Raw genomic sequence first — 144179 nt, 5'->3', positions numbered from 1 at the left:
CTTGCACTTTGTGGATGCTCAATAAAAATTCATTGCTTTTCTCAAAAGAGATAAAATATAGAACTTTTCACAATATTCTATTGTTTGGATGAACAAATTTTGATTGGCCCATAGTCTCCCAAGAGAAGAGTATATATGTTTCGGAAAGAAATGTTCCATAGATAACCTAATAGAGCAATGTGTGGTGTTTTAATATTGAGTTATGAGGAACAGTGGGTGTAGAAAAAAAGGCAGAGCTTTTGTAAGATTGGGTCTTTACTATGTACTCAGAAAAAAAAAAAAGTGAACTTAGAGAACAAGATTTCAATTCAAATTAATTTAACTTTATATTGTGTTCTGTATTTTATAGATATTTTTCTATTTATTTTCATTTTCTACTTATTTTGAAAGATGAAGATCCCACACAGAGTTTTATATGTCCAAAACACACAATCAGTGTGACTAATTCAGACGCTGCTCCTATTAGAAAATGTGATGAGTTGCAGAATTCTGTACTGAATTGCATCTACCAGTGCCTGAAAATCAGCACTACATGCAGAGGAGCCCATTACAATGTTAAATTGGTCTCATACATACCTAGATGAGCAATTATTTGCATATTTTCACAATAACGTATCTGCTGCATTCGCTTCTTTGTTAATACAAGTGCAACACATGTGTTGAATGCCTGAAAATGAATAAATGAATGAGTGAATAAAATTCTCTCATTTCTCATACAAAAGGCTAGAAATAAAAGCCAAAAGGAAACCATCTAAAAGACCTATGAAAGCCAAGGATAAACCATCACTGAATCCTGTAATAAAACCTGTACTAATTGAGGCAATGGTTCATTCCTTCAAGAAACGTTTACTAAGCACCTATATGCCAGATGGTATAGGCTCCAGGAATAAGGCAGATAATTTTGCTGATTATTTCTGTTTTCATGAAGCTTTAATAGTTTTAGGGAAATTGGAGAGTTGGCAAGGTACGCTTGAGACAGGAAAATAAGCAAAGAAGAAAATTTCAAATATAGCAAGTACTTTAAAGGTAATTAAAGAAAATTAAAATTGTACGCATTTCTGCATGACATTTGAGTAGAGGTTCTCACTGTCTTTGTTTTAGACCACCTTTTCATGAATATGTGTGTGGAAAACAGCATTAGAAGATAGAGATAATGTCTTCCTCCAGTGCAAAGGTAGCTTTGCTTACAAATTCTGATGGTAAGAATAATGTCTCTCTCCAGAGCAAGGGGAAGATTGTTCCCCCCACCCCATTTGGCATAATGTAGATAATGTCATCTCTGGGGCAAAGATCAGGAAGGTTCACTATCTGTTACAAAGATTTGGCTTCCAGAAGCTTGAGGTTACCCTCCTGGAATGCAAACAACTGCATGTGCAGAGTTCTTTTCAATAAGCCCTGGGTGTCCTGACTCAGAGACTCAGCATAAATGCTGACACTCTGGTTACTGTTTTAAGTAAGTAATAAGGTCCTTTAAGGCTGATTCAGAAATCTCTTTTCTTTCGCCAACATCTATGAAACTTTTGCAGACTAACCTTCTGCAATTGCAATTAAGGTAAAATATCAGAACCTTCATAGTTCTTGACAAGACCCTGAGAAGTAGTAGGTGAGTCATGTCTGTTCAAGAAACAGGAATAAAAGGCAAAATTTGAAAAATGGTGAGAGAAGGGAAGTACAGACTAGAATTCAATCAGGAAGGCAGGATTTAGATCTTACAGAACCTAGCAAGCCGTAACGTGATTTTATGTGTGCAATGAGAATCAAAATGAGGGTTTAAATGGGAAAGTGACGTAATCATAATATGCTTATTAACCACATAGATGAAAAGTACTAGACTGAGTCAGATTTGGATTCATATCTCAACTCTGTCATGTAACAGTTACATAATCTTGAATAAATTGCAATTTTCTGACCTCCCATTTTCTGCAATATAACAGGAAATCAGCAAATCAAAACAACAGTGGAATACCACCTTACATAATCAGGATGACCATGATATTTTAAAAGAACAGAAAATACAAATATTGCTGATATGGAGAAATTTGAACCCTTGGGCGTTCTTGCTGGGGATGTAAAATGATGTATCTACTGAAGAATATAAATGGTGTTTTTTAAAAAAATAAACATAGAACTACCATATAATCCAGTCATGCCATCCCGGGATATATACACAAAAGAATTGAAAGCAGAGTCTTGAAGAAATATTTGTACGTCTATGTCCATAGAGGCATCATTTCTAGTAGCCAAAGACAGAAGCAGCCCAGTGTCCATCAGTGGATGAATGGATACACAAAATGCAGTATGTATAAACAGTGGAATATTAGTCAGCCTTAAAAGGGAAGAAAATTTGACACATGCTACAACATAGGTGAACCTTGATGACATTAGGCTATGTGATGTACCTAGAGTATTCAAATAAATAGAGACAGAAAATAGAACGGTGGTTGCTAGGGGCTCAGGGGAAAAGAATGTGGAGTGAATATACAGTTTCAGTTTTGCGAGATGAAAGTTAGGGAGACTGTCTACACAACAATGTGAATGCATTTACTACTAAATTTATACTTCAAAATGGTTAAGATAATACATTTTAAATTATGCGTATTTTGCCACAATTAAAAATAACAGTTAAGAAGTCAAAAGTATCTACTACAGTTGTTTTATTTAGCAATCAAGAAAAGTTTTCCTACCTTGGTTCGGGAACAATATTAATCTCTATGGATAGCAACATAGAGGAAAGAATCTCTCTTCTCAAACAACCAAGAGAATAGCAGATGATATTCCCAAGTTAGGAAAAAAAATTAAAACCTACATAAAACCTAAAATTATCTGCAAATGTAAGATGAAATAATGTTGGTTTCAAAATAGATTTCAGAACTTTCAGTTTTAGGGGTGCTTGCATTACCTTTTAGGGTGGCTTGATCAGTGCTTGTTGTATACCCATTAGTGTATATCCTGTAAGGAGTAAGGATGCTGTTCTGAAGGTCTAAAAAGTGAGACTGAGCAATAAGGAGATGTCATGAAGGTGTGACTTAATGTATGAGTTAAATTACTAACAATGGCCTGAAGATAAATTTTGATATATATTACATGTGAATGAAGAATTTTGCCCTTGCTATCTTCAAAGGGTACTTTGCTTAAATTCATTTTTGAGCTGGTGTTAATCAGCCATTCTGGATGAGAACATTTGAAAATGCTCAAGCCTTCTTTGGCACTATACGTTAAGCTATGTAAGAGAAAAAATGTATTATAATACCAGGAGAGAAATTAGAGATCATTGTTCTGATTAAAGAAGTGGTTGATTTGATATATTATAAAAACTGATTTATTGAGATATAATTGAAATGCAATAAACTTCACATTTAAACTGTACACCTTGATAAGTTTGACATATGCATACAAGTGAAAAAAAGACCTCCATAAGCGAAATAGTAAAAATAACCATTACTTCCCAAAGTTTCCTCACTTGCAATTCATCTCTCCCATTCCACTAATCCCTATACTAGTAATCATTGAAACAACTAGCCTATTTATTCAACCAACAGCATTAGCTGCTTGTCTCCACCTATACAGGCAACAATTGATCTGCTTTCTGTCATTATAAATTAATTTATACTTTCTAGAATTTAATATAAATGAATCATACAACATCTATTATTTACATATAAAGTATATCTGGATACTTTAAGCATAATTATTTTGAAACTGATACTTGTATTTATCAAAAGTTTGTTCTTTTCATTTCTGAGTAGTATTTTATTGTGTGGATATACCACAATTTGTTCATTCCTTCACCTTTTGTTTGTTTTTAGTGTTTGGCTACTACACAAAAAGCTACTATGACAATTCACATCATTCCTGTGTATGCACTCATATTTCATTTCTCTCAAATAAGCATAGAGGAGGGGAATGACTGAGTTGTAAAGTAGAGTACGTATCATTTGTTTAAGAAAATTACAAACTAGCTGGGCGCTGTGACTCACGCCTCTAATCCCAGCACTTTGGGAGGCCAAAGTGGGTGGATCATCTGAGGTCAGGAGTTCAAGACCAGCCTGGCCGACCTGGTGAAACCCTGTCTCTACTAAAAATATGAAAATTAGCCAGGCATGGTGGCTCACACCTGTAATCCCAGCTACTCAGAGTCTGAGGCAGGAAAATTGCTTGAGCCTAGGAGGCAGAGGTTGCAGTGAGCCAAGACTGTGCCATTCCACTCCAGCCTGGCCGACAGAGCAAGGCTGTGTCTCAAAAAAAAAAAGAAAAAAAAAAAAAGAAAAAGAAAATAAGAAAAAAAAAGAAAGAAAATAGCAAACTAATTTCCAAAGTGGTTGTATCATCATATATTCCCACCAGCAGTGTATGAGAATGCCACTTGCTCCATTTTCTCACAAATACCTGACATGGCCACTCTTATTTTTCCCCATTTCAGTAGGCATGTAGTTGTATTTCATTACAGTTTTAATTTACATTCCTGTAAAAATAAGTTGAACATTTTTTAATGTACTTATTTGCAATGGTATATCTTCTTTGGTATAGTGTGTGTTCAAATATTTTGTTCCTTTTTAGGTTTATGTTATTGCTATTAAGTTTTGAGTGTTGTGTTTGTTTTGTCATCACCTAGAGAGGCAGGATTTACAGTGACAAAAATTAACTCCAAGTTAGTTACTACACCTGTGATATCTTGATAGCTGACTTCGGAGAGGAAGGCACAAAGGAGAAGTTAATGACTACAGTCACCCTGTGTAGCTGATGCATCCAACTAAAATTCAGAACTTTGCAAAGTTTGTGAAGTTCTAGAGGATTGCATGAGCTCTTAAACTTAGAATCATTCCTTAAACTGTGAGAAACAAGCTACTATTTCTCACGGACCAAGTCACTATTAGGAAACTCAGAGACGGCTAAGAATTTGGGGTTTTGGTGAAATTATATTTCTCATTCAGGAATCTTGTTGGTCCAATTAACAAAATCAGCAGAAACAAATCTGAATTTAGATGGGAGGATGGCCATCAGAGAAATGCAAATCAAAACCACAATGAGATACCATCTCACACCAGTTAGAATGGCGATCATTAAAAAGTCAGGAAACAACAGGTGCTGGAGAGGATGTGGAGAAATAGGACCACTTTTACACTGTTGGTGGGATTGTAAACTAGTTCAACCATTATGGAAAACAGTATGGCGATTCCTCAAGGATCTAGAACTAGATGTACCGTATGACCCAGCCATCCCATTACTGGGTATATACCCAAAGGATTATAAATCATGCTGCTATAAAGACACATGCACACGTATGTTTATTGTGGCACTATTCACAATAGCAAAGACTGGGAATCAACCCAAATGTCCATCAGTGACAGACTGGATTAAGAAAATGTGGCACATACACACCATGGAATACTATGCAGCCATAAAAAAGGATGAGTTTGTGTCCTTTGTAGGGACATGGATGCAGCTGGAAACCATCATTCTTAGCAAACTATCATAAGAACAGAAAACCAAACACCGCCATGTTCTCACTCATAGGTGGGAACTGAACAATGAGATCACTTGGACTCGGGAAGGGGAACATCACACACCGGGGCCTATCATGGGGAGGGGAGAGGGGGGAGGGGTTGCATTGGGAGTTATACCTGATGTAAATGACGAGTTGATGGGTGCTGACGAGTTGATGGGTGCAGCACAGCAACATGGCACAAGTATACATATGTAACAAACCTGCACGTTATGCACATGTACCCTAGAACTTAAAGTATAATAAAAAAAGAAAATATGCCTTACTATATTCCTAAGGATCATAGCACAGGCAATCCAATCTGGCCCTTATTAGTGTACTTGATTGCTCAGATGATGCTAGACATGTTAGGAAGTAAAATACACCCAGACTCGAGTTTTGGACAGAAACCGAAGAAAGCTAGTCTGCAGAAACTACTAATAAAATATACCCAGACTGGAGTTTTTGGCAGAAACTCTACAAAAGGCTACTCTCAGGTGTTGATATACAAATGTCCCTAATACAAATACTCATTATAACTCATTTAAAGGAAATTACTAGCTTGTTATGGGGCACTGATCAAAACTACCCCTACCATGGAAGAGCACCATGATTCTTAGGTCAGAAGTATCAATCACACTAAAAAGAAAGATGTCAGAATAAAAGAGAGAAGAAAAGGCCAGGAACAATTGTTAATAAAAAAGTGGCATATTCAAAATTATGATTGAGTGTAGTATTTTTCAGCCTTCAGAGGGAAGACAGCATATACGTGGGCAGGTTGCCTCACTGACTGTAGGGCCCATCACAGGGCCCACCAGTGCTATCCATCTCTAGTAGCATGTGCTTTGAAGCTTATGATTTTCTTCGTGTCGAAGCAAAGAAGTTTGCCTGGCTTGCCAACACAAAGAACAGCAATAATAAGAAAAGATGCTTAAATATTAGTAATCAGTAAAATGTTAATTTGTCCCAAAGAAATTTAATGTGGAAGTACCAAGCACAAGCAATGATTTGTAGAAATTGACCCCTACACATTCCTTGTGGCAGTGGATTTTTAAAATCACTTTGGAAGAGTATCTTACATTATCTACATATAATAATTGCATACTTTAAAATCCAGAATACTCTTGTACATGTTCATCAGGAAACATGGACAAGAACACTCATTTGGAAATGAAAACTATGGAAGAATTTATTTCAAACAGCATATTTAAAATACTAGTTATCTCTGTAAAAAGAGAGTGGAGCATGGGATTGTGTAGCACACACACTGGATTTCAAGGCTACTGGTAATTTTGTTTTTCTTGAGTGGTGAGGTGAGTACATAGGAGAATGTTTTATTTTCCTTAGAAAACTACACAATACACATATACATTATGTGTGTGTATATGTTGAATACATATACAAAAAAGGTAATTCAAAAGTTCTACAAATGGAATGATATATGACTATGGTACAGGCTGAATGCTTATTTCAGACAACTCTCATCTGTTATGAAATCATAAATAGTCTTTATCCACAGCACTCGCTTAGGTAAATGCTTCTGAATGTTGATATAAATCATTTGATGAGACATTTATCTCACTTCAAGAGACTAAATTGAATACCTGGCCTAGTTATTGACAGGCAGACATAGACTATAAAAAGAGATAACCGGTCTACCCCAAATTAGATCCAGTTCTGCCTTTCCCTCCAAGGGCTCTAGCCACTAGTGGTTTGTGTGAGTAATTATATTTCATGTCAGTAACTACTTATCAACTGAGAATTTGAATTTTTATTTAAATGCAGTAAAATGGAATTCTCAACAATGGAAGGTGAAGTGAAAAATTACACAATTGCTAGCTGCCTATAATAAGAGTAAAAGGTAAAAGAACTGTGTCAAATAAGAGTTGGACTCTGCCTCCACATTTTAGGAACCTATGCTATCAAAAATAATGGCTCTACTTTTTCTCAAATAAACTAAACAAGAAAACAAAATGAGTGGGAAAAATCTAAATTATATGTTCATACAGCTAAGCAACACCAAACAGAGCAAAACCAAAACTGAGACAAGCAGGAAAAAAGAGAAGAGAAGTGATAGACTGGCAGTGGTGGACCCAGAAGAGGAAGCTCCACATGGAATGGGAAATGCTGTGAGCAGGAGTAAGAGTGAAGTGGAAGGATCACTAAGGAGATGAAGAAAAGGAAGCAAGAAAACTCCCTAAAAGTTGTCCAGATTTAGAACATATCAAGAAATATCACCTTCTGATAAATGCTAAGAAGATAGCAGAAGCATATCTGTGGAGCTTTGCTAAAATCTCCACAAATCCTCCAAAAAAATGGATGGAGCAACCAGGATAGCAGAATAAAACGATGGAAATAATGTGCTGAATAAGACCTGATGAATATGCATCAAGGAGACTGGGACAAATCACCAGGTCAGCAGCGGTGTGAGAACAAAGGGAAGAAAGAGAAGATGGCTCTGAGCGATCCTAAGTCCTCACCACTCCAAAGTCTCCCCACTGCGAGTAAAGAAGTTGACTAGTGGATCTGAGAATAGCGATCCAAACTGGTAGAAGAGTACATGATTCTCTGGGAAGGACTCATCATGAGGGGTGACTTGGGACTTCACAGCTACTGAAATACTCAACAAAAGGACAGAGACTTGACAACAGAGACAGACGACTTGAAGTAAAATACAAATTGCTTAAAGAATACAACAGATTTGGGGTAAAAGGAAGGCAAGCTTTCAATAACATTTGAGGAAAGCATGAGAGAAAGTAGGTGCCAGAAATTCTGATAAAGTGATGGAGAGACTATTTTCTCAATATTAGTTGTCATAGCTCAGGTTGGGTCCTAGAAGCAAGCTCTGAGATGAGATTTAGCACACTGGATGCTTATGAAGGGGGAGCCTTCGGGATCAATACTTGTGCAAGGGAGGGAAGGAAGTGGGGCTGGATACAGGGAGCTATCAAGCTGCAATGTCAGCACAATAACCTCAACTGCCCGCACTGGGAGCTCTGCAGCAAGAAAAGCCCTTCAGGAACTGCTGCGAGTTGGGTTTTAATTCCCACCCTCATCCTAATTGGTTGTAGATCACTCCAGGAAGGGGAGTGAATGTGAGCAAAGTGGTTTACTGTAGCTGAGCTAATCCCTGAAGAGGCTAATAGCTCAGAGCTTCCTCAGGACAGCACCCCCAGCAGTCATAGCAATAATATTTTCATCGCATCCCCAAAGAAGCAGCCCTGGAGCCATAAAATGAGAGATGCTTTTCTGGCTTAAACTTCTAAAATTATAACAAAATTCACCTGACTTAGACATAAAGAATAAAAACGGATGACATTCAAAACCATCATAAGATATTAGAGAAATAAAAGAGGATCATGAGAACCAAACACCTACAGGAAATGGAGAGACACCAGAAAAATGTGTTATAATGCAGGGAAAACCTACAAACTAGTATTTCTATAGGAGCAAACATGGATTATGAAAGAAAAATAAGCTATCTAGTAGAAAGATTGGAAAAAATGGGAAATAAGAACATGAAATAGAGTTGAAAGAACTTGGGAAATAATTACAAATAAAGTTTAATAATCAGGAAAAAGATTAGAATTAACACAAGAGTAAATGGATATGGCAGAAAATATATTGTTTTGAATAGATGATAAATAAAAAAAATCAGATATTAAAAGAGAATACAAAGGAGGTAATACTTCAAAACTGAGGTAATGGTAAAATTAGAAAATTACTATTTTGTGGTATCTAATGAAATAATGGAACTAGACCAGGCATTCTTAAAATATGATCTGACATCTTCTGGTGATCCGACTTACTCTATTTTCCAACTGGCTAAGTAGATGAGACCAAATTGTCTTCAGGGACTTAAACCAAAATAACATATTGCAACAGGTTGAATGCAGAAACAGATATAAGAATTTAGCTATATTCAAACAGTCAAAATTAGAGTTTTTTTTTTTTTTTTTTTTTTTTTTTTGAGACGGAGTCTCACTGTGTCTCCCAGGCTGGAGTGCAGTGGCGCGATCTCGGCTCACTGCAAGCTCCGCCCCCCGGGTTCACGCCATTCTCCCGCCTCAGCCTCCCAAGTAGCTGGGACTACAGGCGCCCGCTACTGCGCCCGGCTAGTTTTTTGTATTTTTAGTAGAGACGGGGTTTCACCATGTTAGCCAGGATAGTCTCGATCTCCTGACCTTGTGATCCACCCGCCTCGGCCTCCCAAAGTGCTGGGATTACAGGCTTGAGCCACCGCGCCCGGCCCAAAATTAGAGTTTTACAAAAATATAAAAGAATGTTATATTTTGAAAATACTACTTTTTGTAAATGTTTACGTTAACAAAATAATTAAGATTGAACAAATAAATTTACAAGGGAATATAATATACAACAATCTTAAGACCCACAGTCTTTTCAAGCAAAAAAGGAATACTCACAAAATTGACTCTATTTTCATCCCTAAAGAAAATTTCTACAATTTCCAAAGGATTGATCAAATATAGAATATGATTTCTCACCACAATGAAATTTAACTAGGCAACTACCACAAACAGCCTCTAGAAAAACTCTATTTGCTAAAGAAGAAATGAAAGTTATTTAAACTTTAAATAAAAAGAAATAACAACAGATATTATAAACTGTTTTAAACTGAATGATAATAAAAGTACATTACATAAAAACCTGGGACACATTTAGAATAGTAATGGAGAAAAATTTTTAGCCTTAAAGTAATACACTAGGAAATAAGGACGGCTCGAAGTGTAAGGAGCTAAGAGTCCATCTAAAGATGTTAGACATAAAACAACAAAGTAAAGTTTAATAAGAAAAGGAAAGATAATGTAAATGAAAGCTGAATAATAAACTGAAAAAATATAAGAGAGATGATTAATACATTCAAGTGTTAATTCTTTGAAAAGACTGAAAACAAATATCTGGCAAAATGATTTTAAAAAGAGAGGAAAGGGGTTAGAAGGCATAAATAACTCCTAACAAATAAAAAAGTAAAAGTGTACTTTGTCTGTGAAAGCTATCAGGCATAAAAAGATAATAGATTATTATGAAAAATTATGTCTAGAAATTTAGATTAAATAGACAACATTTTAGGAAAACATAATATTAAAAGATAAACACAAGAAATAACTAGTAACAGTGACATCAGCAAGATGGCTGACTAGAATCTCCTTGTGGTCTTCATTCCCGTAAAAAGGAACTCCAAACTAAAAAAAAAAAAAAAAAAAAAAAAAAAAAAAAAAAAAAACCACTTTATCCAAAATAACTAAAGGAGTACTGGAGAATAGTGAAGAAGCTGCAGAAATCTTATAGAGCACAGAAACTCAGGATGGCCACATACGGAAGGGAAGGAGACACTTTGCCTCAGCCACTTCATTCCCCTAAGTCAGAATCTGCTTGGAACCAGAAGGGACTTCACTTTGCAAGGAAAAGGTAAACAAGAGGACCTCAAAGCCCCCATTATCATCACAGGCACCTGCATCTTCACTACTGGAGACTTCTGTAGTCCTCATAGGCTCTGAGCCCAGCTGGGGAAACTTCGGAAGTAAATGTGCTGAGCTACCCCTAGAGAAGGAACTGACACTGTGCCCCACCCTCACCCCGTGGCCTGTGTGGCTACTTCTCTGCACCATCTTGGAACCAGAGCCACTCCTAGAGTGCATCCTGCCGCAAAGATGAGTAGCCAATGCATCCCTCCAACTCAAGGCTAAGCTGCCACTGCACCATGCCCACTGAGTAGTGTTCCATCTCCAAGAAAAGGTAATGCTTTCTCTTTGCCCCTTAGAGCCAAGTTACCGTAGATCACCTACATTTCCCTCAGCCCAGTTGCTGTCGCACCCTCCTTTTAGAGCTGAGCTGAAAGTGCTATTCAACCTTGGGGAACTAGAGCCTCAAATTACCAGACCAATCATGCCCCCAGTACCACAGCTGAGTCAGCACCTTGCCCCTGTGGCCCTCAGGTCTCTAGCACACCAGGGCAATCATGGCCACTAGTGCCACAGCAGAGGCAGCACCTTGCCCTCAGGCCTTTGGCATACTGAAATAATCGCCTTCCTCCCTCATGCCACAGGTATCCAGAGTATTTGCTGATCCCTGTAGCTGTGCTTTCTGGGGCTAAGCAGATGCAGTGCCTTGCATCCCAAGAAGCCAGAATGTTAACTGAGCGATGCCAACTCCACCCTCCAGGCCAAATAGCCACTGTGACCCACCAACCTGGAACTGGAAAAACTACAGTCTGAACTGATGAGGCACTCTGCCTCTTTGGGTGATGTCATTTCTGCACTGCTTCCCCCACCATCCTGAGGCCCAAGTCAGTGGCATCTTGCCATTTCTGATTATTTACTGCTTCTGAACCTGGCCCCATAGTGCCTGGGCTAATGCTCTGTCTTTCCATGCTGTAGTCCAGAGTCACCACAATGTGATTCCCTGGAGCCTGAGCTGCCACTGTACCCTGTTAGTTCTGAGTTATTAATTAAAGTTGTGCCCTGCTCCCTGGGGCCCAACACTCCAGAGCACCCCTTCTTCCTTAGGGTCATGCCAGTGCTGTTCCCTGACCCTCAGGGTCAGAATCACAGCTACTTCTCAGCCCCCTGGGTCCAGGCTTCTGTGTGTACCTCAGGGAAATAGACTAGCTTAGCAGAAGAACTGCATCCACTCAGGCCTTCAAAGTGAATGTCTGCTTGAAGTCCGAGGTGCTTTAGTAGCTTGACAAGTCCTTGAGGCCAGGAATATGGTTCCATAGATACTTTTTGAGCACTGTGGCTGCCTGTAAATGGTGTCATACTAAACACTAAGAAAGATCCCTACAACTAATAGCCCCAATGTGAGGACAAGAACAGGAGACTATCTAAAGCTTTTGCCCTAATAACCTATAGAGCCACTGCCACTGCCATAAACTCCCATAGACTAAAACACCGAGGCACTTACACTCATTACTAACATTGACAACAATTGAAGAAGCTGCATTGAGACTATACCACTGCACTCACAGAGTCAGAGCCACCATACTCTTCCCAAACAGCACCATCAGTCATATCTGCAGGCAAAAGTCTTTATCTTGGAAGGTGACTCTAATGTTTGAAAGAGGTGACTGCACCATCAGACCCACACACGTTAACACAGGGACACAGGAAATATAAAAACATAGAAAGAAGACACCACCAAATAAACAAGATAATTCTTCAGTAACTACCTCCAAGCAACACAAAATTTATGGGTTGTCTGAAAGTAAATTCAAAATAATGATCTTAAGGAAACTTAGTGAGATGCAAGAGAATAACAATAAACAATTGGGTAAAATTAGAAAACGTTTCATGATTTGAATGAGAAACTCAACAATGACCTAGATATCATAAAAAAAAAAAATTGGAGCTAAATAATTCAGTCAGTGAAATAAAAAAATATATTTATATATACGTTTTATATATATTATATATATTTGTATATAATGGTGAGATGAGTAGCCAATGCATCCCTCCATCTCAGAGGCTAAGCTGCCACTGTACCATGCCCACTGAGTAGTGTTCCATCTCCAAGCCAAGGTAATCCTTCATCTTTACCCCTTAGAGCCAAGCTACTGCAGATTCCCTACATTCCCCTCAGTCCAGTTGCTGTTGCACCCTCTATGTAATATTTATATATATTTACATTATACTTATATATAAAAATATATATTTATATATAATTAATATATGTATATAATATGTTATGTATATAATATATATGTTATATATAAATTTGTATGTTTATATATATATATATATAATTGGGAGCCTCAACAGCAGACTAGGTACAACATAAGAGAGAATCTGTGAACCTGAAGATAGGTCTTTTGAATTGATTCATTCAGAAGAAAAGAAAAAAGAAATTATAAAAAAAAGAATAAAAAATAATGAAGATAGCCTACAGGATTTATGAGACACCATTATGCAAACAAAGTTTCACATTGTGAGAGTTTAAAAGAAGGAAAAGAGATAGAGAAAGAAACAGAAAGCTTATTTAATGAAATACTTTCTGAAAACTTCTCAAATCTTGGGAAAGACATGGACATCTCTGAAGCTCAAAGTCCCCAAATAAATTCAATGCAAAAAAGTTTTCTCCAACACATATTAAAATAAAAACATCAAAAGTCAAGGACAAAGAAAGAAATTGAAAAGCAGCAAGAGAAAAGCATCAACTCTCATATAAGGAAATCCTCATTAAATCATAAGCAGATTTCTCAGCAGAAATCTTGCAGGTCAGAAGAGAATCAGATTATATATTCAAAGTGCTAGGGAAAAAAAAATGCCAATCAGGAATACTGTTCCCATCAAAGCTGTGCTTCAGAAGTGAAAAAAAAAGTAAACTTTCACAGAGAAGCAAAAGCTCAGGTTATTTGTTACCACTAGATCAGCCTTATAAGAAATGCTTAAGAGTTCTTAAAGCAGAAATGTAAGGACAAGAATTGTTATCATGTATATATATAAAAGCACAAAACTCACTGTTAGAATTAAATATGTAGTCAAATCCAAAATACTCCATTACTATAATGATGCTGTGTAAATCATATATATGTCTAGTATGAAGTCTAAAGGTCAAAAGAGTAAAAAATAAAGCTACAGAAAGTTATTAAGAAACACACACCATAAAAAGTTATAAATTATAATATAAAAACATAAATTGTGAGGGGAAGGGTAAAAGTCTGGAATTTTTGTATGTTACAGAATTTAAGTTGTTATCACCTTAAAATAGTAGATTACAACTATAAGATATTTTATGCAGACTTCATTGTAACAAAACAAAAAATTATAGCAGATATGCAAACGATAAAGAGAAAGGAATTTAAGCTTAGGACTACAAAATATTATAAAATTATAAAGGTAGACAACAAGAGGGGAAAAAAGGGAAAACAGGAGATACAAATCAACCAGGAAAAATTAACAAAATGGCAGTAGTAAGTGCTAACCTATCAATAACCTTGAATGTAAATGGATTAAATTATCCAATCAAAGGACATATAGTGGCTGAATGCATAGGAAAACAAGAACTAACTGTATGCTGCATACAAGAGACTCATGTAAGCTTTAAGAACACACATAGGCTAAAAGTGAGAGGATGAAAGAAGATATTCCATGTAAATGGAAACCACAAGAGAGAAGAAGTGGCTATACTTATATCTGATTAAATAGGTTTCAAGTCAAAATCTATCACAACAGACAAAGAAGGTCTCTAATAATAAAAAAGGTAAATTCATTACAAGGACATAACCACTGTAAATATACATGAACCCAACATTGGAGCACCTAGATACATAAAGCAAATATTAACAAACATGAAGGAAAAGAGAGATAACAATACAATAAAGTAGGGGACTTCAATAAGCCTCCTTGAACAATGAATAGATCAACCAGTTAGAAAATAAATAAGAAAATTAATAAAATTAATAACTGAATTGAATTGTATTTTTGAACAAATGAACCTAAAACACACTTACAAAACTTTACATCCAACAACAGCAGAACACACATTTTTCTCCAGAGCACATGAAACACTCTCCAGTATAGAACACATGTTAGACCACAAAATGAGTCTTAACAAATTTTAAAAGTGTGAAATTATATCTAGTATCATTTCATATCACAAAGATATTAAACTAAACATAAATTGTGGAAAATTCACAAATATGTGGAAATTAAACAACACACTTCTTTTTTTTTAATTATTATTCTTTATATTCTAGGGTACAAGTGCACAATGTGCAGGTTTGTTATATATGTATAAATGTGCCACGTTGGTGTGCTGTACCCATTAAGTTGTCATTTGCATTAGGTATATCTCCTAATGCTATCCCTCCCCACTCCCCAGACCCCACAACAGGCCGCAATGTGTGATGTTCCCCTTCTTATGTCCAAGTGATCTCATTGTTCAATTTCTACCTATGAGTGAGAACATGTGGTGTTTGGTTTTCTGTTCTTCCAATAGTTTGCTTAGAATGATGGTTTCCAGCTTCATCCATGACCTTACAAAGGACATGAACTCATCCTTTTTTATGGCTGCATAGTATTCCATGGTGTATATATGCCACATTTTCTTAATCCAGTCTGTCACTGATGCACATTTTGTTTGGTTCCAAGTCTTTGCTATTGTGAATACTTCTTCAAAAAATATATGTGCGCATGTGTCTTTATAGCAGCATGATTTATAAACCTTTGGGTATATCCCTAGTAATGGGATGGCTGGGTCAAATGGTATTTCTAGTTCTAGATCCTTGAGGAATCGCCACACTGTCTTCCACAATGGTTGAACTAGTTTACAGTCCCACCAACATTGTAAAAGTGTTCCTATTTTTCCACATCCTCTCCAGCACCTGTTGTTTCCTGACTTTTTAATGATCGCCATTGTAACTGGTGTGAGATGGTATCTCATTGTGGTTTTGATTTGCACTTCTCTGATGACCAGTGATGATGAGCATTTTTTCATGTGTCTGTTGGATACATAAATGTCTTCTTTTGATAAGTTTCTGTTCATATCCTTCACCCACTTTTTGATGGGGTTGTTTGGTTTTTTCCTGTAAATTTGTTTGAGTTCTTTGTAGGTTCTGGACATTAGCCCTTTGTCAGATAAGTAGATTGCAAAAATTTTCTCCCATTCTGTAGGTTGCCTGTTCACTCTGATGGTAGTTTCTTTTGCTATGCAGAAGCTCTTCAGTTTAATTAGATCCCATTTGTCAATTTTGGCTTTTGTTGTTGGACATGGGCATGGGCAAGGACTTCGTGTCTAAAACACCAAAAACAACACAATTCTGAACAACCAATGAGTAAAGAAAGAAATCAAGAGAAATATTTAAAAATATATGGAGTCAAACAACGATGGAAACACCACATAGCAAAACCCACGAAATGTAGCCAAAGCAATTCTAAGAGTGATGTTTATATTAATCAATGCCTACATTAAAAAAGAAGAAACATTCTATATAAATAGCCTAACATTATGCCTGTAGAATCAAAAGAACAAACTACTCCCAAAATTATCAGAAAAAATCAAACAGAGAGCAGAAAAAATACAGAGAGAATCAATAAAAACAGGACTTAAAAAAAAATAAAATAAACAAAATTGACAACCCTCTAGTTAGACTAAGAAAATAATAGAGAAGAGTCAAATACAAAATTGAAAATGAAAGCATAAATTTCATAATACATATCTCAGAAATAATAAAAGAATCATAAGGGACTATTAGGAACAATTATATGCTAGTAAATTGGATAATCTAGGGAATGAATAAATTAATAGAAAAATACAATCTACCAAGATTAAACCAGAAAGAAATAAAAAGCCTGAAGATATAAAAACAAATAGGAGATAAAGAAGTTGTAAAAATCTTTCCAACAAAGAGAAGCCTAAGACCAGACCATTTTGCAGCAGAATTCCACCAAACATTCAAGGAATAATTTAATAATTTCCAATAATTCTAAAAACTTCTGAAAAATAGAGCTAGAGGGTATGCTTTCAAACTCGTTTTATGAATCCAGCATCACCTTGATTCCTAAGTTTAAAAAAAGGTGTCACAAGGAAAGGAAACTACAGGTAAATTTATCTGATGTACGTTGATGCAAAAATTCTCTATAAAATATAAGCAAATGAAATTCAACAATATATTTAAAATACTATATATTATGACAAAATAATATTTATCTCTGGCATGCAATGCTGGTTGAACATAAGCAAATTAATCAATGTGATATATCACATTAACATAATGAAAACTCCCTAACTCATTTTACGAGGCCAGCATCATCCTGATACCAAAGCCTGACAGAGATACAACAAAAAAAGAGAATTTTAGACCAATATCCCTGATGAACATTGATGCAAAAATCCTCAATAAATACTGACAAACCAAATCCAGCAGCACAACAAAAAGCTTACCCACCATGATCAAGTGGGCTTCATTCCTGGGATGCAAGGCTGGCTCAACATACACAAATCAATAAATGTAATCCAGCATATAAACAGAACCAAAGACAAAAAACACATGATTATCTCAATAGATGCAGAAAAGGCCTTCAACAAAATTCAACAGCCCTTCATGCTAAAAACTCTCAATAAATTCGGTATGGATGGAATGTATCTCAAAATAATAAGAGCTATTTATGACAAACCCACAGCCAATATCATACTGAATGGGCAAAAACTGGAAGCATTCCCTTTGAAAACTGGCAAAAGACAGGGATGCCCTCTCTCACCACCCCTATTCAACATAGTGTTGGAAGTTCTGGCTAGGGCAATCAGGCAAGAGAAAGAAATCAAGGGTATTCAGTTAGGAAAAGAAGAAGTCAAATTGTCCCTGTTTGCAGATGACATGATTGTATATTTAGAAAACCCCATTGTCTCAGCCCAAAATCTCCTTAAGCTGATAGGCAACTTCAGGAAAGTCTCAGGATACAGTATCAATGTGCAAAAATCACAAGCATTCTTAAACACCAGTAACAGACAAACAGAGAGCCAAATCATGAATGAACTTCCATTCACAATAGCTTCAAAGAGAATAAAATGCCTAGGAATCCAACTTACAAAGGATGTAAAGGACCTCTTCAAGGAGAACTACAAACCACTGCTCAGTGAAATAAAAGAGGACACAAACAAATGGAATAACATACCATGTTCATGGATAGGGAGAATCAATATTGTGAAAATGGCCATACTGCCCAAGGTAATTTATAGATTCAATGCCATCCCCATTAAGCTACCAATGACTTTCTTCACAGAATTGGAAAAAAACTGCTTTAAAGTTCATATGGAACCAAAAAAGACCCCACATTGCCAAGACAATCCTAAGCCAAAAGAATAAAGCTGGAGGGATCACACTACCTTACTTCAAACTATACTACAAGGCTACAGTAACCAAAGCAGCATGGTACTGATACCAAAACAGAGATATAGACCAATGTAACAGAACAGAGCCCTCAGAAATAATACCACACATCTACAGCCATCTGATCTTTGACAAACCTGAGAGAAACAAGAAATGGGGAAAGGATTCCCTATTTAATAAGTGGTGCTGGGAAAATTGGCTAGCCATAAGTAGAAAGCTGAAACTGGACCCTTTCCTTACTCCTTATATGAAAATTAATTCAATATGGATTAGAGACTTAAATGTTAGACCTTAAACCATAAAAATCCTAGAAGAAAACCTAGGTAATACCATTCAGGACATAGGCATGGGCAAGGGCTTCATGTCTGAAACACCAAAAGCAATGGCAACAAAAGCCAAAATTGACAAATGGGATCTCATTAAACTAAAGAGCTTCTGCACAGCAAAAGAAACTACCATCCGAGTGAATAAGCAACCTATAGAATGGGAGAAAATTTTTGCAATCTACTCATCTGACACAGGGCTAATATCCAGAACCTACAAAGAACTCAAACAAATTTACAAGAAGAAAAACAATCAATCCCATCAAAAAGTGGGCAAAGGATATGAACAGACATTTCTCAAAAGAAGACATTCATACAGCCAACAAACACATGAAAAAATGCTCATCATCACTGGCCATCAGAGAAATGCAAATCAAAACCACAATGAGATGCCATCTCACACCAGTTAGAATGGCAATCATTAAAAAGTCAGGAAACAACAGGTGCTGGAGAAGATGTGGAGAAATAAGAACACTTTTACAGTGTTGGTGGGACTGTAAACTAGTTTGACCACTATGGAAAACAGTATGGCGATTCCTCAAGGATCTAGAACTAGAAATACCATATGACTCAGCCATCCCATTACTGGGTATATACCCAAAGGATTATAAGTCATGCTGCTATAAAGACACATGCACACGAGGCCTAGGAGGGAATAATGCTTTCATGGGCCAGGCCCAGGGCCCTGTCTTCCTGTGCATCCTGGAGACACTGCTCCCTGCATCCCAGCTGCTTCAGCTCCAGCCTTGGCTCAAAGAGGCCTAAGTAAAGCTCAGGATACTGCTTTAGAGGGTTCAGACTGTAAGCCTCTGTGGCTTCCATGTGGTGTTAAACCTATGGGTAAGCAGAGAGCAAGAGTTGAAGATTGGAGTCTCTCTCTAGATTTCAGAGAATGTATGAAAAACCTGAATATCCAAGCAGAAGCTTGCTGCAGAAATGGAGCCCTCATGGAAAGCTCAGCTAGGGCAGTGTGATGGGGAAATGTGAGTTGGAGACCCTACACAATGTCCCCAGTGGGGCACTGCCTAGTGGAGCTATAAGAAGAGGGCCACCATCTTCCAGACCCCAGAATGGTAGAATCACTGGCAGCTTGCATCTTGCACCTGGAAATGCCACAGGCATTCTATGCTAGCCCATGAGAGCAGATAGGGGCAGGGGATGAACACTGCAAAGCCACAGGGCCAGAGCTACCCAAGGTCCTAAGACTTTGGGAGCCCACACCTTGTACCAGTGTGGCCTTGAAGTGAGACATGAAGTCAAAGGAAATTATTTTGGAACTTTAATATTTAATGACTGTGCTACTGGGTTTTGAACTTGCCTGGGGACTGTAGCCCTTTTGTCTTGGCCAATTCTCTCTTTTGGAATCGGAATATTTATCCAATCTCTATATCCTCATTTTATCTTGGAAGTAGCTACCTTGTTTTGTTATTTTATTTATTTTACAGGCTCATAGGTAGAAGGGACAAGACTTTTCTCAGATAAGACTTTGGACTATAGACTTTTGAGTTAATGCTGGAATGAGTTAAGACTTTGGAGACTTTGAGAAGACACTATTGTATTTTGAATTGTACGAAGGACATGATATTTGAGAGGGTTCAGGAGTGGAATTATACTGTTTGAATCTGTGTCCTCACCCAAATCTCAAGTTGAAATGTTCCAGTGCTGGAGGTGGGACCTGGTGGGTGATTAGATATGGGAGTGAAATTCTATGAACAGTTTATTACCGTTCTCCCTTATTACTGTATAGCAATAGCATTCTCATGAGATCTGGTTGTTCAAAAGTGTGTAGCTTCTCCCTCTTCTCTCTTTTGCTCCTCCTCTGGCCATGTAAGATGCACCTACTTTCCCTTTGCCTTCTGCTATGATTGTAAGTTTTCTGAGGCCTCTCCAGAAGCAGAAGCCACTACACTTCATGTACAGCCTGCAAAACCATGAATCAATTAAATCTCTCTTTTTAATAAATTACCCAGTCTCAGGTATTTCTGGATAGCAGTGCAAGAATGGGCTAATATAACCATAGTAACATTTTACTCAATGTGGAAAAATTGAAAGCTTTCCTACTAAGATCTAGTAAGAGGCAAGGAGATCCAATATCATGACTTCTATTCAATAGTGTACTGGAAATACTAGCAAGACTAATCAAGGGAGAAAAAATTGTAATTTGTCGCACGATTTTTTTTGGTTTCCCAGAGCATATAGTATTTATGCTTATACAGTAGTCAATTAAGTGTGCAATAGTGTTATGGCTGAAAAAATGTACATACCTTACTTAAAAATACTTCATTATTTTAAAATGCTGAAAGTTATCTAAACCTTCAGCCAATTGTAATATTTTTGCTGATGGAGGGTCTTGCCTCAATGTTGGTATCTGCTGACTGATCAGGGTGATCGTTCATGAAGGTTGGTTGGGGCAGCTATGAAAATTTCTTAAAATAAGACTAGAATGAAATTTGAGATATATATTAGCTTTTTCTTTCATGAAAAATTTTTCTGTAACTAGTGATGCTGTTTCACAGCATTTTATCTACAGTACTTTTGTCAAAATTGGGGTTAATCCTCTCAAACCATGCTGCTATTTTATCAACTAAGTTTATGTAATATACTACATTTTTTGTTGTCATTTCAACAACATTCACATCATCTTCAACAAAAGTAGATTTTACCTCAATAAACCAGTTTCTTTTCTTATTCATAAAAAGCAACTTCTCATTTGTTCGATTTTGAACATTAAATTATAGCAATTCAGTCCCATCTTCAGGCTCCACTTCTAATTTATCTTGCTATTTCCACCACATCTGTAACTTCTTCCTCCATGGATGTCTTGAATCCCTCAAAATCATCCATGAGGGTTGGAATCAACTTTTTCCAAACTCCTGTTAATTTTGATATTTTTATCTCCTTCCATGAATCACAAATATTCTTTTTTTTTTTTTTTTTTTTTTGACAGAGTCTGACTCCGTCACCCAGGCTGGAGTGCAGTGGCACAATCTCAGCTCACTGCAACCTCTGCCTCCCGAGGTCAAGCAATTCTCCTGCCTCAGCCTCCTGAGTAGCTGAGATTGCAAGTGCGCACCACCACACCCAGCTAATTTTTGTATTTTTAGTAGAGACTGGGTTTCACCACATTTGTCAGGCTAGTCCTGAACTCCTGACCTTGTGATTCACCTGCCTCAGCCTCCCAAAGTGCTGGGATTACAGGCATGAGTCACCGTGCCCAGCTCTCAAATATTCCTTTTTTTTTTTTTTTTTAGGCAGAGTCTTGCTCTGTTACCCAGGCTGGAGTGCAGTGGTGCAATCTCCACTCACTGCAAGTTCTACCTCCCGGGTTCATGCCATTCTCCTGCCTCAGCCTCCCAAGTAGCTGGGACTATGGGCACCTGCCACCACGACTGGCTAATTTTTTGTATTTTTAGTAGAGATGGGGTTTCACCGTGTTAGCCAGGATGGTCTCGAGCTCCTGACCCCGTGATCCACCTGCCTTGGCCTCCCAAACTGCTGGGATTACAGACGTGAGTCACTGCACCCAACCCTACCCAGCCCTCAAATATTCTTAATGCATTCAGAATGGTGAATCTTTCCAAGAACGTTTTCAATTGACTTTTCTCAGATCTATCAGAGAAATAGCTACTCATGGCAGCTATAACCTTATCAGTAATAAAGCCTTAAATAATAAGACTCAAGTGTCCAAATTACCCCTTGTTTAATAAGCTACAGAATGGCTGTTGTGGTAGCAGGCATAAAAGCAACATGAATCTCTGTGTAAATTACTATCAGAGCTGTTGGTTGACAAGGTACATTGTCAGTGACCAGCAATATTTTGAAAGGAACGCTTTTCTTCTTGAATAGTAGGTCTCAATAGTAAGTCTCAAATATTCAATAAGCCATGCTGTAGACAGTTGTGCTGTCATCCAGGCTTTGTTGTTCCATTCATAGATCACAGACAGAGCAGACTTGGCATAATACTTAAAGGCCATAAGATTTTCAGAACAGTAAATGAGCATTGGCTTCCACTTATGATCACTGGCTACATTAGCTCATAACAGAAGAGTCAGCATTTTGAAACTTAGACATCAGACATTTAGTACTCATCTCTAGTTATGAAAGTCCTAGATGGCATCTTCTATCAATAGAAGTCTGTTATACCTACACGAAAAATCTGTTATATAGTGTAGCCACCTTCTTTGATTATCTTATCTAGATCTTCTGGTTAACTTGATGCAGGTTCTACATTAGCACTTGCTGCTTTGTCTTGCAGTGTTACGTTATGAAGATGCCTTCTTTCCTTAAACCACATGAATCTCTGCTAGATTCAGCATTTTCTTCTCCAGTTTCCTCACCTCTCTTAACTTGCATAGAATTGACAAGACTTAGGACCTTATTCTGGATTAGGCTTTGACTTAAAGGAATGGAGTGACTGGTTTGATCTTAAATCCAGACCAATAACTTTCTCTAGATCAGGAAAAAGGCTGTTGTTTCTTCTTAGCATGTGTTCACTGGCATAGCACTTTCAATTTCCTTCATTAACCTTTTTTTTTTTTTTTTTTTTTTTGCATTCACAGCTTGGCTAATGATTTGGCATAAGAAGCCTAGCGTTCAGCCTATCTCAACTTTTGGCATGCCTTCCTCACTAAGCGCAATCATTTCTAGCATTTGATTTAAAGTGAGAATGTACAACCCTTCCTTTCTCTTGACCACTTAGAGACCACTGTGTGGTTATTCATTAGGCTTAATTTCAATATTGCTATGTTTCAGGGAATAAAGAGGCCTGAGGAACAGAGACAGAAGAGGAAAAAACTGATCAGTAGAGCCATCAGAACACATGCAGAACACATGTAACATTTATCAAAGATGTTTCCTGTCTTATATTGACACAGTTTGTGATCCCCCCATCAATTCCAATGGAAACATCAAATATCAGTGATCATACATCACCATAACAAATATAAGAAAGAAAAATTGTGAAATATTGCAAGAATTATCAAAACATGACCCAACAACATGAAGTGAGCACATGCAGTAGAAAAAGAATCATGCCAATGGATTTGCTTAATGAAGTGTTGTTACAACCTTCAATTTGTAAGGATTTTGTCAAAATACTCTCTGTGAAGCACAATAAAAAGAAGTTCATTAATACGAGATATGACTATATCTGATAAAAGGATTAGTGTCCAAAATTTATAAGGAATTCATACAACTCAATAGTGTAAAAACAATTCAATATAAAATGATCAAAATACCTGAAAAATATAAGAAGACATAAAAATGACCAATAGGTATATGAGATGGTACCCAATCAAAAAAATGCAAATAGATGACTATTATTAATGCCCCAAAGTCAATAAGATAACAAATGTTGGTGAGATTATGGAGAAAGGGAATTCTTGTACACTGTTGGTGAGAATGTAGATTGGTATAACCATTCTGGAAAACAGTATCAAGATTTCTAAAGAAATTAAAAGTAGAACTACTATATGATCCAACAACACTTTTTCTGGACATATAATGAATAAAATTGAAGTCACCACCTTGTAAATGTATCTATCTTCCCATGTTTATTGCAGTATTATTCACAATAGCCAAGATATAAAAGTAATATAAGTATGCATAGATACACAAATTTTCATGAAAATTTGTTTTTATATCTTGGTAAAAAGCAATCTAAGTGTTCATAGATAGACAAATGGCAAAAGAGATTTTGGTACATATATACAATGGAATATTATTCAGCCTTATAAAAGAGTGAGATCTTGCCATTTGCTGCAACATGGACGAGCCTAGAAGATATTATGCTAATGAAATAATACAGACATAGAAAGAAAAATACTGCTTCATTTCACTTATATGTGGAATATTTTAAAAATAATTAAAATCTACAGAGAAGAAGAATAAAACAGTGGTTACCAAGGGTGGAAGGTGGGTGGAGGATATAAGAGATGTAGGTCACAAAATACAAAGCAGCATATTTGTAGGATAAGCAAGTTCAAAGACCTAATGTACAACCTAAGGTTTATAGGTAATAACATTGTACTGTATATTGAATTCATGCTACATAAGTAAATTTTAACTATTCTTGCCACAGAAACCAAAAAAAAAAAAATGGGTAACCACGTGAGATAATGGATATGTTAATTGGCTTCACCAGAGTAACCTTTTCACTATCTATATGTATTCCATAACATCATGTTGTATAACATAAATATACACAATAAAGGTTATTTTAAATAAATAAAGAACTGGTAAAACTGCATATTCTATTGACTATTAAAGAAATTAAACTTATAATTTAAAAACTTTGGATATAAAAAAAAACTCTAGGTCCATATGGTGAACTTTACCAAAGAATTAGAAGTATAATACCAGCCTTATATAAACTTTCTGTAGAAAGTAATAGTTTATTTCTAAGCTCCATGTGGCTAATACCACTTTGATACCACAATTTGACAAGGACAATACAAGAAAGAAAACCTATAAGCTAGTCTCATTAATTAGAGTACATGTAAAGATCCTAAACAAAGTAATAGAAACAAAATCCAGCCTAGCAAAACAAATTTAGTATCTCAGACTAAGATGAATTTATTCCATGAAAGAATAGGGTAAAATTAGAATATCAATTCTGTTAGTTTGCTACATTATTAGAACAAAGAAGACAAATCATATTATCAACATGCTGATGAGAAATAGAGTTTGATATTAGCAATCTATGAAAATATAAAAACTGTATTGCAAATATACCTAATGGTAAAACATTGGAACTCTTCTCTTTGAGACTGGGCACAAGACAATGGTAATTTTTGCTTCCACTTCTATTTAACAATGTATTGATTTTCTAGTCAGTACACTAAATGGAGAGAAAAATAATATAGTTGAGGACTGAAAAAAAGACACAAAACTTTCTATAGATTATATGTAGGGCAAAAATGCAAATAAATCTACCCATAAAAGTTAGAGTGAATGAGTTAGCAAGTTTGCATGGTATAATGATAATATATATTAATATTATCAATTGTTTCACTGTATAGTAGCAATCAAAAGAAAATTCATTTTAAATAAAACCATCTATAATAGTGTAAGACATTAAATATCCTGGAATGAATCCTACCAAAGGTACACATAGCTTCTCGACAGAAAATCAGAAACTTCTATGAAGAGAAAATAAGGAATACCATGTTTATGATTTAGAAGAAACAACATTGTAAGGATATCAATATTTTCTAAATTGATTTAAAGAATGTGTGCATTCTCAATTTTAAAATCCTAGGAGTCTGTATAACTGTGGGTGTGTGCAAGTATATATGGCTTATCAAACTTAGTCTGATATTACTATGGCTATGCACATGACCAAGAATAAATGAGACACCCTGAAAAAAGAACAAAATTGGACTATATGTTCTACCAAATATCAAGATCACATTAAAGCTACAGTATTTAACATTGTAACATATTGGTGCAAAACATAGAAATATTTCAACCAAAGTTCTCAGGAATTGACTCATGGATAGTTGAATCATGATAGAGATCTTTACAGAGTTGTGCTCTCTCAAGCAATAATGTAATAATATTATTAATAATAAAAGTTTTAAGTAATACTAGTAACATACATGCATTATCTACTTCAATTTACTATTAAAATTGTCCTCATTTTATACTGGGGAAACTCAATAGGTTAATCAATTTGCTCACAGTCAAGCAGAATGGAACAGTGGAGCCAAAATGTACACTGAGCTATTCAGAGTCTAAAACATGTGTATATTTTGTGCTTCCTAAGCCAGACACTGTACTAGAAAATTTTGTGTATATTATGGCACTACTAATAAAGAATTATACATAGAAGTGTTTCACATATGAAACATCTGGCTTATTGTGATGAAGCAGAAGTTTTTCTTGTCTATGTTTATGAATTTTACAAAATGACAATTATAATATTGATGACTTTTTATTGAGAAACCATTTTCCAGAGCAAACTGTTGCAGGAAGTCAGGGACACCGAATGGAGGGACCTGCTGAAGCCATGGCAGAAGAACATAAATTGTGAAGATTTCATGAACATTTATTAGTTCCCTAAATTAATACTTTTATAATTTCTTACACCCATCTTTACTGCAACCTCTAAACATAAATTATGAAGATTTCATGGACATGTATCATTTCCACAGTCAATACTCTTATAATTTCCTATGCCTATCTTTACTTTAATCTCTTAATCCCATCATCTTTGTAAGCTGAGGATGTATGTTGCCTCAGGACCCCGTGAAGATTGCGTTAACTACACAAATTGTTTGTAGAGCATGTGTGTTTGAACAATATGAAATCTGGGCACCTAGAAAAGGAACAGGATAACAGCAATTTTCCGGAAACAAGGGAGATAACCATTAGGTCTGACTGCCTGGAGCCAGGCAGGACAGAGTCATATTTCTCTTAATGCTGAAAACGGGTAAGAGAAATATTGCTGAATTCTTACCCCAGTAAGGAATATTAATAATTAACAGCCCTGGGAAAAGAATGCATTCCCAGAGGGAGGCCTCTGAAATGGCCGCTCTGGGAGTGTCTGCCTTATGCCATTGTAGATAGGGATGAAACATGCCCTGGTCTCCTACAGTGCCCCTAGACTTGCTAGGATTAGGAAATTCCAGCCTGGTGAATTCTAGTCAGACCGGTTCTCTGCTCTTGAACTGTGTTTCCTGTTAAAATGTTTATCAATGGCAATGGGTGCACAGTGGGACATGAAACTTCATCAGCAATTCTAGTCATTCTAGTTTCATCCTAGCCTTGTGACCTTGCCCTGCCCATTTGCCTTGTGATATTTTATTGCCTTTGAAGCATGTGATCTCTGTGACCTACACCCTATTCGTACACTCCCTCCCCTTTGAAAATCTCTAATAAAAACTTGCTGGTTTTGTGGCTCAGGGGGCATCATGGAACCTGTGGACATGTGATGTCTCCCCTGGACACCCAACTTAAAAATTTTTCAATTTTGTACTCTTTCTTTATTTCTCAGACCAGCCGACACTTAGGGAAAACAGAAAAGAACTATGTTGAAATATTGGGGGCTGTTTCCCCTGATATCTGGCACCCAACATGGGTCACTTCTATGCCAACTCCATCTCAGATACCTACTCTTGAAACTTCAATGCAACACTTATTATGCCAAAACAAAGAAACAAGTAGATTAGACATGTGGGCTTATCCAGACACGCTAGAATCTCCTAATTTCCAACAGGTACAAATGCACCGTTATGTACCTCTCAATGTTACCTTTTTAAAAGAATTTAAGGATGCTTGTACTCAGTATGGCCCTACTTCTCCTTATGTTAAAATGGTATTACAAACTTTTTGTACTGAGGCCACTTTGCTTCCTTTAGAATGGGACCTTTTGGCAAAAGCTCTTCTAACCCCATCTCAGCATTTAAAATTTTGTTCCTGGTGGTCAGAGGAGGCCCATTTGCAGGCTCAGCTAAATCAGACTAATGGCATTCTAGTTACTCAGGCCCAACTCACAGTCTCCGATAGTTTCTCCGATACTTGTGCCTAATTAAACTTTGATGCTCTTACCATGGGACAAGTATCAAAGGTGTGTATGAGAGCTTGGGATAAATTATGCACCCCAGGCCAAGCTCCTGTTTCTTTTACTATGGTTAAACAAGGTCAGGCTGAATTATACCCTGATTTTTTAGCTACATTAGAAGATGCTATTGAAAAATCTGTCTCTGATGAGTGCACTCAAGGTATTCTTCTTCATATGTTAGCTTTTGAAAATGTGAACCATGAGTGTAAAATGTTCATGTGTTCCATCCAACAACAAAATTTACCTGATCATGAGGTATTGCCTGCATATATCAAAGCTTGTGAGGCATTGGATCAGACACCCACAAAGCTATTCTGTGGGCAAGGGCCATGAAGGACACCAATCAAACTGGCCCCAGCCCCACTAATTCTTTTCTTGGAGCCTGCTACAATTGCAGCCAACTTGGTCATACTCGGAAAAATTGCACTGTTAAAAACTTAAAAGCAGCCAAGCCAGTTCAACAAATATGGCCAAATGCTGCTGCTACTGTTTGTCTATGTTGTCACAAAGTTAAACATTGGGAAAGTGCTTGCTGCTCTACTATGATATAGATGGGAACCCCCTGCCACAAAACCAGGCAAACAGGGAGCAGGGCCAGTCTCAGACCCCAATATCAAATGGGACGCTTCAGATTCCTACCAATGTTGCATTTCTGCTTCAGGTGGTCCCAGTGCAGTCCCCAGCACAAACAAATTTACCTACAACCAAGCCAGATGGGTCCCAGCCTCTCCTTCTGTCTCAGTACAATGCTTGTCCACTTCCACAGAAGGGGGTGGGGCGGTTGATCTCTGTAGTACTATTCCTCTAAATTTACTACCTAACTCTTTGCCTTTAATTGTCCCCACAGGGGTCACTGGCCTTTTACCTCAAGGTTCGGTAGGCCTGGTGCTAGGTAGGGCATCCACCTATGCTAAAGGAATCACCATTCACACTGGTCTCACTAATTCTGATTCCATTGAAGAGATTAAACTAATTGTGTCTGCCAAGGTTCCTGTTTCCATTCCAGCCGGAGATCATCAATCCCCTGTCTGGATACCTACTAGGAGACTCAAGCTTTGTGTGGATGCTGATGACAAAAACCGCAGGGAAAAGATGTCCATGTCAGAGACTGCCCTCAGATGTGGTGAGATCTGTGCCAACTCCTCAGAAGTTGGCACAACAAATCAAAATGGGTCTAGTTCACTCCTTTCTGATGGCAATGGAGACCCATCTAACTAATCCCACCTCTCCTAATTACCTTTCTTTTTCTTCTTACAAATCTAAAAATCTCAACATTTCTATTAGCCTGAAAATAACATCCCTCTGTTCTCTTCCTACTTCAGCACTGAATCTCGCTTACAATAGGTTTTATTTAATGATTCTCCTCCTTGTATTTTCTGTCTCACCAGTTTCCTCTCATACTGATTTACCTGCTGCACAAAATTATTCTTATTGGGCTTATGTGCCTTTTCCTCCACTTATTTGGCCTCTCACCTAGATGGATGCTCCTGCAGAAATGTACATTAACGACAGTGTGTATGCCTGGAGCTACAGATGACCATTGCCCCGCTTGAGCAGAAGAAGGCACTGCATTTAATGTTATTATGGATTATAGATACCCCCCTCTGTGCCTCAGACATGCACCTGGTTGTATCCATCTAGAAACCCAAGTCTGGGCTGCTTATCTTCCAGAGAGATCAGCTACAGAAAAACCATGACATTTCGTCTCTGACTTCTCCCTTTCTCCTTTAAAACAAATGAAAGGGGGAGTAATGGGAGAGACCCCATACTTTCAATATAAACCTGCCAGAAAACCATGTTCTAAAAATTTTAAGGGCCCATCTAAAACCTTAATTTGGGAAGACTGTGTTAACTCACATGCAGTAATATTAAAAAATGACTCTTATAGTTTAGTAATAGACTGGGCACCAAAGGACTATTTACAAAACAATTGCTCCTCTGGCAGAAGAGAATGCCTGGAGGCTACTTACTTCATTTCTTGTCAGGAGAATGAGAATCATCATTCTACTTTGCATAGGAGGCTCAGCTCATTCTTTCCCTTAAAATGGGAAGAAAAAGGCATTACCCCGCCTACGCCTCATATGATATTCCCCATTCTGAGCCCCAAACACCTAACTTTGGAAATTGGCTATTGCCATGTCTGGACTGCAAGTATGAGAAGGGGAAACTATTCTGTCTGTTGTCCTTGCTACCGTCCCCGTCTCTCAGTATCAACATAGATCCAGACATTCTGCTTTACTTACTTCCAACCTGATGGTTCCCATACAGAGTTGTGTTAATTTTGCCTTGCCTTGCTTACAGCTTGTTGTCTGGATAAAATGTGGAAACTTTTGCAACCTGCAAATAATATGCAAGTTTAGACACAATTTATCTATATAAGTATCCTTTATTATTATTACTATGATCCAAGTTTGTGTGCTTTCACCAGACTTAGAATCATTCAGGGCCTTCATCCTGGAATTCCCAGCCCCCAGAACTGTGAGAAATAAATACCTGTTGTTCATAAGCCACCCAGTTTATAGTAAAGCCACCTGAATGAACTGAGACAATTATTAGCATTTATTTTATTTGAATTTATTAGATAAACCTGTTTTTGCAGCTCAATAAATTTCCTTGGCCTGCTTCTAAGATAGATAACCATTAGAGATATATCTGATTCTGGCCAGGTGCAGTGGCTCACGCCTGTAATCCAGCACTTTGGGAGGTTGAGGGTGGATCACCTGAGGTCAAGAGTTCAGGACCAGCCTGACCAACATGGTGAAACTCCATCTCTACTAAAAATACAAAAAATTAGCCAAGTGTAGTGGCAGAGGCCTGTAATCCCAGCTACTTGGGATACTGAGGCAGGAGAATTGCTTGAGCCAGGAAGGTGGAGACTGCAGTGAGCCAAGATCATGCCATTGAACTCCAGCCTGGGCAACAAGAGTGAAACTCTGTCTCAAAAAAAGAAAAAACAAGTCTCTGATTCTGAGAGGTGAAGCCAGCTGGACTTCCTGGGTCAAGTGGAGACTTGGAGAACTCTTCTCTCTTACAAGAGGGTTGTAAAATGCACCAATTAGTGCTCTGTAAAAATGCACCAATTAGTGTTCTGTAGCTAGCTAGAGGTTTGTAAAATGGGCCAATCAGCACTCTGTAAAACTGACCAATCAGCACACTGTTAAATGGACCAAACAGCACTCTGTAAAATGGACCGATTAGCAGGACATAAACGGAGACAAATAAGGGAATAAAAGCTGGCCACCCCCAGCCAGCAACGGCAACGTGCTCAGGTCCCTATTCTTTCCCTCTTCACAGTAAATCTTGCTGCTGCTCACTCTTTGGGTCCATGCCATCTTTAAAAGTTGTAACACTCACCATGGAGGTCCTCAGCTCCATTCTTGAAGTCAGTGAGACCACAAACCCACCAGAAGGAACAAACTCTGGACACAATTCTATATATTCACCTTATTTATTTTTTAGTATTAATCCTTGATATGTATTATGTAAGAGATCTTTTATGCTTATTATGCTTGTTAACTCATGAGTTTTCCCATTATTTTGAACAATGAATATGAACATTTTCTCATCTGGTAATTTCTTACTCTAAGTTTGTATTTGGCCATGTGTGAGTTCTGAATACACAGGGAAAGTACCATTACTAAATAATTTTTACAATTACCCTTTTCCTGTTTTTCTTCTATAAAGTATTGGATGTGGTTGAGAAAAGAAAGCAAGAGTTTAATTAAAATCATGTGAACAAGAGCAGATTTTCATGTCTGAACATGTTAAACAGAAATTGGATACAGCCTCATGCTGTAAACATTTGAAAATTGAACAAAATGTATGAAGTGACTTTTCAGACATTGTACAGAAGCCAGCTCAGAACCATGACACCCAAGAGTAAGATAAACATAATGGTGGAGTCTGTTTTCCCAGACTTTCAGTCTACCAAGGGTGGGAATAGAATGCCAAGAAAAATGAGGCTACCTTACTGAAGTGAAGAGCCAGAGATCAGAGATCAGGAACATTGAGAGAGTTAGAAGCGGTGGGACAGGATTTGACTGAACCGGAGTTTATATAGCAAAAATAAAAATAAAAAAACAAATTCCAAACGTCTTCATATCACAAAGATTCTCTTGAGTCTTTGCTGAACATCAACTTTAAGTTATGCATAGGTATGATAAAACTTCAATGACCTCTGAGCTGAATATTGAACAATTCCTAAAGTGTCAAACATTCCAGGGAGATATTTAAACTCTGACTAGCCAGAGCAAGACCTTGTTGATGACTCAAGCAATCTGTTGAGAACCAAAGATGGACCTGATAGTAATATGCAGCTACCTCACCTCTAGATTAAAGAATAATTGAGGACTACTTTTTAAAATATGTCTCAAAGATTCAAGCTAATCTGTTGCTTGACAGAAACAAGAACCAATGAATATAAAGAAATAAAACAATATTCAACTACTCAATGGTAAAGTACTTGTAGTGTTCGGCATCTGGCCAAGCGCAGGAAATTGAAATGTGTAACCAGGAAAAATTAGTCAATATAAATGAACCCAAAAATGAGAGAAATTATGGAATTATCAGACAAGAACTTTAAAATAGCTAATGTAAATATGCCAAAATTCTCAAAGGAAAACAGAAACATAAAGAGAAGAGAAATTTAAGATATGAAAATAATAATATAGAACTTATAGAATTGAAAAATATAATAGCTTAGAAAAAAACTATATGTGATTAATAGATGAGAAACTGCAGAAGAAAAAATTCAGTGAATATGACTCTACAATAATAGAAATGGTCAAAACCAAAGTAAAGAAAAATAAAAATAAAAGTCCTAAGAAAATGTGCAGTATAAAATGGGACAGTGTCAAATTATCGAACACATGGGTATTTTGATTTCCTTAAAATGGGGAGAAAAAATTGGAAAAATGATAAATAAAAATTTTCCCAATGTTGATAAAAATCAAAAACTAGTAAATTCAAGAAAAATATAAAACAACAAGTAGGCTAAAAAAAACCAACAAATGAAACAAAAGTACATGAAGGCATATAACCCAACTGCACAAAAACAGTTATGAAAATATAAAATCACCCAGACAAAAAGACACATTATGGATACAAGAACAAAGATATGAATGACTCCAGGCTTCTCAACAGGAACTTTACAAGCAGTTCTAAAAGAGAGAAGAAAAAAATCTATATCCAACAAAAATACCTTTCACAAATGAAGGTGAAAGAATATTTTTTTTCATACAGACAAAAGCTGAGAGGATGTGTTTTCAACAGACCCACAGTATAAAAAATATCTGCAAGCTGAAGGAAAACAATGCCAGATGAAGACTTGGATTTATAAAAAGAAATGAACAGCTCTGGAAATGGTCATTATGTGAGCAAATATACAATAGTTTTCTGTCCCTTAAAAAAACTCTTTTTGAAAGATAAACACTTAAATGAAAATAACAATGTACTGTAAAGTTTACAACATATCTAGAAGGGGGAATGCCTGACATCAATAGCACAAAATGTAAGGAGCACACTATTGTAATTATACGTGATGTTCAGTTATACACAAAGAAGCAAAATATTATTTGAATACAGACTTTATTAATTTAAAGATTCATTTTAAAAACCATACACTAGCATTTAAAAAGTAAAACAAAGAGATATTGCAAATAAGCCAATAATGGAGATAAAATGTAATATTAAAAAGCAAAAGTAATTCAAGAAAAGAAAGAATGGAAAAATATATAAAAAAGCAAGATTGTAGTTAAAGTCAACCATACAAATAATTACAATAAATTTGAATTGATCTATATTTTATTTGAATTTAATTACTTTAAATATGTACTTTTTGATATGGTATCCACTAGGTATATGTGGCTATTTAGCATTTGGAGTGTGGCTAGTATACATCAAGAACTAAATTTTTAACTTTACTAAATGTTTAATTAATTAAAGTTTAAATTGGAAAACAAACAATTCAGTTATTCTGAGACTTTTCAGGATTTTTGGAACCCTGTATGTATGCAAATCAACATTTTTAACTGTAAATTTCAAGAAATCAAAAGGTAAGATATTTGCAATGAAAATGTTATGTTAAACTTGAAATATGCTATAAGTGTAAAATATAAACTGGATTTCAAATATTTAGTATGAAAAATAATGTAAAAATCCCATGAATATATTTGTATTTAATACTTACTGAAATGATAATATGTTGGATATACTGAGTTAAATATATAATTGCTATCAATTGCCTTTCTTTTTATGCTTTTAAATGTGTCTACTGCTATCATTTCAACACTTTAAAAAATGTGTCACTTGTCTAAAACACTTCGATAAAAAGGCAGAGATTGTCAAGCTGTACAATAAAGCAATAATCAACTACATGCTGTCTATAAGAAACCACTTTAAATATAAACTTGTAAAGCATCCAGAACATCTCAAGTAATATTGAAAAAAAAAAACAATTTTGGAGACTTAGAGTACCTGTATTCAACACAACTAAAGTTTATATTAAGGACATTGTGTTACTGACAAAGGACAGAAAGATCAATATAAGAGAACAGAGTGCCTATCAAGATACTGATCTATACATATGTATGGTTAGATTGTTGACAAAGATTCCAAAACAGGCCAAAGGAAAAATGTCTTTTCAAAAAGAGATACTAGAACAACCCGATATTTATATAGGACAAAAAATTTGAATGTATGCATTATACCAAGAACTAATTTCACGTGGATAATTAATCTAAACATAAAAACAGCCACCATAAAACTTTTTGAAAAAATTCACCAGATAATATATTCATCAATTGGGTAAACAAACACTTCTTAATCTGGACAAAAAGCAACAACCATAACAACATTTTTTAAAAATTAGATTTCATCAAAATTAATAACTTCTGTTCATCAAAAGACATCATTGAAAATTAATATGAAAGACACAGAGTAGCAGAAAAAATTCTCTGGAAGAAACTTTGTAGGGTGATGAAAAGATTCCATAATGAAATACATTTTTGAACATCATCGAACTTTACAATGAATGTTCTCATGGTTGTGGACTATTAGGTCTCTCTGATACTATTGGTGAGGACCTAAGATAATACACCTAATTGGCAAATATCTGGTAGTTTCTTACAATTTTAAACATAATCTACTCCCAAGTATTAGCCCAAATAAATTAAATGTTTTAAAAAAGTACATACATGTCCATAGTAGATTAATCCACAAATAAATCTATTTATCATAGTAGCGCAAATCTGGAAACTATCTAGTTGTCCTAGGTATCCAATATTAAAAAATGACTAAAAATATCCTAGCATATTCAGACACATTCATTCATGGAGTACTATGTAGCAGTAAGAGGGAAACTTGTGTGTGGAATTACATGAACATATATCAGGACCATGATGCTGAGAAACAGAAACCAAATACAAAAAGAATACATATTTTATGATTTCATTTGTATGAAGTTCCAAAAGCGGCAAAACTAACATATTCTGGGGAAAAAAAATCAGAACATTGGTTGCCTCTGCCACCGAGAATTCAACATTAAGTTTTCTACTTAGGTGTTAAAGAGGCAAAACTGGAATGCTTTGTCTCAATATCTGGGGGAAAAAAGCAATATTGTAGTTGAGAAGGACACATTATTTTCTAGTAGTAAGGTCTTAGGCGAAAGAGTCTTCAAATGAAGCATATTGAACAACAAATGTTTCTTTTTCAATGGTATATAGGTTAGATACCCCAGTCTGAAAATCTGAAATCTGGAAAGCTCCAAAATCAAGTATTTTCTGAGTATCAACACAATGCCACAAGTGAAAAATTTAGAAAAATTTCACAATTGATCTCGTGATGCATCACAGTGAAAATACAGTAAAAACAGTTTTATGTACAAAATCATTGAAAATATGTGTATATTTTACAGATAAAATATTTGTTTAAAAATTGTATAAAAGTACCTTCAGATTATTTGTATAAGGTGTATATGAAACAAATGAATTTTAAGTATAGAATTGGGTTCCTTCCCCAAAATATCTCATTAGGCACATGCAAAATTCCAAAAATCTGAAAAAATTCAAGATCTGAAACATTTCTGATCTCAAGAATTTTGGATAAGGCATACTGCATAAAGTGCAAAGTTAACCTTTATGTGGCCATTTTCTGTTTTAGAAATGTCAAGTATACCATCTTAAGTTATAATTAACATTTATATCAACATGTAACCTTCTTTTAAAGAATTATCTCCTTTTATACAAGCACCAAATGACCTTGCAAACTGCATTCTAATTCTCTAAACTTAACAAGCTTGTTTGAAACTGTCAAAATGTTCATTTTTTTATACACATACTTACTTCCACATGTAATGTCTGTTTCCCCCTTTTCTCCTAAAAAATTACTTCTCCTTTACCTTTTGTTACTCATTACATCTACTCTAGTTCCAAATTATATTGTTGATATCTCTATTGGAATATGTATATATTATATAATATATAAAATAATATATGGTAGTGTATTATATATTATACACATATATTTCTTTTTATGTTTTTAAATGTGTCTACTGCTATCATTTCAACATTTAAAAAAGTATCACTTGTCTAAAACACTTTCATAAAAAGGCAGAGATTGTCAAGCTGTACAATAAAGTAATAATCCACTACATGCTGTCTATAAGAAACCCCTTTTAAATATGAATATATATTATACATATATAATATAATATATAATCATATATATATGATTCTGTATCCTGCATTCCTTTAGAAGTGACAACTGTTTCCATCCTCAGTGCCCAGCAGATTTGCAACAGGGATATTTGTTAACTAAATAAAAAAAAGATACTGAGAATGCATTTTTGAAGGTTTGTGGGAGGTCTACTGATAGAGACACATAGTAATGGCAAGCTCAAATGCAAAGTTTTAAATGTGGATACAACACAACTCATTATATAAAGAACAAATTTATATAGATAAATTTGGGCATAAAGATTCTGTTTTATAGTCAAGCTTCACATATGTGGCAAATTGAGAAAAATAAATGTTTTTAAGGTATTATCGATGTTTTAGAAAATGTTTCGTTTTTAGAATGCTGTCTTTGGAAAATAAATAATTTTGATATACATTTTCTAGATAAAAATTTACTTCTTTTGTTTTCTATTTGTATTTTTAGCATAAAAATGCAGAAGACTCAAATGTATTACATAGAATTATTTAATAATTCCACCATAAATAATTGTGTTTACTGCCAGTTAACTGGTAATACATTACATAGATTAATCACTTCATGATTGCAGAGAGAGAGAATAGTTTCTTCCTTCCATTACTTAAAAAACCTAGAAATTCAAAGCTGAGAGAATCTTACATTTTACCTAGAAAATCTTCCTTCTTTCAAAGACTAAGAATGGGAAGCAAAGAAAAATCACAACTTAAATTTTGTGGCTGAGAGAAGAGGCGATCCCTTAACCAACCTCATCTGCATCTGAAGTAAATTCCATTTCTTTAGCATAGAAAAGCAATATTTTATCAAGGAAACCCTTTATTCAAGATATTGATGAAGAAGTAGAATGTGGTAGGCTAAGGCTGTCAACCCTAGACACACATTAGTTATTTATGGAAGCTTAACAAAGTATCAATACTTGAGCCCTAGTTCCCAGAGATTATTTGTTAATTGGTCTCTGAAGGCATATGCCCATCTATTATTATTCCAGTGTGCAATTCACTTGAAATGTAAGAAATTATCAATTTTTTAAAGTCATAAATATTTCCTTAATCTGTTATTAATTTATGCTTCTGAATATCCATTTTAGTTGACAATTAGACACTGTTATGAACTTCTGATAAAAAGCATGCAGATTTTAACATTTCAGGTTTCATGTATTAAAAAATTATCATAATGTTTCAGTTAATTTATTATGTTAGTCTGGAACTGCGTATATAACTAACACTTCAAAAATTTACTGGGTATTATATCATTATTTTTCTGTGAATGCTTGTGTCCCTAAAAGAATGAAACAGCCCACAATAGAGCCTCATCCATATTATAGTACACATTGTTATAACAGGCTTGTGGTGTAATGAAATACGGCTAAAATCTACATTTATATATACTATATTTCATTTAACTTGGCAGTCAATAGCAACATATTTTGAAATATTAAGCTGAAATACAGCTCGTTTTAAAAAATCACTATTTTAAACTAAACGCTCTATTTCCAAAACACTATTAAATGCAACCAGAATTTTTATGTTTTTATGAAGTTTGATATGGTTTTTATTACCGTTTATGCCAAAATTAAAATATGAAATCAATATTTCTGTTTCCAACACTTTTTGAAATATCGTTCTACATTTAATGTCCAGCAATAAATTGTTTATATTTATTATTAACCTGTGTTGGTCTAAAACTATGAACTATAATTAAATAGTCCAATAACAGCACAAAAGTAAGTTGATTCAACCTTGCAACTTGTATTTCTTGACACAGAAATATTTTCTTAACATAACATGTAATCAAATTGAGGCTATCAATAACAGACAGCTCCGTCTCGCTCACAAATATGGAAGTATCAATATTGTAGTAGAGTTAATCTCTAAGAATAAACTCAGGGCTTCTTCCCTATTACAACATTAAAAAAGAAATTCTATCAATGAAATGATGAGGGTTTCTAGGTTCCCCTTAAAGAAATTAAGTTTAATTGAAATGAGGAAAGACAACACTCTGGGAAAGTTGCCTTTCCTTTCTTGGACACAATATCATTATGATCAGTTCCTTCTGGGATGATGTTAAAGATTAGTTCATAAAAGTTATTAAATAGTTTAATATCTTTTCTTATTGAACCTATTTGTATTTATGGAAATTGTGGCAGTGTTTGTGATAGAAGCTTCACAAAAGCATGAGAAAGCGTTGAGAAAGAAAAAAAATGCACCTGACTTATCATTAGCTCAAAGTCTAAACATCACTCTTTCCAAAACACTTTTCTGAGAAATGATCATGGGATTTTTCTCACTGTTTCCTGACAAAAAGGAAGTAACAGCCTATAAAGACAAATTCTGAAAAGAAGCCAATCTTTTATCATCAAAAGATACTTAATTTGGTGTAGGTGAGTCACTTGTAACAAATGTTCCACACTGATACAGAATGTTGACAGTGGGGGAGGTTGTGCATATGTGGGGACCAGGGGTACACAGGAACTCTTTGTAATTTCCACTCAACTTTGCTATAAGCCTAGAACTCCTCTAATAAATAAAGTCTAGGTGGGGCACAATGGCTCATACCTGTAATCCCAGCATTTTGAGAGGCCGAGGCAGGTGAATCACTTGAGGTTAGGAGTTCGAGACAAGCCTGGCCAACATGGTGATATCCCATCTCTACTAAAAATACAAAAGTTAGCTGTGTGTGGTGGTGCATACCTGTAATCCCAGGTACTCAGGAGACTGAGACAGGAAAATCGCTTCAACCCAAGATGTGGAGGTTGAACAGAGCAGAGATAGTGCCACTGCTCTCTAGCCTGCGTGACAGAATGAAACTCGATCTCAAAAAAGAAAAAATAAAAATAAAAAAATTAAAGAAATAAATTATATTATATAAAAGAGATTTAATTTATAAAATATTTATAAAGATTTCTGGATTTACCATAGTAGGAAACAGTCTTTTTTAATTTATTGTTTATTTTATCATGTTAAAAACTATTCAAAGTCAATCAGCACAAAATTTTTTTGAAATCCCATCTTTGGTGAAAGTACTATTTGTTGGAAACTTGAAACCACACAATACAAGAGGAGTACGGTTTGCCCCTAAGAGCTTCACTGTGCCCAATTTATTCCCAAACAGAATGAGTGGGGCTGACCCATATATGTGGCCAGAATTCTGTTGGGAGGGCAATGAGAAGACTGTGGTTTGAACAGTCCTTTGGCTGACAACTCAGGTAATTGGTGAGAAACAAAAAGTAAATAGTGATTCCCAGCTCTTACTCTACTTTTGGATCACTTGAGAAAGTTTTGAAAATACATATGCTAGGTTTGAGGTCAGGTAGTGTGATGCCTCCAGCGTTGTTCTTTTGGCTTAGGATTGTCTTGGCAATGCGGGTTCTTTTTTGGTTCCATATGAACTGTAAAGTAGTTTTGTGCCAATTCTGTGAAGAAAGTCATTGGTAGCTTGATGGGGATGGCATTGAATCTATAAATTACCTTGGGCAGTATGGCCATTTTCACAATATTGATTTTTCCTATCCATGAGCATGGTATGTTCTTCCATTTGTTTGTGTCCTCTTTTATTTCACTGAGCAGTGGTTCATAGTTCTCCTTGAAGAGGTCCTTTACATCCCTTGTAAGTTGGATTCCTAGGTATTTTATTCTCTTTAAAGCTATTATGAATGGGAGTTCATTCATGATTTGGCTCTCTGTCTGTTACTGGTGTATAAAAATGCTTGTGAACAGACAACCTACAGAATGGGAGAAAATCTACTCATCTGACAAAGGGCTAATATCCAGAACCTACAAACAACTCCATCAAAAAGTGGGCAAAGGAAAAAACAAAGAACCCCATCAAAAAGTGGGCAAAGGATATGAACAGAAACTTCTCAAAAGAAGACATTTATGCAGCCAACGGACACATGAAAAAATGCTCATCATCACTGACCATCAAAGAAATGCAAATCAAAACCACAGTGAAATACCATCTCACACCAGTTAGAATGGCGATCATTAAAAAGTCAGGAAACAACAGGTGCTGGAGAGGATGTGGAGAAATAGGAACACTTTTACACTGTTGGTGGGACTGTAAACCAGTTGAACCATTGTGGAAGACAGTGGGGCAATTCCTCAAGGATCTAGAACTGGAAATACCATATGACCCAGCCATCCCATTACGGGATATATACCCAAAGGATTATAAATCATGCTGCTATAAAGACACATGCACACGTATGTTTATTGTGGCACTATTCACAATAGCAGAGACTTGGAACCAACCCAAATGTTGGTTAAGAAAATTAAGAAATTTAAGAAATTCAGAAAATGTGGCACATATACACCATGGAACACTATGCAACCGTATAAAAAGGATGAGTTCATATCCTTTTTAGGGACATGGATGAAGCTGGAAACCATTATTCTCAGCAAACTATTGCAAGGACAAAAAACCAAACACCACATGTTCTCACTCACAGGTGGGAATTGAACAATGTGAACACTTGGACACAGGAAGGGGAACATCACACACTGGGGCCTGTCATGGGGTGGGGGGAGTTGGAGGGATAGCATTAGGAGATATACCTAATGTAAATGACGAGATAATGGGTGCAGCACACCAACATGGCACATGCATACATATGTAACAAACGTGCACGTTGTGCACATGTACCCGATAACTTAAAGTATAATAAAAATAAATAAATAACCTAAAAAAAAAGAAAGAAAACACATATGCTAGGGTCTCAAACTAATGATTCAGATGCAATTCTCTTGGGACATTGTGTAGATTGTTATTTATTTTTTAGTTCTCCAGGTTACACTATATAAAGCTATGCTGTAATACTTTCTCAATGACGGCTAAGAGAGCTCACTCACATGCAATTCTCTGTCATAAGGAATATTCCTGATGGCCTGTCATTTATCCCAGTCTTTTCTCCACACCAACATCCAAAAAATCAGCTTATCAGTGAAGAACTCACCTAACTGAAAGACAAATGATTGATTCTTGTTGAATCAATCTTGGTACTAGAGAGGAAAAGAAAAATTTTAAAAGGTGAACATTCAAAGTAGATTGCTGCCAAAAAGGATGAAATTTCTAAACTTCCAAAATACGATGCAGTTTTTAAAAAAACTTAATGAAGACATTGTACAGGAGCTTAGGGAAAGACATGACAAGATCACAGAAACAAAAAAGTCATAACCACCACCTTTACCTTCATAGTTATGCCACTCATATCCTTTTCCCTGATCCGACTTTCTTTTTATCTAATTCCTTCTCAATTTCAAGACAATTTCTATTGGCTTTAGTGTCCTACCGATTTTTTTTTTTTTTTTTTTTTTGAGACAGAGTCTTGCTCTGTCGCCCAGGCTACAGTGCAGTGGCGCGATCTCAGCTCACTGCAAGCTCCGCCTCCCGGGTTTACGCCATTCTCCTGCCTCAGCCTCCCGAGTAGCTGGGACTACAGGCGCCCGCCACCTCACCCGGCTAGTTTTTTGTACTTTTTAGTAGAGACGGGGTTTCACCATGTTAGCCAGGATGGTCTTGATCTCCTGACCTTGTGATCTGCCCGTCTCGGCCTCCCAAAGTGCTGGGATTACAGGCTTGAGCCACCGCGCCCGGCCTGATCTTTTTACTACATTTCTAATAAGCTAATGGTGAATGTTGTGATTTAGATTTCGGAAAGTCATTTTCAGACTTGCTATTCAACTCTAACGTTTTGAACATTTTGAGTTTTCTGAAGTGAGAATAATTTCAAATTAATGATCCTTTCTTTCTCAAATAGAAAACTACTTTAAATGATATGAAAGTGCTCAGACAACACCATAACTGCAAAAACACTCACCAACTCAGTTCAAATCACATGCAAAATTTTATTTTTTACTGAAATCAATTTGAACATCCTAAATATATTCTATATCGAATCCAGCTAATTATAAATAGTATATTTGAAGAAGTGTTCAATTTCCTATTTTTATAGGGTATTGTGTTTACATTTCTGAAGAAAATTGAATATATGAAACATTGATATTATCTATTAATCAAAAAAATATAGACAAATCCAGGCAGGAGAGGGAGAGATAATTAATCATTGACCCATTAACACTCTTCAAACTTATACCAGATTGATTCTTGCTAGAAGCATTGAAGAATGCATTCCATTTCCCATGACTGTTTCAGATGCCATAGGGCAAAATCCTCTGGTCACAGCTATTGCTTGGACTCTGTTCTTTCTCAGTTCTTCTATTCTTATATGTGCGTGCCTACTCCTTTTTTAATCCAACTTTTCTTAGCTAAAATACAATCACAAATGAATTCCAATCTGATCTATAAATATGATTCATTTATGACATAATATTCATAATATGACACTAATAAACTTCCAAATTTGGATTCAATCTTAATTCTAATAGTTATTTTCATAGTTACTTGAATGTGCTTAATGCTCCCATGAAGACATTTCATTTTTATTGAAGGAATTCCTTTCCTTTGTGTTCAACATAAAATGAATGGTTTGACTTTGCTCAAAATTATGGATAGTGTTTTCAGTAAAGCTTGAAAATGGCAGACAGATTTCTTCTTCATGAGGAGGTGATACAAAGAAGTGACAATTTGATAGACATCATGATAAATAAGCCTTCAAGTTGATGGCGTGGTAGCAAGATAACACTAAGGTAATCTCTTCAATTTTTTTCCTCTTTTTAAATATTTTATGAACTTAAACTGTTGGACAAAATTTGGTTTTATTTAAAATAACCTCTTAAACATACGGATGATTCAAACAACTACTATAAAATGTTAATAATGTCATTACTTGATGGTAGAAAGTCCTATTAATATTCAGTTGTAATGATGGCCATATATTTTGATGATATCTCAAGATTAATAGCACCTGACATTTTTATCACACCTAACAGTATTTAGATGCGCCTATGTGTGGAATTTCAATTTCTCTTAAGATGCCTCTTCCTTTCTTCCTGAAGTTCTTTCCTTTCTGTCTCCACAGTGACCACTGGGGTTGAGTTCCACAGATTCATTGCTATACCCTCACTTACCAAGGTAGTGACAGGTGGGAAAATGCAGACATAAAAATCCTTTCCCTGTATATTAGTTGAACTGTGACAGCCTGATAATTTGCGAAGAATAATATTTTTAAAAGTTGGGAGAAAGTTTTTCAGGAAATTGTGATCCCATCAAAGCACATGAAATTGATTCCCAGGTGCTTAGTGCCACAACTTTTTTCCCCAAAGACTTTATTAGTAGAGGCAGTGGAAGGAAAATTCATTAATTTTATTACATGGGACAGATGGTGGTTATTTAATGTTCTTGTTAGACTTAACAAATACTTCTGTCTTGAGGTTTAGATTTTCTCAGCAAGTTCAATGACCAAATCCTAAATTTAAAACAAAATAATAATAATTCCTCAAAGCAGAAAATTAAAATTCCACATTAAGTATTCAAAATTAACATTGGGCAGTTAATGCTTATTTGTGGAAGTGAAATTAAATTCATCTTTGAAGAAGACAACTTCTTTTCATGAAAAATCATCATAATGGCCTTTTGGTTTTGCATTCATTATTCCAGAGGTAAGAATAAGAAGCAACCCAAAAGACAAAGTGTAAGACTGTGAAAAAGTCTTTTTGTATTGTAATTTAGCATATATTTTAAAAGAGTCAAGTACAAATAGCCCTTGTTGCTTCCTTTGGTAAGACGTTCCTTTAATCCATATAAACTTAGAGACTGTAGTGTCATAAATTGCTGGAAAATGTTATTACAGAGTTTTGTTTTGTTTTGTTTTTTGTATTTGTTGCAGTTTGGATTCCCAGCAAACAGTCTCTCACATGGAGTTTAGTGTTTAGGATGTTAACTATGGAGTGTCTTTGGGGTCAATACAAGAGGGAGAGAAGGAAAGAAAACTGTGAAGAACAAGAAGTCAATTTGCTGCAGTCACCACAGTTCAACTTATGGTGAGGTGTGGATTCTTTAGAATTGTCTCAAGTTGGGCTAAGATGGCCAAGTCTTAGACTTCTAATTTAATCAATCACAGGCAGTGGACTGACCTGGGAAGGGAAATGACTGTAAGCAAAATGGCTGTCTTAAGCAGAGTCTAATCCTCATAGGAGCTAACAGCTGAAGGCTATATGCCAATAGCAATTCCAGCAGCAGGGGCAACAAGTCCAACACTGAAGGACACGTCAGAGTTTTCACCACAGTTCATCTCTTACATAACTCAAATACACCTCTGCGTATACATCCTGGCAGACTTATCATCTGGAGGAAAATTTAGCAAAGCAGGTTAATGGGACAAAAACACCCTTTGCCCCTGCCAACAGATGTGCATTGTCTCCTCTCCACTATCCATTTTAGATTCCCTATAATATCATCTAGTACCTCTGCTAATACTTAGTGGCATTACCTATGGCTCTAAGCCCCTGGTCACCATGGCCTTCTCAGGTTAGTGTGCTGCCAGAAATAGCCCATTTATCATCAAAACTGGGCAAGGGAGCTCCAATAGACACCTAAAGAGATTATCCTGATAACATTTTTTTCTTTCCCTCTTTATGCAACAGCAGCCCGGGACCTCAGTTTATTTCCACGAATTGGGTTAATACAGTGAGAAATAGCAAAGAAATTCGAAGCTCGTCAGTTAACTGTATGGTCCCCTGCTTGGCCAGTGGAACTCCAGAGCAACCTTGAAAACTGAATTTTGGGCCCTGAGGAGTAGAAGGTCTGACACTTGTTGTTATATCCCCCTCCCTCCCTAACTGCCATTAACCTCTCATTCCTAAGGGCTAAACAGAAAGCAGCCCTTTCAAAAGACTCCTTGGCTGCTATCAGGCTTGGCTGCTATCAGGCTTATTATCAACCAACTGCCTGATGCTGCTCCTCCCTTCTGCAGTTTCCACACTACAATACATCAGCATTTCTTCCTGATAATAGACCACCCATGGAGTGGTTCTGACCAAGCCAATCTATGTGCAACTCATGAAGGGGCATGAAGCTCCATTCATACATGCATGTTTCTCCTTTCAAAGATATTCATCACGCCTTCTACTTTATTAAATATGTATATTCTGCCACTCTGCTCAGCATCAATTCCTTTTCCCTTTGTTCTTTCCTTTAAGTGTCTGTTTCTGGCTTCTGGCCAGAGGCTATGCTTTCCAGTCTGTCAGAATGGCCACCCTGCAGGCTGCAACGTTTTATGAAAAATAAAGTTTTCCTTTCCAAATTTATGAGCCTCATTATTCTTGGGTTGACAATAGACACATTCATTATATTAAAAATAAAACCCGCAGTAACTAAACATTTGAATTAGACCATCTTAAGTTTGAATTCTCATTATTTGCTAGCTACGACTGTGGCCAGATTACCTAAATGATCATACCTTAGTGTCATCTCTGTAAAATACCAATAGTAATACCTACACTGAAGTTTTGTGAAAGGTTTGAAGACAATGTAAAATGACTTGCAAAATACTCTGACACATAGAAGCGCACAAGAAATATCAATGATTCTCACAAAAGTTAATTTTCTACATGGTTTACCTTTGCACGCCTATCTGATAGATAAGAAAAATGGGAAAAAAGAGTTAGAAATCGTAAAACTGCCATCACATTAGCAGTTTGTGTAAATAAATACATTTGCTATGTATCATTTGAGCACCATAGAAAGGTCCCTTTGATTATTGCTGTTTATCTATTTGTTCTGCTTGCCAATTTTTGTTTGCTCCAGGGCAGCTTTCTAAAGACTTGCATTTAGTTATATTGCAAACAGACTGGTATGTGGAATCATTTGGTGGGAAGTTTAGAGGTGCATTTCACCTTGAGATGTACCTTAATTATTAAGTGGAAGTAATTTCTATGATCTATGGTTCATCTCACTTTCATAAAAACCAATACAGAAAATTTTTCAATATATTAAACACATTTAAATACCTAACAGTTGATATATTAATGAGTAGATTGATAGCTGATGTATTAGGTTGGTGCAAAAGTAATTGCGGTTTTTGCCATTAAAAGTAATATAAACACTTAGCTAACAGATAGGTAGGTATCCTCCCTTTTTTTCACCATCATAAACAGTGTGAAAGATTGCACTAATGGCCCCAATTCTTTACCTCTCCCTGTATTGACTCCATTTGTCAAGTAACTTTGTGGTGGTTTTTACTGTAAGTGGAAATTCTTTCTCACCCCCAGATTCTTGAAGTGAACATATGCTTGCTCTGTTAATGAAATTTCAGTAGACCTGTTGCAAGAAGAGGCACGCATTTCTGCTGTTACCATGAGAAGGCCATGCCCCAGTTGCAACCAGATCACAGGAAAGGAGTGAGAGACATGTGGAACGGAGTTAAACCCAGTCATGTCCGTCTAGATCAGTTGACCTTTTAGCTGTGTCAGAATGTGTGAGCGACCAATTTGAAACCAGACAATCACCAAATGTAACTCAACCTTGATCAGCCTATCCTCAGGCTTATGATCCTCAGTTGTTCCACATACTTGTGAAAAATGATAAGTAGTTTCTATTTTAAGCCACTGAATTTTGTGTGACTGTTACAAAGATAGTTTTCCTGAAATTGGTTAAATTTTCAGAACAGACTTTTTTTTCATTTTCTTCAGATGTGTCATCTATTCATGAAATATCAGGTTATCATCTGACATTAGATGCTCTAGGCATGAAACACATCTGTCAATAACAAGAATAAGAATAACTCATTTTATATCACATGTTCTCACTCATATGTGGAAGCTTAAACTGTTGTGATGCTGTGCTCATAGAAATAGAGAGTAGAACAGTGTTACCAGAAGCTGGGAAGCAGAAGGAGGAGAAGGGAGAGGGTGGTTAATGGACACAAAATTACAGCTAGATAGAAGGAAAAAATTCTAGTGTTCTAACGCATTGGTGGGTGACTAATATTATTCTTTTGAGACAGAGTCTTACTCTGTCTCCCAGGCTGGAGTGCAGTGGCATGATCTCGGCTCACTGTAACCTCCACCTTTCAGGTTCAAGTGATTCTCCTGTCTCAGTCTCCTAAGTAGCTGGGATTACAGAAGCCTGGCACCACATCTGGCTAATTTTTGTATTTTTAGTAGAGATGGGGTTTTGTCATTTTGGCCAGGTTGGTCTCGAACTCCTGACCTCAGGTGATCCACCTGCCTTGGCCTCCCAAGGTGCTGAGATTACAGGCATGAGCCACTGTGCCCAGCCCATCTGTCAATTTTAAAAATAAAAATTAGAAACTAAAAATGATTGTTAAAGCATAATTTTAACTAGGGAAAATTTGTTAAAATTACATTAATTACATTAAATGAAGTGAGTGCATTGGAGCTGTAAGTAAAGAAGATACTGGGTAAATCTGAAGTTGATTTCATTCACTTCCGCTTTATTGAGGATATGGTAGTAGAAAAAACTCATTACCTTTATGTTCTACACTCTTAGTTTCAGAAACTTACAGTTTCCTAAATACAGTCTCCTGAATCACTTTAAAATTTTGCATAATTTTTTTACTAAAGAATAAAAGGGAAATATAAACCTAAAATTCTTTAGAAATTTGTGAACTCATTGTAAGTATTGATCATGAAACTGTACAGTCAATTCATGAAAGTATGAAACTGTAATACACATGAAAAATGAAATTTCACTTCCATTCTTCCATTATGTTACTTAAAAACACCAAGGTTTGCCATTGAGTATGGGAATTAGATATTGTAAACATTTTTAAGGGGGCATAAAGGGGACAATCATTTGGTACTAATACTAGTGATTTCACTTCAAGTTAGCAAGATGACTGGGTAGTTAGACCTGAGAGTAGAATAGAAAACTCTTAGCTTAATGAAAAACCCTTCAGTCTATTATCAAAGAAAACAAACTTAACTTGCAAGTTAAATAGAAGAGTCACAAAAAAACTACTATTTAAATAGAGTCCAGAATTGGAAAATAGCAGAAGCAACTAAGCAAAAGGAGCAAGAAATATTGAGGTCCTGTTCCATGGCCATTTGCCTGTTGCCCTGAGGCATCTTAGAGGCAGAGGAGGCATCTGATTCTTGGTGGTGTGATACATAGAAGGCACAATAAATAGAAGACATGATGTGCATTCACAAATATCACTAAAGGAAGGAGGGCGCCACTAAAAATATTATGGAATTGTTAAACAATTCAGAAGACAGATCTCTAAGAAAAAAAAAGAGAAGCATCCAAATTTATGAAGTATCAAGCAAAAAGGTAATGCATTTACTGTAAAATAAAAATTTGGAGACTGTGGGAGCAGCAGTAATGTTTTTAAAAGAAGACACTTAATATTCTGTTCCTTACACAATTGCTCCATCCTGCATGGTTTTGGTTATTAATACAGCATACTCATCAGGGTTGAAGAGATTTATACATACCCCAGAGAAATTGTGTAAGTTGTTCTCTGTTTCTCCAATACAGTTGCAAACCCTGAAGCTTCTCAATATACTGCATATTAATGGATTTTCATATATTCTCCAGGAAGTTATCAGAAAAGGGTTGGCAATGAGCTCTGACTACCGTAATCTGATAATCTTCAGTGGAAAGCATTAACAATATGAATTTGGAGAAGTTAACAAATCTCTCAAGACCAGGGGAAATCTGATAGTCCAACATGGGAAAAATAAAAACAATATGTTTTGTGAATTACTTTTCTGGTATTTTGCTTTTGGAGGTCAGATATTTCAGAGGGGACTTTTTAGAGCTGAAAAATTAAAATCCAGTGGATTTTATTAAAACAGAGAGGCTCTTATAATATTTTATGACAATAGAATATTAAATAGGTAATGGCTAAATGTAACTACAATGTAACTATTACTGAATGTCAAATTCATGTGAGTCAAAACATTGCAAATATTAGGATAAATTTTAGAACCTAATTTAGGACTATAATTCACATGTAAATAAGATTTTAACTTAATTTTAATTCAGTTGTGCTTTTTTCTCATTTTGCTATTTAAGGAGTTGATAAAGTAAAACGGTAAAGGTTTCTGATGATATCTGCTATTTTATCTGCTATACAGAGTCTGAAGATTATTCTTTTTGGGGAAGTGTCCCATTTTATGAGGCTCTGCAGAAAGCAAGCTCTTGATTCTCTAGTAATGCCAGAGAATCCAAGTGTGTCTCTGTTGTCCCATCTAAGACAGGAAAAAGGCTTAAGAAATAAATTAAAGGACAATTTTTCCTCTCTCTGGAGTTTCAAATCTGGTAGGAGTGATGAGAAAACACAAAGACTTGAGAACTCATTCACAGATAGAGTATTAAGAGTCCAAGCATAGTGGCAGTGGCAAATTCAGCAACAGCGGCATTACTATCAGTTGCCTTCCTACCAAATTGTCCTTATGCTATGACTGTGTCTCTGATATCTTGCCTCTGTTATGAACTGGGTATTTTTCCTCCGGTTTCTTCATAGATTCCATGAGATACACAACATCTTTACTATTTTTAAGTCTTTGTTCAAAACATCTTCTCAATGAAGACATAACCTAGTATTATATATAATACTATAATATGTAACATAGTATTATAATGTAACCTAGTATTACAATGTCTTGGCCCTCTCCACACACCCTACAACTTGCTCTTTAATTTCTCCTTATTGTGTACTATTTTTACAGCTGTTATTAATGTCTAATGTGAAATACAACATATTTAGTATGCTTATTTTTTATGGTCCAATTCTACCTCTGGAATGTAGGTGTCATGAAGGCAGAGATCTTTATGTTATTCACTGTTTAATCTTAAAACCTAACACAGTGCCTAGCATAAAATAAGAGTCAGTAGGATTTACAAGATGGACTCATTTATGAATGAATTTTCTCCCCTCTGTAGGACCTTTTCATTAACTATTCATTTTGGAATGTTCCTCATAGTCACTGTTATGGGCGATATGTTCGTGTTATCCCAAAATTCTTATGTTGAAATCCCAGCCATGAATGTGATGTTGTTAGGAGGTGGAACCTTTGGGAGTTAATTGGGTTATGAGGATGTAATCCTCATGAATGGGATTAGTGTCCTTATAAAAGGGATCCCAGGGAGTCTCTTGCCATCTTTCCACTATATGAGGATACAATGAGAAGCTGCCTGCAACCCAACCAGAAGAGGGCTGTCACCAGAACCCAGCCCTGCGGGCACCCTGATATCAAATTGTGGGGAATAAATTTCTGTCTTTTTAGTTAAGTCACTAAGTATAAGGTATCTTGCTACAGCAGCTTGAATTGACTGAGACAGTCACACAGTGGCTCTTTCTGATCATTTATTATTCAAAACCAAAAAGAAGTCCTTCCTAATAACACAATCTAAGAGCAGTAACAGTCACCTGCTGTCTCACCACTCTATTTGAGCATTTTTTATTTATCTATTTTGTTTATATATATGGCTTCTCCCTCCCTACCCAATGGGGATTAATATTATGAGGTTCTGTAGAAAGCAAGCTCTTGATTCCCAAGGGGATTAATATTCACCTCTTCATCCCTAAGAACGAGAATAATGCCTGGCGTATATCAGGCACACATAAGGCAAACATCACATTTTCATGAGATATTTGAAGAAATATCACAAGGCTAGTGTGGAAATTAAAAGGCATTACAAAAATTATATGTATATATGGTAGATCCAATGCAGAATTTAATAGGTCAAAGCCCCTCAATAGGCATTCTGCCAGTTTAGCAATCAGAAGAATGCTAAACAAATGGATAGTATATGATATTACTACTTTTGGTAGATTTCAACCATCATGATTTCTCTTAATTAAAACCTAACTTTCAGACATGCAGGTAAAACCTATGGAGTGTTGACAATCTTTAACTCTATTATTTCCCCATTTCATGTAGTATCTACTGTTATAGGCAGAGAGAGTAGTTAATGCCAGCCCTAAGGTAAGAGCAGGCCTTGCAAGCTTGAGGAACGAAAGGATTCAGAAAGGATTTTTTCATACTGCTCTCTCCTCTGGTTCCATTTAATTGGCTCAAGGACACACATCTGAGCCAGAAACAGTGTTTTGTTCCAAGATTTTTCAAACAACACCTTGTAGGACCTATGATGATGATGTAAGATGGAAGATACAGGAGTTTCAGGCAGCTCTCTCTGTCTAATGGGAATCATGTTGAGGAAAATGAAGAAGTTATATGTCACATATCATAGGCAATCTTATAAAGCCAAAGAAATCGGTATTTTCTAGAAATGTTTCAATCGTCAGTTGAATTCTCTAAAGCCAAGTTGCAATCCTGCCCTTCTTAGAGTTTTTTTTTTTTCTGATGATACATTATATCTTTTTCCCCTTAGGCTGAAGTAGGGTTTCTGTCACTTTTAACCAAAGAAAGAGCTCCCCCTCCACCTAAATAGAAAAAGAAAACAAAAAATAAATAAAATTTACCTGCTTGGGTTGAGACCTTGATGGTGCCTCAAAGCCATGTGCATTTATTATACCATCCACTGCTCAGGTTTCACAGGCACCTCCAGATACTCCCTAGACTTCCATTAAAAATAATTTAACATATTGTCCTAGGAAGGGTATAAGAAGTATCTAAAGGTCTTATTAACAACTCTTTATGAATCCTCACTAGCCTTCCTTTTCCCTTTTTCATTTACTCCCTTTGTCTCATCTTCCTTAGATCTGTTTTTTTTTTTTCTTTTTCTCAACAAGTACATTATCCTCCAAATGAATCCAACTCAGTTCTTATTTGACCATATTCTCCATTAATCCATGACCCCATCAACTGGAAGAAATGTCTCTCTCCTTTGAACTCTTTGGCATCTATCCACTGCGCTTTCTTTGCACTTATCAATCCTGGCTAGTGCTATTTTTATTTAAATGCTGTCTAAATTAATCCATGAATATTTCAAGTAAAGCAATGCAAAAATAAATTGGACCTAGTGACCACACTATGTCACAACTAATATGTATTCTATAAACGTTTGACTGATTGATGAAAAATTTATATGGGATTATCTAAAGGATAAGAAATTAAATCATTTTAGCCGTAGTTTAACATAATTTATCTTTGTGTTAAAGTAAACTATATCAAAAAGCTTCACACTTAGATTAAACTCACAGAAACTATTTTACTGTATAACTTGGGAAAATATCAAATTGTTCAAATAATATAAAGCCACATTTAGCCGGATATTCTGCCAAGAATGCAGAGTAAAGAAAGTGATTGCTTCTAAAGTATAGAAATTGTAGGAAAGGAAGAGGAGGGGAGGGAGAAAGAGGAAGGAAAGATAGTCATTTTCTATATATTTCTGTTCATTTTCATTTTTACAATAAGAATTTTCTTAAAAATAAAAAAATGCTCTAGGAAACTCATTTACTGCATGGATATTGGGATATGTTATTTTTTCACAAATATGTGAAATGTATCTCTCGTGTAAGTACCTACAAGCTTCAACATCAACCTTATTTCTCCCAAGAAACTTTATTGTTTTCTCTTGGGAACAGTGAATTACGTAATTTCTACAATATACTGGTGTCTGATTTCTTCACTTTGAAGGGTATTCTTCATGTTCCTCCATCTACAAGAAGAGTATTAATTTCATGTTTAGGTGAGACAAAGATTACATGAAATTATGAAAAGTACTTTTTCCAGTGCACAGCTCAGAGTAAGAGCTTAAAAATTAGAAGCCTTCATCGTTTTGTCATTTTTATAACATTTATGATCACTATAAATTTAAAGCCTAAAATGTTTGGCATTGTGTTATGCTCTTTTCTTACCCAATTTTTTTTGGTGCATAAGATCTAGAAATTTCAAAATCTATTTTAGTTATTTTTTAATATTGTAGCATTTGTGCATGGATAAGATTTTTTTTCATATAGTATAAGGTCAGGAAAATGATAAATAAACCATTCTCTCAATAAACCTTAAGTTTTAGGCAGCATTTGTTAGCAACTTTTGTCTTTAGTTGTTTTGATAATTACCATGAGGGTAACATACATTCATATTACTAATTTTTAATTACAAATTGAAGTATGCTTCTTGTTTCCTTTCAGTTTTTTTTTTAAATGTTGATTTAACATTCTATTAAATTATATGTGATGATAGTTGAATACATCAGAAGGAGGAAAAGTGGTAGATTGTATGATAACATATGAAGTCAATTGGCATGTTTAGGTAGTTGATGAAATCCTAAATTTTGGTTTTCTTTTTACAATGGTGAATCTTGATCAGTAGACTGTAGTCTTTCCTTCCTATGTGAGCTCTATGAGGACATTGCCTTGTTCACATTGTGTCTCAGCACCTAGTACAGTGTCAAAATTAATATCTGTTGAAGGGATCAATGTTTTGCTTTTAGCATTGACTGATAAATTTGCTGCTAAATTGTGATCTTTGTTGTCGTAAGCATTCAGGAGCTCATGACATTTAATTTGGTATATGCACCTGCCTCATTATTTTCTCTACCTTTGCTTCCCATTTTGAAATTTCTTTTCATTTTGAACACTTTCTTACTACCTTTTATATATTTTTAGGTATTATTTAAAATATATTATTAAGTAATCTTAAATAATGTTCAGTTCAATATTAGGTAGAACTGGCTGGGCACAGTGGCTCACTCCTATAATCCCAGTAATTTGGGAGGCTGAGGCGGGTGGATAGCTTGAGGTCAGGAGTTCAAGACCAGCTTGGCCAACATAGTAAAGTTCTGTATCTACTAAAAATACAAAAATTAGCCGGGCAGGGTGGTGTGCACCTGTAATCACAGCTACTCTGGAGGCTGAGGTGGGAGAATCTCTTGAAACCCGGGAGGTGGAAGTTGTAGGGAGTAGAGATAGTGCCACTGCATTCCAGCCTGGGCAACAGAGCTAGACTCTGTCTCAAAAAAGTAAATACATATATATAATAGATACATAAATATTATATATAATACATATATAATAGATATATATATTTGATTTATACCTAATATATATATAGTATATCTATATATTATATATTTATATATAATTAAAAATATATATATTTGATTTGTATCTATTATATATAATATATATTATATATAATATTTGTGTGTGTGTGTGTATATATATACATATATATATGGCTATATGAACAGAAAAGGAAGTACTAGTGAAGGATGCGGAGGACTGAAAGGGGTGAAAAGCAAGGACCATATTACCCACCAGTTGATTAGGTAGCCGCCAGAATGCCCCCCGCCCCGGTAAATCCCTTATGATGTGAAGTTCCTAAGGTAGAAGTGGAAACAAAGCAGTTCTAGCTAAGTTATTGCTTGCTTGTTATAAGTGACTAAATGATATTAGCTAAGCTACTATAACATAAAGACAGCAGAACCATTAATTCTCGTGTTCTTATTATGTTAACTGCAAATGAAATCACATTTGATTCTTATGTTTTATTGATATATTTATTTTAATTACCTGCAAGACCTAATTACCCAAAGTAGCAGTAAAGTGAAATCTCTATAAAGGTTTCCCCAAACTACTTGAAGTGTATCAGACCCTATGAGATGTACCCAGCCCAAAGGAAACATTTCACTAGCAAGTGCATACCAAAAGAGATACACCAGGTTTTATGTTGGACCTCATTAAAATATTTGAATTAGCAGGTCACTATGGTTAACATATTTGAGGGAAAAGAATCACTTTCACCTCCTTGGTAGGTGTACATTTGGGCATTTCCTATCTACAAAAGTTAAAAACATGTAAACTGTTCCAGAAATTTTCATTCTAGTAATTTAGTATAGGAATATACTCAATGAACTATGCTAAAATATATATTTCTTACAGTGCTGTTTAGAAGCGAAAAATAACTAAAATCTGAACCAAACTGGAAACAACCCAAATTATCTTCAAAGAAAGCTAATTGTATAAATTATGGTACATCCATACATTGATATTATTAGCGGTAATTTAAAATCTATTTAGAAAGTTAAATAGATTTCATTCTACAGACCAGCAACTGACAAAAGCAAGTTGCCAAAAATATAATCATACTTTATTTTACTACATATTCAAAGAAGCCTTAAAATACAAAGGACCGACATTATTTATACAATTTTACACCTTAACCAACCTTTCTCTTTTCTCGATCCTATTAGAAAAAATTAAAACTAAGAAATATTTCTTTCATCACAATAAGAAAGAGCCCAAAAGAAACTTCTGGAACCTCATGAGAAATCATATTCTAATTTTTTCTTTCTTCCCTCACTAATTTTTTGTATGGCTTAAAACCATAAGGGGCACTTGAAAGGTAGTGAAACCATTTATTAACATTCCAACTCCACTATTATTGTTGCCTTATCAACTTTATTTTGCTTTATAATGGTTATCATAGTCCGAATTTATTCACTTGTTTCTTTTTGTCTTCGTTATTGCCTGTTTATTCTGTCCTCTATAAACATACTGAAGTGTAAGTTGCATGAGCCCTAGCTTTGTTTTTTCTGTTGTTTAATATATTATCTTGATATCAAAGAGCAATACCCTTTATGAATGAGGGAATCAATAAATATATATTAAATGAAAGAATAAATACTTTTCCAAATTAATGAACTGAAAACTTACAGTTTGAACCACTTCTCTTGTATTGTTGCCCTAGTGGTGACAATCATATTAAGATCTAGTCTAACATTTTACCAAAAAATTTGTGCAACAGTTGTTCAAAAAACATAAAAGTACAATTAGTTTTTATTAAATCAGAGAATATAATTTTTTTAATTATTTGTATTTAAAGACATGTATACCTTTTATTCTAACAATGCATTCAGCAAATTTAGCATTATACCAGTGACTGGCTTCAATTAAAATACAAGTTTCAATACATGTTTAGTCTGCGTAAATTGGGGAAAAATTTCTGGAGTGGTGTTTTGTCTTGTTCTAACTGAAAAATAATTCTGCATAAAAATTATTTGCTTGCATACTGAACATAAGTTTTTCAGTTTAGGTACTTAAGCCAAAAATTGAATGTGCGCTGGAGCATTACCTTGTGCTTTCTTCTATGAGCCTCATAGTAACTTTGATTGAATTGTTAGGGTAAGAAAAAAATGGAAATATAGAAATAAGTCAAGGACTTCATTTTGGAAAAAATAATCATTCCTGGAATTTCACAAAAGTTGGTGCTTTCTTATGAATATGACGTGATTAAAATAGAGAGATGATTGAATACGCCTTGGGAAATAAAGTGGTTTGGTGTGCTAAATATTCTTTTGAGTGCCTTTTAAAAGTGAAAAGGTACTTAAAAAAATAAAATGTAGCACTTTGAAATAAGAATGTAACTTACAAGAAAAATGCTTAACCTTGGAATCAATAATTACTTTTGAAGATTTGCTATTGATTTGAAGAAGTCAGTCTATTATATAACACATCAGTGAAAGAGAAGAATAAAAGTACTTGTGATTTGTTTGTATGTCTAGACCATGATGTAAATTAATCCAACAAATTAAGCATCACATTTGGATGTATCTGTAAATATGGATCTAAAGTACAATAATTGAAAATTATCAAAATTCATATCCCTTAAGAAAAATTACTTTGCTCTAAAACTCTATTTAACACAAATATGTAATAAAATCTAGAAACATTTAAAAATACTTGAAAGAATGGCATACTCATTTTAAATATTGACATTTTTTCTTATTTGCACAGTACCATTGTTTAAGCTGGATAGCTGAGACATACTGAGTATAGAAAGATTTTTATGATTGACCAAATTGTAGGTTTTCCTATCAATTCTATCTTGCATTGTGTTCAGAGTTCTCCTTCTCTAGGTTGTTGTATTATTGATGCCCATGAAATCTACGTAAAAATAGAAAGTCTTCTCTGAAAAACAACAACAACAAAAAACAACTTATGATTAACCATAAATCAAGAATATAGGCAAAGAAGCTGTGGAGATGTATGGTGATGGCAAGTTATTGCCCTTTCCTCTGGATTTGGTGGCCAAATGTCTTTGCCAGGAGATAGTAACATCTCATCAATGATTTATGATTAAAAATGCTAATTGAAAGAAGAAATTTTAAATGTTAACAATATGCTACATGCAGTTTGTGGTAGTCACAGAACTACAGCACTTCAGTGTCTTAACAAGGAACATCATGCTCTCCAACTGCAAGGAGTGTAATTACCAACTGCCTCCAGCTCTTAGAACCTTCAAGATTCACCTCAGCTTTTCTGATGGAACTAAAATATTTCTGGACAGCCCCCAGGCAATAACTAAGCGTGTCAGTGATAACAGGTCCAGTCTCATTCAACTCAGTGCAGGACCTCTCTGCCTGGCATTCCTTATTGTTCACAAATGGACCAGACAAGATGTTGTCACATCTGCATCAGTGTTGGAGGTTTCCCATACCCTATCCTGCATTCTCTTCCCATTCTTTTCACAGGTATCACATCTATATCATGGTCTGAAGACTTTCCCTATTTAATCCTACTTTCTCTCCTGCTTATCTTTCATAAACATTGCCTGTCCCAACGAACCTCGCACTCTTAATTTAGAAACCAATCTCATTATCTGTTTCTCATTTTAAAAATGTAAATTTGCATACATATAATTTTCTTTGAGGCCATTGCATATTGTGCTGGTTAATTAAGTAAAAATCATGATTACCTGAATGCTATGTCCTTTTTGCCTTGCCACAAGGCTTCAGGCAGTTAATGTATGTTATTGGCTAGTATTTGGGCTTCAAACATCTATACAGTGATGTAGTATTCAAACATTTGAGCTGTTCTCTGTCATTTGTAACCCAAGTAGCCTAAATAAGTGGTTACCTCTCCTGGCTTCTAGCAGAATCACTTGGATGACTTTTTCAAAAGACTGATGTCAAAACTCCCGGTCAGGTTAGAGTCAGGCTTGTGAAGCAGTAACATATACTCAATGCTGAGAAAATAGATTCCTTTGTCCTTATCTCCGAAGTCCACACCCTGATCCCAGCTCTAGAATTTCACCACCTTCCAACACTGATATCCATGGAAAGGCAAACACAGAAGAAAGCATTTGTTCAATCTTTGTTCATTTATACTCTCCCTAATAAAAACTTCACATTCTATAACTGAGACACGATTTTGGTATTCCCAATTTGTACATTCTTGACCCATACCAGAACTTCCAATAAGTAGAGACCTTAAGCTCCTCTCAAGGGGAAACTATGCCACTAATAATGCTGATCAGAAGCCAGGAAACATAATATAAACTTTGCAAAAATTGATTTCTCCAACTCACTATAGATTTTTTGTTGTTGTTAAAGAGCTAAAAAACAGAATTTTTTTCTTCTTCTTTTTCTTGTGTTTACATCACTCATGATGTTGTGCTTAATTCTCAGTCTTTCCTTTTATTTGGTTTTGTTTTTCTATTTTTAGTTTGTATTGGTGCTTTCATAAGTTACCTCTCTGTTGCCCAGGCTGGAATGCAGTTGCACGCACGTGGCTCACTACTGCCTTGACCTCCGAGGCTCGAACAATCCTCCCACATTAGCCTTCCAAATAGCTGGAACTAAAGGCACTGGCCACCATGCCTGGCTAATTTTTGTATGTCCTCAAGCCACTTTTAATTAAACAATAATAAATTGAAAATACAAGGTGTAACTGCCAGCACAAATTAAGGTGACCTAGTATTCAGAATCTCTGCTCAAGCCATTGCTTCCGGGGAGGCCTGCCTTTGGTTTGCTTACTACTCATTAATGTACCCATTAATATCAGCACATTTACAGACCTACTGACACCACAATACTTGTGTAGTTTAATTACAAGCAAGAAATCTGTGCCTTAATACATAAAAGCCATTTATAGTAATGGATGATAATGGATGTTTATTAGCATATGAACAATTAAAATTATTTGCCACTTACTCTTTCTTCAAGTTTATCAGGTATAATTTCCAAGTTAATTTTATGTTAGAAATAAGAGTTGACAAACTGCTATTAGAATACAGGGATTATGGTGAGAGTTCTATTTTATTAATTCAATTTTATTAAGCAATAATGCAGTGAAAAGAAATTATTTAAGAAGGACTAAAGCAGGCATTTTTACAAAACATACTGCCTCTGCAATTTTTGCATAGTTTTGATATAATGAAATATTACACAAACATAAATATGAGAAATAAACTTCAGAGAAAATAAATATCTACCTCCAGCTATTACATTTCATTTAGATGGATTAGTTCGGTATGGTGTATTAAACGGAGACACAATTTCCTATCTCTAGAGATTCAATATGGTTTTCCGACAATTTATATTTGATTAACAGCAATGCCAACTACAGAGATTTAATTGGCATTTTATTGAGCCAAAGTAAGTAATATTTTTTGTAACATGCTACAGATATATTTTCACCTAATGAATACAAGCCCCCAAATACTGCTGACTTATTGGTAGCTGAATTCGTTTGACTTAATACACCACTTGCTGTGTAAGCAACAACTTGTTCAGTTAGGCCCAAGTTAAGATGTAGAAGATGTAGGATAAAAGTCACAGAGGACAGTGACGGACTGAAACAGAATGCAGGCTTTCTATTTTTTGCTCAAACAGCATTTTTAAAAAATTATAAGTAGTTAATTTAAAAGCTAGTAAATTTCACATTAAAGCTATCTAGAATCTGGTTTTTCTTGAAAAAGCAAAATATTTCCAAATGCTACTCCCACATTCACCCAAGGAAACAGAATGAAGCCAATCATACCTTTTTTTCCAAAATGATAAAACAAGTTATTCTATCTGCTTATAGAGTCAGAAAATATTTATAGAGAGACCAGGTGTCTGCTTAAGGAAAAATCCATCCAAAATGTGGCAAACAATTGTGCTGCTTCTAACAAAAATATTTTGCTTCCTTGAAGAATTTTTGTTTGGATGCCTGCAGCCATATATCTTATCATGCCTCCTTTTCTCTGGCAGCTAGCAAACCACAAAGTCAAGATGAGTTTCTGAAATTCTGCCCAATTCTGCTCTTCTCAAATTCTTTCCTAAACAAATAACAACATTGCTTTTCTTCTGGCTGCTTAAATGACAAATTCAGGGTCATTTTGGATGCTCATTTTCTGTCATGATTAAGTTTTTATTTTTCTTAATTTTAATTATATATTGACAAATTATAGTTGGACATATTATGGAGTACAAAGTGATAAAATTTGGAATAATTAAAGTGATTAACGTATCTATCACATCAAATTTTAGCTCTTTTGGTGATGAGAATATTAGAAATTCACTCTCTTAGTGATATTGAAATATACCATACTCAATTACTAGCTATATTAAACACACTATGCTATAGATGTAAAAAGAAAAATCAAACTTATTCCTCCTTTTTAAAAGAGGCTGTGTAGTTTTTGAGGATCACCTCTCCATTCTCTCCACCTCTAAGCCTCTGGTAAACACCTGATATGGTTTGGTTGTGTCCCCACCCAAATCTCATCTTGAATTGTAGCACCCATAATTCCCACATGTCATGGGAGGGACATGGTGGGAGGTAATTGAATCATAGGGGTAGGCCTTTCCCTTGCTGTTCTCATGATAGTGTATAAGTTTGATGAGATCTGATGCTATTATAAAGGGTAATTCCTGTACACTAGCCTTTTGCCTGCCACCATGTAAGACATGACTATGCTCCTCATTTGCTTTCCACCAAGATTGTGAGGCCTCCCCAGCCATGTGGAACTGTGAGTCAATTAAACTTCTTTCCTTTATAAATTGTCCAGTCTTAGGTATGTCTTCATTAGCAGCATGAGAGCGAGCCAATACACCATCCTTATTTTCTCTGCTTTTATGGGTTCAATTGCTTTAGATTCCACATGTAAATAACAATATGCATCATCTGTCTGTCTTTGTTTTGCAAATTTTACTTAGCATAATGTTCTTGAATTTCAGCCATATTATACAAATGATAGAATTTCTCCTTTTTAAAGGCTGAATAGTATTCTGTGGTGTATGTATGCCACATTTTCTTTATCAATTCATCTCTCGATGGAAACTTAGGTTGATATGATAACTTGGCAACCGTGAGTAGTACTGCAAAGAACATGGGAGTGCAAACATTCCTTCAACATGGTGATTTCAAATCTTTGGGGTAAATGTTCTGAATGGGATTGCTGGTTGATATGGTCATTCTATGTCTAGTATTTTGAAGTGTATTCCATAATAAATTTAATAACTTACATTCCCACCAAGAGTAAGGGCTGCCTTTTCACTATATCCTTGCCAGCACCCACTGTCTTTTGCATTTTTGATTATAGTCATTGTAATAGATATGAGAAGGTATCTCTTGGTGGTTATAATTTACATCTCCCTAAGGATTAGTGATGTTAAACATTATTTCATATATCTCTTAGCCACACTGTTGTTTAATTTCCACGTATTTTTAAATTTTCTGAAGTTTCTGGTTTTATACCACAGTAGTTAACAAAGGTATTTGATGTAATTTACATTTTCTTAAATTTGTTAAGATATGTCTCATGGCTTAATAAATATAATCTATCTTGAGGAGTATGCCATGTGCACTTAAAAATACGTATGATGTTGTTGTCCTGCAAACAAGAGGAATAAGGTACTTGGACACCAGAGAGTGAGTAAGGCAGAGTAGAATTTTATTAAGAGACAGAAGGAAAGCTCTCAGCAGCAAGACAGGGTTCGAATTTGGATTGTCATCTGTGAGGCTGAGTCCAGGGTTTTCATGGGCTTAGAATAGGGGAATGTGTTCTGATTGGTCTATGGGTGGGTTTGGAAAATTCACCATTTGATTGGTTAAAAGGCGTGATTCACAAGGAACTAATAGAGAGACAGCAATTGAGACAAGGTTAGAAGTTCTCCCTCCTAGACTGTCCTTGGCCTGAAGGTCGAGTTTCACCAGGGACCTCTACCTGTCTGCCTAGGAATTTGTCTCCTGTCGCTATCAACAGGATTTTATTTTTTGAGGCTAAATAGTATTTTATTGTATATGCATACAGTATTTTCTTTATTGATTTATCCATTGATGGACCTATAGGCTGATCCCATATCTTGGCTGTTGTGAATAATGCTGCCATAAACATGGGAGTCCAGATAGCACTTCGACATACTGATTTTCTTACTTTTGTATAAATATCCACTAGTGAGCTTGCTGGGTCATTTGGTAGTTTTACTTTTATTTTTGAGAAACCTCCATAACTTTTCTATAATGCTGGTATTAGTTTACACTCCCACCAGCGATGTATAAAGGTTTCAATATCTGTAAATGCATATCAGCCTTTTTTTCTTGTCTTTTTGATGGTACCCATTGTAATTGGGGTGAAGTAATATCTCATTATGGTTTTGATTTGCATTTCTGTGATGATTAGCAATGTTGAGCCTTTTCTTATATACCTGTTGGCCATGTGTATATTTTCTTTTGAGAAATGGCCATTCAGGACTTTTGCTCATATTGGGTTATTTGGTTTTGTACTATTAAGTTGTTTGGGTCACTCATATATTCTGGACATGAACTATTTGCCAGATGCATAGTTTGCTCATATTTTCTCCCATTCTGTAGGTTGTTTCTTTACTGTTTATTCCTTTATTGTGCAAAAGCTATTTAGTTTGATATAATCCAAAATAGACAAGTATGTCTATTCTGCCTTAGTTGCTTATGGTTTTGTATTCTTACCTTTAAAACTCCTTGCCCAGAACAATGTAATGAAGATTTTACCCTATGTTTTCTTCAGTAGTTTTATAGTTTCAAATCTTACATTTAAGTCCTTATTGCATTTTGAAATGATTTTTTAATACACTTAGTGATAGGAACCTCATTTCATTCTTCTGCATGTGGATATCAAGCTTCTTACCATCATTTATTGAAAGGACTGTTCTTTCCTCAACTTATGTTGTTGGGGCATTTGTCAAAATCAGCTGGCTGTGACTGTGTGGATTTATTTCTGTGTTGTCTGTCTGTTCCATTTGTTTACGTGTCTATTTTTATGCCAATACCATGTTGTTTGTTAGCTTAGCTGTAGCATTGCAGTATGTTTTGAAGTCAGATAGTGTGATGCCCCAGCTTTGTTCTTTTTGCTCAGGATTGCTTTGGCTATTCAGGGTCTTCTGTAATTCCACACACTGATTTTATTTATTTTTTTTTATTTTTGGGAACAGTGTTATTGGTACTTTGGTAAGAATTACCATGAATCTATAAACTGCTTTAGTATACATTTTAGCAATATTAATTCTTCCAATTCATGAACACAGATTATCCTTTTATTTTTTTCAACTCATTTTATCAATGTTTTGTAATTTTTATTGTAAACTTCATTTTCCTTCTCAGTTAAATTTATTCTTAGGTTTTTAAATTTTTTTTGTTGCTATTGTAAATTGGATTGCTTTCTTGATTTCTTTTCCAGATAGTTTGCTATTGATATATAGAAATGTTACTGAAGGTTGCTATTGATATATAGAAATGATACTGATTTTTATGTTGATTTTGTACCCTAAAACAACACTGAATTTATTTGTTAGCTCTAACAGTTTTTTAGTGGAGCCTTTAGAGTTTTCTACATATTAATACGATATCAGGCTATCTGCCAACAAGGAAAATTTGACTTCCTCCTTTCCCATTTGGATGCTTTTATTTCTTTCTCTTGCCTAATTACTTTGTATTTGGTATGACATTATATGTGGCTTTACCATATATGGCCTTTATTGTACTGAAGTATGTTCCTTTTATACCTAATTTGTTGAGAGTTTTTATCATAAAAGAATGTTGAATTTTATAAAATTCTTTTTCTTTGTTTATTGAAGTGATCACAGAGGTTTTGTCCTTGATTCCGTTATGTGATATGTCATGTTTATTGATGTGCATGTGCAAAATTGAATCATCTTTGTATCCCTGTGATAAATCCTGCTGGATCATGGTAAATTATCTTTATTATGTATTGTTGAATTTGGTTTGCTAGTATTTTGTTAAAGTCTGTAATTTTCTGTTTTTGCTGTGTCCTTGTCTGGTTTTGGTATCAGGGTGATGTTGGCCTAGGAGAATGAGTTTAGAAGAATTCCCTTCTGTTCAATTTTTTGGAATAATTAGCAAAGTATTGTTACAAGTTTTTTAAATATTTGGTGAAATTTAGCAGTGAGCTGTAGAAAAGCCCTTGAGGTCCTGGAATTTTCTTTGATAGGAGACTTTTTATTACTGATTCGATCTCATTACTCATTGATCTATTCACAATTTCTATTTATTAAAGACTTAATTTTGGTGGGTTTTACATGTCAAGGAATTTATTTTTTTCTAAGTTTGGCTATTTATTGGTGTATAGTTGTTCATTATATTCTTTTATAATTCTTTGTATTTCTGTGATGTCAATTGTAACATGTCCTTCTCTGTATCTAATTTTGTTATTTGAAGCTTTCTCTTTTGTTCTTAGTCTTGCCAAAAGTTTGTCTATTTTTTTATGCTTTTTCAAAAACAAATTTATGTCTCATAGATCTTTTGTTTTTTTTCAGTCTCTATTTCATTTTGTCCTGCCATGGTCTTTATTATTTCTTTTCTTCTACTATTTTTTATTTAGGTTTTTTTTTTTTGTAGTTTCTATGGGTAAAATATTAAGTTGTTTATTTAAGATCTTACTAAATTTTTGATGAATATTTTTATTTCTATAAACTTCCTTCATAAAACCACTTTTGCTATATATCATAGATTTTGGTACATTGTGTTTACATTTCCATTTGTCTCAAGTTATTTTTAAATTTCTTCTTTGGCCTAGTCATTGTTCAGAAGTATATTCCTTTATTTTCATATAATTTTATTGTTTTTAAAATTATTCCTGTTATTGATTTCTAGTTTTAATGCATTGCGTTCAGAAAGATAGTTGATATGATTTTCATTTTTAAAAATTTGTTGAGACTTGTTTTTTAGCTTAATGTAAAATCTATCTTAGAGAAAGTTCTCTGTGCTGATGAGAAGAACGTATTCTGCAACTGTTGAGTGAAATAATCTGTAAATGTCTGTGAGGTCCATTTGATACAGAGTTCAGTTTACATTCAATTTTTTTGTTGATTTTGTGCTTGGATGAGTTGTCTATTGCTGAATGTGGGTGTTAAAATCCCCTGCTATTATTGTGTTGCTGTCTCTCCCTTCAGATCTACTAACATGTGTTTTATGTATTTTGGTGCTCCGTATTAGGTGCATATATGCTTGTAATTGTTATATTCCCTTGACTAACTGACACTTTTATCATTACATAATTAACATTTAATTGACACTTTTATCATTATATAATTAACATTTAATTGACATCTGTTTGTGCCCTTAGAGATGAAGTGTGTGTCTTATAGTCAGCATATAGTTGTTTACCTTTGTAACTTGGCAGTTTTCTGTAGTAATGACTTTTGATTCATTTTCATTTGTGTATCTGCTGTAATATTTTAGTGTGTGCATATGTGTGGTTGCTCTAGGCTTACATTAAATATTATGGCTACAATAACATTAAATATTATGGCTACAATAACGTATTTCAGTTGATAACAACTTAACTTTGGTCATTGACAAACATTCTAGACTTCTACCCTAGCCCTCATACAGTTTGATTTTTTTTGCCTTACTTTACATATTTTGTATTATATATTCCTTAACAACATATTATAGTTATCATTAGTATTGTCCTCTTTGATTTTTAACTTTCACACTACAGATTTGAAAGATTATATACCACCATTAGAATAACCCAGTAGTCTGGATTTGATTATGAGTTTACCTGTACCAATGAGTTTTATGCTTTTACATGGTTTATGGTTGTAATTAACATCCTTTTATTTCCAGCTGAAGCACTCTCTTAGCATTTCTTATAAGATTGGTCTTGTGATGATAAATTTCCTCAGGTTTTTGAAGGTTAGCTTTGTTGGGTATAGTATTCTTGTTGGATTCCTTTTTAATTTTTTTTCTTTGAGCACTTTGAATATATCAGCCCATTCTTTTCTGGCCTGAAAGATTTCTGCTAAAAAATCTGCTGATAGTTGAATGATAATTTTCTTACATGTGACCAGGCACTTTTGGCACTTTTAGAATTCTCTCTTTGTCTTTGACTTTTCACAGTTTGATTATAATGTGACTTGAAGAGGACATCTTTTGATTGAATCTAATTGAGGTTCTTTGAATTTCTTTGATCTGGAAGTACTTACATCTCCCAAGACTTGTGAAGTTTTCATCTGTTGTTTCATTAAATAAGCTTTCTGTAATTTTCTTTCTTTATTCTCCCTCTGGTATTCCCACAATGCAAAAATTTGTTAATGGCATTGCACACACCTTGTAGGGTTTTTTACTTTTTAAAATTATTTTTTCTCCTTTGTTTGGGTTATTTTTAAAGACCTGTCTTTAAGTTTAGAATTTCTGTTTTCTTCCTGATCTTATCTGCTGCTGAAGCTCTCAGTTGTATTTTCTATTTCATTCATTGAAGTCTTCACTTTTAAGATTTTTGTTTGACTTTTTAAATAATCTCTATTTGCTGAATTGTCTATTTGTATTTTCTTGTATCTCACTGAATTTCCATAAGATTATTATCTTGATATCATTATCAGGCAATTTGTAAATTTTCCCCTCTTTATCATTAATTAACTGAACATAATTGTGCTCCCTTGGTGACATCATGTTTCCTTGCTTTTTCATATTTTGTGTGTCCTTGTGTTGATACCTGTGTATTTTGTGGAACAATTACCTCTTCCAATATTAGAAAATTGTTATTATAGGGAAACTTTTTCACCTGCAAGTGTGTCCTAGGGTGTTGGTTGGATTCGATGCATTAGATTTAGTTCTAAGTAGGTGCAATAGTAGGTTTCTTCAGCTGTAGTCAATGTCAGTGATGCCTGTGAATGTCTCAGTGGCCTAGACTGCAGGAGTTTGTGCAGCTGCTCCAACAGATCAGGTGCACCTCTCTGCTGAGGGTGGGTGTACCAGGTTGTTTTTTGTGCCTTATGTTCATGGGGGCTATTTTTGGGATCTGGCAGGCCTTCCACTAGGATCTGGGTGCTAGGCTGTTCCAGGTGCCTTAGGTGTACAGAGACTGCTCCACCAGGGTCAGGTGCAGCCTCCCCACTGGGCAAGATTTCCTGTTCTTTTGGGGGACAGGGAGCCACTTAGGGTCTGGTACCAGGAGGTTCCACTTGGCCTAAGCTTTCTGTAGCCAAATCTGAGCATTGAAGCCACTGAGAGGAGAACAATGGAGTGCCTCCTAGGAGATTATTACCAGGGATAAGAAGCCACAGCTGCTTAGCTGCAGAATGATGTGCTATTCTGTAGGTGAGTAGTAGTGGCAGTGTAGCCTCAGGTATGAGGACATGCAACGCCTATTGGCCCCTAGAGCAGTGGCTCTGGTCTCAAGATTTTATCTTAAAGTAGCTGCTTGGGTCATGGGCATACACAATATGGGGGTTTTTTTGGGGGGAGGGTAATGAAGCCATGTGAACTTCAGTCATTTCCCTAGCCTGGGCTCAGAGCCTGTGAGTACTTTAGGGTTCTCTAGCAGCAAAGACTGTAAGTGTTCGCATTTTTAATGATACCTTCTGGGGTCTCCTGCTTAACTTTTTCTCTCAAAAGAAGTTCCTCCTGGTTCCAAGTTGATGCTAATTGGGGAGACAGGCTTGCAAAGGCAGGATGCTTATTCTTTTCTTCAATTCAGTATTTATTGTTTTCTTCAATTCAGTAATTGCATTCTTCATCTCTAAGATATCTGGAGTTTTTAAAATATAATTTCTATTTCTTCATCAAACTTCTCATTTTGTTTATGTATGATTTTTCAAATTTTTAAAAATTTTTAATCTGTATATTAATAGAGTTCTGTGAACTTTTTTTGTTTTTGAGACAGTCTCACCCTGTCGCCCAGGCTGGAATGCAGTGGTGTGATCTCGGCTCACTGCAAGTTCCACCTCCTGGTTTCATGCCATTCTCCTGCCTCAGTCTCCCGAGTAGCTGGGACTACAGGTGCCCACCACCATGCCCGGCTAGTTTTTTGTATTTTTAGTACAGGTGGGGTTTCACTGTGTTAGTCATGATGGTCTTGATCTCTTGACCTCGTGATCCACCCACCTCGGCCCCCCAAAGTGCTGGAATTACAGGCGTGAGCCACCGTGCCCGGCCTCTCTGAACTTTTTAAAGAGGATTATTCTAAATTATTTTTCTGTCATTTTACAGGTCTTTCTTTTTGTCCATTGTTTGAACTTTGTTAGTTTCTATTGGAGGTGCCATGTTTTCCTGAGTTTTTGTAATCCTTGTATTCTTCCGTTGGTGTGTGTGCATTTCCAGTGACAACCATCTTTTCTGTCTTTTACAGATGTTTCTTGGCAGTGATAGATCTTCACTGTTTAGTCTAGCCTATGACTGATTCTTGTTGGGCCAGATGGCATTAATTCTGGCAAAGCTAAGCTTGCTTTCAGGTTCTCTAGATGGCTTGGCTGCTACCTTTGCTCTGCATTCATGAGGAGCAGCTGGCTAAGTTCTGCTACCCAGCAAGACAACTATCTGAGCTCTGGAATTAGGCTGAGCTCTGGATGGGCACTGCAATCACCTCTGATCTACATGGGCTACAGCATGTATTCCCTGACCAGAAAGGACCATACATGTGTCAGCAATTATAGTGTTGCAGGAAGGTCCCTGAGGTTAAGTGGATCAGTATGGTTGGAGCAACTGCTCAGATCAGTAGAAATGCATGGCTGAGATCTGCATCCTTTTCCAGGTCAGGTATGGGGATGAGCTTTGAGGCCAGAGGGATTGCTGATTAAACTCCCTGGTGTGCCAAACTAGTGCTTATCAAATTTTGCTCAGTTCTGCTGTGGCAGAGGCTGGCAATCCTGTCGTTGTGGTTCACATTAGCTAGTCTCACAGAAGTTCTTTACACGCGTGAGATTACTCCCTGGTACAGCAGAGAAAGGCTGGAAGGCAACGCAGGGCTTCTCCTGGATCCGCTGTGTAATGAAGACTGGTAAATCTGTTTTGGTGGCTCTTATGGAAGAGTCATCCAGCATATGCCTTTGTTTGGATATAGTTCCCTGACCACAGTGACAGTGGCTGGAGGTGAGACTCGTCCTCTTCAAGATCTGCTGTGCAACAGAGTCAGGCATGTCTGTCCTAGTGGCTCAGTTAGTGTGCATGTCTCACAGCAGTTCCCCACATAGATTCCCTGACTTCAACAAAAGGGGCTAGACCTGAAAGTAAGATCCTTTGAGATCTGCTATGGGACGGGGTGGGCAAACCTGTTGCAGACTCTCTGACAGGTGCATCTCCCAGCAGTTTCCTGCACAGGTGATATATTTCCCTGACTGTGGCAAAGGGTAGTTGAGCCTCAGATGGATAAGTCTCTAAGCAGTTCTCTGCATGTGTGGGATACTTCCTGGACTTTATGGCAGAGAAGGGCTGGAACCAAGACAGGATCTCTTTAAGTTCTACTGTGGAAATGAAGCCAAAAACCTGTCATGGTGGCTCAGATGGGTATCTCTCTCTGGGTCCTTGTTGGGGCAGTACTCAGCTTGGACAACAGCTGAGGGGCCCGGAATTGAGTTACAGACAAATTTTGGCTCCACTACTGCTATGGTTTGGATATGATTTGTTTGGCCCTACCAAATCTCATGTTGAAGTTTTGCTCCCACTGTTGGATTTGAGTCCTAATGGGAAGTGTTCATGTTGTGGGGACAAATCCTTCATGAGTGGCTTGATGCCGTTTTTGCAATAATGAGCAAGTTCTCACTATGTTTGTTCCTGCAAAAGCTGGTTTTTAAAAAGAGTCTGGTACTGCCCCTGTCCCTCTTGTTTTCAATCTTGCCATGTGATCTCTGCATGCTCTTTCCCCTTTGCCCTCCACTTGAGTAGAAGCAGCATGAGATTCTCACTAGAATCCAAACTGGCCACATGGATCTTGTACAGTCTGCAGAACTGTGAGCCAAAGAAACCTTTTTTCTTTATAAATTATCCAGCCCCACAAATATAATGGCCCCATAAAAATTTTAATGTCAAAATTCCTAAAATTTGTGACTCTGTTACCTTACATGGCAAAACGGAAACTACGGTTGCAGGCATTACTTTATAGAAATGCAGAAATGGACTAAGACAACCACTGAGACCAATGGGTGTCACAAAGAGACTTTTGTCCATGGATAGGCACAGATTTCTTATGGGAGGAGATATGAGTAGTAACTTCCTATTTCATGATCTTGCTGACATCACTCTTCGTGATTAAGGTTGAAATTAAAATGTCACCTTATCATTAGCCTCTGTATAGGTAAAGAGAAAATAAAAGCTAAGAGACCAAAGTTGAATGCTTACAAGTTTTACATTTCCTAGTAGGAAAAGTAATCCCACATGGCAGATAAAACTTGGGACAGTAAACACGGGAATAGCCCTTTCAGAGTTACAAAGATCTCTGTCTCATTTTAGAAGAGTCATGTTTCAAAGTGCCACTGATTGCTGGCAATATCTAGGCTTGTTGATTACATATTGTGTAAAGGTTGGGCTGCCTGACACTGGTTTCTGCTGCATCATGAATTACCTACTTTAGAATTATAATTTTCATCTGCCTCTGCTACTCTGAGGAGGTACCCAAATCACCAATATTGTATCCAGTTGTCATTTTAACTAAAGTGAGATGTATACCATTGTCAACAACTGAGATAACCCTGTTAGGGTTCCCTGGCCCTTAATCTGAAAGACAAGTAAATGCTCCCTTTTTATACCTATCCCATTATCCACATACACATAATACTTACTTTACTCCCTTAAAATATATGTAATATATTATGTATTTTACTTATGTTGTTATTGTTCATCTTTCCCTTTAAAATATAAACTCCATGGTACAAATGTATATATTTTTTACTGCTATGTCCTCATTACCTAGGGCAGGGTCTGCTTAATAGTAAACAAACAATAATTAACACTAGGATATAATCTTTACTAGCAAGTGTACCTTCATGTTGCATGGTGTTGAAATAGAATAAGGTACAAATTAACTAATTGTAATGAAAAATAAACATTTAAAACATTCCTGTAGATTTTTACACATTAAAAGCATAGCAATGATACGACATTAGTTATTGTAGAAGGCAGAATAGCGGCCCCACAAAAATTTTGATGTCAAAATTCCTAAAATTTGTGATTCTGTTACCTTACATGGCAAAAGGGAGACTAAGGTTGCAGATGAGACTAAGGTTGCTAATCATCAAACCTTAAGAAAATGAGATTTGGGTGATTTGGGAGGTGGCCCAATGTAATCACAAGGACCTTAGGAATGAAACAGGGAAGCAGAATAGAAGGTCAGATTGATACAGTGTGACAACTCAACCCACTGTTGCTGGCTTTGAAGACAGAAGAGAGGCTGTGAGCCACGGAATACAGGCAAATTCTGGAAGCTGAACAGTGAGACCCATGTCAGACTTCTGACCTACAGAGCTATTTAAAAAAAAAAAAAAGTGTGGTTTAATCCAAGTTGGTTGCGATCTGTCATAGCAGCAATAGAAAACCAATATAGTTATTTTAAAAGAATTGATGTGTTTACTTTAAATATTTTAATGCTTGACTTCTTCTTGATCAAATAATTGTCATTTCTGTATTTTTGTTTCTTGATCAAATAATTATTTGTGTATTTTTTTGTTAAAAATAAATACACATTTTGCCTTTCCAGTGATTGGCGTACTATTCTGAGTCATCAGATGCACATGAACAAAGGACTCACATGAATTATTTGCCTTGGATGAGGTAGCACAGTGTCCATCTCTCTAAATCAATGCTCAAATTAAAAGTTTCAGATGACATAAAATGTTATCATTAGAAAATGACCACAAGGTAACTGTAACAAAAATTATTATACAATTAAAATAAAATTTGAAGAAAGCAAAAACCAATGAACATTTAATGTTTAGTATTCTAAATATTCTTTCTCAAAATTAACAGAGTAAAGCAATCCATCTCTAACGACTGGCTTTGAGGCTGGTAAATTCCAGTTAATGTTTCACATCGCCACATTCATTTAAGTTTTCAAACTAGTTGAAAACTTTTGTTAGTATCATTCAGTATTTAATATTTGCAATTATTAAATAATTCTTCAAATCATGAGATAAATGAAGCTTTTGATTATCCTTTATTTGAAACTCCACAGGTGAAAATTATCGCAATTATTCTGTTCCTCAAATTCCTAAGACTTTTTTTCCTTTTTAGCCAGAGATAGTATGGTGTGAAAATGATTTGGACATTTTCCTTTCCATTGTTACAACTTAGAACTGCCATCGCATTTCTGTAAGAATATTAACTCTTGCTGTTTTTTTGGTTTTTTTTTCTCAGCAACAATTTCTTGGCTACCTCTTTAGAATATATTTTTATATAACTAAAACATGGTGCCAGGCGCGGTGGCTCAAGCCTGTAATCCCAGCACTTTGGGAGGCTGAGACGGGCGGATCATGAGGTCAGGAGATCGAGACCATCCTGGCTAACACGGTGAAACCCCATCTCTACTAAAAAAATACAAAAAACTAACCAGGCATGGTGGCAGGCGCCTATAGTCCCAGCTACTCAGGAGTCTGAGGCAGGAGAATGGCATAAACCCGGGAAGTGGAGCTTGCAGTGAGCTGAGATCTGGCCACTACACTCCAGCCTGGGCGACAGAGCGAGACTCTGTCTCAAATAAATAAATAAATAAATAAATAAATAAATAATAAATAAATAAAACATGGCAAAACATTTTTAAAACTAATATAATATATTCTATTTAAAGGAAAGTTTTCTATGTGTATCATCACCCCCTTTCCTTCTTCCTGTGTATTTTTGACTGCATTTTGAAATTTTTATTTTCCCTTAGTTTAGTATTGCAACATTCTGACTTCATACAGAAAAACAAAATGAAACACACACATCCACTTGTTAAAATGAAGTTTCTGATTCATGTATATTCAAATTACCTCTGGTAGCTCTGTGTTTATCCGTGAAAATGTCTGGAACTATGACATTGACACTTGGACAAGACAGGGATGAAATATGCTAGCTCATGATTGGTAATGTGCTAAGATCAATACTCCTCTGGAGGTATCTTGTACCAGCTGGTAAAAATTGATTACGTAAATACATAGATTGATGTTCTAAACCTTGTGTATCTGGTTACGCAGCCTAGTTTAAGTTGTTAGTGTGGTATCTGCGTCAATGACTCTGAGTAAACACAAGACTGGGTATCCTTGAGACACAGGAAATCACACTTAACCTTGATGGTGTGTGTTACAGAAATGGTGATTATCCTGTGTGACTGAGACAGGACGCTGGGAGGTGTGCCTGGATGCCTATAATCTGCCTGATGTTTTATTTTTCTGGCTAAATTGAATTATTTGTCTTTATTAAAGCTTTATGTTTGTATGCTCTGTGGCATCTCTTGAGTCTAATTATATAACGCTCTGTAATTGGTGTTATGTCTAACTTCATTAAATGGTTCTAGGAATCAACTGGCCTTGAAACTATGATAATGGCAAAATTGTTTTATTTCTCTAAGTACCAAGCTTGGTTTTCTTAAATAATTTTTGATATTTTTCAGTTTTCTTTGATGACTATATTAAACACAGCTAAAATCCTTCCAAGTGAGTGTTCATGTAATAGATGTTTTCCTGCTAATTATTAAAGCAGCACATATGGAAAATATTAACTTTCTCTATTTTCCCCATTGGTAAGGTAAGTGTATTAAAAGCAGCCAAGGTTAAGACGTATAGTCAACACAGCTACAAATGCTGCAACCTGAACAAATTCATAAACATCAACAGAAAAGTAAGCACCATAATGTTCTAGTATAGAATTTCAACTGTCAAGACAGGTGAAACAACTTGGATTCTGAAAATGTATTTATTCTGTGTGGATTACTCAGGGTTCTCCAGAGAGACAGAACCAATGCAATATATATAAGCTTGGAGTTCTGATGTTTGAGGGCAGGACAAGAAGGATGGTCCATCCTCGGAAGAGAGGGAGTGAATTTGCTTTTCCTCTACCTTTTTGTTTTATCCAGGCTCCCAGCCAATTGTGTGACCACACTGACACCAGATCTTCTCCATCAGTTGAACAGGCTCACACATGAGCCTCCTCTGGAAGCGCCCTCACAGACACACCCAGGAATAATGCTTTACCAGCTCTTTAGGTATTCTTTATTCCAGGCATGTTGATACCTCAAATCAGCCTTCACACTGTGTAATCACAGCACCAGGAGAAATGACAGGCAGGCACTGTCTTTGCAAAGTGTTTTTGCAATCAGGGCATAGGCTACAGGCACAAAAATTTTTCCCTATGATCTCGGTCATTGTTCCCTATCTGAACACCTCTTATAATCTATTAATTTCTTTTCCTTCTCTTATAGTCACCAGAATTTAAATTGTATTACCTATGTGTCTCCACTTTCCTGTTGGCTGACATGTCAATTCGAATGCCTCTCATGGTTTCCTTATTTTATTGGCTCTGTACATTCTGTTTATTTTTTGTTTAATCAAAACAGCACATGGACACAGTCAAAAAGTCAAGTAAAATTAATAACTTGACTCAAGAAGTCTCAAGAAGGAAGGAGACAATGGCTCTATGGAGGAGAGCCACCTGGTAAGCAGGAGCACCAATTTCAAATAAAAAAAAAAAGACAGAAATTTCAGGGTTTTTCTATTACAAATAAGTTAAGTAACAATTTCCAAATATTTGTTATATTTTAAATTATTTTCTAAGCACTTTATGAGCACTAACCATCTAGCAAACTTATTCATTAGAATATTATCTTTATTTCTTTGAAAAGGAATCTCAGAAAGTTAAAGATCGAAACTAGTTTAACTGTATACATCTGGTAACTTGTGAAGCTAGAAGTTTTGTTCTTGCATTCTGCTTCCCAAGTCCAGCTTTTAACTGCTATTTGAAGCTGTTACAGTTCTTTGTAATGAAAAGGTTTAAAGTGTAGATTTTTTGGATCTTCTTGCTGATTGTAAGTTCTTCTTAATATTTGCAGTCAGTTCCTCTGCTATTTTCTCAGAATTTCATTTGTCTTAAGAGAGTGGAGGAACTGGAGATAGGTAGGGATCCTAAAGATCACTGGAATTCTTAGTTCTTTTTTTGTCTTGAAAGTTTATATTGGGGAAGCAGAATTACTTTCTTCTGAAAGTGAATCTGGGGACAACATTTTAAAATGGCTTTCTTGGCATTCATAAAGCTGGGAACAGGGTTTTATTTGGAATCAAGCTGTTCTCTAAACACCGCCAAGAAAGAAATTTGAAAAGAGGTCAGGGAAGTACAAGGTGATATTTTATTGGGTCAGAATTCATATTATAACCCCACGCACTTAGAGCTGGGTAATCACATTTCCTGTGTAACAATAGTAATGTCACCACAACTATATAGACTACAAAATGCTTTCTCATCATACATAAGATCCACTTAATAAGACTGGTAAAAATTATACCACAGATGATATGCATATCTGACAAAAAACTCCTAAACACAGAATTCTTAAAATGCAAAAATAGTGACTATCAAAACAGTAAAAATAATAATTATTAGTATTATGAGCCAAAGACGTCAATAGTCACATGAAAGAAAGTACCAAATGACTAAGAAACATCGGACTAGATGTTAATCCATTTAATAAAACTACAATGTATGCATATTGCATTATAATTTTTAAAATAAGATTCTTATTTATATATGACATAAATATATAAAATGAGTACTGGAAATGTAAAATTGATGAGTTTTAATAACATGAATGCACCCATGTAACTGGATTTTAGATTGAGAAAAATTACACTGACAACAAAATAGAAGCCATCATAATGTCCTTCCTAGCCACTCTCCTTCTTTAAATATAGTTACCTTCTGACATTGAACGCACAGCCTCATTTTGAGTTTTACATAGGTGGAGTCATGAAGTTTGTACTTTTTTGTGTCTTAATTTTCCAGTCAAAATTCACCTGTGTTCTTGTACAGAGCTATAGTTCAGACTAATCATTTTACAGTAATCAATTTTATAAATATAACATGGTGAATTGATCCACTTGTCTTTCGATGGAGGTTTAGATTGCTTCAAGTTTCATGTACTATGTGCTTCTGTGAACTACTTCTTCATGTACATTGGTGAACATATGTATATATTTCTCTTAAGCTTTTATCTATGAGAAGAGCTGTCCAGTTTAGGATACACATATGTTCAGACTTAGTAGTTTCTGACAAAAGAGTTTTTAGTGAGATTACGTCAATATACATTAACACCAGCAGTATGTGAGTTCCAGTTGCTACATAGTAACGCAAACATTTGTCCTATAATTTGTTATTTCATATGGGTTCATAATGGTGCCTCATTTTTTAAAAAATTTTACTTTAAGTTCTGGGATACATGTGCAGAACGTGCATGTTTGCTACATAGGTATACATGTGCCATGGTGGTTTGCTGCACCCATCAACCTGTCATCCAGGTTTTAAGCCCCACATGCATTAGTTATTTGTCCCAATGCTCTCCCTCCCCTTGCCTCTCACCCCCTAACAGGTCCATGTGTGTGATGTGCCTCTCCCATGTCCATGTGTTCTCATTGTTCAACTCCCACTTATGAGTGAGAACATCAGGTGTTTGGTTTTCTGTTCCTCTATTAGTTTGCTGAGAATGGTGGCTTCTGGCTTCATCCATGTCCCTGCAAAGAACATGAACTCTTTTTTTTTTTTTTTTGAGATGAAGTCTCTCCCTGTTGCCCAGACTGGAATGCAATGGTGTGATCTTGGCTCACTGCAAACTCTGCCTTCCGGATTCAAGCAACTGTCCTGCCTCAGCCTCCCGAATAGTTGGGATTACAGGCACACGCTTCCAAGCCCAGCTAATTTCTGTATTTTTAATAGAGAGAGTTTCACCATGTTGGCCAGGCTGGTGTCAAACTCCTGACCTCGTGATCCACCCACCTCAGCCTCCCAGTGTGCTGGGATTACAGGCATGAGTCACCATGCCCGGCCTGAACTCATTCTTTTTTATGACTTAATATTATTCCATGAATTTCTCTGGTAACCAATGAATTCTGCAACTATTCAGGTGTTTATTAAGCATTTTGACAGTTTCTTTTTTGATGTGACTATTGAAGCCTTTGCTCATAATACTAATAATTATTATTCTTACTGTATTGACTTTCATTATTATTACATTTTAAGAATTCTGTGTCAGATATGCGTATCTCTTTGTCAGATATGCATATCATCTGTGGGTATAGTTTTTTACTCTCTTGATGTCTTTTAATAAGAAAACATCCTTATATTTATTGTAATACTCTTTATGATATTTCCCCCCCTTCGGTTAGTGCTTTTTAAGTTCAGTTCAAGAAAACTTTGCTGCTTCTAAGGCAGTTAATTTTCAAATTATAAAATTTTTTATACTTTTTTTAAAGTTTTGTTTTACTTATCACATATAGACCAACAATCAAACTGGAGTTAAGATTTTTTTTTTTTTGAGACAGAGTCTTGCTCTGTCACCCAAGCTGGAGTTCAGTGGCGTGATCTCGGCTTGCTGCAACATCCACCTCCCGGGTTCAAGTGATTCTCCTCCCTCAGCCCCCTGAGTAGCTGGGATTACAGTTGCACACCACCACACCTGGCTAATTTTTGTATTTTTAGTAGAGATAGGGTTTCACCATGTTGGTCAGGCTGGTATCAAACTCGTGACCTCGTGAACCGCCCACCTTGGCCTCCCAAAATGCTGGGATTACAGGTGTGAGCCACTGCGCCTGACCAAGATTTATTTTTATTTTACATAATTATCCAATTGACTTAGTATCTTCTATTAAAGAAGAGCATTCTTTTCCATTGCTCTGCAATGACCCCTTTGTCACAGTTCAACTGAGTGGAGACGTGTGACTGTTTCTGGACTTGCTGTTCTATTCTTATGGACACTTCTCTTTGTTCCAGTCCTTATTGCCTTATTTATTCAGGTTTGGAATAAACCATCATGTCTAATAGTGAAAGTCTTTTAACTTTGTTTCTTTTTCATCAATATTATCTTGGATACTTGCAATCCCATTTCCATTTTATGATGAGCTTACTAATTTCTTTCATGAAATTACTGAGCCTTTGATTATGATTAATATATAGGTCAATTTTAGAAAAATTAATGCCTTTGTAATATTGAATCTTTCAACCTAAGAACAGAGTACACATTTTTTTATTTACTCTTGTCTTCTTAATTTCTATCACTAATTTCTAGTGTTTTCAAGATAAAAATATCACACATCATTTATAAGAATCAGCCCTTTGTTTTTAATATTATTTTAAAAGCTATTTTTAAAAAAATTATTTTCTACTTATTTTAAGATATATATGTAAAATTTATTTTTGTTTATTGAGTTTATACCTGGTGATCTTTTATATTTAATATTAATTTATTAAATTACATTGGAATAATTAAATTTTGTAGGGACAGTTGTTACTTTAGGGACATCTTTAAGTGTGCTATTTACCATGTTTTTCTAGACTGTTTTTATCAAATTAGAGAAGTTTGTTTCTCCTCCTGATTGGGTATGGAATTTTTTCTATTTATCATTTATTGGAGAAAATTATTTTTCCCCCTTTTTAAGGCAATCTAGTGAATTACATTGAATGTCAAATGTTAAACCACCCTGTGCATCAGAAAATATAATTAATTGTAATACATTATTTTCCCAAACGTTACTGAATTTTGCTTGCTAATGTTCAATTTGTCAATGTTATGTTAGTGACAGAAAATTTTCAGAAATTTATACTTTATTTTAATAAAGTTTTATTGGGTTGGTGTTAACAAGGCTGGTCTCATAAAATGAATTGGAGTGAGAAGTATTAACTTATTTTTTAATTTTCCCTGGAAGAATTTGTGTAAGATTTGCTGTTATTTATTACTTAGATGTTTGCTCTAAGTAGATGGATGATGCTTCCTGAAAAGTTTTTGTTGTTAATGTTGTTTTAGAGTTTAAATTTTAATAGATATAAAGCTAATAAATTTTCTCTTTTTGTGTCAGTTTGAATAAGTTGTGCTTTTCAAGGGTTTTGTTCATTTCATCTAAATTTTCAAATTCATTGCCTAAAGTTTTAAAATAACAAATCTGTTTAATATCTATAGAATCTATGGTTTTCATTCTTAATATTGTTTTTTCTACACCCTCTAATTTTTTCTTAATGAGTCTAGTAGTGGTTTATGAACTTTACCATCATTTTTCTTCTCCTTTTTTTCCTCTCTTCCTTTCTTTTCTTTTTCTTTTTCTTTCTTTTGCGTGTGTGTGTGTGTGTGTGTGTGTGTGTGTATGTGTGTGTGTGTGTGTGTGATGGAGTCTCAGTCTGTCACCCAAGCTAGAGTGCAGTTGCATGATCTTGGCTCACTGCAACTTCAGCCTCCTGGTTTCAAGTGATTCTTCTGCCTCAGCCTCCCGAGTAGCTGGGATTGAAGGCATGCACCATCATGCCTAGCTGATTTTTGTATTTTTAGTAGAATCGGGGTTTCACTATGTTGGCCAGCATGGTCTCAAACCCGTGACTTCAGGTGATCTGCCTGCTCAGGCCTCCCAAAGCTCTGGGATTACTAGCATGAGCCACCACACCCAACCCGACTATCATTTTTCAAGAACCAAATCTTGGATTGATTGATACTTTCCCTTATTGTTCATTTGTTGTGTATTTTTTAGTTGTTGATTTCTGCTATTGTGTTTATAATTTCCTTGCTAATAGTTTTTATGTTTAACATACTGCTGGATTCCAAGCTACTTTATTCTTTGATTTCTCCTTTTCTAGTGTATGCAATATAAAAACTATTTTTATATTATTATTGTTTTTCTAGGTATTCCTGGTAAGTACATTGGTCTGTCACAGGTATTCCATCACATTTTGAAATAGAAATTCACTATTACTGCATTTAATTACATTTTTTCTGAACAAATGATTCATAAGTTAATTGTTAAAATGCTTATAATATATAGTTACAGATATATGAGTGTATGTTTATGCAGTGTACTTTAAGGTAATTGAATTTGTTGCAATGCTATCAAAAATATATTACTATTAAACTTTTATGTTAGTAAACATATTATTCTCTATATTATAGTTTCCATACTATAAAATATTTTAGAAGATAATTTGTTGTTTTATAGTATTTCATTTTGCAGTAGTATAATCTATCATTATTTTTATATTTCCATATTTATAGAAATTGAGATTTTCTCATTTTTGTTAGTCTAATTTTTTCTCCTATTTGCATATTTATATCTCTTTGTTAAAATCATAAATTACTTCCCTAAGGCAGTCTCAGAAAATTATAATTACCAGGTCAAAATGAGCAACTTCTTGAAGACCACAAGAGATGCTTCAAGAAGACAAAATATTTTTACTTCTATTAAAGAGGAATAAACTGAGACTTGGAAGTGTAGGTAACACTGGAAATTAATATCTATTAACTGTCAGAGGTAACATTAAAGTATAGTTCACTGCACCTTGTATAATTTGGTACATTCTTACTGAGGCACTTTTTGCAATTTTATGTTATAAGAAAACAAAATTTATCAAGTAGAAACACTGTATAGACCACAGTGAAAGTGCAATCAGAAAGAAAAACATTGTGATATTAAATTACTGATGTTGATTATTTTTTTCCAAGAGTACAGGGAGAAAAAATCTTACCACAAGAGTCGGCTGCTCTGTTTTCCAGTTCACTTTCAAAACCCTTCAATACATCAATATCTTCCTGACCATATCAATATTATTTTTAAAATTTAGAAAATGAACTGGAATTTTCTGCAGATGGCAAGTCATTTACTGAAATGGAAAAAAAGGATAAATCCTGAGGGATATCATGACCCATTAACAGTGGGATGCAGTCCTACATTGAATAATAATTTAGAGCTATTACTAAGATAATTAGAGAGCCAGTTTGCTGCCAGAAGGGTTAGACCTTAGCTTCTCCTTTTATTAAAAGGAAGACCCTGATCTGTAAATGAAAAGAACCCAAAGTTTATTAATACCATAACCCTAACATCTGCCTGACATAAAAAGATAATGATTTAGTATAAATTAATTTCAACTCTTCAGGTGCTGCAGATTTTATCAGACAATTACATCATTGGCATTCATTTTCACATCGTATTACTTTCAACTTAAAGTTTTATTGATAAAGAGTTTTTATTGATAAAGAGTTTTATTGATAGTCTTTTATCAAAGTTTTATTGATAGTTTTTATTGATAAAGAGTTTTTACACACACTATTTCACTTTTCACTGTGTTGCCTTTAAAAGACCAATGTGAAATTCCAAACAAAGCCAGTGTGTTGGATAAAAACAAAAACAACACTGAGACCTTGTCAAAGAGATTCATATGGTTCACTTCACCAAGACTTCCCCATACTATTTAAAGATCAATAAGGACAAATTTTCCTTCATATTTCCATCTATGTTCTCCGCAAAATTGATTTTTGTTCCTCAGGCAAAGCTTCACTAAGAAGCAACTAACTGCATGCCATTACCTAGCACAAAGAAAGGAGAGAACTAATGATGTTAGCCATGGCCTCGCTCCCCTACCTATTGTCCTATGTCTCTTACATACACTTTATGGTCGATAGAGCAACCTGGATACCTCAGTTCTCTTTGTAGGTAGAAGATGTTAATAGCAAAATGGAATTGAACCACTATCTTGTTTTTCCTTACTTTGATCGAAATTTTACTTACTTTGTCAGAAATAACTAGATCTCTTTAGCAATTTTAAACTATAACCCAATTACAGGAGCAACTTGATTTGTAATTGCCTTTTGTGCAGTGGTAATGCTATTCAGCATAGACTATCACAGGCATTAGTTGACCGGTCATTAGTTGACCAGTCAACTAGTCAAAAATAGTTGACTGGAATGATCAGTGTTTATTCAAATATCAGTTCTGATACTATCAATCAATAAAAGGAAGAACAAGATAGTGTTTCAATTCCATCTTGCTATTAACATCCTCTACCTAGAAAGAGAACTGAGGTATCCAGGTTGCTCTATCTGCAATAAAGTGTATGTAAGAGACATAGGACAAGTTAGAGAACTTCATATTGTAAAGGTCTCCTCTAGATAGTCCCATATCATAAATGATTTTTTAGTCAAATTGTACAACTAACTAACAAAATAGCAATAAATAAAAGAGAATTACATATTGGCATCATAAAAATATTAACAGTACCATTTACCCTCCATATCCATGTGCTTCGTGTCCATAGTTTCTGCAAACCGTGGATAGAAAATACTCAAAAAATATCACACAGCCAAATTAGTGGCTCACGCCTATAATCCCAGCATTTTGGGAGGCCAAGGCAGGCAGATCACCTGAAGTCAGGAGTTTGAGACCAGTCGGCCAACATGGTGACACCTTGTCTCTACTAAAAATACAAAAATTAGCCAGGTGTGTTGGCACACACCCGTAGTCCCAGCTGCTTGGGAGGCTAAGGCAAGAGAATCAATTGAACCCAGGAGGCAGAGGTTGTAGTGAGCCAAGATCGTACCACTGTACTCCAGCCTAGGCAACACAGCAAGACTTCATCTAAAAAAAAAAAATTAATCAAAAAAATTTAAAACAAGAAAAAAGAAATCGCATCTGTACTGAATATGTACAGGCATTTTTTTTTTTTTGGTCATTATTCCCCATGTAATACCATGGGACAACTATTTATCCAGTATTTACATTGTATTAGGTATTGTAATTAATCTAGAGACAATTTAAAATACAAAGGAGGGTGTAACTAGGCTATATGCAAATACTATGCCAATTTATATAAGGGACTTCAGCATACATAGGGTTTGCTATTTGCAGGGTTTCTTGATACCGGTCCACCATGGATACCAGGGGATGGCTGTACTTTCATTTTAAAACATTCTGTGCTATCCACTGTATTCTATTTTCTAAAGAAAATCTCTAATTCTCAGAACAACAGAACAACTCGCAAAAGAGGTTCTCTTACCGTGTTTTACCAACTTGGGAGTTTAGTTTTAGGAATTTTTTTTGAATTAGCCAAAAGGCCAATAAGACAAAAATGTGTGTGATCCAAGATGTTTATATAATTCAAAGCCTGTACTTGGTCCAACAAACCTTACTGACACTATCATCCTGCTTCATTCAGTCTCAGACAGTAACTGTTACTTCTTCATTTATTGAAAAGCAGATTCTTGTCTGTAAATGAAAAAAATCCAAAGTTAATATCATAACCCCCAAATTTCTGCCTGCCATGAAAAGATAATGAAGTAAACGTATCTGTTCAAAAGTTATGGTAGGACTTATCAAGTCACAATAGTTGGCTTTCCTTTACTTTCAGGTATCTCGAGAATTATTTTCTCTGTTCCTTTGAGTATAGATATGGGCATATGACAATTCCTGGTCCCTAAAATATGGGTAGAATTTGTATGTGGCATTTTTCAAGAAATACTTTTAGTTACCAGTGCCTGATTCTCCATTTTTTTTTTCTTCTGCCTCTGCAAACCCTAAAGCCTCATAGTAGGATGGTAATATCACAACATGGCGAGGACTCTATTACTCTAGAAGTCTGAGCGTCTATAATGAGCAGAGTTCTTGTGATGACATGTGGAATTAGCCAGAAATAAGACTTCATACATGAAATTTTTATGTTCAATATGTAATATAATTTCAAAGTTTATAATAGTCCATTTGTAAGCTTACAACAGTCCAGTGTTAGCTGTGAACATGTAACTTTCATACTATATATTTACACTCCTCTGCCTGAGTAATCCTGCAATTACAACAAAATGGTTATAGCTTTATACTGTCCAATTCTGCTCCTCATTCAACAATGTTTAAGTCTACAGAATATACTGAAAAATCTTTAGGGAATTTTTCTGTTCAAACAATATTTTCTACTACTAAAAGGAACCAGATGGAATAAGAAGTCTTGGATGCTGACCCATATCAGGCTAAAAAAGTTCAGAAAAAAAGGAAGAGTTGATCCAGCATGAATTTATTGATCCAGCAGATAACTTCAGATTACTAGAACATGAGAGACCTGAAGAGAGCACATTTTGTCTGTGTGAATTTATTCCCATTTGTGTTCTATTTCTACTCTAGTATGTTTCAATGATAACACACTGTGAGTCATCGTTTTATACTCAAGAAAATATTTCTTACTTTTAGCAGCTTAAGGAAAAAAAGCAGTTTAGAAATTATTCAAAACTGCACATCTTTGAAGAAACAACTTTTTTGTTGCCTTAGACATTGTTATTGGGAACTCCACAAAAACTCATAGGTCTGGATATTGGACAGATGTTTGGTGGCAGAATTAAATTTAGAGGCCAAAAGATGATTTGTGCATAAAATTAGTTTTTATTGCTAAAAAAACACACGCATATTTATGTAATCATTTATTTATACCTTGCATCATTACTATTCCAATGTCACATATTTAGAACTTTAAGCAACATTTAATTGTGATGATATAAGACAACTTTCACTTTAACAAATTAAGCAAGATGGCCTTGTATGTCTCCCAAAATGTCATAACAAATTACTGCATTATTTTTAAGAACATACAATGCTGTGATATATTTAATTGCATTAGTACCTACATGAACTTTTTGGCATTAAAATCGTTAAAGCCCCAGCGAAGTAAAAATATTACCCAAAAATGATAGTAAAGTAACAAGAGCTGTGGTCGAGACATTTAAATGGAGTTAAGTGAACATACATAAATAAAAGATGGGACATAATAACTATCTCTAAAATATGGACGATCAAACTAGTAAAATAATTCTTTGTGTATTTTATGTTTACAATGGTCAGAGATGTTTCACATTCAACATTTTAAATTATTTCTTAAAGCTAGATGACTGTGTTGAAGAAAAACTCTAGATTCAAATCCAGTTACAGTCTACTGTATTCACTTCTTTAAATGATGTCAACACAAGAAACATAACCTCATTATTATGCAGGAGAAAATCATCCCAAGGTCAAAGAATGAGTGCTGATACAAATTATGATTAACATGCAATAGCTGTTTGAGTGTTCGGTGACTTCATTTTATGTGATCATTCATTTAACTATCCTCTGTTGCCTGCATCCATAGGTGACCAATTCCAGTTATGAAATGCAATCTCTATGGAGTTGCTAATTCTTTGGTTTTGTTACCGACTTTTGGGCTCAAGTCTTTAAAATTGTGTAATTCTATGCCTTTAAAAGTATGAGGATGTTTTTATTGATATAAATTCAGTTATACAAAACCTGGACAAGTTGAAAATGATTTACTATCTCTTTGTCATGTTTAATTTTATTTTTCTCATGTCTCAAGCTATTTCTCTTTTTCTTTTCTATGACTTTGTTAAAATTAGAAGCTGGGAAAAATAATTTTCAGTTGGCCTTTGGAAGTATATAAAATGAAAAATTTATCTTCTTAATTGAATTGCATACTTATGATACGTGTGCTTTTCTGTTTCTACATTTCATTTTAAAAGTTAAAAGAAATGTAGCCTTTCCTTTTAATAGTTTCAAGTATATCTGCATATAAGGATTATCTATGCTTTTTCAAAATTCGAGACAGAGTCTTGTTCTATTGCCCAGGCTGGAGTGCAGTGGCACTGTCATAACTCACGGCAGACTTGAACTCCTGGGCCCAGGTGATCCTCCGGCCCTGGCTTTCTAAAATGCTGGGATTACGGGCGTTAGCCACTATGCCTACTTCTATTTGTACATTTTTGTTTTATTTTATTTTTATACAGTTTCATGGACCACAGTCTGGGAAACTGATTCAGAAGCTCTAGAGTAGAGTCTGATTATTTGAAATTATTTTTAAGAAGATCTCCAGGTGATTTTGTTCACCTCCCAGATTTGAAACAACTCTAACACATAGAGATGAAGCAGAGGGAAAAACATACCCACAAGCCAGAAGGGTTCAGCAATTAATACAGATCATTTACATTGCAGTTTATTGTTTTGATGATTGCATTTCTCAATAAATAAAAAGTCATGCAAATGAGGTAACTATAGGCAGAAGAACAAATGAATTGTGGGGTGCACGTATAATGGAATACACTATTCCATCAATCCCGAATGAAGTAGACGGGAACCGAATGGATCTCACTAGTATATTTAGCAAACACAAAAAAAATTTGCAGAAACATATACATAGTGTGATACATGTAAATAGAAGTTGAAGGGCAAAATATACCATATATTACTTAAGTTCATATCAATGAACACATGGGAATTTTAAAAATACCAAATTCAATATAGTCTTTACCTCTGGTAGAGAGAAGAGGAGAGATACTCAAGAGATTCAACACCTTGTTAACGTTGAGTTCTTTTTTTTTGCTGAGGGTAAAATTTTTTTTTGTTTTAATAGGAGCCTTACTACCATTTGCATTTGAAATATTTCATAAGAAATAAACTATGTTGATTATGGAAATAGCCTGATTTTCATTTTCATACTTGCAGAGGAGAGTAAACGGAGTGGCGTTTTATGTATCTTCAATACCATAAGTTTAAAATGTCAGAAATAGGTTGAGTAGTTTTTGAAAGAACTGAGAAAAAAAGGTAGAAAATGGTGAAGAATTCTTCTCTAAGATTGCCTTAAATGCCTTGAATTGTCTCTCCTTTCATCACATGGATGCTATGGGGAAGGTTCACTCATTTAAAATCGTAAGTGAGGCATGCAAAAATAAAGTAAAAAGTTCTGTGTCTATGTTTATTTGTTGGTTTCCAATGTTATCATTTATTTTGTTAAATTAATTCACATTAATTTAGTCTACAAGCCACTAATGAAAAAATCCTTTTGGATTCATAGACTAGGCGTGTGACAGGTAAGATTTGAACTTACCTGTCATACATGAACCGTGCTTCCATTTCATCCTCAATATTTTTTTTAAAAAGCACACAAATGCATGAGAATGATTGAAAATTACTTCCTGAAATGAAGGAAGCTTTTGTTCTTCATTTTGATTTTAGAGGAGTTGTTTCAAAGCCTAGTTATACTCTTTACTAACAAACATTTTTGGCTATTTGTGAAAGTTCACCTCCAAGGAAATCTAATCTGCCAGACAAGTTATTGTTTCATTTTAGCCTAAAAAAAATCACACATATATAAAATTACACACACATACATATCTTGAAATCATGTAATTTGTCTAGGAGTTTAGTAAGACAATTAGTAAAATTTCAATAATACCTTTTAAAAACTACATTTGCCTGGGTAAAAATTACGACTCATTCACTCACTTCATGCCTTGCTTCTCTTTTACAACCCAGAATTCTCTTTGTTGCTACAGCAATAACACCATTACTTACCAGGTGATGAACACTGGTCTTGACACTTCTTATTCCACTACCATTTAAAGGAATCTGGGGTGAATTTCTCACATCAGTGTGTGATTTCACTTGAAAATTGCAGCAACTAGGCCGGGCGCGGTGGCTCAAGCCTGTAATCCCAGCACTTTGGGAGGCCGAGACGGGCGGATCACGAGGTCAGGAGATCGAGACCCTCCTGGCTAACCCGGTGAAACCCCGTCTCTACTAAAAAAATACAAAACACTAGCCGGGCGAGGTGGCGGGCGCCTGTAGTCCCAGTTACTTGGGAGGCTGAGGCAGGAGAATGGCGTAAACCCGGGAGGCGGAGCTTGCAGTGAACTGAGATCCGGCCACTGCACTCCAGCCCGGGCAACAGAGCAAGACTCCGTCTCAAAAAAAAAAAAAAAAAAAAAAGAAAATTGCAGCAACTAATAGTCATCCTCTTGAAGAATGTTATGTCTGTAATCTGTGAAAAAGTTTTCAAAGGATACATTCTAAATGTTAAAAAAATATTTTTCCCTGGAGATTAGGACTACAAAAAACTTTTATTTTCTGATTTATACCTGATTTTTTTCTAATTTGATTTAGTGAACTTTTTGTAGTAATAAGAAACAATAAATATATTTTTAATTAAAAAATAAGAGATCTAAAGAACATAAAATATGGCAGTGTGTTTCCAATGTGTTTGAAATGATCATGGTAAAATAGTGATTTGCCACTAAATTAACAAATTATTTGCATTTAACTTTTGCATAAATTTCTAATTATCATGTAACTTGAAACATATAAACATTGGTTAATAATCTTTTGCAGCCATACATGACTTTTAATGGAAATTAATCATTTAATTTTACTATTCATGTAATATTTCTAATTCATTAAAATATATTTTAATTTTTAATTCATTAAAAATATATTATTGCTATAAAAATACTATGTTTTATAATTGAATGGTAAAATTTGAAGAAGCAAGTTTGAATATTATCACTATTTTAATGGTTAAAAAAGGAGACTTTTATTCTTTTATAATATAGCTAGAAGCCAAATTGCCAAGATAGTTTTACATACTTTTCTACAGAAGAAGACATTTACACATAATCTACATTATAAAACGTGGCAGGTACCTCAAATGCTAAAGAAACATCCAGTTTAGCTGTGAGGCTGACACTTCAGATGTACCAGACGATTCTGTAATTTAATTACGAAAATTCATAGACCTTTTTATATTTATAGCAACATTGCCAGAACTTATCAAAAATGAGCTGACTTACAAACTATCAATGGATTTAAAAGTATGATCTAATATTCACAACATCAGAGACGGTATAAGTTCAGGGAAAAACTTTATCTTTTTATTGTTGAAGAAGTGTTTTTTTAACTTTTCCTAGACTTTGTCTTTTCATCTCATAACTGTTCTAATGAAAGGATTATGGACCAATTTTAGTATATTCCATTATTCATGTAAAATTACAGCCAGTTCAATAGCCAGAGAAGAAACTAGGTAGGAAAGTTTAATATTACCTATGTTCTTCTCTATGAGATTCATATTAAAGTTTTAATTTTGATTTTGATCTTTGCCCAGAACATTGTTTATTGTATATAACAATGTGCTTATGTATAATTAAAAAGTTGTTAAAGGTGTTAAAGATAATTGAGATGAGAATGTAATTCCCTTGTGAAAAATAATCACATTAATAAAACTCCAAAAGAGCAAATACACTGATTTTTTTAATGAATATGATTACATTATAAATGTTTATGTTAAAATTCAGTTATTTCAAAATAAATCAAAAATTTTTTAAACTGGAAAGGAAATTTTAAGTGTTCTAACTTTCATTCATTTTTTTAAATAGCCAAAAATAATAAGCTCATCAAAGATTAAACCATTTGACCCAATGCAAACAACATATAGAGAGTTGATCGGATCCTAGATGTTATATATAATGTCCTATATATCCTTAAACTCAAGGTTTATTTCTTGTTATGATCTGTTCGAGGAGCTCATTATTCATTCATTTTGCAAAAGTTTCTTGAACACCTGTTTGGTGCCAGGTAGTCTACTGGGATTAAAAACACACTAGAGAAAAGAGTAAAGTTCTCCACTCTCACTGATGAACAAGAAATTCATTAATAAACACAACGTAATTTCCAAATTATAATTGCTACAAAGAAAATAAAATACGGAAATATGCTAGAGAGTGACAGGTGGAGAATGTTACCTTAATGTGATCAGTCAGGTCTTTGGAACCATGACTGGAAAGATGAGGAGGAGCTAATCTTGAAACAATATTGCACTAAAGAATTTCATGCAAAAAGAATAGGAAATGCAGAAGCTCTAGGGGAAAAACAAGCTTGGGTTATTGAGAAATATACAAAAATTGTGCGTGAGAGTAGGAAAGTGGGATGAGAAAGTACCAGGATGGTAATTAGACCCCAGCATATGGAAAGTCCTTTGGAAATGGTAATGAGTTTCATCTAATTTCAAGTGTAAAGAAAGCCTTCAGAAGGTTAAAGATAGGAAGCTAATACACTCTGATTTTCATTCTGAGAAATTGCTCCGATTGCTTGAAGATAATAGATTGCAAGACGGTAACAGGACTCACATCAAGATTTGTATCAAACTAATCCTCCTGTCACAAATAATTGTATTATTTCTTCAAGAACAAACTTTATAAAACACCAAACAACAATTACTGCAACTCCCATACAATAATAAAGGGAGACTTCAACACCCCACTGTCAACATGAGGCAGATCAACAAGACAGAAAGTTAACAAGGATATCCAGGAATTGAGCGCAACTCTGTACCAAGTGGACCTAATAGACATCTACAGAGTTCTCCACCCCAAATCAACAGAATATACATTCTTCTCAGCACCACATCGCACTTATTCCAAAATTGACCACATAGTTGGAAGTAAAGCACTCCTCAGCAAATGTACAAGAACAGAAATTATAACAAACTGTCTCTCAGACCACAGTGCAATCAAACTGGAACTCAGGACTAAGAAACTCAATCAAAACAGCTCAACTACATAGAAACTGAACAACCTGCTCCTGAATGACTACTGGGTACGTAACGAAATGAAGGCAGAAATAAAGAGATTCTTTGAAACCAATGAGAACAAAGATACAACATACCAGAATCTCTGGGACACATTTAAAGCAGTGTGTAGAGGGAAATTTATGGCACTAAATGCCCACAAGAGAAAGCTGGAAAGACCTAAAATTGACACTCTAACATCACAATTAAAAGAACTAGAGAAGCAAGAGCAAACACATTCAAAAGCTAGCAGAAGGCAAGAAATAACTAAGATCAGAGCAGAACTGAAGGGGATAGAAACACAAAAAAAAAAACCCTCCAAAAAAATCAATGAATCCAGGAGCTGCTTTTTTGAAAAGATCAACAAAATTGATAGACCACTAGCAAGAGTAATAAAGAAGAAAAGAGAGAAGAATCAAATAGATGCAATAAAAAATGATAAAGGGGATATCACCACAGACCCCACAGAAATACAAAGTACCATAAGAGAATACTATAAACACCACTACGCAAATAAACTAGAAAAACCTAGAAGAAATGGATAATTTCCTGGACACTTACACTCTCCGAAGACTAAACCAGGAAGAAGTTGAATCCCTGAATAGACCAAGAGCAGGCTCTGAAATTGAGGCAGTAATTAATAGCCTATCAACGAAGAAAAGTTCAGGACCAGACGGATTCACAGCCGAATTCTACCAGAGGTACAAGGAGGAGCTGGTACCATTCCTTCTGAAACTATTCCACACAATAGAAAAAGAAGGAATCCTCCCTAACTCATTTTATGAGGCCAACATCATCCTGATACCAAAGCCTGGCAGAGACACGACAAAAAAAGAGAATTTTAGACCAATATCCCTGATGAACATCGATGCAAAAATCCTCAATAAAATACTGGTAAACCAAATCCAGCAACACCTCAAAAAGCTTGACTACCATGATCAAGTAGGTTTCATCCCTGGAACGCAAGGCTGGTTCAACATATGCAAATTAATAAATGTAATCCAGCATATAAACAGAACCAAAGACAAAAACTACATGATTATCTCAATAGATGCAGAGAAGGCCTTTGACAAAATTCAACAGCCCTTCATGTTAAAAACTCTCAATACTTTTGGTATTGATGGAGCATATCTCAAAATAATAAGAGCTATTTAAGACAAACCCACAACCAATATCATACTGAATGGGCAAAAACTGGAAGCATTCCCTTTGAAAACTGGCACAAGACAGGGATGCCCTCTCTCACCACTCCTATTCAACATAGTGTTGGAAGTTCTGGCTAGGGCAATCAGGCAAGAGAAAGAAATAAAGCGTATTCAGTTAGGAAAAGAAGAAGTCAAATTGTCCCTGTTTGCAGATGACATGATTGTATATTTAGAAAACCCCAACATCTCAGCCCAAAACCTCCTTAAGCTGATAAGCAACTTCAGCAAAGTCTCAGGATACAGTATCAATGTGTAAAAATCACAAGCATTCTTATACACCAGTAACAGACAAACAGAGAGCCAATCATGAATTAACTCCCATTCACAATAGCTTCAAAGAGAATAAAATACCTAGGAATCCAACTTACAAGGAATGTAAAGGACCTCTTCAAGGAGAATTATAAACCACTGCTTAGTGAAATAAAAGATGACACAAACAAATGGTAGAACATACCATGCTCATGGATGGGAAGAATCAATATTGTGAAAATGGCCATACTGCTCAAGGTAATTTATAGATTCCATGCCACCCCCATTAAGCTACCAATGACTTTCTTCACAGAATTGGAAAAAAACTGCTTTAAATTTCATATGGAACCAAAAAAGACCCCGCATTGCCAATACAATCCTAAGTCAAAAGAACAAAGCTGGAGGCATCATGCTACCCGACTTCAAACTATACTACAAGGCTACAGTTACCAAAACAGCATGGTACTGATACCAAAACAGAGATGGGATCTAATTAAACTAAAAAGCTTCTGCACAGCAAAAGAAACTACCATCAGAGTGAACAGGCAACCTACAGAATGGGAGAAAATTTTTCCAATCTACTCATCTGAGAAAGGAATAATATCCAGAACCTAAAAAGAGCTCAATCAAATTTACAAGATAAAAATGAACAACCCCATCGAAAAGTGGGCAAAGGATATGAACAGACACTTCCCAAAAGAAGACATTCATGCAGCCAACAGACACATGAAAAAATGCTAATCACTCACCATCAGAGAAATGTAAATCAAAACCACAATGAGATATCATCTCACACCAGTTAGAATGGCAATCATTAAAATATCAGGAAACAACAGGTGCTGGAGAGGATGTGGAGAAATAGGAACACTTTTACACTGTTGGTGGGATTGTAAACTAGTTCAACCATTATGGAAAACAGTATGGCGATTCCTCAAGGATCTAGAACTAGAAATAGCATTTGACCCAGCCATCCCATTACTGGGTATATACCCAAAGGATTATAAATCATGCTGCTATAAAGACACATGCACATATATGTTTATTGTGGCACTATTCACAATAGCAAAGACTTGGAATCAACCCAAATGTCCATCAGTGACAGACTGGATTAAGAAAATGTGGCACATATACACCATGGAATACTATGCAGCCATAAAAAAGGATGAGTTTGTGTTCTTTGTAGGGTCATAGATGCAGCTGGAAACCATCATTCTCAGCCGACTATCTCAAGAACGGAAAACCAAACACCAGATGTTGTCACTCATAGGTGGGAATTGATCAATAGGATCACTAGGACACAGGAAGGGGAACATCACACACCAGGGCCTATTATGGGGAAAGGGGAGGGGGGTAGGGTGGCATTGAGGGTAATACCTGTTGTAAATGACATGTTGATGGGTGCTGACGAGTTGATGGGTGCAGCACACCAACATGGCACATGTATACATATGTAACAAACCTGCACATTGTGCACATGTACCCTAGAACTTAAAGTATAATAAAAAATAAAATAAAAATAAAAAAATTTTAAAAATGCAAATAAAAAAAAGAAAACGCAAATAAAAAAAAGCAAGGGAATTTTGGAGGGCAAGTAATTGAAGATTTTGGAATATAAATTTAGCATAACTATCATAAATCCAAGGTAACATGACATGAAATATATTTAAGTCTGCCCAAGTTAAACCTAAAGATATGAATATGGGAGTCACAGTGTGATATAGCATTACCCAAGATATGAAAAACATTTAAAGATAGTAGAATGTAAGCAACAGGTTTGAAGATTGTTACGTAGTCAAGTAAAATGTGACCAGAAATATGACCTTTGGATTGTGACATCATAGCGGTTATTAATATCCTCAAAAATTATGGTTTCACTACAGAAATATGGAAGCAAGCTTGATAGCCCAGCTTGAAAAAGTAATATGGGGATGATATGACAGTAATCTGGTAGGAAAAGAGGCATCCATTCTCTGGCAGGATAATTGAAAGCACCTATAAAATATTTCTCCTTCTTTATCCTGTATTATCGTTCATGAGATTTGGATTTCTTCAAGTTAATTTTTCCTTTGATTTTGATTTTAGATACCCCAATATTCTTGAATATTTCACTACGTACCTGGTCAAAGAATGCCCAGGGTCTCTCCAGACTAATACAGAATTTTAACAAATCATTAGAAAAATAGCTGGGGCTTATTTGTTGCTTTCAGTGAAAGATAGATCTTGTTTACTGACATCAAGAAAAAAATTAAAAATAAGATAAATTTAAGAAAGTGCTCTGAGTGAATTTTTTTTTTTTTTTTTTTTTAGTTTCTTTCCGTATACAGGGAAAATTTATCTTTATGATGTATTTTTTCATCAGTGTAACACAGCATCTCTTGGCTCAGTTTTTTTAATTTTCGAACTGGCATGTTGTAATCTAAATTGAGAATTTGCCGTGTGTGTGTGTGTCTGTGTATCTGTGTGTGTGTGTACGTAGAGAGACAGAGTGCAACTCATATTCTCTGCGGCTACTGAGAGTAGAGTTTATTTATTCCAATAATTCATTAACCTCTTTTGGTTTTTATCAGCACTCTGATCTACTGTGAATTTGGGGTGCTGGTTTTCTAAAATGCCATTGTGTCTAACAAAATTGACAATAATTTCTCAATATCTCTAATACCAAGTCCATGTTCAAACTTCTCTGATAAAAATGGGAACAAAGATGCTAGTGGGAGGACGGTGAGGGGCCAAGGGTTGAAAAAGTAATTATTGGGGATAGTGAGTACTATTCTCACTACCTAGGTGACCAGATCAATCATATTCCAAATCTCAGCGTCACACAATATACCTATATAAAAAACCTGTGTATGTACCCCTGTATCTAAAATTAAACTTAAAATTTAAAAAAATAATAAATAGAAGTCTGGATATAAGCAAATAAATCGTAGAATGTTAATATTGAAAAGATAAATAAATAAAAGTCACTATTTTGGGTATACATTTGAACAATTTGAAAGTAACTAGTGAACATTTTGGACCATTGCTAAGAAAAATAACATATTCTTCCATAACTATATTTCCATTATCACATTTGAGAAAATTAACAATAATTTTGCAAAAACTAATATACTGTCCATTTTCAAATTTTGTCAACTGTTCCAAGAATGCCAGAAAGTCTTCCATAGCTTTTATTTTCTTTTATTTTACAAGATCTAAAAAAGAATTCTTAATTGAATTTGTTCATAAACTATTTAGTTTTTTTTAATCTTGTACAGTCACCTTCATAATTACAGAGAGTCTTTTTCCTTTTATTTTTTCTTTTTAATATTTTATGTACTCAACAATTTTTATAAACCTATATTATTATAGTTTATTGTTCAGGTAAAGACCTAAACAAAGTACAAGTATTATATTTAGTGCCATATCCCTCAAAACTTCTTTGCTTTGTAGTCCCCCAACATTTTGCTTTTATTTTGTTTTTTATTTTATTGGTTTATTTAAAAATCCAACTCGCTTTTAGTGTAGAAAACTGCATGGTATGTTGTTTGACTGCTCACGGGATTAATCTACCCCTCTGTTTTCCACATTTCCTATACACTGATAGTTAGACCCAAAGGTTTTATTGTATTCAGTCTTTTTTGTAAAGATGATATTATTTTATTGGTATTTGTTCATACATGTTAAGTTTCACCTTTCAATGATAAAATTCAATATATTTGATTTCTTAATTATATAAACTTTCTTTACACATTATTTGTGTTTTCAAAGTTCATAGAAAACTTTACAAGGATTTGATTGACTCTATGCATGGTGCCATTACGCAGGAGGAGAGAGCTAATCCAGTAACATATATTCAAAGATAAAATTGTACATAGGCACAGTGTACATGTGCCCTGCTCATTAATATTATTTATAGCACATTCTTCTAAATGATAAACATTCCTAAACCCTAGTCACGATATATCAAAATTTGCTATTCACATTAAAACCACCTCTTATAAGAGCAAACAATTATTAATAATTTTAAGAAACAAGACACAGTGAGAAGTGGCAATAGAATTCAAAACCCCCAACTTCTTGCTATGCTACAAGCTGCCATCCCTAAAATGGGTTTAATTTGGTAATTTTCCCATTGTGGATAGTGGCAAGAAGAAATAGCTTAAAGACAATATTATGTAACACACATGGAGACACACACATTTCCTTAAAATTGTCAGTTCTTCTTGAGAATGTAATAGGATACCTGATGATGCATAAATTGCGATGATTTTATCAGGAATTATAGAACAACCAATGCCATTCTAGTAGTTGAGATTGTACTAACAGGTGAGCTCTTGTAGACAGGCTACTGGAGTGCCTGTATCTGAATTCAGAAACCTTATGGAATTTGTTTTAAATGTCTAGGAATTCAATAGACTCAAGTCATAGGCTAGAGACGTAATTTGAAGTATACACTTATCAATGGAAGGAGAAAACTAAAGTACAAAAATTCAAATGTTAGACCTTTAATGACTTGTTTCTATATTCCAGTGGGTAGCTTATTTAACTAACTTCACTTTAACAAATAAATCCCTTCACTTCAATCCGGCCTATTACATTTAATTCATTAATGTTGTACATACTCCAGAATGCTTACAAAAATATTTATACCTATTATGTCTATGAAAGGCATAAATTCAGTCTCTAAGCCAAATAAAAACCTCTATATAACATGGATGGTAGCACAGGGAAACAGAAATTAGAAATTCTCTGAAAAAGGAAAGAAAGTTTTGATCTCCTTTTTTGTTCAGTGAGCAGTATGCCCCAAGTCAGCTTAAAAATATTTCCATTAACTATTTTTATTCTAAACGAGCATTTGAGGGAAATTACCAGGGGGGCAATTCTTTCCTCAAAAGTAATCCATTCCTTTTTAGTATAGCATGTTTTAAGGACCATGTTAATACCTGCGATTTTTACTCAGTAAATCATGATGATTAAGGTGTGTAAAAGAACTTTAAGCAGCATTGAAGGCCTGTGTCAGAAATAAAATATCACTAAAGACTATAAAAATAATTTAAATTAAGTTTACATGTTCTCTTTTGTGACAGAGAAGATCACTGGTTCTTTTATGTTTTAAAATTGATAAATAATTTCTTGATAGGTATTTAATTTTTCTTCCCCAACTGTTGATATTAAAAGCCATTCTTTATATTTGGTAGACTGTTTTCAGAAAAGTTATCAACACATGTATAATAGTTATCTAAAACTGTAAATTTAAAATGGAGTGGCTTAATGCGAGATCTGAGAGGTCTGAAAAATGGCAACAAAAACTAGATTTGGAAAGCATGGTCTTGAATTGCTTGTCAAATTCTGAAGCTATGAAGAATGAATGTTTAGCTTTGGAAGATGAAAGCTCATTGATGAGTTTTATAATACATTTGAAATAAAAATGATTAAACTACATTTGGTCCACTGACATAACTTTGTACTTCATAGTCCTTTATATGTTGTAAGACTATTTTTTTCTTACGTTATTCCTGAAAGTTTTGTGGAAAGCTGCAACATATCTAAATTTATCAGGCTTATTTTCTAAGTGAAGCTAAAGATTCATCACTAGGCTCAAGTGAGTACTGATCTTTTTGTCACTTGTGCTTTAAATAATTTTCTCATCTATGTATTTTCTTTTTTAAAATGTATTATTTATCAAAATCTTGTGTAAAAGACATCCAGGTATTTATATTAGAAGTATACATAATTAAAATTTCCTTCTCTACCTATGCTATCCAAAGAGACATTCACATATTCTTTCAAGAAATGTCTATGATTCTATGAATGTGTATTAAAATAAAATATAATTTTGTGGTTTTTTTGACAAGTTGTTTTATCAGTCATTGGTGCATAGGGTGACATCTGTTTAACTTTTTAAATAGATTATAAATGACTGCAGAGAATATTAATGTATGGCTATAGCATAATTTATGAAATCAATGATTTTTTCCAAAGAAAGTTTGGGTTGTTGTATTGTTTCCAGCTTTGTTTAGATTTAGTTTTTTTTCTATTCCAAACAATATTGTAAGAAATATATATTTTAGCATAATTCATTGACTGTGTTCTTATACTGAATAACTAGGGTCAGAATTGCTAGAACAAAGAGTTATCCAATTTAAATTGTCATCAAATTTAAACACAGAAGATTAAAATTAGTGCAGCCAACCACACAGTGGGGCGTGTTACAGGATCCTTATATTCATGTGTATTTTTTGTTTTTATAGAAATAAATATTTTAAGTTACTTTTAATTTTTATTGAAAAATATAAACACAACTAAATTTAAATATTATAATTACACCTCTGGCTATGTTTTTGCAAACTTAGCATCACGTAGCGAGCACCACCCACATATCAAGGTTAATAACTATCCTGATTTCTAACAGTGAAAGTTAGTTTCTCTGGTTTTGTTCTAATGTAAATAGCGACATAGAATTTACATTGTGTCTGGCCTCTTTCACTCACTGTTACATTTGTAATATTTATGCATGTGTGAATTGTTTATTCTCATTACCATGTGATACTCGATTGAGTGATTCTAGGACATTTTTTCTATATTGGAGTGTTGTTTGGAAATTTGGGTAGTTAACAGTTTAGGCTATTTTGAAGAGTGCTACTACGCACATTTTACTCATCGTTGGTGAACATATGCGTTCATTTCCATCCAGCATTTACATGGGAAAGGTATTGTTGGATTACACAGTCTGTATGTGTTCAGCTTTAGTACATGCTGGCAAAAGGTTTTCTTTTTTTTTTTTTTTTTTCTATATTGTAGATTTTTTTTTCTTTTTTTTTTATTATTATTATACTTTAAGTTCTAGGCAAAAGGTTTTCTAAAGGCATTTCAGCGATTTACAGTTCATGTACAATGTATAAGTGTTTCAATTGCTCCATACCCTAGTTCTGTTTTTGTTTTTTTGATTTTGTTTTCAGGTTAGACATTTTGCTAAATATGTAGTGGTACTTGATTGTGATTTCAATTTACATTTTCTTGATGACAAGAAAAGCTGAGCATCTCTTCAAATGTGCATTGGCCATTTGGTTATCTCCTAAAAAATTCCTTCATATTCTATTGAGACGTCTTTTTGTTAGTGATTCAGAGAAGTCCTCAATATATTCAAAATATGAGTCACACATTGGGAAATATTTTCTCTCACTTGTATTATATTTTCAGACTCCTAATGATACCTTATTTAGATAGGATGCAAAAACATGAAACAAAAAATAAAAACCAGTAAATTGGAGTTAAAATTAACTACTTTAAAAAACACTCTTAATATCATAGAAAAGCAAGCCACAGATTGGGAGGGGGAAAATATTTGCTATACATATATCCAATAAAATAATTGTTTTTGGAATATGTAAAATACTACAAACTCAATAAGTTGAATGACTTAAAAACAATGATAACAATTTGGTAAAGACAGTTTACAAAAGACATCTTAAAATGTGGCATGTAATGAATAACAAGATGCTCAACACCATTAGTTTTCAAAGAAGTGAAAACTAAACCAAACTGAGATACCAATATACACCAATAAAACTGGCTAAAATTAGAAAGACTGATAGTACGAAGTGATGGGAAAAAATGTGCAGTAACTTTGCATTCATATATTGCTACAGTGAATGCAAAGTACTATAGGCATGTTATAAAACAGTTTGGAATTTCTTATAAAGTTAGACGTACATTTACTCCCTGTGCCACCAGTCTCACCCCTAGATATTTACACAAAGGAAATGAAAAATTATACCCACACAAACACTTGCCTATAAATATTCATGGAAATTACATTCACAGTTGCCAAAGACTGCCAACAACCCAAGGTTTCTCTTTTTCTCTTTTAGAAAGTTTGAGTAAACATCTGGGAATGAAAGTATCTTTTGGGTTATCCACATCTCAGGCATTTCCTTCCCGTTTTTTTTGAGAAGAGCCTATCTCAAACTCTTTAGACACAATATTTATGAGAGTTTTAATGTTTCCTTCAGAGGTTTTTGAACTTTTCTCTATGGCTCCCACAATGTGTTAAAGATTGGTAAATATTTTCAAAAGGTGACTAGCCATGTGTTTGGGGAAAGTACCATTCAACAAGCGGAACTTGGTTTTCTAAGTAAAGAGAGACTGTGAGAAATTTCAAGTTCACTTAGTAGAAGCCCTCTCAATTCTGCACGACTCAGGTTTCAGAAAAGATATTGTCTTCGTTCATTTGTGTTACTGTCAAGGAATACCAGAGACTAGGCATTTGCAAAGAAAACAGGTGGTTTGTCTCACAGTTCTGCACGATATACAAGAAGAACGGTGCCAGTTTCTGCTTCTGGTGGGCATTTAGGCTGCATCCACTCATGGCAGAAGGCAAAGTGGAGCTGGAACATGACAAAATCACATGGTTAAAGAGAAAGTAAGAGGGCAAGAGGGGCGACGTCAGGTTTTTTCAACAACCAACTTACCAGGGAACTCTTGAAGGACCTAACAGAATGAGAACTCATTCAATTCTTTCTCCGCAGGGAAGTCAATCTATTTATGAGGGATCTGCTCCCATGACCCAGTCACCTCCCACTAGCCACCACTTCCAACACTGGAGATCACATTTCAACATGAGGTTATGGGAGGACAAACATCCAAATTACAGCACGCATATTGTGAAAAAATCAGGCTTGTTTGGAGATCTAATTTTTTTTTTCACATTGTGCCCACTAAACCACAGAATTGCTAGTTTCTCTTCCTCAAGCCACATTCTTCGTCAAGGGAAAACCTGATTTTCTAAACCCAAGATTGGAGATACGCAAAAGATCCGAGCGAGGGAAAAGACTGGAATTTCCATCCATTTAATTCTCTCTGTTTTCACAGACCTCTTATGGTTTAAAAAACGAAATGACTGGAATTTCCATCCATTTAATTCTCTCTGTTTTCACAGAGAGAATTATGGTTTAACAAACGTAAATTTTAAAATTAATCTGTCTTTTATGTCGTTGTGGTGGGAACGACCACAGCAGCAACCTATCACTTTTTTAGCGCTAGAAGTTTCTTCCGTATATTTTTATATAAACGTTTAGATTTCTAAGAAAAACTTTGATATATACTCTTTCTATGTTAGAATACACGTATTTTAGAATTTCAACAAACTTTTAAGTATAAAATCTGAGAAACATTCCTAAAAAACAAAAGTAAATATCTGAATGTTTTAACATAAAAATTGACCTGATTTTTAATATTGATTTATCCTTTTGAAATTTGTCATTGAATTTATATTTTGAAATACTTACACAAATGATTACTATGTTATTTTTCTAAACTACAATTTGAATCACAGCATTCTTTTTTGGGAAACATTTTTTTTTGTCTTTTAAAAAGTAGAATTTCAATTCGTTTTACAGAGATCAATACTTTGCATAAACTTGTCTTAACTACATTTATAGTAGCTACATCTCCTACTGCATCTATCCATTAATCTTAATCACTGATCATTCAAATTTATTCTCTAGGTATCCCTATATACTCTCAAATCTATGTGATTTTACCACTGTAATTTTTCTAATTAGAATACAACAATCAATCTTTCTGCCCAAAAAATCTTACTATTTTTCCAAGGGGTAACTCACATAGCCCCTCCTCCATTGAGGATTACCCTAATCAAAAGTATACTCATCTTTCTTTAATTTCCAATCATTGTTAATTTCTCTTATTACTTATTTTTTCCTACCCCTTTTTTAATACTCACTGGTCTCTAGATCTTTCCCATACAGTAGGAAACTCCTTGAAGAGGAGTCATACCTTAATCATGTGTATATTTCTTTTCTACCAGCATGAAATGTACTATTTGTTGAATATTTGTGACTATGGATTTTATTACATATATATGGTTCATTGGTAGAAAACAGCACTAATATTTTGTAGTTGGAATCCATTACCTTAAAATAGACATTTTATCTAGTTGACGTCCTAGCAAATTACATAATCTTTAAGTACATAAAATGTATATTTTAAATTATTAAATCTTGCTTTGTTTTCCCTTTAGGAGAAAACTAAATGCTGCAGTCTTTTCTAAAAGCTTTTCCTACTGTATCTTTTGGAACAGAGTAATTTTTGCACAAATCCCAGCACAGCACTTGGATAATTTGAATGATTCCTCTGTTTCAATATATGAAATCAGAGGAGTTTAATATGAAAATTCATTAAGTAAATTAGGCATTCTTCAACTTGCAAAATATTTTTATAAACACCTTATTTTTATCAATGATGTGTGGCAAGTTTTATCCAGACTACTTAGATAAAAAAAAACACTCATTGCTCAGACTGGATGTCAATATTTTTCTCTAAGGGGGTAAATATTAGCACTTTTTGATTGCAAGAAAATTATAGTCTTTCCTGTATTATAAATATCAAAGACATCATAAGGCAGGTAGAGAGTTTTTGATACATTTGATACATGTATAAAGGATTTCTGAAAATATTTACAAACATTTATTCCTCTACCATTTCTACCATTTATAAATTAAACAAACAAACAGAGCTCTGGGTATCGAGAATATAAAATTCTTGATTTCCTAGAAAATTGCCTTTACTTTCCTGGACTTTGCTGTGAAGGCCTTGGCTATAGCAAGAAACGCTGTAAATAAAAACCAAGAGTAATTTATAATTACATATTTTATAAAAATATATTTTCTACATATTCCTCTGAGTCCTTTCTCTAAGAATATTTAGCAGAAATTCTTTATTCTTAGTGCCAGGCTTAGCTGCATTTTTATTTTTAAAATAATTTATCATTTTTTCTCTTATTAGCTTTATGAATTAATAACTGACCATTGTCTCATTGCTAAGAATATCCATACTCGGCCGGGCGCGGTGGCTCAAGCCTGTAATCCCAGCACTTTGGGAGGCCGAGACGGGTGGATCACGAGGTCAGGAGATCGAGACCATCTTGGCTAACACGGTGAAACCCCGTCTCTACTAAGAAATACAAAAAAAACTAGCCGGGCGAGGTGGCGGGCGCCTGTAGTCCCAGCTACTCGGGAGGCTGAGGCAGGAGAATGGCGGGAACCCGGGAGGCGGAGCTTGCAGTGAGCTGAGATCCGGCCACTGCACTCTAGCCTGGGCTACAGAGCGAGACTCCGTCTCAAAAAAAAAAAAAAAAAAAAGAATATCCATACTCTCCCTGTGGTAATCTATAGCAAATACACAATTATTTTAATTTTAATTATTTTGAAATTTAATAAATTTTATCTGAATTTATATTTAGTCCTGGAAGTAACTTTTTAAAAGATCCACTGATAAAGTGCAAACAAAAGACAAAAACGACAACTGATGTTATTTCATGGGGAAGAATGGCGTAGCAATAGTATAACAAGATTTCTTTTTTAAAGAAATCAATCAAGACTCCAAAAAACTTGTCTGTGTGATGAGTGCGTGTATGTGTATGTGCCTGGACATGTTTGAATAAGCAAAGATGACATCATAGAAGAATTAAACTAAAATTACTGCCTGCGGTTACCTTGTGAGACTGGAAGTCAGAACAGAGGACTTTACATTTTTACTCATACATATTTTTAAATGGAAAAATTGGAGAAACCACTCAATATTTTTGGATGTTTTCTTCCAATTTCTAATTTTTTTCTCTATTTATTACTGTAATCAAAGATATATATTTCATTAAAATATATTACTGAAGAAAGTATGCAGATAAAAATGTGAGTAGTCTGGAAATCATTTTATAATAGGAAAAACACCGAGGATATTTTATGTAAAGCTGAGATAAAGGAAGAATTGTGGCTGTCTTCAAATATTTGAAGGACTCCCATGTGAAGGATAAGACATTCTCAAACAGATAATTTTTATAATAAAATTATTTTCAGCATAGAAATACATACAAAGCACTATGAAAGCATAGTAAAGAGAACCACAGACACGTAAAAGAGGAATTTCCTTTTACGTATTGATAACATTTGTTTTGGAATGTTACTATCTGATTTTTAAACCCGAATCAGTACATAAGTAACATTTGCAACAGTTTAACATTGAATGTAATCTGGATATACTTACAATTCCAAATTATTATAGAAATAAGAATAGACTTTGTAGCATTCCAAGCCATTCAAATGAGCCCATTAGAAGTTTGGAAATTCTTAAGACTCAAGAAAAATTAAAGACCTTTCAATAAGGTGAAAGGCTTGAATACAGGGTAATTGCAAAGAGGCAATAATGCAATTCCAATGTTGAAAATTATAAATTATGCAAGTGATTTCAACAGCAGGGGGTTATTTGTCCTAATGTGAAGATGTTACAAAGCTCATGAATTTCAAATCAGTAAATTGAAAGCAAAAGTTTTACAGCTCAGCAAGAAACAAATGAAAGACAAGTTATGCCAACAGAGGTCAATGCTACGGCTCACCCTGTTAGGGATTTTTCAGTGTTACCCTCTTTTCACACTTCCCTCCAAAAGGGGAAAAGTGCTGATGGATTTAGTCCAAGAACACGTGTGGCTGAGGTGACAGCTTTCTGAGTATTTGGAAATGTTATTCAAAAATAGTTTGAAAACTCTTGCAACTGCCTGTTGTGATGTGTTTAGAGCGGGCACTTTGGATCCTGTTTGGTAATTTTTTTTCGATTTGCTTTCCTATTTTCTCCCACGTAGCTAGAGGTATAAGACGCATCTGCTGTAAGTCCTGCACAGGTAATGTAGCTTAGTTTTACATTTTGATAGATCATACCATAGCTTTTCAAGGAACCCCATTGTTTTCCAATGATATTGACTATTATAATTTGTTTTATATTTAATTCATTCAAAATGTGCCAGAAAACTGAATAATTAATTTTAAGTCTTTATTTTCAATATAACTAAAAATAACAGATTAAAATAATCCCACTTGCTCTTTTGTCCTGGTTTCTTTTAGGTAATATACTGTTGGTTCTACCAATTGTATCAGCCATTGCAGGTTGTCAAAGAAAAGAAAAAAGAAAAAAGGGTGATACAAAAAAATATCAATACAATATTCACAGAGACAAGTGGACAAGTAGAGTAACAATTTCAGATTCCTGAAACCACTGGAATTTGATGTAGATGAAGGCCAGCCAATTAGGTTTTTAAATCACAGAAAAGTTGGAAAGCAGCAAGTGAAAGTGAAGTGGTTCTTCGTTTAAGTTACATTTTTCTGTCATTATATATTTTCTTCACTTGAAACCTGTATTGGAAATCACTATAGACTTCTTTTAGAGCATAAAATGGCAAATGCATGATTTTTAGTTGATCATATTCTTATGAAGTTTCATTAAAAGATGTCTTTTCAAATGTGTGGTTTTGTAATCCTGTGTTGTTCTATTAGCCTGGCTTTAAAATATAACTTTAAAAACTCTTACTATCACAAAAAGAAATTTAGCTATTTTTTGTATTATGTTCGTAATTATTGAATTGTTCATTTCAATTTGTGAACTTTTTCTATGAGAGATTATTTCCCATGGCTACCTTGCTTGTTTCATCACTACAATAGTTTTTATCATTACATTGGATTAGGTCAATTTCACCTTGATTTTATTTCCTTGCTTGTAATTCCTCAGCACAACCTTAAAAATACTTCTGAAAGATCAAATAGTTTCAGCAAGAATTTATCGCTCTTAGGGTAATTTGTGCTTGCAAATTTGTGACCGTAAAAGTCAAACACCAATAGTAATGGCATAAGCCGAAAAGGGGGTAGAACAACGATGTGCAAAGTCATCTACGAAAATCTCATGATGCTAGAGCATTCACTTAGGTCCCCTTTTTTAAAAAAATTTGGTAAAATATGCTTAACAAAATTTATTGCCCCAACCATTTCTAAGTATACTGTTCAGTGTTATTAAGTACAATCATGACGTTGTGCAATCATCCCCGCCATCCATTTCATTCACACTTTTCAGGTTGTAAAACGGCAACTCTACAGTCATAAAACATAACTTCCCCCTGTCCCCTCCAGCTCCTGTCAAGCACCAGTCCACTATCTGTACCCATGGTTTTAACTACTATGCTAGGCAACTCATATTAGCGGAATCACAGAATTTTTTTGTGTGTGTGATTGTTTTATATCACTTAATTTAGTGTCTTCAAAGATACCGTACCATAAGTCTGAATTTTCTTCATTTTTAATGCTGAATAATATTACCTTGTATGTTTATATCATATTTTGCTGCTCCGTTCTTTTGTCCATGTGTACTTCAGTTGTTTCCATGTTTTACCTAGTGTGAATAACGCTACTATGAACATGGATATTACAAATATTTCCTCAAGACCCTGCTTTCAAATCTTTGGGTACGTACCCAGAAGTGAAATTGCTTATATATATGGTAATTATTTTATTTTTATATTCTCATTAATTTTGACCTAACACTTTGTCTTCCCTATTATAGACAATTTGTCTTCTCTGTTATGTCTTCTGCTGGCTTCCAATTCACATTGCTTTTCTTCTTCTTTTCCCTTTATTTACAAATTAAAAATACAACTTGCTTTGCCAAGCAAGTTGTATTTTTTTTGGCAAGCAAAAAAAAAAAAAATTTAAGTATGTGTTTAAATCTTTAATGCACAAAAAGACAGCAACCGAGCTGCATCTTAAATTTTATAGATCAATGTTTTAGAAACTACCAACTTAGACCATTGTAAAACATCACAGGTATCCTTTATGACATATCCAAAATTGGAGAATTTTTTCTTTGCATTTGTTAGAATTAACTGACTTTCATGAAAGCAGTGAAGCAGAATGTCTCAAGATACCAAGAGACAGCGATCAAAGGCTAAAATTTGGTTTTGTTGTTGTTACTCTTCCTTTTACTCCGGCAAAGAGGGCAACATTAAGCAACAGAGACACATTGTCAATGCCAATATTCTGTTTGTGTCGCTAAAATTTATTTTTTTTATAATTTGGTACCCAAGAATTTGAAGAAAATAACTAAAGAATGCTGTCCCATGCCCAAAGTCAAACTCAACGGGTCTGAGTGGGTAAATTTTCCAAAGAAAAAATGGGCTCTTTCCGTTTTGTAAACCTTCCTGATATATAAAAAAATAGCAGTAATGATATAAAATTGTGTGTTTCTTTTATATATACTGCAAAGAACTATTTTCTATTTACAGCAATCATACATTTGATTAAAAATTGATAATCACAAGAAGTGTTTTTTGTATCAGGTAAAATTTAACTTACTGAAAATAAATCCCCAATACATGTATTTACTGAAAGATCGTCTTTCTTTATAGGCATTAACTGAAGTTTTATCTTTGTTCTTCAATGAGACTATGGGCACAGTCTCAGATCATGAAAACATAATTTAGGTTATACAAAAAAAAATTTCTGCTTGAAATATAAGTGCTTACGTACATTAAACATCTTCCTTAATATAAGTTTACAAGGAAAACTGTGTTAAGGTTTGAAAACTTAGGATTTTTTTTAATCAAAATACATGGATTCAATTCCCACTCAGCCAGTTATAAGCAATGTAGCAGAGAACAAATCAAATATTATCTCTCAGCCTAAATTTTCACATCTGTAAAAATAATATGTTAGTTATAAAAGCATTGAAAATCCTTTTTAAAGTTTTATTAGAATATTTTACACATTTACTCAGCATCTGGAAGAGTCAGGTAGTATACTAGGAAGTGAGGGGTGTGGAGGGGCTAAGGTCTACATCATTGGAGTCTGTATTCTGGGAGAGACAGATGTATAAACCCCAAAGTAATGTGTTTATATTATAATTAAAGAAAAATTTAAATGCTGTGAAATCTCTCAGTAGACAGAGACAAGCTCTGTCTTTGGATGGCAAAGGAAATTTCATTTAAAGGCAATATTTAGGTCTTGAAAGGAAAATGTTTGCTGGCAGAGCAAGGATTCACAGTGGAATTAACACATGTACATGTAGGAGGATGGAAGGGTAACAGAGCAAGCATTGTTAAAGAAAACTTGAGAGACTTCTGTGGACGGAACATAGAGTTCGTGGGAGAATGGTATTTGATGAGGCTTAAAATTTTCACAAGGAACAGATTGCAAAGAGTCATGAAACAAAAAAACTTTCAGTTTTGACGTGAAGGATACTAATGAGCTATGGCTGTTTGTGAAAGAGATGCTTTAGAAAATGTAGCCTAGCTGTAAAGTGAGGAATCTTTTGCTCTTCTCAAGGTTAGAGTCATAGATAGCAGATAGTACACATTGCAGCAATTGACGTACGTGTCGATGAGGTCAGAAATAAAGGACAGAGGCCAGTACTTGTAACTGAATTATGTATTTGGCTTTGTATATATTTAATTTCAATGATTATACTAGGTATGTTAAGAAATGAGGGCTTGGGGAAATAGGAGCTTGCTTCATGAAATATTTTCAGTAAAATTTTCCAACATTAGTTTTCAACATTCGATTAACAAGTATCTTTTGCTATAGAATGAAATCGAAGCTCTGTGTACAAAGACTTCCATTACCTCTAGTTCTGCAGCAGCATCTTTAGTTCTTATCTAGTTTTCAATAATCTAGAAGTAATTCACCAAATGGGTGATATTTCTAGCCTCTATACCTTTGCATGCTCTGCTTCCCATGCCTAGATGTCTGGGTTTCTCCTTCATACCCTCATTATTGGGATTATTGTGATAATGAAATCTCTATTTGACTGTGTCTAAATCAGTTTTCCAACTCTCGCAAGTGACAGGAACACAAGAACATTTTAGTGAATAAATAAATAAGGTATAAAGCATTGCATTGAATAAATTTGTTCAAAGAAAGTCTGTCTTTTGGCAATATTTTTTCCCACCAATCTCCAAGTTAGTAGGATAGGAATCTGAGTGGAGTCAGTATACTAGAACACTACTCATTTTCAGTGTGAGCCTTCTTTGCAAACATAATGGCAAGGGGATAATCCAAATTTCATGATTATAAACCTGTACAAAAATTTAAAACTTACAATGTTTTATTAAAATACCTTTTAATTTTTAGGCTATTATTTTCATTTTAAGAAACTCACATTTTTAAACTAACAGGTGTATATTCTGTATGAAATGTAATAGGAAAAGAAGGCACCATCTACATTTTGACAATGTGAAATAAAAAGGTTTTTAGTTAATATTTTCTTGACATCTGTGCCCTCATCATCTTCACTGACATGCACAGGGAAGCATTGTTTGAGCATGATCAAGAAAATGAGGCACAGAAATACTAAAGTTAAAGCTATTACTGTATATTAAAAATAATTTCCTCACCATCAGAGATTTTTTGTTCTCTTCCTGACCACCTGAATGAATAAAGCAGGATAATGACATTCTCATTATTTTAGGAACATATTTGCATTAGCAATGAAAAAGTCCCTAAAGGGCACAGACACCATAGAGGCGACTACGTGAATTAATTAAAACTGTTTGCCTGATTAAATAGAAAATGCAAGTGTAAAACTTATCTCAGAGAAAATTTCTCTCTTTTCATGAAAACACAAGAATAAACTATTTTTAACAAAAAGCTTTGCCAGATTAATCTTTTAAAAAATGTTTCCACTAAAAAAAACCTTTGCAAGATTAAACTTTAAAAAATAAAATACGTTCCCACATTTTTGTCTACTTTAAAAAAACCGACTCTCTTATTGGACAACAAAAATAAAATACACATATACTATATTTTATATTTTCTAAATTCTTCAGTAATTAATTGAATCCACAGAAAATAAGATTCTTTAAAATGTAAACACATATATCTCAAAATTTAAAAAACTGCATATCACACCTTAAAACTTTTCATAAGTAACTCCTCTAAATGAGTAAAAAGTTATTTTTAAAGTAAATAAAAGGGTATTAACATAAAGAACCATTTGCTCCATATGTAGAACTTTCCCCTGAATGTCAGAAAGAAATCAAACACAAATCTTTCTCACTTTAAAAATGTTTTCATGTGTGCAAATCAGTTCAAATGAGCTATTAGTGTAATATTTAATAGCGCCATTAAAATGTGAATTATCATGAAGTGATTGTATTTCTTTTTCAATGTTTTCCCAATATAGTTGCAGCCACAAGGAGAAGATATGTATGTGAAAGTAAATATTTTTCCCAGAAACACATCTTTGATAGAAAGAATCTTAAAATAAAAATACACAGCATATATATCCTTCTAAAATTACTCCTTAGGAGATCAGGTTCGTTTTACTTTGCTCTACCTAATTCAGCAGTATGTTGTAAAGTAATACACTCCAAAGCGATTGCTTACTAATAGAAGAAAATAGAGTCAAGAAGAATATCAAAAAGTGTACAGATGGACTGCTTGACAGTATGTTATGTAGCCTTTTAACAACACCTGCATAGCTTTCCTTCCTTTCTCTGATAACTTTTAGTGTTAGTGGTCATAAATAATTGTCATAAACCAATTGCACTTCTTAAACTCTTTAATTTTTCAAACTTATCATCCCAAAGAAGCTTGAAACCGGCAAGAGTAGCAGTGTGCACACATGTGTATGTGTAGTTTTTTCCCAAACCTAATCTACAGTTTTTACACATATTCACACACTCAAACCACAAATGTATTTCTAAAAGTCACAGTCATATTTTCATGAATTATAAAATTTTGACAATGACTTTTACTTACTTTTCTCTTCGATTCTTTAACTTTCTGTCCTTATACTTACTAAAACTTTTCTCTTAACCAGAATGTCAAGATCATGCATATCACCGTAACAAATAAGAAAATCAAAGTTTACCTAATTTTAAGTGTAATTAGAGAGTAAAAGTATCTCTAAGTTTTTTTGTAAAATAGTCATGTAGGTCAGTTCACATAGTATAATACCAGAAATGTCAGTAAGGGGGGAAACAAATTTATTGGTGTATCTATTTCAGTGGCTAAATACTTCAGCAGCCCGTTATGCTACAGAGTGGTATCATCGTGCGGGGCATGTATGCTTGTTTACCTTACATTGATACAGAAAACTCACGTATCTTGAAAATTTAGTCTCTAAAACCAGTAAAATGATTTTATGGTGTTCAAACGACTTGTTAAAAATTGAAATTTTGTGTAGAATTTTTTTCCCTTGTCTAACGTCAATTTATTAGCTGATATGCTTTCCCCACTACACTATTTTTAATACTGAGGGGACCCATTTTATGAATACAGCTTAAAGATGGGTCCATAACCAAATCTCTATATTTTTATCTAATTGCCGCGCAGAGGCTTCAGTGCTAGAGATGTTAGCAAGGGAGCAAAGAACATTAAAAGTATGTTCTGGAGGAGATAATTATGTAACACAAAGTGGATGTGGGCAAAAAGTACCATGAAACAGAAAGTGCCAATTGAAATTCCAAAAAAGTGTTAAATGAGTTCACGAAGAAGAGGAAATATTTACTTCCAATAGGTATCCAAGTGAGTTTTATTGGGGTAATGATGTTTGCTGTAAGTAATATAAGCCATGGTGTGAACGGCAAGTAAAGACAATTCATTTAACAGTATACTACAGACGTGGCAAATCATGGAGGAATGATTAGTTCAATGAATTTCAGGAACCGGTGCAGAAAAGGAAATAAGAAGGTAAAACTACAAAGATGAACTGTAAGGGAGGGTTATAAATATTACTCTAAAATATTGTACGTATTCTGTAGGGAAGTAAAGGTGGTTAGAGAATATAATGGTATCAATAGTATTATACTTCAGAGGCTGTAATGAATCAGCAAATTATAAGATGAATTGGAAAGGGTGACATTAGGAAAGGATATAAACTTAGCAATTATAAGTCTATGCAAACTACTGTTGAGTACAGAGGAGGCTCATAGAGCAAGATATTATGTAAAATCATAATGTGTAGACACCGATATTAATGCGGTAACTAACATTTATTAAACTTTTATTATGCATAGGCCCTGGGCTAAGTACACCACATGGGTTATTTCGTTTAATCATCACTGAATTGTGATTACTACCTATAGGTGGTAATGTTATGTACATCATCCAGATGGGGAAATGCAGTTTCTTAGATGTTAAATAACTTGAATATGTTCTCATATCCAGTAATAAAAGGAGCCAAGTTTCGAGTCTAAGATTTCCGACTCCAAACCCATGTTATTAACAGTAACAAATTCAGTGTGCTAAGAAATAAAGGAAGGAAAAATCAAGGACGACAGCGATCTGAGGTGGGGTGACTGGAAAAAGAGCTGTGCCATTAATAGATATTAGAACATGAATGAAAGTGTTTCTTTTCAGGAAGCTTTGGCCTGTGCAGGCCTAGTTTCAAACTAACTGATTTGATCTTATATCTAAGAAATATACCCAAGCAGTGGACTTGCTGAGAGCATTGACAGGCCGAGAGAAAGGCCCTCACATGGGCTGACTGCTGGTAGGGGAGCACAGAAAATATGCCTGCCAAGAGGAAGTGACATAATTTCCATTTGTAATTTGATGAAGACAAGGATTTTTTGATGCTAGACAACTTACCCAAACTTATTTAGCTAGTGACTGATAAAGACGAAATTCTATTCTTCATCACTTTCTTGCCAGCGTAGAATTCCTTTTCAGAATATTCGGATCCAGATAGTTTAATAAATCTGCTAACTGAATCTTCAATCACACTGAATTTCAAAAGAATCTTTGAAGGGAACTGCTTCAAAATAGAGCTTATTGGCTCTATTTTTAAACTATAATACTTTCTTAGTAATTATCTTAAATATCAATAAATGTCTACATGAGTTTTCTTAGTAGGCAACAATTTCCAAGATTTCTTTTTTGAGACAGGATTTTCTACATCAACAGTTAACTATATATAGTTTCAGATGTCTATAATAACCTGCTAAATTCTGCAATCTCAGAGAGTCTTCTCATAGCTCGTCTTCTTTGACTTCTCTGCTGACCACACCCTCCTTGTCATGTCTCCTGGTAATAGCACTACCCCTTCTTTCTCTTCCTTTACCCTTTCATTCTTAGTGTTCTCAACTCCTACATCCTTCACCAGTTGTTTTCTTCTGGTTCCTCTCTTAATAGTGTCAATTTCCTGTTATATATTTTATGTCTATGAGCTCTTCTTCATGACTTTTTCCATGTAATATGTTACTAAATCCTTACAGTTTGAACTCTCCGATATCTTTCACGATAAGAAAAATATAATTGTTATAAAGATACTATCAACTACCCACACAAATACCACAATCATTGTGTTATTTTGAATTAAAATTGTGCTAAGCATTTTCTTCATATGATATCATTTAATCCCCACAATGCCATTACAGTGAAAACAAGTGACGCAAGGAAACAGAAGAGATTCAGAGAACACTTCCCCTTGATCATAAAATTGGGAAAAGACACATACTTTATTCAAAATAAGGTGTAACTAACTCCGTTCATGAAGCCCTCTGCTCTGCCGCTGCATCCTTTCCATTCCCATTGCTAGTGAATTAGTTTATCCTTCATCTCGTCTTCTATGAACTAATGCCAGAGACTCCCTGCGTGTAACTGTGGCCCTTCCCTTTAACGGTTGCAACATATCTATCCTCATAAAAGCAAGATTAAAACAATTTGTTTTCATCAGAAATCTTCTTCAAGCCCTAAAATAAATGAGAAGATTTGAGTGTAGGCAAGACTTCCTGGCCTGGGTAGCCAAAACATTTTCCTAGTAACTCAATTTCTGTACTTATTCAAAAAATTTTGATACAGTTTTGTGTGTGTGTGTTCGTGTGCCAGATCCTAATCGTTTACCAATATTATACAATTAATCTTCAAACAATCCATGATGGAAATGCTTTTTTCCTCCATTTTACCAAGTAGAGAATTGAGCAAAAGGAATACAGGTCAATTGTCCTATCGCACAAATCTGGTAACTAGTGCCTCTGGGCGTCAATCAAACCTCTGGAATCTGGCTGCAGTGTCCATGCTCTTAGCCTTCAGGCCGCGCTGCCTCTCCATCAGCTGTCTTATTTATTTAAGAGGTTGGCGGGCAGGTATTTCATCTCAGACAGATTTTAGGTCCATTAAGGTATCCATCTTTACTTCTTCTCCTTCTTGCAGTATCACATTATCTAATACACAGAGGCTTTCAAATAATAATCTCTATTGGAAGAAAGATATATTAGGCGATGAATATAATGCAAAAAAAAAAAAAGTCACGGCTCAGGAATTTGGAGACAAACACCAGGAAAATTTTTTCTTAAACTCAGTCTTAGAAGAATTAATATTTTCAAGGATGATTTTCTCCTTCAAGATCATTAACTAGATATTTGGAAGAGTAATATATATTATGTGCATTTCAACTATAAATGGTTACAATAGCTAACAGTGCACACTGCATCCAAATCCTCTAACAGAGTTCCAAATTTTTCACTAACCCATCTTTTTCCTTCAACAAAAGTGATCCTCAGTGAATCTCTCCAGAAATTGGGTTTACATCAGAAAAATTTAATTCCCTGGACCAAGGAAAGAGAAAATTTGCTTTAGTATAGTATAGCGGTTTTTCCCCTAGCATATCAGATTTCTCTTGCTCTTTAAAAAAATCAATTTTTTCTCCAACTCCTAAAATCAATAGAAAATATATCTTTAAAAATTGTTTAATGCTTTATAAAATAACAATTAAGCATTATAAAATGTTTAATCCACCTGATAAATAACATGTAGTCATGTAAGATTACACAGTAGTTTATGCTTATGCATTTACCACTGTTGTTTTTATCATTAGCACTTTTTAGAAAATACGTTGAAAGAGTAATGAGAAGAAAAACGTAGGCAGAAAAAAGGAAGTACTATCATCTATTCTCAGCATTTCCTTAACATCTTTTTGTAGACTCGTTTTCCTTCACCTTTTACATATTTTTTAATTCTTCAAAAGAGTCTTCATTCGGAAAACTATCAAAAATGTTGACCCTCACCAAGTTTGGCCTTCATAAAAACTCTGTCTGAAGCAATTGAACAAACAGCCAATCAAGACTTTATAGATTTATCAGTTGAAAAAACAGCACAATTGCAAGGTCAATCCAGCAATTACACAGACCTAATTAAAAGTCACACCTGCACCCACTAATGACAAGGGCACCTGTGTAAGCAACCTGTTTCCTCTGGCCAACTTCTCGTGCAATTTCACATCATTCTCTCGGAGTTATGATGCAGTAAACCGATTCCTGCACAAAGAAAATTGAAATGACCAAATTTTCCTATGTACAATTTTAGCCACACTAATAGAAATGTAGTACTCTTAAGATCTTTTGTTTAAATTTATTTTTTAAATTGCCAAATTAAGAAAAACAAGCAAGAAATGGCAATGTTCAAACTTAGAATAACAACAGGTTTTTCACAATTGGAAACTATTCAATGGAGAACTATCCTTATTCAGTGAGAGTGAAGACAATTATAGCAACTGAAATAATTCAAATAATAAAATACTTTAATTTCACTTTTAATTTCATTTCTAATATCCTGCAAAGCCCACTTGACTTCTTAAAAAGCTTTCTTTATACTAACTTTTCTATAGAAGTTAGGACTATATTTTATATTTATGCTAATTTTGAGGGAGGAGGAGAAATTTAACTAGTGTTTTAACCAGTGTAAAAACATGTTTTATCAGGCCAGGCTTTTGAGTAGCTGATAAGTTCTCACAGGAAAATTTTTCCATTATCCATTTGTCACACTTCCAGGTTAGAGTAAACCTTCGTTATTCACTTTTGCACAAACATCCATTGTAACAAAGCATTATTGGGATAAATTCTGAGGCTTTCATGATGCTAAATGTTAAGTTTCCCTTCCTTTTTCCCATCTACGGCAGTAGAAAATTTAGAAAAGTCAAACAACAAATGAAAACTTTTTAGTATTTTTAGTGTTTTCTTTATGTGACACAGTTACTATCTAAATATAGAAAGAATTTTAAAATCTGAACCTGCTTTGCTGGTTCTAGCATATTACATTTTGCTGTCTTTGCCTGAAAAGTATAGATATATTAGGATAAGAAGGGGGTGACGGTGAAAGTAAAGTGCGTTTGGTAATACAAGGAAAACATGAAAGATCCTTGTGCTGATGGAAATTTTTTGCATGTTGACTGTACTGTGGGAAATATCTTGGTTGTGATATTTTACTATAATATTAGAAGAAGATATCATTGGGGGAAATTGAGAAAAGAGTACATAGACTCTCTATATTTTTTACAACTGCACGTGAGTATACATTTATCTCAAAAGAAAATTCAAAAATAAAATAAAAATTTATGTAATGTTTTTTCTCTTAGATCTGTTTTAAACCTGAAAGCAGATGGCTGGTTCATGTTTTCAAAAGCTGATGTAATTTGGATTTAGACAAATGAGATTCTTAAAGTGAAAAAGCACTTAAGGAGATAAATCTGTTACAAGTTATTGAACAGTGTACTGTTTTCCCTCATAGGAATTTAGGTTTATAGACTTCCATTTTACTTGATTTTTCAATAATATTGTTTAAATTTTCTTAATTAAAAACTTGTTATTTAACACGTATTATACAACAGGAACTATCCTAGGTATAGAAAAATTGTGCAAAAATGACCTGCGGAATAGAATGTGACAAAAATATATAATATTCAGAACCATGAGACAAATAAACCTATTCTTCGTGAATTATCTAGCCTCAAGTATTCCTTATGGCAACACAGACTAAGGCACTTAGCAAGAGTTCATGTGACTCTCCATGTTTTAAAATTTCGATCTCTACTTAAAATATAGTTCAAGCTAATGACTTTTAAAATGAAAAAAAAATAAACTTAGTTTCCATACATTGCATAGTCGGGTTTAAGTTAAGTTTTCTATAAATTCAAATTTCTCAGATTTTTGTTTTTTTTTTTAATTTTGTAAATATCAGGATGGAGTTTGCATGCTAATTTTTGTTCAGAAAATAGCATCTACAGTCACTAAGAAGGGCATATTTCTAAGGAAAATTACTAAATATTTTTTCCATGATGTCAGTATTAATTCCTTTAAATGAAATTTCCACCTTAATAAGTTTCTTCTTTAAAATGTTTTATAGTGAATATAATTAAACGTTTGCCGAAAAATAAAACATAGTATTCAGCTCCGTGAGCCAGTAATGTCCATGAAATAATAAGGCAAGTAGGAAACACTGTAGCTCTCTCATGGATAACTGGGATTTATGTAACTGTCATAATTTTTGCTTGCCTTGTCTTCCCTAGTCGCACAATAATTTGTCCTTGAATTATAGAATATCATATTTTTATAAAAATTGTTTGGATTACTAATATCTAAAGCCCAGCAAAACGTAATTCTTTCATTTAATATTTTGATGACAAAATTATATTCTTACCTTGTCTAACACTTCAAGTGCTCCCTACAATTTCCTGGATATCTCTAGCTGTCATAAAACTTAACATTGACTTTCTGTTGGTGTCATTGCTTGGATAATATAATCACAAAATATTTTATAATGAGAGCATATAATATTTTATAATATTTGTCTTTTAAGCCTCATTCTTAAATGTTTTTCTGGAATTGAAAGGTAGCAATAACGTAGCAAAATTAATTTCTACTGTGAGCAACGGAGATTGAAACATCTGTCCCTTTATTGAACTCTGGCCAAAAACCAACATAAGATTTGGATTAAATCTGTCAAGGAAAAAATTACATATAAGAAACAGAAAAAGAAACAGTCTTTTTAAAAAAAGATCATTTACTTGTAGAAATCTCAACACTTTTGCCATTTATATCACCAGGGCAGTAATATGTCTTTATGAGAAAAGGATTTCTGATCATGCCAACCTATTTGTCAATTTGTTAAAAGTGCATAAAAAGATGAGGTAGAATAAATAAGAGAATTTTCTTTCCGTGTAAATAGTTTATTTCTCCCTTTTTACATCCATTATGGAAAATTAAATAAGCCACGATCACATAATTTTAATCATTCTAGTTTAAATAACAGTTTCAAACCCACTATATCTTATCTTTTATAAGCAATCTTTGTTCCTCTAATCATTGCCCCATGATTCTGAAGGGAAAATTAAGGATGAGAAGTGGCTTTTTAAAATTCATAATATTTGTGCATGATAATAATTGTACACAATATGTATAATTGTGTTACATGCATAGAATATGTAATAATCAAGTGAGGATATTTAGAATACCGCTTACCTAGAGCATTTATCGTTTCCATGTTCAAGACCTCTCTTCTAGCTGTTTTGAAATACACAATTCGTTGTTGTTAACTATCGTCACCCTACTCTGTTATTGAACTCTAAATCTTCTTTTATTTGTATACTTATACCCAATAACAAATCACTTTTCACTACTCTCCCTCTACATACATACCCTCCTCAGCCTTTGGTAAATCTATCTCTGTGAGATTAACTTTTTAAGCTGCCATACACGGATAGGCACTTGCGAATAGGAATAAGAACACAATCTTTCTCTATCTGATAAATTTCACCTAATGTAACTACCTTCAAACAAGGTATGGTGGCTCATGCTCTGGGAGGCTGAACTGGGAGCATCATGTGAGGCCAGGGGTTCAAAGAAAATTAAAAGGTTTTTTTTTTGAGGTCTCTCAAAAAAAATTAAAAAATAGCCACATGTGATGGCATGCATCTGTAGCCCTACCAACTCAGGAGGTTGGAGTGAGAGTATTGCTTAAGGCCAGGAGTTTAAGGTTACGTTAAGTTGGGATTGTGCTACTGTACTGCAGCTGGGGCAACTGTGTAATAACCTCCCTCTATATAAAAACCCCTGAAGACCTCCAATTCCACCATGCTGCTCAATTAATATTTCATTAGTATAGCCGAATAGTATTCTATTGTGTATATATACCACTTTTTCTTTATTCATTCTTTTTTTGGTAACTACCTAGGTTGCTCCCACATCTTTACTACTTTAAATAATGTTGCAGTAAACCTACGTAGTTATCCCTTTAATATAATGCATTTCTTTCTTTGGATAAATATCCGGTAATGGGATTACTGAATCATAGAGTAATTTAATTTTTAGTTTTTTGTGACACTGCCATGCTCTTTTTCATAGTGACTTTACTAACTTATATTTCAACCAACAGTGTATAAGAACTCCTTCTTCAATACATGCTTACCAGTGTGTGTTGTTTTTGTTTCTTTGATAAGCGTCATTCTAACTTTGGTGGTATGGTATCTCATTGTGGTTTTGATTTGCATTTCTCTGACTTTGGTGCATTTTTTTTATAAACTTTTTGGCCACCTGTATATCTTCTTTTGAGGAATGTGTCTTCAGATCTTCAGATTTTTGCCCATGTTTTAAAGAGACTTTTTTTCAATTGAGATGTTTGGACTCCTTAGTATATTCTAGATATTAGTACCTTGTTAAATAAAGAATTTGCAAATATTTTCTTTCATTCCACGGGTTATTTCCTCTCTCTGTTGTTGGTTTCCTTTGCTATGCAGAAACATTTCATTTAACCGCATTTGTCTATTTTTGTTTTCGTTGCCTATACTTTTGAGGTCTTTTCCATAAAATCTTTGCCTAAACCAAGGTCCTGAAGTATTTTCCTTCTGTTTTCGAACAGCAGTTTTACAGTTTTGGGTCTTAAATTTAAGTCTTTAATTAATTTTTATTTGATTTCTGTACCTTGTGATTGACATATGTCTACTTTAAATTTTCTAATATGGATGTACAGGTTTCCCAGAATCATTTATTGAAGAAATTCTTTGTCTCTTTTCACGCTGCTGTTAAGAACTTCCCAGTTTGGCCAAGATGGTGAAATCCCGTCTCTACTAAAAATACAAAAATTTGCTGGGCATGGTGTTGCATGCCTGTAATCCCAGCTACTTGGGAAGCTGAGGCTAAGGCATTTAAAACTGAGAGGCAAACAAACAAATGAACTTATAAAACCAACAGATCTCGTGAGAACTCACACAAATCCACGTGAACAGCATGGCTGAAGCCAAACCATGATCAAGTAACCTTTCTACCTCCACAATTGGGAATTATATATCCCTTCTTTCTAGCGTGGGGATAACGGTTCCAGATGAGATTTGAGTGAGAACAAAGAGCCAGCCTGCATCAGTTGTCCTTTTCCCACTGTATGCACTTGGCCCCTCTCTCAACAAATTGGTTGTAAACACGAAAATTTATGCTAAGTTCTCTCTTCTGTTACATTATTCTATGTGTCTGTTTTTATAACAACACTATGCTGTCTGGATTACTATAGCCTTGTAATATATTTTTAAGTCAGGTAGTATGCTGCCTTCAGCTTTGCCCTTTCTGTTCAGGATTGCTTTGGCTTTTTGGCATTTTAGTGGTGCCATACAAATTTTAGGCTTTTAATCTCTTTCTCTGAAAATTGCATTAGGTATTTTGATAGGAATTGCATTGACTCTCTAGATCCCTTTAAGTAGTTCAGTCATTTTAACTATGTTAATTCTTCTAATCACTTATCATTGGTTGTCTTTCCATCTATTTGTGTCCTCTTCAATTTCTTTCAACACTGTTTCATAGTTTTTCTTGTAGGGATCTTTTACCTCTTTGGTAAATTTATTTCTACTTATTTGTTTTTCTTTTTTTCTTTTTGTAGCTATTGTAAATAGGATTGCCTGCTTGATTACTTTTTCACCTAGTCCATTACAGATGTCTAGAAATGCTAATGATTTTTACGCCGATTGTTAAATTTTTTACCAGATCTAAACGTTTTTAATGAAGTGTTTGTTTTTTCTATATATACAACTTGCCATATGCAAACAAGGACAATTTTGTTTCCTCTTTTCTAATTTGGACGCTTTTATTTTTTGTCTTATATGATTTCTCTTGTTCAGATTTCCACTACTGGAAGAAATAGTGAAAGTGGACATCCTTGTACCAATTCTTGTTACATCCTTGTACCAATTCTTGACTAAACCAGGAAGAAGCCGAATCCTTGAAGGGAAAAATAACAGACTGAAATTGAGGCAATAATAGCCTATCAACAAAAAGAAGTCCAGGACAAGTGGAATTCACAGCAAAATTCTACCAGAGGTACAAAGAGGAGCTGGTACCATTCCTTCTGAAGCTATTTCAAACAAAGGAAAAATAGGGAAACCTCCCTAACTCAATTTATAAGGCCAGCATCATCCTGATAAAAAAGGCTTTCTGCTTTCCCCACTTAGTATGATATTAACTGTGCGTTTCAATATAAGACCTTTATTATATTGAGAGATGTTACATCTATGCCTAGTTTATTTAGAGTTTTTATCATGAAGGAATATACAGTTTTATAAAAAGAATTTTCTGTATCTATTGAGCTAACCATACAGTATTTTTTCCTCATTCTCCTTAGTGTGATATATCAAATTTTTTGTTTTACCTACGTTGAGCTATTCTTGTATTTGAGGGAAAAATCCCACTTGCTCACAGTGTATTATCTGTTTGATGTGCTATTGGATTCAGTTGGCTGATATTTTATTGAGAATATTTGTGTCTCTCTTCATGTTCATTAGAGATATTTCTTATCTTTTTCTGGTTGTGCAGTAAGGATATTGTTGGCTTTGTAGAATGTGTTAGGGAGAATTTCCAACTTTCAATTTTTGTTTTGAAGTTAAGAATAATTAGTGTTTAGTTCTTATAATTTTGTAGAATTCAAGAGTGAAGTGATCAGTTGCTGGGCTTTTCTTCTTTGGGAGAAAATTATTACTGATCAATCTTAGTCCTTTTGTGCTCTTTTTGTTTTGAGGCAAGATCTTGCACTGTCGCCTGGGCAAGATTGCAAAGGGCACAGTCTCGGCTCACTGCAACCTCATCTTCCCGGGTTCACGGGATTCTCCTGCCTCAGACTAACAAGTAGTTATGATTACAGGCACCCTCCGCCACACCTGGCTAATTTTTGTATTTTTGGTATAGACAATGTTTCAGTATGTTGGCCAAACTTCTCTCGAACTCTTGACTTCTGGATCTCTCCGCCTCAGCCTCCCAAAGTGTTGTGATTACTGGGCTGAACAACCACGCCGGGCCTTTTGTGCTATTTTTAAGGGTTACTCAGGTGTTTTGTTTGTCTTGACTGAGGTGTTTGCTCTGTTCCCAAGCCTGAAGTGTGACATAGCTTATTGCAAACTCAAAATCTTGGGGTCAGGTAATCCTTCTGCTTCAGCCTCCTAAGTTATAAACACATGCTACTATGTCTGCCTATTTTGTTTCTTTTTATGTTTTGTAGAGACAGGACCTCTCTATGTTGCCCACGCTGGTCTTGAATTTTTTGTCTCAAGCAGTCCTCCAGCCTCAGCCTCTCAAATTGCTGAGATTTTATGCACGAGCCTCTGCATCCAGCCTGGTGTTCTAGTTCTTTCTGACTCAATCCTGGTAGGTTTTATGTATCCGGGAATTTTTCTGTTCTTTTAAGTTTTCCAGTTTGTTTGTAAAAATTTTTCATAATTTTCTGATAGTTGGTACTTTCGTTGTACCAGTTGTAATGGCTCCTTTTTCTTTCTGATTTTATTTGGTTCCTCTCTCTTTTTTTACTGGTTAGTCTAGTTAGTAGTTTATTGATTTTCTTTATCTTTTAAAAAATGTGGTTTGTTGATTCCTTGTATTATTATATATTCCTTGTTATAGCAGAAGTACCCATTCTGCTATAACCTTATTTCTTTTTCTACTAATCACTTTGTTCTTGCTTTACTATTTCCTTGAGGTACAACATTAGATCGTTTAGTCAAATGTTTAATCTCTGTGTACTTTTTTGGTGTATCTGGTGAATTTTTCAATCATATCCTGAAATTTTTTCTGATTTCTTTGTATGATACATTTGTGTTCTCTTGTATCTCACTGAGCTTCTGTAATATCACAATATTAATTTCTTTTTCTAGAGTTTCATAAATTTCTCTTTCATTGGAATCTACTGCTGGAACATTATTGTATTCCTTAGGAGGGGTAATATTTTCTTACATTTTTTCTTGTGTTCTTACATTCAGGTCAGCAAATCTGGTATAAAAATCAATTCTTTTAATTTTTTTAGTTTGGCTTTCACAGAGGAAGTCATTTTTCTGAAAAATGTATGTAGACTTCTGGTTGGTAAGGAGGCTTTAGCTTGAAATTTTGATGTGTGTAATAGTGTCATCTCTGTATGGTTTCTTTGACTGTAAACAGCCTCAGTAGTGTCTAGGTGATTTCACCAGTGCCTTAGGCCTTAGCTGTTGATGTGGACTGTGATGAAGCTTCAATGTTGATGGAGATACCAGGTAAGCCACACCTCAAGTCCAGTGTAAGCAGGATTGTGTTGATTGTACCTGTCTTTGGGCCTCCAGTGTATGAAGCACTGGTGTTTGTAGACACAACGGGGGCAATTCTTGGGGCTCCAGGCAGCTTGCTTATTTGTCAGTGTTGGCAGAAGTGGACCAGGTGTTTGGGAAGTCCTTGGGCCCTGGGGAAGTGTCCATGTATGGACAATAAAAGTAACAGTCACAGGACAGTCACTTCGGCTCCAAGGAGGCATGTGCTGATATTATTGGTGGTTGTATTAGGCTGGTTAAGCCACGTTTCTGGCTTCAAATTGTGCACGTGCATGTGTCAGCAGTGGTGGTAGCAGCAGGCTGGATCAGCATCCAAGTGCCCTGATGCCAGCAATAGGAGGCATTGTTTAGCAGTAGTGGAAGTTTTCCTGGGCCTTTTGTTAGGCCCTCTGGTGTTATGCACGTGCACCTGGAGTGATTTATGGGGCAGAATAATCCCCACAACCCCAGGCAGTGCATTCAGGTTCTAAGAGTTACAATGCCAGACAGGATGGGCCTTTCTTCATTCCCCCTGTTGCTGCGTGTGGGCACAGGCATTGTTTTTAGCATAATGGGGATCATCAGGACCCCAGCCAGTATACTAAGGTAGTAGCAGAAGTGGCAGTGGTAGAGGCAGGTGGGGGGGCCTGTCCTCAGGAGCATGCCCGTATGCTGCTGTCTCGCTGCTGGAGAAGGTAAGATTCCTTTTACTGGCAGTGGTCTTGAACAGGCAGCTCTCAGGCCCTGGAAATGCACGTTTTGTCTCCCTTTGGTCTGAGGGAAGCCTCAGATGCACTATTCATTCCCCAGGGTGCGGGACACGCTGTGGATTATTCATGAGTTTTTCAGGAAAGGGACGGGCAATTCCTGGAAATGAGGTTTCCTCCCCATTTTAGACTATGTAGCATAACTTCCCAGTGTGGCTATGGCATTTTTAAACTGAAATGGCACTGAAGAGAAAGTATCTTATCATGTTAATGAAATATAAAATGAGGAATGAGGAGGACCAGAGGTCACCAGTTTCCTACCATCTTGGTTTTGGTAGGTTTTGGCCGACCTGTTACGATATCGTGTTTTATCAGCAAGATCTTTGTGACCTGTATCTTCTGCAAATTTCCTATCTCTTCCTGCCACAAAACCTCCTGATAATGCAGCCCAGTATATCTCAGCCTTATTTTACCCAACCCTTATCCAAAATGGAATCACTCTGGTTCAAACACCTCTGACAAATAGTTTCTTCTTCTTTTTTAAAAAATTATATTTTAAGTTCTGGATGCATGTGCAGAAAGTACAGGTTTGTTATGTAAGTATACGCATGCCATGGTGGTTTGCTGCACCCATCAAACAATCATCTACATTAGGTATTTCTGCTAATGCTGTCCTTTCCTATCCCACACCTCCTGACAAGCCTCGGTGTGTGATGTTCCTCTCCCTGTGTCCATGTGTTCTCATTGTTCGACTTCCAATTACTAGAGGAAATATGCAGTGTTTGGTTTTCTGTTACTGTGTTAGCTTGCTGAGAATGATGGTTTCCTAATTTATCTGTATCCCTGCCCCGGATGTGAACTCATCCTTCTTTATGGCTGCACAGAAGTTCATGGTGTGTATGTGCCATATTTTCTTTAACCCTTCCATTGTTGATGGGCATTTGGGTTAGTTCCAAGTCTTTGCTGATGTAAATGGAGCTAAAGAACGTGACAAATACTTCCGAGATCAGGAACAAGAAGAGAATACCTGTCCTCACCACTTCTATTCAAAACTGTACTAGAAGCCAGGCAGAAAAATATATACTCCATGGTTTTCTTTATATGAAACATATAAATAAGCAATCCTAATCTGATTGTGTTTAAGGTAGTCAGGAGTGTATAGCAGTGACTGAAAGGGCATGGATGGTTTGGCAAGAGGTGGCTTTGGAATGAAATTACTATATTTTTCAATCTGGGCCTTGGTTACACAGGTGTGATCAGTTTGTGATAATTCTACAAGCCATATAAAGTGTACTAGTCAGAGTTCTGTAGAGGGGCAGGACTATTAAGTGGTAAAGGGGAGTTTCTTAAGGAGTATTGACTCATGATCACAAGATAAAGTCCTACAAAAGACCATCTATAAGCTGAGCAGCAAGGAAGACAGTACAAGTCCCAAAACCTCAAACATGGGGAAGCTGACAGTGTACCTTTTCCACATTTGTAAAATTACAGTGAAGAATTTTAAACAGCTTTTTGATTTGTTTTATTCAACCACCAGAATAGGCGCCAGAGAAAAGGCAAGCAGGCGAGGTAAAAAGGAAACTTTATTAGCTAGCCAATGCGAGGAAAGAAAGGGCGAAGTTCACCGGTCTCCTGCGGTGGAGGCCGAGGAAGTCGCTCCAGCAGGCGTTCTCGGGCGAGGTTCCTAGCTCCGCACAAGAGGAGGGGCCGAGGAAGTTCGCGCCGTGCGCGCCTGCCCAGAGCGGCTTTTCTGTCTAAGGCTTGGGAGTGGGAGGGCAATAGGCGGGACACGGGCGTGTCCGGGGGCGTTCCGTAGGTGCGGCCAGGTAAGTTTTGGCATACGCTCGCTATGTTGCGCCTGCGCAGTTTGGTCTGTATTGTTTCCCGGGCGCCGGCTGCCTTTTCCCGCCCGTGGGTAAGTTGATGATGAAGAACCCGGAAATGCGCCACCTTAGTCGTCTTTGTCTTCTCCGCCCTCCCCCTCCCCCATCACTTTTAACACATATTTGCCACCTGGTATTAATTTTGTAGAATACAGAAAAAATTTCTTGGAGGAAGTACTTTGTAAAATGGAGAGGGATTAGAAATATTACTTTAAATTGGAGGTTAGAGATATTGACCTAAAACAGATCACCTCACTGAATAGAATGTAGCCTCTAGAAAATACTTGAAATTGGAGTTGGTTGAGATGGAAAGAGGTCTCTGCTCAGTAAACACAGTTTCCTTCAAGTGGCAACTCTAAAAGTATAGTGAGAACCCAGACTCAGTAGTATATAGTTTTTTTCTTCCATTTCTTCTTTTGTTTGTTTGACACGAAGTCTTGTTCTATCGTCCTGGCTGGGTGCAGTGCTGCAATCACAGTTCACTGCTACCTCTGCCTCCTGAGTTCAAGAAATTCTCTTTCCTCAGCCACCCAAGTAGCTGGGACTACAAGACATGCGCCATCATGCCTGGCTAACTTTGTATTTGTGTACTTTTAGGAGAGAAGGGGTTTTACCAAGTTGGTGAAGCTGGTCTCAATCTTCTGACCTCATGATCCACCCATCATGGCCTTCAAAGTGCTGGGGATAAAGTAGTGAGCCACCACGTCCAGCCAAAAGATACTTTTCATTGTTTATCTTTGTCCATAGAAATTTTTGCCACATTTCAATGGCTTTGTGACACTTCACATGACCATCAAACTGAGAAGCAATCACAATATCCCTGGAAATGACGAATTAGTGTGCTTCTTCCAATTGCTGATATTAACAGAAAAACGATTTTGTATTTAGGAGGTTACTAGCGTCCGTATTTTCATCCACATTTTTTATACAAAAATTTAGCTGTTTTTAGCTGTGTCTATTTCCTAATTTCCCAGCTGGCTTAACTAGAAATATTGCAGATTTCTCCCTAAAGGTGAAGCCCATTCTGAGTCACAGCCCATCCTCATCAAAGCAAGAAAAATATTTGGAAATTAATTAGGAATAGCAATGGACATATGAATTAGTGTGCAGTAGGCTTTATGATATGCCCACTAAATTGTAATATATAAACCTTGGCTTATGGTTCTGTTTCCAGGTTGTTATTTTGTCACAACCTGCTAAAATTTGAAATGACTTTCCTCTCTTGGCCTTCCATAACTTGATTACTTTAATTGGGACCTGATGATAATTTTAAGTGCTTGGTATAAGATGATAATTTTAAGTAAAAAAAGAGTAGCGACAGGTCAAATTATTTTTCTAATTAAAATACCTAATCAAATAACATCAAGAAATTTTTAAAGTGCTTCTTCTGTCTTTTTGAATGTGAGATTCTTCCAATGTACAGACAGTTGTTAAAAACAAACCAAAAAAAAGAACAAATCTGGACTTAGATAAACAGAAACTTTTTATAAGAAATTATTGTAATAGTTTTTGTAAACTATTGTAGTAGTTATTGGGAGGCCGAGGCGGGCGGATCACGAGGTCAGGAGATCGAGACCATCCTGGCTAACAAGGTGAAACCCCGTCTCTACTAAAATACAAAAAAAATTAGCCGGGCGCGGTGGCGGGCGCCTGTAGTCCCAGCTACTCGGGAGGCTGAGGCAGGAGAATGGCGCGAACCCGGGAGGTGGAGCTTGCAGTGAGCCGAGATGGTGCCACTGCACTCCAGCCTGGGGGACAGAGTGAAGACTCCGCCTCAAAAAAAAAAAAAAAAAAAAAAAGAAATGGAGAATTCCTCAATCTACTGGCAGCAAGTGTCTCAGAATAAAACAGAAAAAGAACAGTAGGACAAAAAATGCTGTCTTCTATGGTAGCATCTTCCACAAGAGAATATCACTGCCATGATGGTTCAAGATATAGGACATTTCCATCACGAGAATAATCCTTATAATGCTGTTCTATGGCAACACCCATTTGTCTTCTACTTACAACTCTCTTTTACTTACCCATTTTTAAGTTACTTGTCGGCAACCACTGATACATTCTTCATCCTTATAATTTTGTCATTCCAAGACTATCATAGAATGGAATCACAGAGTGTTTAACCTTTGAGTTTTTTTTATTTCACTCAGCATAATTTGGATAGATCTATTAAGGATGGCATAAGTATTGATATGTTGTTTACTTACTGTTGAATAGCATCCCATTGTGTGAAAGTACCATTGTCTTTTCATTCAATTGAAAGAACACTGAGCTGTTTCTTAATGTTGGCTACTATGAATAAACCTTCTATAAAAATTTGCATACACACATTTTGTGTGAATAACTCTTCCTTTCCCTGGAACAAGTGCACAAAAGTGCATTCCTGGGTTGTATGGATTTATCATTAAGAAGCTGAAAATGATTTCCCATAATGTTCATATCATTTTATAACTTTATGCTTCTGGTTAAATGGTGACCACCAGCAATCGGAGTGTAAGTCATCAGGTTGCATCACATTCACGTAAGCATTTGACTTTACCAGTTACTTTTATTTTTGCCATTCTGGTAGATATGTAGCAACATCTCACTGAGGCTTTGATTAGCATTCTCCTAACGGTAAACTATATTGGACACATTTCCTTGTGCTTATTTGCAATCTCTATATCCTCTTTGGTGAACTATCTCTTCATGTACTTTGCCCATGTTTCCTTTGGATTTTTCTAACTATTGAATTTTGAGGATTGCATTGCTTTTCCAGGGCTGCCTTAACAAAGTACCACAGACCAGGTGTCTTAAAAGGCAGATTTATTTTCTGTTATGGAAACTAGAAGTAGAAAATTAAGATGTCAGCTGGCTTGATTTCTTCTGAGACATTTTTCCTTGGCTTCTGCATGGCAAAGGAAGCCACCCTGTGGTGTTTCCTACATATGGTCTTTCCTTCATATGTTTATCCTAAATTCCTCTTTTTATAAGGAGAGGAATGACTTAATTTTAACTGAACTCTTAAAAAACACTATATAGTGTTTCAAATATAGTCACATTTTGAGGAACTGAGGGTTAAAAACCTCAATAGAAGAATATTGGGGTGACTTATTCCAGCCCTTACAAAGTTGTATTTTATATTCTAAATAATGTATCCTCTCCAAAAGTCAGGTATTTCCAATGTGATACTTTTGAAAGTTGGGGCCTTCGAAATTTTATTAGAACAGGCAGCAGTGGCTCATGCCTTTAATCCCAGGACTTCGGGAGGCTGAGATGAGCCGATCACCTAGTATCAGGAGTTCAAGACTAACCCGGCCAACAAGAAACCCCATTTCTACTAAAATTACAAAAATTATCTGGGCAGGGTGGTTCAGTCCCGTAATCTCAGCTACTCAGAAGGCTGAGGCAGGAGAATCCCTTGAAAGCAGTGAGTAGAGTGTGCTGTGAGCCAAGATTGCAGACAAGGTGACAGAGGGAGACTCCATCTTAAAAGAAAAAAAATAAAACAAAAAAATATTATTAGGCCATAAGGCAATCTTCTTTATGAATCAGATCAATGCCTTTGCAAAGTATGCTTCATGCAGCATTCAGTTAGAATGCTCTTCCACACTTGCCATGTGAGGATGCAGCAAGAAGGCCCACAGGATTTCCCAGATGCTTGATCATGGGATTTGCCCATGGGCTTTGCCACCTCCATAACTGAGATAAAATTAATTTTTATTTTGCATAAATTACTTGATCCCCAGTACTTTGTTTTAGAAGCACCACTGTACTAGTACAATCATCCTTTGTCAGATATGTAGCCTACAAATTCTCCCCATCTTTATCCTCTCATTTATCCTCTTAAAATACTCTCCATCAGAGCAAATATTTTAAAATATATTAAATACTAATTTATCAAGTTATCCATTTATACTTGTTCACTGATAGTTTTTCATTATGAATAGTTATTAAATTTTGATTTTCCTGCATGAATAGATATAATTATGTAATTTTTGTTTTTCAGTTTTTAAACAAGGTGTATCATATTGATTTTTTAAGTAGTAAGCTATTCTTGCATTTTTGGAATAAACTCTACTCAGTATAACATTCTTTTTTTACATTGTTTCACTGTAGCTATTTGCACAACTATTTGTTTTCTTTTTTCTTTTGAGAAGCTGTCTTGCTGTGTCCCCAAGGCTGGAGTGCAGTAGTACAGTCTCCGCTCACCGCAAGCTCTTACTCCCAGGTTCAAGCCATTCCTTTGCCTCAGCTTCCCGAGTAGCTGGGACTACAGGTGCCTGACAGCACACCAGTCTAAATTTTTCGTATTTTTAGTAGAGACATTGTTAACAAAATGTCACAATGTTGGTAGAGACACTGTTGAGTTCCCTCATTTTCTGTCAACTCGTCCCAGAATCAGAAGTCTTCCTTAATCTTTTAAGAGTAAATTAAATATTTTGTTTCTCTTTTTTATTCTAACAAATTCTAAAAACCACTTTTAGGGAAATTTTTATAGCTTGATAAAATCAATGTTTTGAATCTTGCTATTTTTTGCATTTATAAAGTTAATATATGCAAGTTTTTTCCCCTTTTAAATTGTAAATTCTTTAGAAGGAAAAAAGTTAATATATGCAGGTTTTTCCCCTTTTTAAATTTAAAATTCTTTACAAATCAAAATGTTTGCTAATATTTAAACTATTCTAATTCAATATTTTCTATTGCTTACAAATATATCCAAATTTTATTTTATATTTCTAATTAAAACTTGTAACCATAAAATCACATAGTTGTCTACTTTTACTAGAATCCCAAGACTATTTGTGAACATACTACTCTGAACATAAAAGAACATATTTTTCTGAATATAAAAGATTTGTAAAAAGCGGGCTTTATAATGTCTGTACAATAGTCTGAGTCTTTAGGTTTAAAAAAAGATTTCAGAGAGAATTCGCTAAAGAAACCATTTTATCATCCCAAACATATTAGAATCACCACATCAATCGCTAAATTTATGTGTTGACTGAATACTTTGGGCAAGGGTATAAAACTCAAAGCTATGACTATCAAGAATTATTTTGTCACTGCAAAATGAACAGGATGAATCCCTTATAGGTGATTGGTGTTTCTGGGATTCAGGATATGCCATCATTAATTAGTTCTTCTATTTGATGTTAATCCGGTGCCCCACTCAGGCTGTGGTTAACTTTGTTCAATGTTGAGTTTGACTTTCCAATTTTCCCATATATTTTTTAATTTTATACTTTAAATTTTTATCTGGTACCAAAGGCATGTAAACTTAGATACTGTATACCCTTGTACTTATTTTTCTTACTTATTTTTAGCTTTATCACATAATTTGACCTGATAGATTTTCTATATATTTTACATTTTTTTCTATTTGGCAATTTTTCATTTTTACACATATATATTAAAAGACCGTACGGTGTGCTGACTGCTAGTTGGATAACAGTTCCAAATATTATTCACCAACTACTATGAAACCATATAATTTATAAATGAGTCACTCTGTTACCTAGAACTCCAAGTTTAGATTATTTTTCTTCAGACCGAGATTACTGAAAGTTAGAAATTATAATTAACATTGTTTGGCAGGGCTTTCTGGATTACAGTAATTCCCCTGCAAACAGATGTATTCTTTCTTCTGGGTTTAGGGGGCACTACTTCACTGGCAAAATTATCATTTGTTTTATTGGGAGCTTTCAACAATGATACTTTGAATTATTTCCCACCCTAAATATGAAAATATGTTCCAAACTTAGACAAGCCTAACACATTTGCCCAAACCCTCTGCTACAAAATGAACTTTGCAAGTTGTGATCTTTGATATGTTGCCTGCTAATCAGGCAGTGCATATGGTATGAAAAATTAATGAATAAATGGAAATGTTAAAAAGGAGGCTTATTTTCATAGATTCAGTGTAACCCTGTGTGTAACACTTACTAATTTCAAAGGGAAAAGATGTGGTTTTAAAATTGAGGAACTTGACAGTCATCACCTTAAAATGATCCAAGTAAAAATGTCAGAGATGAAACAAACTGAAGTAATGCGCCACCTCATAGTATACACCAGAAACACAACGTTATATAAAATTCTTGCCAAAGATGAATCTAAACATGAGGAAGCAACAGACAACCCCGAATTAAGAAGTATTCCGTAAAATAACTGCACTGTAATCCTCGAAAACATGAAGTAATGAATCAAAGTTAAGACAGGAATTATTGCATATCGATGAAGGCTAACGAAAAATGCAACGAGGGATTGTGAACTGAAAAGATTTTTTATGTATAAATTACATGACAAAATATTTACGGAAATTGTAAAAATTAGAATGGGAACTAAGGATTAGGAAGTCGTATGTATCATTGTTAATCTTCCGGTTTTGATAGTTGTATGGTGGTTATTAAGCTGGATATCCTTGCTTGTTGTGCTAAAAATTGTATACAAATTCTAAATGCTACAAATAGCCGTTAAAATCTCAACCACTATGAAAAACAGTGTGGAGATTCCTTAAAGGACTAAAAATAGGTCTACCATTTGATCCATCGGTTCAGTGGAAAACCTGTCATTTTATGAAAAAGATACTTTCACACCCATGTTTATATCAGCACAATTTGCAATTGTAAAATATAGAACAATCTCAAATTATCATCAGACAACTAGTGAAAAAAGAAAATATGGTCCATATATATAAAAATGGAATATTAGAGGCAAAAAAAGTAATGAAATAATGGCATTGACTGCAACCTGTAAGTCAAGTATCTGGGAAGTAGAAAAACAAACGCCGTGTGTAAGCATAAGTGGGAGCTAGGCAATGAGAATGCAAAGGCATAAGAATGATACAGTGGGCTTTGGGGATTTGGGTAAATTGTGAGTAGAGGTGAGGGATAAAATAATGCATATTGGGTACTGTATACACTGCTCAGGTGATGAATGGAACAAAATCTCAGAAATCACAACTAAAGAAGTTATTCATGTAATTAAATTAATTAAAAAAAAAGAAAAATTGAAAAGTTTGTCAACATAAAAGGACAGGGTATAGTAGAATAAGTATAGTAAAATATCAATCAAATCCAGACTGTCAACAAACACTAGCATAGACTTTGCTTCAGAAACAAAAAAAAATGCAGGTGATATTGAATTACAAAAATTAAAAAAACACATATGTTCTGATTTTAGGACTAAAGTATTGGAGTCTCATATTTTATTAGGTTGTAAAATTCATTTCAAATTAGTCAGAAAAAAATTGTACCTTGTCCAGGACATCCAACTTTTTTCTGTTTGAAATTGTTCCACAGTTAAGAATAGTATTGACTAACATTATAAAATGTAAAAATCCTAAAATACATCACTGTCACAATAGAGACAAATAAAATTATAATGCAAATACTATTTATTTCATGTGCAGTTTATCTACCAAATTACATATCAGGCTTCTAGATAGAAACCAAACATAATTTAGATAAAATAAAAATCAACCACTTCAAAATAAAAATACAGAAATCACTTATTTTTGTCAAGTAATTGCACCATTTTATAAGAAGCATAAGGAAAGTGGATCAATTTTTGTAGACTTTGGACTAGTTAATACAGATATAGAAGATAAGAAAATTGACCAGAAGTAATAGGAAAAAAGGGGAGAGAAAAGCCAAAAGACCAGTAAGACTTTCTGTTAACAAATTGTAAAAGTGCTGCCCAAATTTTCAGGGTTGTTCTGCTCCCAGCCTCACTTCCTTTCCTTGGCTTTAATGTGATTTCCTTTTACCTTTGCAAAACAATTATTCTCTCTTCTGCTATAAGAGATTTTCTCCTTATAATAAAAGTGTTTTCTAATAATCAAATATTGCTGATAAAGACAGAAGTGCAGGGTACACATAGCCAACCTCTATCGAATGCAATTATTGCTGAACCAGACTAAGCAAAGAAAGTAATAAAAGTTGTAATAACAATGAGAACACAAAATCAACTGAAAGTACCCAGTAATTTAGTCAACTAAGACAAAAGCTTTGTTGTAGAATCTCTGGGCAATATCCATATTAATAAGTTTGATGTGATTGATAATGTTATTAATAATTATTCCAATGGAATACTGAAACCAGATAATAAAGTGAGTTCTATAGTGAATAAATAGTTTAAATGAGCTCTACTGTTCTATAGCACTGTAGGATGACTGTAGTTAACAATATTAAAAGTTTTCAAATAGCCAAAGAAGGAAATTGAATGTTCCCAAAACAAAGAGATAATAAATATTTCACATGACAGTTACGTTATTTATCTTAGTGTGATCACTGTATATGTATCAAATTATCACTATGCACCACATAAATATTTCCAATTATGTGTTAATAAAAAAACAAAAGAAAAAATGTTTAAATGTTGATGTAAGTTTGGAAAAATTTTATACGATTTTTAGATACGGAAAGGAGGTAGAGTGAGATGGGAGAACACATGAAGAGTTTTTATTCCTTCTGTGTTTGAGGACTGACACAACAAAAAATTTGGATGTAGAAGAGATAAAAAAGAAATTGATAGTGCATGATTCATTCAAAACAGTTGTTTACTGTATACCTACTTATGTGTTGAGCTTTATTCTAGGAGCTACAGATGTGGCAGTGAAATACAACGTCACTTTCTCATGAAGCCCAAAATCTAGTGTGCAAAGTCGAAAATAAAAAAATTCAGAAAAATATTTTGAAGAAAAAATAAGCATTTCAATGTTATGCAGAAACATAGAGCGGGCAGGGAGAGGGTGTTAGTTTTAGTGATGCCTAGTTAGGGACTGTAGTTATGAGTAATGTGATACCTTTTCATCGAGAGATGAATGGAGTTATGGAGACAGATAAATATCTAAGGGGAAGTTTCAAGTAGAAAGTATAGAAAGCACAAGTGACTTTAAAGAAAATATTTTGAGATATCTCAACGAGGTAAGTTTGGGTGCAGCACACTGAAAATCAGAGAGGTTGTTCTCTGACTTCTGTTTCCTTGTAATTTTTATATTGCCAAAATGTACTGCTTATATAAAATATCATAATATGTATAATTTGATATATAATTATATATATCACATTTTATACAATCTTCAATTTTTGGCATTCTGGTGGTTCCTGGTTTGAGTTTATGATGAATAAACTTCTATGCTTGTACATGTTCTTTGGTGTACATACGAATTCATTATTAATAGGACTGTAAAAGGAATTGATTAATTATTTGGTATATTTCAACTTGGAAAACAAAACTACCAAAGAACTTTCAAAAATGATTTTACCAATTTATATTCCACGCAGAAATATGTTCGTAAATTTTGATCCTTGTTTTTGCTAACAGTTGATATTATTAGGCTCTTTTTGGCCATTATTTTGAATGTTTATTAGTACTAGTTTCGGGTTTTAGTTTTCCTTTTTCTTTCTTTTTTTAATGACTGAATGTTGGGCATATTTTCACATGCAAAGTGTCAAATTATTGACTTTTGTATATAGACTTTGAATTTTTTTTTTTTTTTTTTTGAGATGGAGTCTCGCCCTGTCCCCCAGGCTGGAGTGCAGTGGCCAGATCTCGTCTCACTGCAAGTTCCACCTCCTGGTTTCTCGCCATTCTCCTGCCTCAGCCTCCCGAGTAGCTGGGACTACAGGCGCCCGCCACCACGCCTGGCTAATTTTTTGTATTTTTATTACAGGCGAGGTTTCACTGAATTAGTTATGATGGTCTTGATCTCCTGACCTCATGATCTGCCCACTTTGGCCTCCCAAAGTGCTGGAATTACAGGCGTGAGCCACTGCCTCTTGCCAAAATCATTTTTATGTTGACCATGAGTCTATGAAAGCGCTACTTCCAATTCTTCTATATTGACCTTGCTAATTTACTTAATAATTCTCATGGCTTTTTGTAGAGTTCTTGGAATTTTCATTTATACAAGATTGTCATTTGCAAAAAAAGAAAATTTAGATTTCTTCAAAACTTTATTTTTTGTATGTGTTCATACCTTGTTGCCCTGACTAGAACTGACAAAGACTTTTAGTGAAGTCATAGAATTAAAATATATTTGCTAATGTGAGGTAAATGGGAGGATAGAAACAACAATGGGGGAAGACACTTCTTTTACTTTCCTATTTCAATAATGCAGGCCAGTGAGGTGTCACTATATAGGTGTACAGAAGTAATCACTTTCTAGCCATACTTAGTATGTGGTCAGTAGGAGTTTCTGATACAAGACATGATGATAAGATGAGTTCTGAAAATTTCCAGGTCTTGTTCTTGTTACTTGACTGAGCATCTGAGTAACAGGAATTGCATATTACCAAGATGAAAATACTGGGCAGATGAGATTGTAAGAATAGAAACAAAAATTGCATATTCAGTTTTGAACAATAATTTGGAGGTTCTTACTAGATTTCTTAGTAGTTTGAGCTGGTAATACAAACGTCTGAAGTTAGGAGGGAGGTTTTTGAGTTCTGTAAATATGTATTTATATTTGGAAGTCATCAACATATGTGATATTTGAAATTACAGAGTGAGTACTTGAAATAAGTGTAAAGAGGAGGAATATTACAAAAACAGCTCTAGGACACTGACCATTTTTGGCAGTTCCTTTTCATTCAATAAAGCAAAACAAATAGGGACAGCATTACATTAGGAGAAACCACAAGAAATTATATTTATCCCAGTAGCCAGTAGAAGGAAGAGTTTAAAAGTTAAAAGGAATGACCAACAATATAATATGATGCCGACAGTTCTACTAAAGTGAGGACAAATGACAATTGAAATATTTCTTTGCGGTTGTCAAATAAGCGCAATTAAAAATCACTTTGGTGAAACCCCCTCCCACCAAAAAGTAGTTCTACTTAATGATAAAGACTACCTATCTCAAGTAGAATCAATAACTTGATATCAAGGAATTCCGTTTCCTTCTCTATAAATGCCAAAGGATTTTTTAAAGTTACAAAACAGAGATAAAAATTTAAATCACTAAAAGTCTCCAAAGGGTTTTATTTTCTTGTTCATCACCTTCACATTTGGGCAAAGTTAGTCTTAACTCTCTAAATCTTTTCATTTTGCATTTTTCCCCAACTTTAAGTGTCCTCTCCTTCAACCAAAGCAACAGATATTCTATGACCAAATGTCATTGCTTTAGGCCCATTCACAAATGTCAGGAACATTGCCACTACTTTTGTTACTATTCAGCTATCATTTGCATATTCTCAAATGTTCCCTTTTTAAAAATTTGTTGAAGCAAAAATTCAGATATGTATAATTCAGCTCAGTATATTCCTTTCTTAATTCACTAATACTTCTCTTTGAACCCATTGCCAAAGATTAACATAGATTAATAGAAATTAATGTAATAAAATAACATTAATCAAATAAATTTAATTGAGGTAGTCTTTGAAGTATGATAGGGAGATTGACTGCAAACCTCTGAAGATCATTGTTAGCTCATTGGAATAATATAAAAAGCCTGATTCTCATTTTAGAGTAGGATAATGACTAAGTGTAAGCCACAGATACGTTTTATAATGTAGGTGATATTATTTATTTTCTGCTACACCACTGCACCTCCTGGTCAGACTTTAGGGATGAGATAATTAGAGTATCTTTTAAGAAACCTAATTTTTCTATACATTTTGCCAAGCCTAATATGTCCCTTAATTAAGACCCTGGAATATTAAATTTACTTTCAGAGAATATAAACATTCAACAAGAAAACAAGAAAAACTTTACCAAAGTTCAACTAAAGCTGACAAAAAAATGTTTCCAAAGATAGATCACAGAATACTTCCTAATATTCTTTCATATTCTTCTGTATATATATTCCTATTAACCAAAACTAAGTTTACTTTAGGAAAAAAGGTGTTCTTAAGGTGACGATTTATTTTGCTTTGTTAGGTTTATGGAAGTCTTGATTTTTTTTTCCTGAGGAAATTGTGAAATACAAATAAAAAATTTCTATTGAATGCAGAGAATTTGGTCAAGTTACTTATGTATAATGAGTTGTGTTTTTTGTTTTTCCAAATTCAGGTACTACTTATCTTTTGAAATACTATTTAAAAGTCTATTACAGAGATAGTTGTAAAGAGACACAGACAAGGATGTTCAGAATATATATCTTTTTCAGAATAATTTAACTGAACTTCCACAGAAAGGGAACAGGCAATCCTTAGTAATAAAGTAATTTTTAACGGAATTTTTGCAAATTCCTTTGAAATAGTAGCATCTTGGGAATTGTTGTTATAGGCAAAAAAAGATGTTTGTTTCCCAAAATTTTTGAATTATTTTGAATCATCTAATATTTGAATAGAAGATGAAAAATCCAATATAAAACACTCTGTGGGGGTATTGCTAGTCATATCAACTAAATTAATTAAATAAGTTACTTAGCTGAATTGTAATATTATAAATATTTTAATTAGTTACTTAGCTAAAAACATTCCTAGTAGATCTGTATTATTGCTCTAGAAGTTTGAGGTAAAAACATTAAAATTTGTACAGGGAGAGAGAAAGATCACTAAAAAGTTTTATGTAAGAATTCTCCTGATAACAAAAGCAGACAGTGGCTCAGCAAACAAAGAAACCCACAGGCAAATATCTCTGATAAACATAGACGTAAGAATAAATCCTCAACAAAATTTATTGTAAGCAGAATCCAGCAGCTCATCACAAAAATAATGCACCATGATCAAACGGGGTTTACTTCAGGAATACAAGGATGATTCAGCATACACAAACCAACAAATATCGCAAATCATATCCATAGAATAAAGGACAAAAACGATATGTTCCTCACAATTGATGCAGAAAAACTTGATAAAATTCAACATCCTTCATGAGGAAAATTCTTTTTTTTTTTTTTTTTTTTTTTTTGAGTCAGAGTCTCACTCTGATGCCCAGAATGGACTGCAGTTGCACAATCTCCGTGCACTGCAAGTTCTGCCTTCAGGTTTCACTTTGTTTTCCTGCTTCAGCCTCCTGAGTACCTGGGATTAAAGGCACAGACAACACACCCGCCTAATTTTTTGTATTTTTGGTGGAGATGGGGTTTCACCTTGTTAGCCAGTATGGTCTCTTTCTCCTGAGCTCATGATTGGCCCACCTTGGCCTCCCAAAGTGCTAGGATTACAGGCTTGGATGAAAATTCTTAATTTCTTATGCATAGACATAAAATACCTCAACATAATAAAACTCACATAAGACAAACTCACTGCTAACATCTACTGAGTGGGAGAAAAATCTAAAAATATTTTCTCTAAGAGCAAGAATTCCCACTAAATTGTAAGGGAAAAATCTCAAATTGTCTTTGTTTGCACATGACATGATATTCTATATACATTCTACCAGAAAACTTGGAATTAATCAATGAATTCAGTGAAGTTGCAGAAAGAAAATACTACGCAAAAAAAAAAAAAAAAAAAAAAAAAACAACTGAAGAAATCAAGAAGTCGATTCCATTTACAATAGCTACAAAATAAAGTACCCAGAAATAAATTTAAGCAAGTAGTTGGAAAACATCTACTAGAAAAACTACAAAAGACTGATGAAAGAAATTGAAGAGGATATAAGCAAACGGAAAAACAGCCCATGCTCATGGATTAAAATAATTCATGTTGTAGAAATAACCATATTACTCAAAGCGATCTACAGATTCAATAAAATTCCTATTAAAATACCAATGATATTCTTCTAATATTTTTTAAAATTGTAAATATATATGAAACTACAAAAGACACTAATAGCCAAAGCAATCTAGAGCAGAAAAAGCAAAAGTGGAATTATTAATACTAAACTTCAAAATACACAAAAAATTTGCAGTAAACAAAACAGCATGGCACTGCCATAAAAAGAGGTAGATAGAACAATTGAATACAATAGAGAACCCAGAAATTAATCCACATATCTACAGCCAACTAACTTTTGAGAAAGCTTCCAAGAACACACATTGGGTATAGTAAAAACTATTTGATAAATAATTCTGGGAAAACTGTATGTTAATATACAAAAGAATAAAACTAGCTCTCCAGCTCTTACTCTAAAAAAATTAAGTCAGAATTCGTTTTGCAAGACCTGAAATTGTAAAATTATTAAAAGAAGACACAGGGGAAATACTTCACAAAGGTGGACTGGAAAAACATTTTATGAATAAAACTTCAAAAGCAGAGGCAACGAAACCTAAAATAGACAAATTAAATTACATATAACTGAAATCTTCTGCACAGCAAAAGAAACAACAGAGTGAAAAGACAAACTACAGAAATAGAATAAAATATATGCAAACTACTCATCCAACCAGGGATGAATATCCAGAAAATACAAAGAATACAAGCATCCCAAGCTTCTCAACAACAAAAAAAAATCCAACAAGCTAATTAGTTGGGTAAAAGATGGGTAAATGATCTGAGCAGGCATTTCTCAAAAGAGGACAAATAAATGACCAGCAAATATCTGAAAAAGAAGTTCAACATCACTAATCATCAGGGAAATGCACATAAAAGCCACAATGTGCTATCATCTCACTCCAGTTAAGATGGCTATTATCAGAAAATCAATAACAAATGCTGGTGAAGATGCAGATAAAGGAGAAACTTTATCACTGTTGGTGGGCATGCAAACTAGTACAGCCATTATGGAGAACAGTATAGCGGTAACTTTAAAAAGTACATAAGCACTTAATCAAATTATTTTTTACTGTCCTCATCTTTTCAATTTTGCATATCCCAGCTTGATGGAAATTAACTACTTCACAGCAATCCATAAGTATTTATAAGAAAATCCATTATTGATATCTTACAAACAATTTACTATAGTTTGCTAATGGCTGGAACATGACAGTTCTGGATAAAACTGTACAACTTTAATTTTATTTCTATAGGAGATGCTTTGCATAGGTAAAAACAAAAATGCCATTTTAATTGGGGTGCATACTACCAGCACAAAACAAAAGCATATTATCAAAAATTAAGCCCTGAAAATGAATGAAAAATTTTTTTCAATATTTGGACATGAAAATTCACATTCCCTATTGTGTTAAAATTTAGTTTATTATTTATCATCATTATTTCCACACTTAAATTGAGCAGACTTAGTTTAGAAGAGGTAAAGTAATAGGTTCAAATTCTTATAGCCAATCTACACCAAATCAGTTGCCAGCACGTTTCTCATTTTCCAAAATATTGATAGTGCTGAATGTAAAACCTGACATGAGTGGTAGAGCAACAAATAACCACAACAAAATCCTCAACCAGGTTCATTTTTAGCTCCCACAATCCAATCATATTCATTAATTTTTAACACAATTAATTTTAAAAAGAATTTTCTAATGCGGAAGAAAGAGCTGGGACACAACTTGTATCACCAACACAACTTTTATCAGCCTGTGAAAAACCAGTTTAATGTAATGACTAAATTTATTAATTTATTCTTTTATTAACCTCAGTTCCACATTTTCATTTATTTTTAAGACTACCACAACAGACTCGCAGTTATGTGTTTGATAATATATTCTCAATTCACAATAGCATAATGAAGATGCAGTAGTATTCTCTGAAATTGAAAAACAATCATATATTATAAATTCAATTAACAGTAATTAGGCAATAATAAAAAAAAAATCAACTCTTGTTCCTTGGTGCTTTTAGTCTAATAGATGTACTTAACTCTTCCATACATCAGAAATATGTGTAGAGATTTATAAAAGCTAAATTCCAAGCCCCATAACCGATACACGGATTATCCACCTACCAATCATCAAAATTGTTGGGAACTCATAAAGTTCTGGCTATTTGGAAGTTTAATAATATCTGAAAAGTGTATATTTAAAGGTTTAATTTTTCTAAATTTAAAGGTAAGGCAAGATCCCCATATTACAATAAGTAAATATGTATAATGATTTTGGACATTGTAGAGGTTAAAGAGGTCATTTGAAACACAAGGCAAGTTTTCGTGAAAATTCTAGAAACATTTAGCTAAGCTAGAAATATTTAGTTACGTCACTTTATCTCAAAATAAGAGAATTGTGGTACCTGTTTTATCTAAAGTAAATATGGCAAAATCTGCAAGGTTGATAGGGGTACCTCATTCCTGAGGCTTTAAAAAACCTTAAATGTATTATGTATGTCAAATATGTAAGGTGAGTCAAATGGCTGATGATACAGTGGTAATAGATATAAATTTTAAACTGACTCTAAAAGCTTTTGTTTAAGAGATTTATGTTTAATAATATATTCATCTAATACTATATCAAATATATTTAATTTATATATTTAATATGAAATATATATCAATAAATTTAATATATAGTATATATTAAATACATGTAATAACATATTTATCAAATAATGCATTTTATCCAAATATTGTGTACAATATGAAATACGTGGAAAAATCAAGATACTACGTAAAAACTTCATTAACTAAAGTAAAATCTTGACTAAGATAATAATAAATAAGAAATTATTTTTTATAGTACTCAAATGCTAGTTCATTTTGTTGACATTATAGTACACAATTTAACAAAATATTTTAAGTCCTGCTCAATACTCCAAAAATACACAGCTGTCATACAGGTTAATTAAATCTTGATTTAAGGCACTGAAGATCAAATTATTTTCCCCTTTCTTCTTGAATAACCCCGTCTTGGAAGGCTACCTGTTGGGTATTATGCTCACTATGGTCACCTTGGTGACAGGATCTGTTGTATCTCAAGCCTCAGTGGCTTGCAATTTAACCATGTTAAAAAAATGCATATGTACCACTGAACAAAAAATAAAGGTAGAAAAAAATAAAGAGAAAATAAATTTTGTTTCTGTTGTCATGGTCCTACATCATCCAAAATATATACATTTTCACCCAAGAAGATGATTGCTAAATTTTTATACATAGTTGAAATTTCATTTACTCATATTTTTGATGTATGATGTTCACATTATTATTTTGCTGACTATCTGCATTTTTAGTAATTTGCTTTCTTTAGCGTAACTTGTAATTTTGTTAAACCTATTGCAAAAGATGCGCTGTTTCCTCGTGAAAGAACAAAAATCTCATTCATAATAGGACCATGAAAAAATTGTGTAATATATAATTTGACACCCACTTATATCAAAAAGCGATTTAGAAAAGTAACTGATAAATTATTTAAAGAGCTTTTAATACTATGTCCTTCACATAGGTGCAATAAAAATTAATAAAATATTGCTGAAATTCCAATTAGCATTGGTATTATATACAACTCATAAGGTTCACGCTCCAAACATTTCTATTTAATAACCATAAGTACTCAAGAAATTTAATTTGTGATGCAATAAATAAGTCATTTTATAAATTTTCCCACTACTAATAGCATATATAAATACAATTTTGTGCGAATCCAGCGTTTTAAACTCAAAGACAAAAAGGAAAGGAAGAGAGAATACTGCCTTTTGCACTAATGTGAAAACTTCCCTAATTTTTTCTTCTTATGACAATGATTATTTCTAGACTAAAGGATCTTTATGGATACGATATCTCCTACCCTTCCAAAAAACCATGGCCGGAGGCAGCTGCTTGTCTTCATATTACAGATGAGGAGACTTTTGTTTTTATTGCCTCCCATATTACAGATGAGGAGACATTTGTGATTATTGCCTCCCTTGGGACAAGAAGCTGTAGGTGCAGTTTCAGAAATAGTTAAATTTGGCCTGTGCTAAATTGCATGACTACAATTCAGCGTCTTTTCCTTGAGTTAGTCGTCGAAATATTTAGGAAATTCTCCTGTATTTTAGCTCTACAATGGGTAAAAGAAAGAAGACGGGAATAAAAATAGATCATTCCTTGTTCTTACATCTCATCTTCAATAAGCTTTCAAAATCTATCACTCCCACACATGAATTTATCCTAAAAATCTTCCCTTTCCTTAGTATCTCAGACTTAAAATCCTGCAAAACACTTCTAAAATATGAAATTTCCCAACCACTGTGCCTTCTTCAAGGAGCCTATCTGATTACTTC

The sequence above is a fragment of the Theropithecus gelada genome, chromosome 2 (genome assembly GCF_003255815.1).
Source record: "Theropithecus gelada isolate Dixy chromosome 2, Tgel_1.0, whole genome shotgun sequence".
NCBI lineage: Eukaryota > Metazoa > Chordata > Mammalia > Primates > Cercopithecidae > Theropithecus > Theropithecus gelada.
The sequence above is the reverse complement of the archived record's forward strand: the minus strand, read 5'-3'. Positions refer to the sequence as shown.